Source organism: Lithobates pipiens, unplaced genomic scaffold, assembly GCF_037356315.1.
Source record: "Lithobates pipiens isolate NorthernLeopardFrog02 unplaced genomic scaffold, aLitPip1_a1.2 Scaffold_8, whole genome shotgun sequence".
Lineage (NCBI taxonomy): Eukaryota > Metazoa > Chordata > Amphibia > Anura > Ranidae > Lithobates > Lithobates pipiens.
This window is the reverse complement of record NW_027507903.1, coordinates 586743953-586872794: the sequence shown is the minus strand read 5'-3', so window position 1 is coordinate 586872794 and position 128842 is coordinate 586743953. Positions and strand designations below refer to the sequence as shown.

Below are 128842 nucleotides of genomic sequence, written 5' to 3'. Positions count from 1 at the left end.
TCCTTTACTAGTCGCCCCCACCAGCAGTATAATTCCCTTATTAGTCATTCCCCCCAGCAGTATAATTCCCATACTAGTGCCCCCCCCCCCCAGCTCTCTAACAAATTCAGAATGGTAGGTGCTTTTTTAAGCACAGTTCAGAGTAGGGTTACCACCTCTCTGGGATTCACACGGACAGTCCGGGTTTTAACACATGTGTCTGGGTTTCAGGCAGACTTAAACCCGGACACATTATTTAGACCGGGCTGTGGTTCCCAAGTAACCGAGATAGTTACACACAAATCCGTTGCTGTCCGGGAGCTGCGGGCGGATGTCTGGGGGCAAGTTCCGCATCACTGGGGGGGGGGGGGGGCAGGGCAATTATGTCAGCAACAGTAATTTGGCCACACCCACTGTTCACTGCAGCAGGCTATGTGCAGTGCATTACTAGTCTCGGGGCATCCAAAGGTGTCCCAGACCGCTAAGGTGTTCAAGTTTGGCTTGAAGAAAAGGTGCCAATTAGACTTGTGCACAACAGAAAATTTTATTTAGTTTTGGTTCATTGTCATTCGTAAAATACATAATTTCGTTCTGTTATATTCGTTATGTTACGTTACTTAGTTTTTCAGATAATTTGTTATTTCTGTAGAGTGTCGATATTCGTTATACTGAATCTCGAATCGTGTCGAATTCATTTGTTATATGCGCTATTATTTATTTCATATTAGTTGAAATTTGATATTTATGTATGTATATATATTCATGATAATGATTCGTAGTTTGGAAAGTCGTTTGTCATTGTGTGTGTTGATAGATTCAATAAACAATGGGGGGTTATTTACGAAAGGCAAATCCACGTTGCTCTGAAAGTACACTTGGAAGTGCAGTCGCTCTAAATCTAAGGGGTAGATCTGAAATGAGGGGAAGCTCTGCTGATTTTATCATCCAATCATGTGCAAGCTAAAATGCTGTTTTTTATTTTCCTTGCATGTCCCCCTTGGATCTACAGCGACTTTACTTCCAAGTGCACTTGCAGTGCAAAGTGAATTTTCCTTTAGTAAATAACCCCCAATATCTCTTATCCTCTGCTACTCAAATACAATACAACACTCTTCTCATTCAATTCTCAGGAATGCACTTTGCCAGTAATCCAACCTCCAGCACAAAATTAATTAGCTGATTAGACTGTTACTGCCCCATATACACCGTCGACACACAAAATTTGAGATCTGGATCTCAAATTTTCTGACAACAAAATCTGTTGTCGGAAATTCCGATCGTGTGTACACAATTCCGACGCACAAAGTTCCACGCATGCTCGGAATCGGCAGAAGAGCCGCACTGGCTATTGAACGTAATTTTTCTCGGCTCGTTGTACGTGTTGTACGTCACCGCGTTCTTGACTTTTTCGCAAATTCCGACCAACTTTGTGTGACCGTGTGTATGACAAGTTTGAGCCAACATCCGTCTGAAAAAAAACATGGATTTTGTTGTCGTAATGTGCGATTGTGTGTATGTGGCATAACTTTTACTTTGAGTTGACCTTTTGTTTCATTAGATCTTTGCAGAATCCTTTTGAATTCATTTGTTATATTCGCTATAATTTCTTTCGTATTAGTTTTTTTTTTTATTTGGATGCCTACGAATGTCCGAAAGATGCAAAATTTGGGCGAATTTCAATTCGTTGTGAAACAAATTGCATATGTCTAGTGGCAACCCTAGCTCAGAGTGTCAGGACTGTAGCATGGAGCCGAATAGGAGTTTCACAGCACTTCACTTCATGTGGGTCATGTCCTCCCTGACTGCCTGGCGCTAACACTCAGAAGCAGGTGGAGTGCTTCTGTGGTGACAAACAGCCCAGTTCCACCAGTGCTGGCAGACAGAATGGGGGCTGTTGAGAGCCAGTATGGGGACCCCTGAGAGGCGGGATCTTGAGCCGCTGAAACCCAGCATGGGGACCCCTGAGAGGCAGGGTTCTGGAGCCGCTGAGACCAGGCATTGGGACAGCTGAGAGGCAGGATCTGGAGCCACTGAGACTCGGCACAGGGACCGCTGAGAGGCAGGATCTGGAACCGCTGAGACTCAGCATGGGGACCACTGAGAGGCAGGATCTGGAGCCGCTGAGATCAGGCATTAGGGCAGCTGAGAGGTGGGATCTAGCACCGCTGGGACTCCGCATGGAGACAGCTGAGAGGCAGGATCTGGAGCCACTGAGACTCGGCACAGGGACCGCTGAGAGGCAGGATCTGGAACTGCTGAGACTCAGCATGGGGACCACTGAGAGGCAGGATCTGGAGCCGCTGAGATCAGGCATTAGGGCAGCTGAGAGGGGGGATCTAGAGCCGCTGGGACTCCACATGGAGGCAGCTGAGAGGCAGGATCTGGAGCCACTGAGACCCGGCATGGGGACCGCTGAGAGGCAGGATCTGGAGGCACTGAGACCTGGCATGGGGACCGCTGAGAGGCAGGATCTGGAGCCGCTGGGACTCGGCATAGGGACTGCTGAATGGCAGGATCTGGAGCCGCTGAGACCCGGCATGGAGACCGCCGAGAGGTGGAATCTGGAACTGCTGAGACCCGGCATGGGGACCGCTGAGAGGCAGGATCTGGAGCCGCTGAGACCCGGCATGGGGACCGCTGAGAGGCGGAATCTGGAACTGCTGAGACCCGGCATGGGGACCGCTGAGAGGCAGGATCTGGAGCCGCTGAGACCCGGCATGGGGACCGCTGAGAGGCGGGATCTAGAGCCAAAGAGGAGGTGGAGCTGAGAGGTAGCCTGCAAATTATGTCATCGGTTGCTAGGACTCCGGCAGTCCTAACAACTGGTGACTGCAGTGAGGAGAGAAGGGAGCAGAGAAAACCGACCTGATATTCTCCCAGGAATCCTCACTTGGTGCTGTGTGTGAGAACACATCCTTTGAGGATACCACTATGAATTGGAGTCCAGGACGGTCCCGTGGAAACCGGGACAGTTGGGAGGGTATGTTATTGGGCTCCCGCTAACCCTTTCCCCGTTAGAGCCCTTTATACATGCATGATAATATGCACCACCTAGGCTACATTCACACCAGCGATTAAAGCCAGTGCAAATTATAGCGGCATCTCTCAGAGTCTAGGTGCAGCCCTCCGACTCCGTTCACTATAATGACAGGTCACTGGTGGCTGCAGCTATTGGCAGCTCTCTGCAAGCTAGCGGTTACCTGCAGCGATCACTGCTGAACAACTGAGAGCCGCAGCAAGAATCAGAAGATTCCGGCCGCTAAAATTCACACAGGCATAATCGCCAGTGTGAATGTAGCCTTAGGTCTGAAGATTACATGAAACCCCCATATTTTCCAAGAGCAGAGACCCTGTAGAATAACATGGTGTCATTTTTTTGTCACACAATCATTGTGCTGCTGTTTATCAAATCTATCTTTTCAAGTGTGGCGGTACCCATGTAAGGGCTGCTGAGTGTTGTAGTCCATCTGTCACCCTGCCCAGCCAGTTCACGTTCACCCTCAGGCAGAAAACCAGGCCTTGAAACTTTGGTTTTTATTTTATTGAGGGGTATTAAACTTGAATGGGGTAAGGGAGTATGGGATGCCCACTTGATTAAAGCACAATGTACAAGGGACTCAACCTATATACTCTCTGTATATACAACTCCATACTTCATCTCCAGCACAACTCTTGCTTGCAGACCATCTCTCCTCAACACCTCCAGCACTTCACTTGCTTGCTCTTCCAGGACCAGCTAGCACTGATTTGTAGGCCGGACACTGGCTCAGCTGGCCAGGGCTGGACTGGGACAGAAATTTGGCCCTGGACTTCATCCAGACCGGCCCACTTACATTTTGAGTGTCCCATCAGCACCCCCTTACATCAGAGTGTCCCATCACCAGCCCCCTTACATCAGAGTGTCCCATCAGCACCCCCTTACATCAGAGTGTCCCATTACCAGCCCCCTTACATCAGAGTGTCCCATCATCAGCCCCCTTACATCAGAGTGTCCCATTACCAGCCCACTTACATCAGAGTGTCCCACCACCAGCCCCCTTACATCAGAGTGTCCCATCAGCACCCCCTTACATCAGAGTGTCCCATCACCAGCCCCCTTACATCAGAGTGTCCCATCACCAGCCCCCTTACATCAGAGTGTCCCATCAGCACCCCCTTACATCAGAGTGTCCCATCAGCAGCCCCCTTACATCAGAGTGGCCCATCACCAGCCCCCTTACATCAGAGTGTCCCATCACCAGCCTCCTTACATCAGAGTGTCCCATCACCAGCCTCCTTACATCAGAGTGTCCCATCACCAGCCCCCTTACATCAGAGTGGCCCACTGAGCCATCGGCCCACCGGGAAACTCCCGGTATTCCTGATGGCCAGTACATGCCTGCAGCTGGCTTAAAGTGAATGCCCTTTGCAGGCAGAGACCGCAGGCCCCTTTAGTGTAGCAAAAATATAGAAAGTCCCAGTGCTAGCTGTCCTTGTGGCTAATGCTCCCAGTACCACCTCTTCAGGCACTGCCAGCCCTCCTGGCTGCAATTGCCTCTCTCCACTGCCTGTGCACCATCCCAGACTGCAATCTTCCAGTCTTCTCAGGCATGTCTCCCTAGTCCTCTCCTGACTGTGTGTCACTCACCAGCCCTCATGGCTGCAATCTGTTCCTCCCTGGAGACACTTCCTGGCAGTGCTCTCCTGCTGTCCTCTCTTTGCTCCCGTGCCACCTATCCAGGACACCTCCGTGTGTCATGCAAAGGTTTCTGTCACCCACCCCACCCAGACTGGGGAGCTTCCTCGAAGGCCCCAACAGCCTAGCACTCCATCTCCAGCTTCCACTCGAACAACTCATCCCCAGCTGGGCTGACCCTGGGTATTTAAGGAGGCGTGCCCCCCGCCAATCTGAGTTGGGGATTGGTCAAGGATTCTTAGAATACCCCAGGCAGCTCCACCTTTCCTCTCCTCCTTCCTTTCCAGAAAATCATTTCCAGAAGATACTAGAGTACTCTGGTAAGAAGTGAGAGGTCTTGGTAATGTTGCCTGTGAGTCACCAGCTCTGCTCTGAATTACTCCCAACCCAGATCAAAACACACACCCAGCTTATCTGCCAGCCAAGCCTGGCAATTTACCTACTCTATCAAAAAAACAACACTATCACTTTCAGAACACTAGAGGGTGCTTGTAAAGCCTAGTTTAGTTTTTTTTTTTTTTTTTTAATTATTAAAATAGCAAACATGTAGTTAACTCCAACCTACCCTTTATACCAATAGTTATCTCTTGCTATAAAGATAGGTTGGAGTTAACTCTTACGATAAAGGTAGGTTGGAGTTAACTCCATACATGTAACATGTATTGTATATTGAGACTGTATACATTGTCCCTCAGCTATGCTGTTTGTGGACCTCTACATTGGTTTTTGCATTGAAATCAGCTTTCTGGCAGGGCTTGGCAGTTTAGTTTTACCACTCCCCATTGTTTTTCTATATATTTTTTTCTTTTAGTTATCGTTTCTAGCTTCACACTCCCTGGCCTGAGGATCACCGACACGTTCCTTTTCTACGGGCCGTTACACTTCAAATTTATAGGTTGAATTAGACCTCTACATACGCCATGACAATGTGAAAATTTTAATTTCAGTCTTGATTACTGTGTAAATGTGACTGGCAGTGAAGGGGTTAACCACAAGGTGGCACTGTAGGGGTTAAGTGTTTCCTAGGGAGTGTTTCTAACTGTGGGGGGGGGGGGGGGACTGTGATCAGTGTCATTAGGCAGAACGGGGAAATGCTTGTTTACATTAGCATCTCCCCATTCTTCCTCCTTGTGAGACGATCGCGGGTATCCCCGTGGACATCGAGTCCGCGGGACCTGCGATCACACTCACGGAGCTCCTGGCGGGCACACGCCCGCAAGCCGTCTCTTAAAGAGGAGGGCCGTTTAAAAAAAATAATAATTAAAAGTCAGCAGCTGCAAACACTGCCGACTTACCTGTCCAGGGAGCCCGCGATGTCGGCCGCCCGAGGCTGACCCGTCCCTCGGCTCTCGGGTCCCGGCGCCGCCATTCTTTCTAAGGGAAACAGGCAGTGGAGTCTTGCGGCTTCACTGCCCGTTTCCTACTGCGCATGTGCCAGTCGCGCATCGCTTTGTGAATGGGACGCGCTGTGTTCTGGGACACACACAGTTCCCAGAACACAGCGCGACCCATTACCCAGAAGACAACGCGACAAGGAGAGAAGAAAGAAGATCTCCGCGGAGGAGGAAGAGGCAGATTAGGATTATGTGCCTAGCAACAGACATTTCTAGTAATTTTTTTTTTTTTTCAGAGTGGCCCTCCACTTTAACCACTTGGGATCCGCGCTATTGCCGAATGACGGCATTAGCGCGGACCTAGATTGCCGGGACTACGTCTATTGACGTCGTCCCGGTTACGAGCGGCCTGCGCGCCCCCTGAGGGGCGCGCGCGGCGCGCTCTGTGATCGGCGAGTCCGTGAGACTCGCCTGATCACCGATCCGTGTAAGGGGTCGATCCCGACCCCTTATCACGTGATCAGCTGTCAGCCAATGACAGCTGATCATGTGATAAAACGGAGCCGGTAATCGGCTAGTATTCCTCCTCGCGCTGACAGCGCGAGGAGAAAAAAAAAAAGCCGATCGCCGGCGGCCGTGTTCGGGACATCAGTCCCGATCACGGCCAGCAATTCAAGCGGACACCTGCCCCCTGCCAGTGCCCACCTGCCACCCGCAGTGCCATCCTGAAATAAAGTAAGTGCCCCCCTGTCAGTGCCACCCAGCAGTGCCCATAGTGCCCACAGTGCCACCCAGCAGTGCCCAGTGCCACCCAGCAGTGCCCACAGTGCCACCCACAGTGCCACCCAGCAGTGCCACCCAAAATCTGCCTCAAAGGTGCTGCACCCCAGTGCCGCCCATCAGTGCCCAGCAGTGCCGCCCATCAGTGCCCAGCAGTGCCACCTATCAGAGCCACCTATCAGTGCCACCTATCAGTGCCCATCAGTCCCATCTATCTGTGGTACCTATCAGTGCCCATCCGTGCCACCCATCCGTGCCACTTATCCGTGCCACCCATCCGTGCCATCTTATCTGTGCCCATCTTTGCCCATCAGTGCCGCCTTATCTGTGCCCATCGGTGCCGCCTTATCTGTGCCTATTAGTGCCGCCTTAACTATGCCTATCAGTGCCCACCAGTGCAGCCTATCAGTGCCCACCAATGCAGCCCATCAGTGCCCACCAATGCAGCCCATCAGTGCCCACCAATGCAGCCTATCAGTGCCGCCTAATCAGCGCACTTCAATGAAGGAGAAAAATGACCCGTTTGCAAAATTTTATAACAAACTATTAAAACATGATTTTTTTTTTTTTTTTTGCATCTTTTTTTGTTTGTTTAGCAAAAAATAAAACTCCGAGCTGTAACTAAATACCACCAAAAGAAAGCTCTATTTGTGGGAAAAAAATGATAAAAATTTCATTTGGGTACAGTGTTGTATGACCGCGTAATTGTCACTCAAAGTGCATCAGCGCTGAAAGCTGAAAATTGGTCTGGGACTGAGGGGGGTTTAAGTGCCCAGTAAGCAAGTGGTTAAAGGGAAAGGTACAGGTATGTTAATCTGCCTGTACACGCCCTTCTGCCACAGTATATCTGCGTGAGGTGGTTGGAAAGCGGTTAAATCAGGGCTGAGGGCTCTTGGGAGGAGTAGTTAGCAGGGTGCTGTGATGTTTATGGGAATCAGCAATGGTCTGTCTGCATTGCATAGAGATGTACAGAGACCTAGTGGTGACATCAAAGAGTCTAAAATAAGGTGTGTAAAAAAATAAAATAAAAATAAAACAGATTTAATTAAAAAATTTAATTGACATGTTGATGACGGGATAAAGGAGTAACCAGGGGGGGGCAAACTAAACAGATTGAACTTCATTTTATTTTAATTTTTTTCTTAAAAAGTGTTCATTTATTCATTTTGCATTTGTAATACTACATCTGTCATTCACAATAAGCTGTATTTTGGTATTGGCAGCTAAATAGATGTTTAATCCTTAATTCTAAAATGCAAGTTACCTTGGAACCGCTTTTATGGCATTATGGCTTCTTTAGACTCACTGCACTCCCCGCTCATCTGTGCCAGTTCCACCTTTTGACATTTTTCTTCCGCATGGCAGAGCCAAGATCAATAGAGAAGTGTGCAGTCATCCAGATTTCCTTGTCACCGCAAGTGCTGCAGAACCGGCCGAACCACCTGTGAATAATACATGCATTACATGTTTATAAAGACTTATTGTGTAAAAGGAGGATGTGTTCTGAAGCAAATCATTATATCATGTGCCCCTTTTTCCATGCAAGTGTTTACCTAATAACCCGCAACGCAGCTGGGGGTATCTCACATACCTCCTATATACAGGATATATGCTGTATAAAAAAAAATAAAAAATGTAATAAATTGCAAGTGTACCAACCCTCAGATGTGATGGCTGAATTAGTTTTAATTTGGCCCTGCCCAAATTTCCAACAGTGACATGCGCCACCCACATTTCCAATAGTGGCAGGTCCCACCCACATTTCCAACAGTGACAAGCCCCCCTACATTTCCAACGGTGACATGCCCCACCCACATTTCCAACAGCAACAAGCCCCCCTACATTCCCAACGGTGACATGCCCCACCCACATTTCCAACAGTGACATGCCCCACCCACATTTCCAACGGTGACATGCCCCACCCACATTTCCAACGGTGACATGCCCCACCCACATTTCCAACGGTGACATGCCCCACCCACATTTCCAACAGTGACAAGCCCCACCCACATTTCCAATGGTGACAGGTCCCACCCACATTCCCAACAGTGACAAGCCCCACCCACATTCCCAACAGTGATAAGCCCCACCCACATTGCCAACAGTGACATCCCCCCCCCCCACATTCCCAACAGTGACATGCCTCACCCACATTCCCAACAGTGACATGCCCCACCCACATTTCCAATAGTGACAAGTCCCGCACACATTCCCAACAGTGACAAGCTTCACCCACATTCCCAACAGTGACATACTCCACCCACATTTCCAATAGTGACATGCCCCACCCACATTTCCAATGGGGACAGGTCCCGGCCACATTCCCAACAGTGACAAGCCCCACCCACATTCCCAGCAGTGACATGTGCCACCCACATTTCCAATAGTGGTAGGGCCCCCCCATTCCCAACAGTGACAAGCCCCACCCACATTTGTAATAGTGGCAAGCCCTGTCCACATTTACACTTTTTCACATTCCTTCTGTGTAGAGTCAGCAATCAATATAGTATAATATTATCAGTATACATAATTAACCACTGGAAGGTTTTACCCCCTTCATGACCAGTTAATTTTTTGCTATTTAGCACTGTGCTACTTTCACTGGCAATTGCTCGATCATGCAACATTACCCAAATGAAATGAACTCGGCAAGATACTCGCCTCCAATTGAACAGAGCCATCGATGTGCCCAAAAGAAAAGAAAAAAACAAACCAATAAATACTTTTTAAAGCACTATTAATTGTCTCTTGTTCATCACTAGTGATGCATTACCAACATATACTGAGAAACATAGACGTATAAAGCGAAAAACAATCCCAAAAAAGTCATAGTTACATGGTTAGTCTGGTTGAGAAAAGACCATCCAGTTCAACCAATAATAATAATAGTGATGATAAATTCCTCACTGTGTACATGCTTGCTCAAACAAAACCACTGTGCTCCAACCGTGTCCAGTGCCTCATCCCAAATGTCCCTGAGATGGAACAACGTCCCTCTGTCCCGCTATCCTCCTCCCCTGTCCCTCCATTACTAAAGCGTGTCAGTGAGGACCCTTATTTTCCTACAATTGCATGGTAACACCATCTACAAATTCACTACAGCATCCTACATGAACTGTGATGGAAGCCTGTAAGGGGTGCGACGGAGAGCATACAAGTGACCTGTTAATCTTAAAGTGGTTGTGAACCCTTACAAACCACTTTTTACTACAGGTAAGCCTATAATAAGGCTTACCTGTAGCTACCCCATATATCTCCTAAACGCGGTTTAGGACATATTCCCTGTATCAGCATGTGCCGACATCATCGGTATATTGTGCACTGAAGCAATGGCTCGTTCGGTTAACTATTGGGCCTCAACACCAAACTATATATCTGTCTGAAATCCAATACAACTCACCATCCAAATAACAACATTCCTACAGTAAGGCTGGGTTCACACCGCTGCGGGTGGGAGACCCGGATGTGATTCGCACCGCACTGCAGTGCAAATCACATCAGATCTGTCTGTGCGATGCGAGTTCAGCCATACAGATAGTATGGCTGTATGCGCATCACACCCGCCGCAAACTCGCACAGGACCCTTTTTTTGGTCTGCAGCAGAATCGGATCGCATGGGTGTTCACACCATGCGATCCGATTCCTGTCCGAGTTTGCAGATCGCACTGCGATATGCGGAGTGGTCTGGGGGTGTCATTAAGATTTCATTGACACTCCCAGCAGTCCGCATAGGGCAGTGTGAACTGCCGGCGGGAGGCATGCGATACGGGAAAACGCCACGGATTCGCGGCGTTCCCGCATCGCTATGGTGTGAACTTAGCCTTAAGGTGGTAATATCCTGTTATGGGCGTGTTTCTCTACAGCAGGGACTGGAGCACTTGTCAGGATAGAAGGAAAATGGATGGGGCAAAATTCCGTCAAGGAAACTCTGAATGTGTACAAGTGTACCTCTGCGCTACCCAAGTGTAAATAAAATAAAACAATGTGATGAGCAATGTAAGTGACCTAATGGCTAAAGGGTGGCACAGTGGTGTAGTGTGTAGCACTCTCGCCTAGCTGTAAAAAGGGTCACTGGTTCAAATCCCAACCACACCACAACACTACCTGCCTGGAGTTTGCATGTTCTCCCTGTGCCTGCGTGGGTTTCCTCTGGGTACTCCGGTTTCCTCACATACTCCACAGACATGTTGGCAGGTTAATTAGCTTCTGTCCAAAAAAAAAAAATTGGCCCTAGTATATGAATGTGAGTTGGGGACCTTGGATTGTGGACTCCTTGAGGGTAGGGACTGATGCTACTCAGGTTGAACTGGATGGACTGGTGTCTTTATTCAACCTATGTAACATCTAGATAAATGGTGAAAAAGCACAAGATAGTAATGTTGATGAGCTGCTGCATCCACCCAATTGTGTTCTCACAATATGCAAACAGCATAACAATGTGAAAATTGGTATCACAAAATTCAGTGCTATATAAATGAGCCACTCGGACTGCCTTCAGCCATAACCCTTCGGTAAACCAATTGCAAACCGCAATGTACAGTATATATACGTATTGTGGTTGGCAAGTGGCTAAAGTGGAACTAAATTAATTTTAGCCACATCATCCTGCGCAGCCTCAAGCTAGCTGCAGATCAGCACCCAGAAGAAGCCAGGGAGAAGATGCCAGCACTGGTAAGGGACCTCGCCGGCGTTAGGGCTAATGTAAGTATTACAGAATTTAGTTTCGCTTTAACGGTGTATCAAACCTACCGTATATTTTTAATACGCTCAATGTAATGTTAGCACACAAAAAAACAGAATATCATTCCAATTTATTTTGTGAAATCTAAAATTAGATTGTTTCAAGTAAGTAGATATCAAACATGTCAAGCCATAAAATTGTGTGCTCACAAAACAGTAAGGAAATATGATACCCAAATAATACCCAATGATACCCACATTTTTACATATAGGCAATTCTTTAAAGCCTTTACAGCTCCTCAGTTTAGAGTTTCTTTTTATAAACTCTTCATTTAGGTAATGCACACCATGCAAACATCAACATTTTTAGCCATGAACATTTTATGATGGATACAGACAAGTCTGGTCAATAAATGTACAGTGTATCATTTTATTACAAACAGCAAACTGTTATGCAAATGTTGAGTTGCAATAAAATGATCGAAGTGAAAGACCAAGCTAACTCTTTGCCTTTGTACAAACGGTCGGAGATTCCGTTGGAATGTGTCCGATTGGAGCGTTTTGTCGGATATTCCAACTGTGTGTGGCCTGCATCGGACTGTTTCCGACGGAATATCCGTCGGACCAAATTTTCCAACTTGCCGGAAATATTTTCCGACAAAATGCTCTGATCGGACATACTCCGATCATTTGTAGAGAATTCCGATCTGACAAAGTGCCACGCATGCTCAGATCAAATTCCTACATCAAAGCTATTGGCTACTAGCCTGAAAGTAGTCCCGTCGTAATGAAATAACGTCATCACGTTCTGAACGATCGGATTTTCCGACAACTTCGCCCGACCATGTGTATGCTACAGTTTCGGACAAAATCCGTCGGAAAAAATCTGACGGATTTGGTTGTCGGAATCTCTGACCATGTGTACAAGGGCTTAGACCCCATTCACACCTGAGTGTTTTGTAGCTTGAAGCCTGAAGCTACAAAACGCTAGAGGGGAAAAAAATCTATTATTCTCAATGGAGATGGTTCACATCTCCACTCCATGTCGCCTGAAGCCGAACAGCTGAAGCTCAAACAAGTTCCGGAACCCTTTTTTGTCGCTCGAATTGAGCAGATTTGGGCGTTTTTCTTCTTTTGCGGGAACGCTGCGAATCTACTGCGGGTTCCCGCATCACATGCCTCCCGGCGGCAGTTCACACTGCCCTATGCGAACTGCTGGGAGTGTCAGTGAAAAGTTAATGACACTTCCAAATCAGTTCGCATATCGCAGTATGATCTGCAAACTCGGACAGGAATCGGATCGCATGGTGTGAACACCCATGCGATCCGATTCTGCTGCGGACCAAAATAAGGGTCCTGTACGAGTTTGGGCCGGCTGCGATGCGAATTCAGCCATACTATCTGTATGGCTGAAATCGCATCGCACAAAGATCGCATGTGATTTGCACTGCAGTGCGGTGTGAATCACATCCGATCTCGTACACCGCAGCAGTATGAACCCACTGGGTTTGAATAGGCATGGTGCAGGCATGTTGGATAACTTGGTTTTATGATGATGAGAGAGTAGGAACTGAGCTAAGGAAGGAGAGTGGTGAATAGAGTTTAGGGTTAGGAATAAAGAAATAGGGAAGGGGGAAGGGTAAGGGATTCTGGAAGCAGTGATGTCACCCATAGCCCAGCCACTGTTGCTTCTCCCTCTTCTCCCCTGCAGCCACCGCTCACTGTCACAAGGCTGGTGCTGCAGGATCACGTGACCGGAGTAGAGTGGACTGAAAAAAAGGTAAGTATACAGATCTTTTTTACATAGGGTAGGGAGGATAGGTAGCTAGAAGGGAGGGAATATTTTTAAGAATAGTTAATGTCAGGCAGGAATTCCACATTAAGGCATACCTAAATCCAAAAACAAAAATTTAATAAATTGCAAGTGTAGCAACCCTCAGATGTGATGGCTGAATCAGTTTTAAATTGGCCCTGTCCACATTTCCAACAGTGACATGCACCACCCACATTTCCAATAGTGGCAGGTCCCGACCACATTCCCAACAGTGACAAGCCCCACCTACATTCCCAACAGTGACATGCCCCACCCACATTTCCAATAGTAACAGGTCCTGCCCACATTCCCAACAGTGACAAGCCCCACCTACATTCCCAACAGTGACATGCCCCACCCACATTTCCAATAGTGATAGGTCCCACCCACATTCCCAACAGTGACAAGCCCCCCCACATTCCTAACGGTGACATGCCCCACCCACATTTCCAATAGTGGCAGGTCCCGACCACATTCCTAACAGTGACAAGCCTCACCCACATTCCCAACAGTGACAAGCCCCACCCACATTTCCAATAGTAACAGGTCCTGCCCACATTCCCAACAGTGACAAGCCCCACCCACATTCCCAACAGTGACATGCCCCACCCACATTTCCAATAGTGATAGGTCCCACCCACATCCCTAGTGATCCATTAACAAACATATACTGAGAAACAGACGTATATAGCAAAAAACAGTTACAAAAAAGTGATAGTTACATAGTTAGTCTGGTTGAGAAAAGACCATCCAGTTCAACCAATAATAATAATAGTGATGATAAATTCCTCACTGTGCACATGCTTGCTCAAACAAAACCACTGTGCTCCAACGTGTCCAGTGCCTCATCCCAAATGTCCCTGAGTTGGAACAACGTCCTTCTGTCCCGCTATCCTCCTCCCCTGTCCCTCCATTACTACGGTGTGTCTGTGAGGACCCTTATTTTCCTACAATTGCATGGTAACACAATCTACCAATTCACTACAGCACCCTACATGAACTGTGATGGAAGCCTGTGCCGTTGCTTCAGCTAGTGTGCCTACATTGGCTCCAGCCAATCACAGCACCGGAGCCCGCGATACCCGGAAGTAACTCTGGGAGCGATGACACCGGCCAGAGCGATGGATGTAGAAGGACAGCTGCAGGGGCTTTGATCTAAGGTGAGTATTTTATAATGAGCTAGTATGCATACTAGCTCATTATGCTTTTGTCTTGCAGTTATTTTTTTCCTTAGTGGTACAACTACTTTAACCTCTTCATGCAGCCATTCAGCGTGAAGGCCCAACAAAATACTAGTGTATACCCAGCTTAACCCCTTCCTGCTGACCACCTGCCAGCCCTTTAAGGGGTCTGAAAGCCAGGGGAGGCGGGAATTTGGGTCATGTGACTGCTCTGATTGGCTGTCACAGCGGTCACATGATTGGAAAGCTTCCGATAGCTAGAATGCATCGGGACCTGTGTAAAAACCACTTACCGCGCTGAGAGCGTGCTCCCTGCATGCTTCCAGCATGTTAGCCAGTGGTTACTGGAAAGCTCCCAATGCATACTAGCTATCGGAAGCTTTCCGATCATGTGACCGCTGTGACAGACAATCACAGCAGTCATGTGACCCAAATGCCCACCTCTGCCTCCCGAATCTTAAAACCCTTAAAGGGCCAGGAGGACGTTGGCGGGAAGGGATTAAGCTGGGTATACACTAGTAGTATTTTGATGGACATTTTTCTTTGTTAAAACGTTTGTTCAATTTTCTAATCATTAATGGGGTCAAATCGATATTTGTTTGATGAGAAAATTCAAAGGAGCAGAATGAAAAAGGTTCTCAAATGTACAAATCTCCAACAGTGAATGTGGTTTTTGTTCGGCGAAGTCCATTCATTCCAATATTGAGAACCGGTTCACACCGGCTTTGAAATCCACTGGTCAGTACAACTTCATGTGCGGCTTGCCAACATTGGTGCGTTTTCATGCACAAAATGTCAATGCAAGCCACACATGAAATCGCCAAAAATAGCGCAGGAACCATTTTTCAAATCAGTCACACCGATTTGAACAGTTCCATAGGCATAAATAGGGTGCAACTTGTCATGCGATTTTAATCTGCCAAATTGCATGACAAGTCGCACTGGTGTGAACAGGGGCTGAATGTTAAAAAGTAAACAAAGTCTTGAACTACTTTCAAACAACATTTAAATGCACTGAGGGTTTTTGTACAAATTTTCATTTGATTCTTCTAGTGCGTACCCAGCTTAAAGAGGTAATTCAGTTTTAAAATAAAATTTCAGCAGCTGCAAATACTGTAGTAGTTTACTTAACAAAAACGGTACTCACCAGTGCAGAGTCCAGCACTGTCTTCACATGGACCAGTTTTTTGCTCGTCTTTAGGTCCCCAGTGCTGCCATCTGGACTGTAGGTAGCCGGCTGTGAGTTCCTGATACTTCACAGCCAGCTCCCTGCTGCGCATGTGTGTGATGCAGTTGGCCAGCTTAAATATGCATTGCAATGCATGTAAACTGAAATACTCTGTTTTTATGCACTTTGCTAGAAAGGGTGTAAAGCCCGTTTAGCACCTGATGGGTTTTATATATGTATAAGCTATTGGGATTTGAGTGCATGTATATCTTCCATTGCAGCGCAGGTCACCGACCAGACCTGAGCCTGTAGCTCTCTGACAACTTGTGTCTCTTTGCCCCATATTGGCACTATATCCACTGGAGCATTTGCATTTTGCAGAGCAGAGTAGGGACTGGCCAGAGAAGAATTACTTTGATGCAGTTGGCCAGCTTAAACATGCATTGTAATGTATGTGAAAAAAGTCCCTGTTTTTGTGCAAAGTTTACTAGAAAGGGTGTATAGCCATGTGCAGAGGCACCATTCAGATTTTTTAGCACTTTGTGAATGGACCCGCAGCCTCCTGGGACAGGTTTTGTGTCTCAGAAATTCAATCGAGCTGCCTACTCTGTGTGAGCCATAGGTATAAATCTTTATTGGTTACATAGTGAGATACAGCAAATAACACAATGGTGCGTTTTGGCTTCTTAGCTGAAACGCATCAACTTGTTATTTGCTGTATCTCACTTTGTAGCATAAGATTTATTACGACAGATAACATAGAGTAGCAGAGGTTTGATTGAATTGTTGAAACGTGTGGCAGAACTTGAGCCAGAGCACCGGTTTCCCAGTCCCAAGAGACATTGCCATGCTCTTGAACGGCTGTGGCGTAAAACCAAATGCCTGCAAGACTTCACCATATATAAATCTTCCCTTCTAAAATACAATTCTTGCCTCCATGCTGCCAAACAAGCCTACTTTGTATCTCTTATTAATACTTTGTCATCCAATCCCCGTCGCTCTTCTCAACTTTTAACTCTCTGCTTCGTCCCCCACCCCCTCTACCCACCAATTCACTCACTGCCCAAGAGATTGCCAATCACTTCAAAGACAAGATTGATGCAATTTGTGAGGACACCTCCACTGTGCGTACATCTTCCCCACCCAACATACCTGGCCTAACAGCACATTCAACACTCTCCTCTTTTGAATTGGCTACTACTGAAGAGGTTGCAAAACTTTTCTCAGATGCTCAAATAACCAATTGTGCCTTGGACCCTGTTCCCTCACAACTATTAAGGTCACCCTCTAATTCTATCCTATGCTCCCTCACTCACATATTCAATCTCTCCCTCTCAAGTGGCACCTTCCCCTCCCCTCTAAAACATGCGCAGATCACCCCCATACTTAAAAAACCCTCACTGGACCCCACCAACCTGAACAACTTAAGACCTCATTGCTCCCATTCACCTCTAAACTTCTAGAATGCTTAGTCTACAACCGTCTTAGCTCCTACCTCAGTCTGGCTTTCGCTCGCAGCACTCCACAGAAACTGCCTTACTAAAACTCACTAACAATCTACTAACTGCTAAAACCAACAGCCAGTACTCCATACTCCTACTACTTGACCGCTCTGCTGCCATTGATACTGTTGACCACCCGCTCCTCCTCAATAAACTACATTCCCTTGGCCTCCGAGATTCTGCTCTATCCTGGTTCTCTGCCTATCTATCACAGCACTCCTTCAGTGTCACCTACAACTCTGTCTCCTCCTCTCCACTGCCTCTTCCTGTGGGGGTCCCCCAAGGCTCTGTTCTTGGACCCCTTCTCTTCTCTATTTACACGTCCTCCCTTGGTCACTTGACAACCGCCCATGGCTTCCAATACCACTTCTAACCTGATGACACCCAAATCTATCTGTCTACTCCTCACCTCACTCCTTCAGTCTCCTCTCGCATTACTAACTTGCTAACTGACATTTCAGCATGGATGTCGCACCGCTTCCTTAACCACTTGCTTACTGGGCACTTAAACCCCCCTCAGTCCCAGACCAATTTTCAGCTTTCAGCGCTGATGCACTTTGAATGACAATTGCGCGGGCATACAACACTGTACCCAAATGAAATTTTTATCATTTTTTTCCCACAAATAGAGCTTTCTTTTGGTGGTATTTAGTTACAGCTCGGAGTTTTATTTTTTGCTAAACAAACAAAAAAAGATGCAAAAAAAAAAAAAATCATGTTTTAATAGTTTGTTATAAAATTTTGCAAACGGGTCATTTTTCTCCTTCATTGAAGTGCGCTGATTAGGCGGCACTGATGGGCTGCATTGGTGGGCACTGATGGGCTGCATTGGTGGGCACTGATAGGCTGCATTGGTGGGCACTGATAGGCTGCACTGGTGGGCACTGATAGGCATAATTAAGGCGGCACTAATAGGCACAGATAAGGCGGCACCGATGGGCACAGATAAGGCAGCACTGATGGGCAAAGATGGGCACAGATAAGATGGCATGGATGGGTGGCACGGATAAGTGGCACGGATGGGTGGCACGGATGGGCACTGATAGGTACCACTGATAGATGGGACTGATGGGCACTGATAGGTGGCTCTGATAGGTGGCACTGCTGGGCACTGATGGGCGGCACTGCTGGGCACTGATGGGCGGCACTGCTGGGCACTGATGGGCGGCACTGGGGTGCAGCACCTTTGAGGCACATTGTGGGCACTGTGGGTGGCACTGTTGGTGGCACTGCTGGATGGATCTGTGGGTGGCACTGTGGGTGGCACTATGGGCACTGCTGGGGGGCACTGATGGGGGGCACTTACTTTTATTCAAGATGGCACTGCGGTGGGCAGGTGGGCACTGGCAGGGGGCAGGTGGTCAGCTGTATTGCTGGCCGTGATCGGGACTGATGTCCCGATCACGGCCGCCGGTGATCGGCTTTTTTTTTCTCTCCTCGCGCTGTCAGCGCGAGGAGGAATAATAGCCGATTACCGGCTCCGTTCTATCACATGATCAGCTGTCATTGGCTGACAGCTGATCACGTGATAAGGGGTCGGGATCGACCCCTTGCACGGATCGGTGATCAGGCGAGTCTCACGGACTCGCCGATCACAGAGCGCGCCGCGCGCGCCCCTCAGGGTGCGCGCAGGCCGCTCGTACCCGGGACGTCGTCGATAGACGTAGTCCCGGAAAAGTAGATCCGCGCTAATGCCATCATTTGGCAATAGCGCGGATCCCAAGTGGTTAAACTAAATCTCTCTAAAACTGAGCTATTAATATTCCCCCCCTGCACATGCCCCCCTCCATGACTTTTCCATCAAAATCAACAATGCAACCATCAGGCCCTCCCCTCACGTCAGGGTACTCGGTGTAATCCTAGAATCTGAGTTGTTATTTCAGCCCCAAGTCCAATCGTTGTCAAAAGTTTGTAGATTTCACCTCCGTAACATCTCTAAAATTTGCCCCTTTTTAACAAATGAAACCACCAAGCTCCTCATTCACTCCCTCGTTATCTCTCGCCTTGACTATTGCAACTCCCTTCTCATTGGCCTGCCTCTCCATAGGCTATCCCCTCTTCAGTCTATCATGAATGTTGCTGCCAGACTTATCCACCTTACCAACCACTCAGTTTCTGCCAACCCTCTCCTCCAATCCATACACTGGCTCCCAATCACCCAGCTAATTAAATTCAAACTACTAACCACAACATACAAAGCCATTCACAACTCTGCCCCGAGCTACATCACCAATCTTGTCTCCAAATATCACCCAAATCGTCCTCTCTACTCTTCTCAAGACCTCCTGCTCTCAAGCTCTCTCATCTCCTCCTCCCATGCTCACCTCCAGGATTTCTCCAGAGCCTCTCCAATCCTCTGGAACTCGCTACCTCCACTGGTCCAGCTATCCCCTACTCTTGCTACCTTCAGGCGATCCCTGAAAACTCATCTATTCAGGGAAGCCTATCATGTCTCAAACTAATCTCCTACCACTTCCATCAGCTCATTCCCGACAGTTATAACCTTTTGTACCACCTGCTCCACCCTATTAGATTGTAAGCTCTTCTGAGCAGGGCCCGCTTAATCCTCTTGTATTTTATTGTATTGTAACTGTATTGTCTCCTTTTTATATTGTAAAGCGCTGCGTAAATTGCTGGCGCTATATAAATCCTGAATAATAATAATAATAATAAAGTTTCCGTGATAGAGTGTAGCTGTTGTATTCAGGAGGGCTGAACTTCTACTGGGCTCGCCTAGGTAAACTGAGCAGAAGTGGGAGCGGGTACTTGAAAAAAAATAGGTACCCGCTCCCTAAAAATAAAATAAAACTCCTAAACAGGTAGAGGAGGAGGAGGAAAACAATCAGGGGAACTTCCTTTTCTTCTCAGTTTGCATATAATCTCTCAGTACCTGTCACCAGAATCTCCCAGTAACTCAATGAGACATCCCAGTACCTGTCACCAGAATCTCCCAGTAACTCAATGAGATATCCCAGTACCTGTCACCAGAATCTCCCAGTAACTCAATGAGATATCCCAGTACCTGTCACCAGAATCTCCCAGTAACTCAATGAGATATCCCAGTACCTGTCACCAGAATCTCCCAGTAACTCAATGAGATATCCCAGTACCTGTCACCAGAATCTCCCAGTAACTCAATGAGATATCCCAGTACCTGTCACCAGAATCTCCCAGTAACTCAATGAGATATCCCAGTACCTGTCACCAGAATCTCCCAGTAATTCAATGAGATATCCCAGTACCTGTCACCAGACTCTCCCAGTAACTCAATGAGATATCCCAGTACCTGTCACCAGAATCTCCCAGTAACTCAATGAGATATCTTACTACCTGTCACCAGAATCTCCCAGTAATTCAATGTGATATCCCAGTACTCCAATGTGATATCCCAATACATAGTTACATATTTACATTGTTAGTCAGGTCGAAAAAAGACACAAGTCCACCCAGTTCAACCTTAAAAGTACCTGTCACCAGAATCTCCCAGTAACTCAAATAGATATCTCAATACCCGTCACCAGAATCTCCCAGTAACTCAATGAGACATCCCAGTACCTGTCAGCAGAATCTCCCAGTAACTCAATCAGACATCCTAGTACCTGTCAACAGAATCTCCCAGTAACTCAATGAGATATCCCATTAGCTGTCACCAGAATCTCCCAGTAACTCAATGAGATATCCCACTACCCGTCATCAGACTCTCCCAGTAACTCAATGAGACATCCCAGTACCTGTCATCAGACTCTCCCAGTAACTCAATGAGATATCCCACTACCTGTCACCAGAATCTCCCAGTAACTCAATGAGACATCCCAGTACCTGTCACCAGAATCTCCCAGTAACTCAATGAGATATCCCAGTACCTGTCATCAGACTCTCCCAGTAACTCAATGAGACATCCCAGTACCTGTCACCAGAATCTACCAGTAACTCAATGAGACATCCCAGTACCTGTCACCAGAATCTCCCAGTACCTGTCACCAGGGCTGGGACAAGGGGTGGGCAGGAGGGACGGCTGCCCCTGGCGCAATGGTTTATTGCAGGGGTAGGGGGCACCCTGACCCTAAGGGAAAGGGGGGGCACAGTTTGGCGTCTTTGCCCTGGGCGCTGGATGACCTTGTCCCGGCACTGCCTGTCACCAGAATCTCCCAGTAACCCAATGTGATATCCCAGTACATAGTTACATTGTTAGTCAGGTCGAAAAAAGACACAAGTCCATCCAGTTCAACCTCAAAAGTACTTGTCACCAGACACCAGAATCTCACATCACATTACTACAAGTGGATCCAGGGACAGAGTATAAGCATAGGCATAGATTTAGAGGGTAACTCCACCCTTAGTGGGAAAAAAAATAGCAAAAATAAAACTCTCTCTCTCTCTCTCTCTCTCTCTCTCTCTCTCTCTCAGAGATATATATATATATATATATATATATATATATATATATATATATATATATATATATATATATATATATATATATATATATATATAGATATATAGCGTATACAATTGCTACACAATCATATTGTAATTGAATGGTGTTCAAAATGATCTTTCCTTTTAAATCTGCTGTAATTTTCTGTACAATGCAATGTGGCAGTCTGGAGGTGTTCTGTACACAGATGGTGTACAGAACGCCCCGCAGAAATGTAATTTCCTGCTTGTATGATTGTTTCACTGAGTTTCCCAGAAGTCTGTACTAAGATACAAGTCTGAATTTGGGCATCTTCTGCAACAAAAATATAATGTATGGTGAGATACTCCCAAAGGGAAATCAGGTCCAAAGTAATGCAGACCCTGCCACTTTCCTCATCAGAGCCCTACAACTGCAGCAGCTGATTCACTTTGCACATGGACACAGACAAGCAGCTATTTCCCCTAGGAATCTGAGTTTGTTAAAGTAGAACTATAGGAAAACTTTTTTTTTTTTCATTTTGGCTAAAGTAAAGGAGGGTTATAAATCCTGTCAGAGGTTTTTTTTCGCCATCTGTGTCCCATTACAAAGATTTCCCTTCACTTCCTGTCCCATAGGCAAGCAGGAAGTGAGAGGAAATTCCTACAAATTAAGAGAATTCCTTGGGGACCCCCAGGTCACCAGAACTAGTGTCCCCATTGGAAGATGTCCCCTCTATTACTTTTCTGGGGACAAAAGGGGATTTATGCCAGAGAAAAAAACTATAATCCTGCCACTTTATAAAACTCTGGTCCGGCCACATCTGGAGTATCCTGCCCAGTTCTGGTCACCAGTCCTCAGGAGGGATGTGGTAGAGCTGAAGAGAGTCAGTTACCAGCAGCCTTTGCGGAGGTAGTACTACATGTGTTTCAAGAGATCAGAGTGATGCAAAAGGTATTTAGCAAGGTTTGCTCACAAGTCAAAGTCCATAAACTGCCAAAAAGTCTGTCCAACCTGAGACCAAAGTCCGTCCAGTCTCTTACGGCAGTGGTCATCAACCCTGTCCTCAGGGCCCACTAACAGGCCAAGTTTACAAGATAACGGAAATACATCACAGGTTATATGATTTGCTGCTCAGTGATTGCAGTATTCTAGTCTGCATCTCCTCCAAGGTAATACATATAACCTGGCCTGTTAGTGGGCCCTGAGGACAGGGTTGATGACCACTGTCTTACAGGTCCAGGAGATATGCAACACGGTGGCCTTCTGCTTCCCCTACAGCGCCTCATTGCCCCGGGGGATATTTTCCGTAGCAGCGAGGACACTTTACACCAATGGGGGAGAATCTTGAATCCCAGCTCCTGGTATTTGCTCGCAATAGACGGGTAGTGAGCAAAGTAGAAGATACACTCTCTTTGTTCAGAAGAAAGTGTTAAAACCCAAATCCTTTTCTCACTTCAGTATAAAGGGGGGAAGCAAAGCCTTGGGACGGCTGAAGGAGCAGTTTGTATGCTTCTGACACTTCATGTGAGGAGGGACCCGACTCTAAACAAAGCTTTCCAAGCAGGGATTTTGATCTGGTTGACACTCCCTTTTGTAGCAGGGTACGCAGAAAAGGAATCAATTGATTCAGCCGCCATGAGTCCAGCTGTGAATTAAACATCTCACGGATGGCCGAAGTTTTTTTTTAGGCCCGACGATGAAAGAAAATCCCAAAGGCAAAAGACACCTTGGTGAAACAGTAGAATTTGTATTTTTTTAATCAGTTTCGTGTCACTTTAACCCCTTCCCGTCTGCGCTATAGCCCAAAGATGGCTTACTATGCGGGGAGTGCGTCCATGGACGTCCTCCCGTGATCGTGTGGCGGCAGCGCACTCTGTGATTGCAGAGTCCTTTGGATCTCAGATCTGGCTAAAGTGCCAATCTCAGCAGCCTTTTACCACGTGATCAGCTGTGTCCACCGACAGCTGATCACGATGTAAACACAAGCCGGTTAATGGCTTTCCTTTCCTCATGCTGACAGCGTGGGGAGAAAGGAGCTGATAACTGACTTGCGTTTAAGGGACATCTACACTGATAATCAGGGCGCTGATTATCAGTGCAGTCCTAACAGCCCCCACCAGTGCTTACAATCAGTGCCCATCAGTGCAGGCTCATTAGTGACACCTATCAGTGCCCATCAGTGCAGCCTCATTAGTGTCACCTATCAGTGCCCATCAGTGCCGCCTACCAGTGCCCATCAGCATAACTCCCAACTGTCCCTGATTTGGAGGGACTGTCCCTGATTTGGAGCAATGTCCCGCTGTCCCTCCTTCCTTCTCATTTGTCCCTCATTTTGGTCTGATCTAAATGTATATAAAATGCACTTTTTATCTTTCAAAAAAGTTTTCCCAGTGCTAAACCTACCATCCAAATTCTAAATTGCTGCATTTGTAAATTTCAAAAGCCAATATAAAGGTACAAAAAAAAGCACTTGTGGGTATAACTATCTTTTTTTAAGGTTAATTCTCCTTTAAGGGGGCATGGTATGGGGTGTGGCAGGGGCGTGTCCTACACCTACATGTTTTTGCTAGTAGGCGTCTCTCATTTCCAGCTCAAAGAGAGAGAGGTATGTGTCAGTGCCACCTATCAAAGCAGCCTCATCAGTGCATATCAATGAAGGAGAAAAATTACCTGTTTACAAAATTTTATAACAAACTATGAAAAAAAATTTTTTTTTCAAAGTTTTCAGTCTTTTTTCATTTTTTAACCAGCTGAGGTCCGGGCCAGAGCTGAATGACAGCTACAGCGCGGACCTCAATTTCTGGGAGGCCGTCCTCCCCTGTTCACACGCCCCTGCAGGGCACGCTGTGATCACCGAATCACGGAGACTCGGCTGATACCGGATCCTAGTAAGGGGACGGTCCCGGCTCCTTACCATGTGATCAGCTGTCAGCCAATGACAGCTGATTACATGATGTAAACAAAAGCTTGGAGATCAAAAGCTGTCAGCGTGAGGAAAAAAAAAAGCTGATCACTGGCTTATGTTAAAGGGACATCGGTCCCGAAGAGGAAGGAGGTAAATATGCCTCCTCTGTGCCATTCAGTACCCCCTGCAAGTGCCACCAGTCATTGTCAACTGCCAGTGCCCACCAGTGCCACCTATCAATGCCCATGAGTGCCACCTATCAATGCCCACAAGTGCCACCTATCAGTATCCACCAGTGGTGCCAATCAGTGCCACCTAGAAGTGCTGTCTGTCAGTGTAAGCAATCAGTGCCCATCACTGCCACCTATTGGTGTCCATCACTGCCACCTCATCAGCGTACATCAATGAAGGAGAAAAATTACCTGTTTACACAATTTTATAAAAAAATATAAAAAAATATTTAAAATTTTAAAATGTGGTCTTTTTCAATTTTTTGAACAAAAAATAAAAACCACAGAGGTGATCAAATACAATCAAAAGAAAGATCTATTTGTGTGAAAAAAATTATAAAATTTTATTTTGGGTACAGTGTTGTATGACCGCGCAATTGTCATTCAGAGTGCAACAGAGCTGAAAATTGGTCTGCACAGGAGGGGGATTTAAGTGCCCAGTAAGCAAGTGGTTAAAGCGGAGGTCCACCCTAAAGTGGAGCTTCCGCTCATTGGAACCCTCCCCCCCTCCGGCGCCACAATTGGCACCTTTCAGGGGGGAGGGGGGTGCAGGTACCTGTACAGTACAGGTATCTGCACCCACTTCTGGCTTAGATTCTGCAGAAGCTACGCCCCTTTCCGCAGAATCTACGCCCCTTTCCGAAGGTCCCCCGCTGCCTGCTGGGAAACGCACGGATCCCAGAGACAGCGGGGAGGGAACCGGGAAATGAAGCCGCAAGGCTCCATTTCCTGATTCCCATACCCAAGATGGCGGCGGCAGCACCCGAGAGACGATCGAGAGATCGGCTTCGGGTGCCGACATCGCGGGCACGTGTCATTATTTTAAAAGTCAGCAGCTGCAGTATTTGTAGCTGCTGGCTTTAAGAGAAAAAAAAAACGGCGGACTCCCACTTTAAGCAAAAAATTTAAAAAACCAAATGGTGATTAAAGTGTTTGTTAATCCAAAAAAATTGATCCTGCGCCTTTAAAGCATGTTATATAACAGTGCTTTTCCTGTGTCATTTGGACCCCAGTAACATCTAAAAAATCTGTCTGATCCTGCCAGTTTCTGCCCTCTCCTCTGTAAACTGACCACGGTGTATCATGGCTGCTGAGACTTGACACTGTGGTCAGTTTACATGTCTTCCACTGCCCTGCTATCTGTCTCCTCTCTGCTCCTGACAGTGCTGCCTGTGCCCCTCCCCCTCCTGCTGCTTGCATAACACTAACCTGTATACACAATCAGCACTGCTTCCTATTGCAGTGCCTCCTCTGTGTATGATTTATAAATATAAATGCTGCAAATAGCCAATTTCACAGCCGAGATGACCAGCCAGCTCTCTCCTCCTCTCCTTCAGACTGACATCAGCAGGGGAAAGCACGCCCACTGCATCTCTCAGAGGAGGAAGGGAGAACGCTGGGGGATACGACAGGGGGATTCTACAATAGGAGGCAGTGCTGATGGTGTATACATGTTAGAGTGGCTTAACAACCACTTTAACTAGTTTCAAATGATGGCAGGGGTGGTCTCGTTCTAGGACGCCATCATATGACGGCGTGCCAAAACGGTTGCTCTCACGCTCCAATGGGGGCACGCATAGCGGCGATCGCGGCCACGCTGTGTTGCTAGGACATGGTGTGACCCTGATCTCTGTAAAAAGCCGGTTCCACTGCTCTTTTACCATATGATCGGCTGTGTCCAATCACAGCTGGTCACAAGTAAACATGGAGATGCCGGTAATCGGCGCTCCCCGCCTCACACTGACAGAGTGTGTGGCGACGAGAGCCGATCAGCGGCATCTCCTCACAGGGGGCAACAAAACATGTAATCAGGGCACACTGATCATCAGTGCCCTGATTACATTATAGCGCCGAAAGTGTCACCAATCAGTGCCCACCATTGCCCACCAGTGCCAGCAATCAGTGCCCACCAGTGTCAACAATAAGTGCCCACCACTGCCCACAAGTGCCACCAATCAGTGCCCATTAGTGATGCCAATCAGTGCTGGCTATCAGGCCCGCCTATAAGTGCTGCCCATCAATGCCTATCACTGCTGTCCATCAATGCCCATCAGTGCCACCCATCAATGGCCAAAAGTGCCCATCAGTACTGCCTATCCGTACCGCCTATCAGTGCCCACCAGTGCTGTCTATCAGTGCCACCTATCAGTGCCAACCAGTGCCGCCTATCCGTGCACTTCAATGCCACATATCAGTGCCACCTATCAGTGCCCATAAGTATGGCATATTAGTGCCTTCTCATCAGTGCCCACCAGTTCAACCTATCAGTTCCCATCAGAGTCACCTCATCAGTGCACATCAGTGAAGGAGAAAAAAAACGTAATTACAACATTAACTGACAGAAACTAAGTAAAAATAAAATGTTTTTTCAAATTTTTTGGTCTTTTTTTTTGTAAAAAATTAAAAATCCACCAAAAGAAAGCTCTATCTGTGTAAAAAAAAAAAATTATAAAAATTTCATATGGGTTCAGTGTTGCATGAGCGTGCAATTGTCATTAAAAGAATGACAGCTCTGAAAGCTAAAAATTGGCCTGGGCAGCAAGGGGGTGCATGTGCCCGGTAGGCAAGGGAAACAAACAACTCTCCTGTGACAATCTATTTGCAGCAGAGTTGCAGTCCCAGCAAACAGCCGGCAGGGGGCGACCGAGTCCGGGCTGTACAACTCCACTAAACGCTCAGAGGACGTTTGAGCCTCCCCGCTTTCTGTCTGTGTCAAGCGCTGATTGGCCGGCCACCTGTCACGTGGCGTTTCGTTGACGGTGTGCAAAGATGGCGGCGCCCTTGTGAGCATGCTGAAATGATAAGTTGATCAGTGATCGGCGGAGGTAGGTGACGGTGGCGTGCAGATCGGGTGTGGGCGGTCGGTGTGTGAGTTGTTGGAGTGGGAGGAGACGAAGCTGCACTGCTCAGCTTTACTTCCATATTATCAGGCTGGTGGGGGAGTGTTGGGGGAGGGAGGTAGGGGTGTATGGTGTGGATCAGGAGGTTAGGGGTGTGCAGAGAGTGGAGATTTGGTAGTCAAATAACTGAATGGAGTGAAACGAATCAGTTTCATCATAGACATCAGTGACTCTCAGGCTGCTCCTCCTCTCCAAAGCTGACATAATGGCACATGTGAAAATGTGCCAGCGGGCCATGCCAAGCCTTTGGGTCCTGGCAGAGCCTGTCAGAGCCTCTGCGAACGCACAGGTCATTTTCTATGCATGCGCAAAGTCAGGGAAGGTTTGGGATTGCTCTGATATGCTTTTTTCTAGCTCTGCTGTGACCGGTAGCCCGCCTTCTAGGGTTGCCACCTGTCCAGGATTCACCCGGACAGTCCGGGTTATGACTCACATGTCTGGGTTTCAGTCCACCTGAAACCCAGACACGTTATTCAGACAGGATTGTGGCTCGGAATAGGGCTTGACAGGAGGGCGAGGGGTAGAGTTGCCACCTCATCCCTTTTAACCACTTCCCACCTGGCCACTGCACATAAACGGCCGGGCGGGCACTCTCTCCTTCTGAGTGGACATTCAGGAACGTCCCTCAGAAGGAGGCAGATCGCGTGCCCGATCCTGATGCGCTTGTGTCACCCGGACACAGCGCATCTCTGATCAGCAGGAGGGCTCTGTGATTGGCCCTCCTGATCATTTGACGGCCGTGTCCATGTGATGTAAACAGAGAGCCGGTTGCTAGGCAATCGGCTCTCCTCTTCCCCTCCTCACACAGAAGTTTTCGGTGAGGAGAGCGGATCGTTATAGCTGGCTAGTGATCGGTGAGTATGAGCTGTTTTTTTTACACACTGATCACCAGTGTAAAACGTACACAATGTAAAACACAACATGTTCCTACATAGTAAAAACACCTGTCCCCCACAGATTTAACAGAAAAAACCCCATGTCCCAATGATCATCTTTACACACGTCCGTGATCACCTGCATACATCTGTACAGGATCATTTGCGTACATATGTCCGTGATCACACAAACCAATTATTATACATTTAACAGGATTTTTTTTTTTTTTTTTTTTTACCAAAGACATGCAGCAGAATACATTTTGGCTGAAACATGACAAGATTTGATTTTATTGGATTTCTTTTAAAATAGAAAGAAAAAAATTGTTTTTTTCCAAATTTCCGCTCTTTTTTTCGCTTATATCGCAAAGAATAAAAAAAATTGAGTCGTGAATAGCAATAAAAAATATTTTAAAACATTTATAAAAGGACAGTGTAACAATAAAATTTAAAATCTACAGCATATTGGCCTGAAAGGCAGCTTGAAAAAAACTATATCGGTCAATCCCTACATTTAATACTCCATACTTTTATAGGCTGACCTGCTAGTCTTACTGTGATAACAAGTAAACTGTATAGAAGAAGAGATTTATATGAGCCCCCTCCAGCCTTCATATTCAACCATAAGTATGATGGGGGGGATTTCATTGATCTTTAATGGGCAGGAACCAGTGAGATCACTTGGGCTATGGGAACAAATGTTGGTATCACAAGAGGTCCGTTCATCATCACTAAGGCACTTTCATTTTTTTAATAGTGAATGAAGGATCATTTTAAATTGGAGGTCCGCCCACTGCTGCAAAAATTAAAAGCCAGCAGCTGCACATACTGCAGCTGCTGGCTTTTAATAATAGGACACTTACCTGTCCTGGAGTCCAGTGATGTCGGTACCGCAGCTGATATTTCCATCAGCTGTCGGGTGCTGCCACCTCCATTGCGAGTAAGGGGACCCAGCAGTGTAGCCTACTGAGCATGCACAAGGCTCCGCTCCTACTGGCTCGGAGGAGGAGGGAGCCCCAGGTGTGACATCAATACCTGTGGCTGAGGCTCCAAAAAGTGGAGAAAGCATACCCGTGAAAGACAGTTATGTTGTCTCTCCACCCACCCCCCTCCCAAAGGTGCCCCAAATGTGGCACCGGGGGGGGGGGGGAGTATAATGAGCTTTGGGTGAAACTCTGATTTAAAGTCCAATTCCAGACTCGTTTTTTTCCAATAGCCTGTGTTCCTCAAGCAATCTGTGCCTTCTCCATGCTCCAGCTTTGCCCACTGAGTTCTCCTGCTGGGCTTTATCTTTGTTAAATGAGAGCTGGGAAATTTTAACCCATTAGGTCATTTTTTACACGGTCTTCAGCTTGTATAAAACCAGTGTCAACAGTAAGCTTTTGTGTCAAGCTTCGTGCAGCTTTCTCTATGTCTTTAAAGTGCCCTTCAGCTCCTTTTTGAAATGTGCTATGCAGATCCAAACTTCTAGCAGGCTTTCAACAAACGTCAGGTAGTGCTGAAGCCTGCTATCATCTTGTTTAAAGTGTCAATCAGCACTCCCATTAGGATCTGTGTTTTACAAACTGAAGCTGAATAGTACTTCAAAAGCCTAAACAAAACTTGCCAAAAGCTCTGCAAAGGCTGTGTAACAGCTTGCTGTTCACATTACTCTTTACAGGCCTAAATATGAGCCTGAGGCATCGGGGGCATGTCGTCTTCATCATCATCATCATTCCAGCCTGGACTTACAGGAGAATGCTCCAAAGAATTGTGCTTTTTTTTTTAATAGGTGAACGCCGTCCTCTGTAAAATATAGGATGTTAAAATGCATACCAGTGCTGATAAATACATTGCTCATAAAAGAGCGACACAACATGCCTAAAAATGCATGCAAATGTGTGTTATCGCTGAAATACATTTTCAGTGTGTTTAGTGCATTTTTATGTGCAGTATGGTGGGAATGATTCCTTAAAACCTTCAACACTGGAAGAACAAATTACAGGGTTTCCCTACTCCCCAGGACATCAGGTTGTTTACTATAGTTTAGGTCATATAACTGTACTGCTCTCTCAGGTGTGTGATGCGTGCCGCCATCTTTCAGCTCTTCGCTGGTCAGTCTCCTGCTCTGTGTTCTGGAATAAGACAACTGACAAGGATTTCCTGCAGATTCAGGATGGAGGGTCCAGCAGCATCTCAGCAGTCGGGAGAAACCATAATTACAGAGGGGAAAGCCAGCGTCCTCTACCCCAGTGCCAACCAAGTGTTCTACAACCCCGTCCAGGAGTTCAACAGAGACCTGACGTAAGTTGTATACAGTACCCAGGGAGGGAAGAGTCATCCTGTACTGCAGAGCTTACACTCTAGGAACGCTTGGAATATAAAATGTAAAAGAATAGCAAAGACAAGAGAAGGAACTCCAACCACAAATCTGCTGATTCTTGATACGCTTCAGCTCTTGTACCTGTATACCTCTTCTAGAGTAGAGAAATAGTTTATATTTCTGATAGGGGCATGTTTAGTTGTATAATAAATATATATATATATATATATATATATATATATATATATATATATATATATATATATATATATATGTTACCGATTAAATTAGTTACTGGTTATTATTAAAATTATAACGCACATACAGATCCAACTACTTTTAGCTGATCTCCTTGCATTGCAACTCTGCATTAGTCAGTGGTAAATGTGGTATACACTATATACCATCACCCGACACTAGTTTGTTTCCACAATCCATGACTTAACTTCACAGTTCACACAAATATGTTTTAAATTAAAACTGTAGCACTGACGTAAGTAATTTTGTTTCCACAGTAGCATGACAATCCCTCCACCTCCGGTCTAACTAATCACTCTCACCTTATGGCATGGACCCCTGTGCAAACAGGTGGTCATACAAGCGGGTATCAAAAGGGTTAACACGGACCATAAACTTCTCTCAGGTCTCCTTAGATCTCAGCAAGGACGCCAGGTCATGGGTAGAAAGAAAAGATCTAAGTGCTCACTGCTTAAGTATGAGATTTAATTTTTGTGTTCAAACACAAACTACTCACATAAAGATGATAAAAACACAGCATGTAAAGCCGACAATCGCGTTAGTTCCGTAGGGCAGCAGTGGGTGACGTCATGCGTAGCTCCTCCCCCGTACACGTTATGTTCAAACAGAACTTCAATGTCACCAGACTCCTCCCCCCTTCCCTTTGTTTGCAGGCGGTGGCACTTGGGGAAGGGGGGAGGAGTCCAGTGACGTTGTGTGCGTGACGTCACCGGATCTCCGATGGAACGCCCTGAAGACCCGGAAGCTGGCGGAGAGGTGAGCACCGATCAAAAGAATTTTGATTGATCAAAAAAATGTATCGATTAATTGAGGAATTAATCTTTAATTTCCACAGCCCTAATAAAAAATAATATATACACAGATACAGTAAAACTTTGGGTTGCGAGCATAATTCGTTCCGGATACATGCTTGTGATCCAAAGCACTTGTATATCAAAACAAATTTCCCCATAAGAAGTAATAGAAACTCAGATGATTCGTTCCACAACTATTTATTCATAAGTCCTTCAGTTTATAGTCCATATAAGAAGATTATAGCAATGTGATAAGTTGTGTAACCATAAAATGTCCATCCACAAATGGAAGCCTCCACAAGGGGATTAGAAGCAAAATCCAGCAGGTGCTACAGAGTATAAAAGAGAAGAGAGGCGCCTCTAAAGCCCCGTACACACTATCAGATTGTCTGCTGAGTTTTTCCTTCAGGTTTGCCAAAACCATGTAGTAGAAGGGCCTGCCTGATTGCATACACATTGAAACTCCTAAGGTTTGACCTCATATTATATGGTTTTGGTAAATCTGAAGGAAAAACTCAGCAGACAATCTGATAGTGTGTACGGGGCTGTAGCAATATGCTTACATTTAATGAAGGTACAACAATTAGCAACTCACATGGTTGATGAATAAAAGAGGCACATCTAAGTATGCAGGCATCCGGGGTAAATCTGTCCACATAGACCATCCTCCGCACCGCCGGCTCTCACCGTTGTCAGTCTGCAATCATGACCTGGAAGACTACCCTGCCCTGACTAACCCAGCCTATGGAAATTGCCAGCAAAAGTGGCGGAGAACCAGGAGTATTTTACGTATGCTGTGGGTGTACATAGCATGCCTAAGGTCCTCACCTGGTTAGATTGTTGAGATTATGAAGTGGAAAAAAAAAGTTTGATAGTTCTGTCCCCCTCTAACTTCCTGTACATCATACCTGCAGCAGGGAGCTCAGAAGATATAGGCAGGTTAACTTGCATGTAGACCAAGACTTATCCTGTAAAGTCATCTTAGATCCCACCCTCTACCACCTGCTAAGCATGGTGATCCTTTAATGGGAAATGATGGCTGAATAGTTGGGTCCAAGCACTGACTTCACAAGAAGAGTTGATCATTATGTGATCTTTGGTTTATGACTTATGTTTTCACTGAAGATATCCTGCTTATGTGTCATTTTATAATATTCTCAGTTTACAACTTATGCTGATATTTTGTGAAAACTCCCGTTCCTCCTCCAGATGTGCTGTGCTTACGGAATTTGCTCGCATGCAGCTTGCTGAAAAAGGAATAGACAGTGAGTATTTAAAATGATTGCCCATGATGTACTTTGTGCCAATATGGCCTTTCCATTCATTTATTATTTTTTTGTCCTTTTGCAGTCGTGGTGCCAGGTGAGAGGGAGAACAAGAAGGTGGTGGTGAACCTTTCAGATAATGGAGATGATGGAAATGTACCTTTCCCAGAGAATGCCGCCCCTTCCAGTCGCCGCACTGTCACTGTTGGGGAACCTTGCTGTGAGTTTTATTTTTTGCAAACCCATTAGGTTTCCCTCAAATACTTGTATTGTGTCCCATGTCCTTTCCTGTGCACGGATACCCCTGGGTGCTTCCTGAACAGAGGCTTTGACTTCTGGGACTTGGACTTGCATACCTCCCACCATTCCAAAACAATTAAGGCCATCTCGGCGACATTTTCATTGGTTTGTGGGTGGCAGGTTCAACTTGTCATGTGACTTGAGAGTTCAGAGTTGCATGACAAGCCGTGCCTCATTTATTGTAATTGAACAGTTGATTTAGAAAAAGGTTCCTGTACTACTTTTGGTTCAACTTCAATATGATTTGTATTGACTAATGTTAAAGCGAAGGTCCACCCTAAAGTGGACCTTCCGCTCATTGGAATCCTACCCCCCTCTGGCGCCACAATTGGTACCTGTACAGTACAGGTATCTGCACCCACTTCCGGGATAGCTCTCTGCGGAAAGGGGCGTAGATTTACGCCCCTTTCCGAAAGCCCCCCGCTGCCTGCTGGGAAACACACAGATCCCAGAGGCAGTGGGTCCATCCTTATTGCGCAGCGCGACTCGCGCATGCGCAGTAGGGAACCGGGAAATGAAGCCGAAAGGCTCCACTTCCTGATTCCCATACCAAGATGGTGGCGGCAGCACCCGAGAGACGATCGAGAGATCGGCTTCGGGTGCCAACATCGCGGGCGTGCTGGGCGGGTAAGTGACATTATTTTAAAAGTCAGCAGCTGCAGTATTTGTAGCTGCTGGCTTTTAAAAAAAAAAAAAAAAAAAAAACGGCGGAACTCCCGGCGGACTCCTGCTTTAAAGAAGTCGTATGCAAGCTGCAATGAAGTCGCACAGGCATGTCAACTACAAAGTCACAGCCATGTGAACCCAGGCTAAAGAATATGTAAAGGTTTGTTTTTATAAATAATAAAAAACAAACATGTTATACTTACCTTCTCTGTGCAGTTGGTTTTGCACGGAGTGACCCTGATCCTCCCTCCTCTTCCAGGGTCCTTCAGTGGCGCTCCTGGCTCCTCCTTCTCGAGTGCCCCTTTGGAGAGCCGCTCTGCCTCGGGGCATTCGTGCGGGCACACTCTTGTGCCCTGCTGCTGGGTCCATTGACACAGACAGCAGGACTCGGCCCCCGGCTCCCAGGTCATTGGATTTTATTGACAGCAGCGGGAGCCAATGGCTGCTAATGCTATCAATCTATCCAATGAGGACCCAAAACAGCGGCTAGAGCTGGTGTGCTAATCCCTGTCGCTGGAAAGACCGGGTTCAGGTAAGTAAAAGGGGGGGCTGCTGCATCACAGGAGGTTTTTCGCCTTCATGCATGCATTGAATGTATGAAGGTGTAAAACCTCAAGGGTTTACAATCCCTTAAGGGAGGAAGGTAAATATTCAAGCATGTGAGCTGCACTCAGGGTTGGGGGAATTAATCAATGGACCATTGTACCAAAGATCGATTTGTCCATTAACTCCTAGGGGGACTTATGCAAGAACTGGCATTTCCATGTCATGAACATTATTATGGAGCAGCATTGTTAATGCCCATTGAGATCTTGTGAAATCTAGGCATAGTTGCTGATAACTTTTCCCTTTAGCAGCCATATTGGAGTCTTTTAAAGGTGGATTTGAATGAAGCTCTATGTTGCACTTCTGACATGTCTGAGTATCGGTAGGAGCCATGTCTACTGAAAGTTCAGATCTGAAGGGCCTCTGAATATCGCATTAAATTTCACTTTGCATACCTTTTTTTTTTTTTTTACTTTATCTATACTTGGACTGATGGCAACCCATTGGGGTTCATTTACTAAACTGGAGAGTGCAAGATCTTGTGCAGCTGTGCATAGTAGCCAATCAGTTTCTAACTTCAGCTTGTTTGATTAAGATTTGACAAAAAAAAACTGGAAGCTGATTGGTTTCTGTGCAGAGCTGCACTACATTTTGCTCTCTCCAGTTTTAGTTAATAAACCCCCTTAATGTAAAGCACGTTTTTTATCAGAGTTAATTTTTTATTTTTTGTTTGTTTCATCTGTAACAATCTCTTGATCTTTGGGAGGACACCCAGAGCAGGAAGGGCAGCATGATGGTCAAGTGTTTCCCCTCAATTTCATTCCTGGTGACATCAGTGATCCAGACAATTTGAGAGGGTGAATCTTAGTTATGGAGACACAGACCACAGTGAAACCCTGACAGTATTGCTAACCCCGGCCCTCACCACTATCCAGATCAAAAAAAAGTTTAGCTTTTAGTTACTTTAATTGACACCCTTTGCCTGGAGCTCATGAAGTGTGCCTAAAACCCCATTACCCTCTAAAATAAGCCATAGCACTAGTTAAAGGCAGATTTTTTGGTTTAAAAATAACAAACCTACTTTCCTTTTCTGTGCAGTTTCTTTGCACAGAGCAGCCCTGATCCTCTTCTTCTCGGCCACCAGTGCTCCTGTGCCCTCCCTCCTGCCTAGTGCCCTCATAGCAAGCAGTTGGCTATGGGGGCACCTAAGCAGGCTCGCTCCTGAGCCACTGCTCTGTGTCCATTCACACATGGAGCATGGCTCAGCCCTGCCCCCACTTTCTCGCTGGCTGTGATTGACAGTAGCAGGAGCCAATGACTACCACTGCTGTCTCGGTCAATGAGGAGGAAGGGCCGTGAGTCTTGTTCACATCGCTCTGTCGGGGTCGGGCATGGGGCTCAGGTAAGTATTGGGGGGGGGGGGGGGCGCAGGCGCTGCTGCATAGAATGCATGAAGGTAAAAAAAAAACTACAGTCTTTACAAACACTTTTAGCCCTATTCTTCTGCCTGCTTCCTCATCCTGCACCTGTCTGTGCCGAAGGTATTCAGCACTGAGATCATAGTGCCGGAAAAATCTTATATGTCCAAATTGATTGATTTATCCCCACAATAACTGATCATTCCCTCTTCCAGGAAGGACTCCGTGTACTGGAGGGCCTTGCAGCCTCAGGTTTACGTTCGATCCGCTTTGCCAAAGAAGTGCCCGGCCTTAAAAGTGTTATAGCCAATGACTTCTCATCAAGTGCCGTAGAGCTGATCAAACGGAATATAAAGTACAACGACGTGGAGAACCTGGTGACGGCCAGCTACAGTGATGCCAGGTTAGGTTGCATTAAAAAGTAGCGTTTAGGTGAAACTATGGAGACAAAATTAAAAACAAAAAAGAGAGGGTGCTGCCATCTCAGTGTAATGATTTAAAAACACAATGGTTAAAAGAAGAATGCCCTCACAAGGGTCCTTTGAAATGTATCCTTTGAATGCTGGAAGCTGTTGGCAGGGGTATAGGAGAGATGGATGGATGAGCCGTCAGTCACCGCTACTATTATAGGCTACCACATCGATCAGGTGACCCACGATCTGGCGTTCCGGGTCCCGATCATTAGTATGGGGACGGGGCTCTTGGTGAGACCCCGGTCTCTGTGCTGGAAGTGTGCTGTGTGACACACACAAAGGGAAATGAGCATATATTTGCAGAAAAAAAAGCCCAGTGCAGTGGGGCCGCATATATATGTTACGTTGGCAGGAAGGGGTTTATCATGTATTTCTCAGGGACTTCATGAAAGTACTTGTAAAGCTTAATGTTTTGTTTTTTTATTAACCGCATGCTGACCAGCCGCCGCAGTTGTACTGCAGCAGCGTGGCTCGGTGATGCAAATCGCCGTTATGCTACGTCGGTAGCATAAACGACCACTAGGGGGCATGTGCCCCCTGTGCACTCCCCGAGCTGATGCGAGTGCCTGGTGGTCTCGATCGCCGCCGGGCTCCCACGATCGCTTGGGGCACATGAAGAACCCAGAGGTGTGTGTGTGTGTGTGTGTGTGTGTGTGTGTGTGTGTGTGTGTGTGTGTGTGTGTATAAGCACGCAGTTTCCAGTTCTCTGAGCAGTGAACTGATAGATCGTCTGTTAATACAGATCTGTTAGTTTCCCTGCACAGTCCCACCCCCCCTTCAGTTATAACACTGCCTAGGATACATATTAATAAATTTTTACAGTAATAAATGCAATATTAATCGCACTGATCGCTGTATTAATGCCAGTGGTCCCAAAAATGTGTCAAAATTGTCCGACGTGTCCGCCATAATGTCACAGTCATAAAAATCGCTGATCGCCGCCATTACTAGTAAAATTTTTTATAAAAATGCCATAAAACTATCCCCTATTTTGTAGACAATATAACGTCAGTTTTGTTTGGCAGCCACGTCGCACGACAGCGCAATTGTCAGTTAAAGCGGCGCAGTGCCGAATCGCAAAAAGTGGTCTGGTCTTTGGCCAGCCAAATGGTCCGGGGCTTAAGTGATTAATATTAAAATTACAAACATGGTATACTTACCTTCTCTGTTGTTTTGCACAGAACGGCCCCTGAACCTACATTTCTCGGGTACCCCATTGGCATTTCTTTTCTTGGTGTGCCGCCATAGGAAACCGCTTCCTTTAAGAGCGCATCTGCAAGCTCACTCCCGAGCACTGCTGTGTGCATCTTTTGACACACACAGAGTGGTGTGAAGATGGTATAGATGGGCAATAGGGGTCAGCAATGTAATTGTTATCTGTTGACTGCCAGATTTAGTGACAAATGTGATGGAAAATAGAGACTGAAATAATTTGGGTGCATAGAAGTATTACATAAATGTATACTTAATACGGAATTGTGTATAGAAAGCTTAACATTCTCTGCTCCCAAATTTGCAGGCTGTTGATGTACAATAGGATGGCGATACAAGATCGCTTTGATGTCATAGATCTAGATCCCTATGGAAGTCCGGCTATGTTTCTGGATGCCGCAGTGCAGAGTGTCTGTGATGGAGGTAGGTGATTGTTCTGTGATTATCAATGAGGATGAGCAAAACTAAAAGACTTAAAACTGTCAGAGACCACTGCTTACCCCCCCCCCCCCCCCCAGAGAGGAAGGGTCCGACTCTGCATCAAGCTGACGGGTTGCAGGCATTTCTATTCAGGCTGTGCCTGCTTGCCATAGAAAAAGAACTATTAAATAATTGAAAACCTTTTTGTTTTGATGCATCTGATATGTATGTAGTCGAGCTGCACAATTAATCGTTAAAAAAACGCGATCTCGATTCACCCACTCTGACGATCTCTCCCGCTGAAAGTAGGCGGTTCTTTCATATAAACAAGTGGAGAGATTATCTGATCACTCAGCTGTCAAAAGAAAGCATCCTGGGCAATCTACCAAGTGTAGAACTTGAAACATTGTAACTAACACTTCTTAGATCAAAGGGAAAGAACTTTTTGTATAAACAAATAATCTGGGCAGTCTGCCAAGCTTTCAACCATGTGTAAATGCAGGAAGTTTTAAGTCTAAATCTTTTTCTGACACTTCTTAAGTTAAAATCAATATTTTTTGCTAGAAAATTACTTGGAACCTGCAAACATTATAATCAGAGACCCTAGGGAATAAAATGGCAATTGCTGCAATATTTTATGTCACGCTGTATTTGCCCAGCAGTCTTTCAAATGTGATGGATTAGAACTATAAATCAGTTCTTGGTTATCTGCTGCTATTCCTAATTAAAAAGTATAAATGTGCATGCACATTAGAAGTAAACACTCTCTGAGATATGTTCAGCTCAGGCTACTTCTAACTTCTGATTTATTGGTGGGCGGTGTTAACATTTTATACAGAAAGATACGTCATTACTATGTCAGTCTAATTGGTACATCTTATTGGTTACAATACAAGAGAAATGAAGAAACTTGATGCTTGAAGTTTGGTTGAAGCTGGTTCTGTTATCTCGAATGCATTCTTTTAATGCGGGGGATGTAGGGTATAGACGCCATCTTGGCTTCCGCAGAACAGGGTCAATCTGTATGCTACATAATAAGTAAGGAGCATGGGAACATGTATACACATAAGCAAATAGACATTTTCTGATTATCATTATGTACATTGGATTCCTTAACACAAATGCATTTTTTTGGGAAAAAATACACTTCAATAAATAAATAAAAAAGAAACAGTAAAGTTAGCACATTTTTTTTGTTTGTTTTGTTTTAGACCCCTTTCACACTGGGGCGGTTTTCAGGCACTACGGCGCTAAAACTAGCGCCTGTGTAGCGCCTGAAAAAACCCGCCCCTTTCACTCCAGTGTGAAAGCCGGAGGGCTTTCACACTGGAGCGGTGCGCTAGCAGGACGGTGAAAAAAGTCCTGCTAGCCGCATCTTTGGAGCGATGAAAGGAGCGGTGTATTCACCGCTCCTACCCATTGAAATCAATGCCTTTCAGGCGGTTTTAACCCTTTTAAAACAGCCCCGCTAACGGGCGCAGACCGCCGCTAAAACCACGGTAAAGTGCTGCTAAAAATAGCGGCGCTTTACCGCTGGCGCTGCTCCCGCCCCAGTGTGAAAGGAGCCTTCAAGTGGTTGTAAACCCTTACAAACCACTTTGACCTACGAGTAAGCCTAGATTAAGGCTTGTCTGTAAATCCAAGAAATATCTCCTAATCCTACACGGTTTAGGAGATATTTGCTGAAAGACAGGCACCACTGCGCCGTAGACAGCGGCGCGCAGGCACACTGAGCGCGCCACAGTTAACGGCGATATGCTGCGAGTGGCGGCTCCCATGCGCATGCGCGGGAGTGACGTCATCGCAGCTCCGTCGAAGTCCATTATGCTTTACCTTTTACAGGGAATCAAAGAGGAAGTAAACCCATCAGGGTTTACTTCCTCTTTAATGTGAAAGATGTTACGCCGCGAGAATCGTGATCTATCTTCTAAGCAAAAAAAAAATAGCGATTCTCATTTTAGCCAGAATCGTGCAGCTCTAGTACGTAGCTGATTTAAACTGAAAGTTCAATTGGGCTTTTCCTGTAGAAATAAGGCCCAGCCAGTTTGTATGGTAATATAGATTGTGATCACAAATATTTTAAAGAAAACATTATAATGTGTGCTTACTGAAACAAAACGCCACAATGCCCTTTATATACCTCTTGAATGATACCAGAGAATGGGTGGCCAGGATTAATATTGACTTTCTTTATTTTATTATAATTAACGAGGGCACTAGTGCTGCTAACCCTTAGCCTTTTTTACTTGACCATGGTTAGATTGTCTCCTGTACCTTTTACAGTTAAGCCAGAAACCTCACCCCCTCTTTATTCTGCAGGGCTGTTGTGTGTTACCTGCACTGATATGGCAGTGCTAGCGGGAAATAACGGCGAGACGTGTTACGCAAAATATGGAGCCATGTCCTTAAAGTCTAGGTTCTGCCATGAAATGGTAAGTTATGTGTCCAATTTGTGTGTGTTGGGAGGGTGGGTAACCTGCTGACTTGTACACAAAAATAAGAAGATAAATGTAACTATTAGACCATCAAAAGGCGTGATTGGTGTGCAACTTAACCCAAGTAGTGAAGATTGCTGATCCTCCTCCACCCCCCTTTACTCCTGTATTAAAATTTTTTTTTTCCTGGGAGAGGTTACCTATTTCTGGCAGGTCCCCGCTATGTACCCAAAGAAGTTCATCCTCTTCACCACCCGCAACCTCTTGGTATACGTCGCATGTCCCAGGAGGCTGCAGGACAATTCACAATGCGCATCGCTTTGGGAAGCCAGCTGTGAAACACTAGGAAGTCACAGCCGGCTTGCCACAAGCAAGATGGCGACGCTGGGGACCCGAAGACCAGCAAAGAACCCGCCCAGACGATGACCGCGCCGAATCTCTGTGCTGGTAAATGTCTGTATATTAAAGTCAGCAGCTATAGTATTTGCAGCTGCTGACTTTTAATTTATTTTATAAAATTGACCGGAGCTCCACCTTTCAAGTAGTAATGGCATACAGAAAAATCTAAACCACACAGCTAATCAAATAAAGGTAAAGTTCCAAGGAAAATCTGTATGAAATATCCTGACTTTAATACATACCAAGCATATCACAAATAGGTTGTAAATGTTTTTAAAATAACAAACAAAAAGGGTTTTGCACAGAGCAGCCACAATCCTCCCTTTCTGGGCCCCCCCGGAGGTGCTCTTGGCCCCTCCTCTTCGAGTGCCTCCACAGAGAGCCACTTTCCATGGACACAGACTGCAGGACCCGGCCCAATCCCCCGGGTCACTGGATTTGATTGACAGCAGAGGGAGCTAATGGCTGCTCTGCTAACAATATATCCACTGAGGACCCAAGAAAGCTGCTGTGCTCGTTCCCGTCACTGGATCAATCGGGCTCATGTAAGAAAGAGGGGGGGCTCTAGGGGGCAGCTACAGCAGAGGAGGGTTTTCACCTTAATGCATAGAATGCATTAAGGTGAAAAACCACGATGGTTTACAACTCCTTTAAACTGTTGACAATGTTGTCATCCAATTGTCATTTAGTTTGAACCTGCCAACTTGTGTTCCATAACCCTCAAGCAACTTTCTCTCATCAATTTGCCAGCAGAAAAGTTCTGTTTCGGTGTAGAGCAGGGGTCTCAAATTGGTGGCCCTCTAACTGTTGTGAAACTACAAGTCCCATCATGCCTCTGTCTCTGGGTGTCATGCTTGTGGATGTCAGTCTTGCTATGCCTCATGGGACTTGTAGTTCTGCAACAGCTGGAGGTCCGCTAATTGCAGATCCCTGCTGTAGAGAGACATATTGGGAAGATTTAATAAAACTGGAGCACACAGAATCTGGCACAGCTGTGCCTAGCAACCAATCATCTTCCAGGTTTTATCATCGACGCTCAATTGAACAAGATCAATTTAGAAGCTGGATACTAAGCACAGCTGCACCAGTTTAAGTAAATCCTCCAACTCTTTTTTGTGTTACTAGGAATTTCAGACTTCTACTTAACTGGATTATTACTTTTTTTAAATATTTTTTAAGTAGCTGTCAGCAAATATATGTCGGCAGAATGGCACGGCTGGGCAAAGTAACATACCCATATGTTACTTTGAAATTCCGGGCGGCAATCTCCGTGACTGTGCCCGCGGACTCGATCGCTGCCGGGATACCCGCGATCATGTCACGGAGCTGAAGAACGGGAGATGCCGATGTAAACAGCATCTCCCCGTTCTGCCTAGTGACAGGACACTGATCGTCTGCTCCCTGTCATCGGGAGCAGCGATCAGTGTCGTGTCACTGCTAGCCCATCCCCCAGACAGTTAGAAACACACTAACCTAGTGGTTAACCCCTTCACTGACATTTTTACAGTAATCAATGCAATTTTATAGCATCGATCGCTGTATTAATGCCAATTGTCCTAAAAATTTGTCAATTGTCTCATGTGTCCGCAATAATATCACAGTCACGCTAAAAATCAATGATCGCCACCATTATTAGTAAAAATATATATATATATTTATATTAATAAAAATGCCATAAAACTATCCCCTATTTTGTAGACGCTATAATTTTTGCGCAAACCAATCAATAAACGCCTATTGCGATTTTTACAAAAAATACATAGAAGAATACGTATCGGCCTGAGCTGAGAATTTTTTTTTTATATATATTTTTGGAGGATATTTATTATAGCAAAAAGTAAAAAATCATGTTTTTTTTGTTTGGTTTTTTGTCACTCTTTTTTTTGTTTATAGCGGAAAAAAAAACTGCAGGGGTGATTAAATACCACCAAAAGAAAGCTCTATTTGTGGGGGGAAAAAAGACGTAAATTTTGTTTGGGATCCACGTCGCACGACCGGGCAATTGTCAGTTAAAGCGACACAGTGCCGAATCACAAAAAGTGCTCTGGTCAGGAAGGGGGTAAATCCTTCCGGAGCTGAAGTGGTTAAACTGGTGTAGCTGTGCTTAGTAACCAATCAGCTTCTAAATTCATCTTGTCCAATTGAGCTTTGATGATTGGTTACTGTGCACAGCTGTGCCATATTTTGTGTGCTCCAGTTTTAGTAAATCTTCCCAATGTGTCTCGAGCCCCTTTGTAAGATTTATTAAAACTGGAGCACACAAAATGTGTTTTTTGTGTTACTAGGAATTTCTGATTTCTACTTTCACTAACTGTTCTAACTGTCACCCTCACAATGCCTCATGGGACTTGTTGTTTTGCAACAGCTGGAGGGCCCACAGTTTGAGGCCCCCTGGTATAAAGTGTCTTGGAAGAAGAACCATGTGCAATGCCTTTACGAGCCAATCCGATTCTTCCTTTCCTATGTATAAAACAGGTTAGAAGAACAAAGGAAGCGTCTGATTGTAAGCAGGAACACCTCTTTGTTTCATACTTTTTTTTATTTATTTTTTTGAATGAGGCTGGTCTCTTTTTCAGGCTCTGCGCATCCTGTTACACGCCTTGGATTTGCGTTCCAACTGTTACCAACGTTACATAGTCCCCCTGATCAGCATCTCTGCTGATTTCTACATCCGCGTGTTTGTGCGAGTCTTCACAGGTCAGGCAAAAGTAAAGATGTCCGCCAGGTGAGCCGATCGTTTTCACTGTTTACAGACATCAGGAAGCAGTTTTTTGTTCTAGTCCATGAAATTTAATTGCTTCCTTCCTGTTTCTATATATAGCAAACAAACTTTGGTGTACAACTGCGTGGGCTGCGGAACATTCCATTTGCAGCGTATGGGTAGAGCCATTGCCCATGGAAACAAGTGAGTTCTCTTATTGAAGATTTGTATAGTAATCACTTCAAGAATGGGGGTTGAGTTTTGTACAAGTTATAATCACAAAGTCATCCAAGAATTGTGACAATCCCTCCACAATTTTCATTAGAAAAAATATGCCCCCATTGGGGATAATCTGAAGGATGACACAAGAGAAATATAATTTTACAATAAACATACATTTTTATTGATAAAGGAAAAATATATTTCGCTAACCTGAAACAGAAAACATAAAGCAGCTACACACAATGTGACCAAATTCATATAAACAGAAAAATTCCAATGTAGCGCTAAAAAAGTAATAAAAATGTGAAGTGTATAACACTAAAAAAGGAAGTCCAAATCTCAAATTATTAAATGAGTCTTTGAAGTTCGTGACGTACAAATGTGAAACTCAAAGGTGATAATTCACACAGATATAAACGAAAAAGTCAGAATGTGGTGTGTCACACAATGTATAAACCAAGAAATTGTCCCGGAGCAGCTTCACTTCAGTGACATCAACAACTGGACCAGTGCGTGAACACTAGGTCATGCAAGCATATATAGATGGAACTTCGATGAAACCACGCCGGTCTGTCCGCCTGTAGATCCTCAGGCCAACAAGGTAATGGTCCACATCACCACGAAAGCTGATTTTCCTCGGAGCCACTAGACCAGTGCATGCACACTAGGTTATACAGGCATATATAGATGAAACCTTGATGAGACCACACCGGTAGGGATCCTCACGCCAACAAGGAAATCTGCATCACAATCTGCATCTCCACGGAAGCTCTAATCCTCCTCTCCAAAAATCAAAAGATGAAAAGACAGAAGAGGGCAATTCTGGCCAATAGTTGGGCGGTATATGGAGCCAAACTTGTGATAAGGATCATATGTAAAACAAAAAAGAAAAACAGCTTCCCATAGTGTAGGTTGAAAAAATAAACAAATAGCTATTTATTGGCATGGAACCAGCATAAACAAAAACAATAAAAATGAAAATGAATGTAAAATATAAACTAAAACGTGATCACATGTTAAAAAGCAATACAGGGAACATGATAACCTCGCCCTACGTGTTTCGTCCAATAGGACTTCAAAATCCTTGGTTTATACATTGTGTGACACACCACATTCTGACTTTTTTGTTTATATCTGTGTGAATTATCACCTTTTGAGTTTCACATTTGTACTTAACGAACTTCAAAGACTCATTTAATAATTTGAGATTTGGACTTCCTTTTTTAGTGTTATACACTTCACATTTTTATTACTTTTTTAGTGATACGTTTTTATTGAACAACAAAAAAAAAAAAATTACAAGACAATCAAAAACCCATTGTGGAATTAAAATGGTTGAAAAGGCAGAAGTTTTTTTTTTTTTTTAAATCTTAATGCATTCTATAGAGCTGCAATTTAATAAATGTGTGCTTTTGGGTTTAACACCGCTTTAAAAACAAGAAATCAAAATCTATAGCAAATACACAGGACAAACCAAGAAAAGAAAACATATCATAACCATATTGGAGAGCCTTGTGAAGACATGGCAAAAGACCCTGTGGTGACGGGATACCCTTTGGTCCTGAAGGAAATGGGTTCAGCGAGCCTGTGCTCATTATGTGAAGGTGAGAGCCCCTAGAAGGGCTGTGACACAGGGGTTAGGGAGCTGCCTTGTCTTCACCAGAACACCCTGCATGGGATGATGGGTTTTGCTTCTGATAACTCCCAGGTTGCATTCGTCAAACTCACCAAAGCAGGCAACTACTGGATAATGAGTACAGACAGCACATGGAGGAAAGTCTAGTGCAGCACAAGGCAGCTGAGCTCAATAGGAGTAATAGTTACAAGTCTCTTGTAACATGGATATACTGGGCATAGAAGGAAGCATAAAGGAGACATAGAAGTGTAGACTGGATGCTAGCCCGGGGTGTACAAGGAAGCTACAGGTGCGGGTACACTGGTTACAAACTGGAGAGCACAGAAAATTACACAGTTGTCGGCATGCAAGTTGTTGGCCGGAACACACAGGCAATCACACAGGTTTCAGAACAAGGGGGTCTCCAAACCTTCTAACAATATGGCCAGTTTACTGTCCTCCAGGCTTAAGGGGGGCAGGACTGTAGCCATTGGTAGTAGAAAAGGTCCCAACGTCAGGAAGAATAAACAGTTACCCATGTTTGGTGCCAGTGGGAGGAATTGTGCCCCATCATTGGTGCCGTTGGGAGAAATTTTGCCTCTTCGTTGGTTTCAGTGTGGAGATTATGCCCCGTTGATATCGGTGGATAAAAATTGTGCCCCAAGGGCTGGATAAAAGCAGGCAAAGGGCTGCATCTGACCCCCAGGCCGAAGTTTGGAGACCACTTTCTTAGAGAATTGCTGGGGTGGAGAACACTGGGAACATGCAGGGGTCTTAAAGGATGTTCTGAATGTCACTAGGAGACACAGGGGGCTTGAGAACTAGCTTGGTGACGTTTTCCTTGAATACCAAGCAAGACATATGCTGGCCCTATGGGACAGAGCTAGTAGGCTTGTATAGAGGAGAAGAGCTGTTGGCACAGTTGTATCTTACTGGAAGTTTCGAAAATTTACCTTCACCTCTCATTTTGGTGACTGTTGTACCTTTTCTGACCTGATGACCATAGTCCCAGGGCAAAAAAAGGGTGGATTTCTCCCCGCTCCATCTAAAACTGAAAATAAAACATTTGGGTTTGGGCGCACGTTAATGACCCCAATGTATTCTTGCCTTTTTTTTTAATGGACTAATGCAATGGGCTGGAAGTAAGATTCCCAGGGGAGCGCTACTGTAACACCATAAACTGTTATTTTTTTTTAGCAGTAGAATGCGGGTCTGTCTTGGTAAAACCTCTTCTATGTGGTCTCTCCTTCTCCACTTCTTTAGTACAATCTCCAGGCAACAATGTATGGCTTTCTCAATCAAACAGGTGGTCAATGTGGTGTGAATCCAAATGATCTACAGCACTGCCCTTGAGTTATAATCTATAATACATGATAAAAAAAAAAAGAAGCAAACTTCTAAACTCAAAAAAAAAAAAAGATTCTGCAGTATCAATAGAATTCATATAGTCCATAAATATCAATAGTGATAAAAAAAATTATTATAAAGTGCTCCGTGCTTAATCAACAATTAAAGTGTCCATATATAGGAGTTGATCCCATTGTTGTCGTCCTTTGTTCACCTACTCACCAACTGTAGATGATGATATTTATGGACTATATGAATTGTGTTAATGCTGCAGAATCACTTTTTTTTTTTTGAGTTTAGAAGATTGCTTTTTTTTTTTATTATTATGGATTATAACGCAGGGACATCGCTGTAGTTTCTTTGGATTCATATCACATGGTATATTATAGTGATACTAAAGTCTTATTTCTTTTTTTAGTTAATAATGACAAACATGTTATACTTGCCTGCTCTATGCAGTTGGTTTTGCACAGAGCGATCCCGATCCTCCTCTTCTCAGGTCCCTCTTCTGTGCTCCTGGCCCCTCCCTCCTGTTCAGTGCCCCCACACTAAGCAGCTTGCTATGGGGCCACCCAAGCCGAGCCATAGCTCCCTGTGTCCATTCAGACACGAAGCCACAGTTCGGCCACGCCCCCTTTCTCTCCTTATTGGCTAACTGACTTTGACAGCAGTGACACCACTCTGCTGTCTCAGCCAATCAGGAGGGGAGTCCCGGGCAGCCAAGACACTCCTGCAACATCGCTATTAGATTAGGCTCAGGTAAGTATTAGGGGGGCTGCTGCACACAGGTTTTTTTTTTAATCTTAATGCATTAAGATAAAAAGCCTTCTGACTTTACAACCAATTTAAACCTACAACACAGCAGCAGCCATTTAATCTAATTTTGTTTTGATTTCAATTTAAATAGGACCCATAGCGCGGGTGCATCGCCATAATAAAGCTTTTCTTCTGTTTTTTGCTTGGAGTTTTCTTTTAAATAAAGCCTTCTTCCCCCAACAGTATGAAGCACTCAGCTGGCTGTGGTCCTCCCGTGGGAATGAACTGTGAGTTTTGCAAGCAGCGACATCAGGTACCGCTTCATCCATGTGCTCTGTGTTCATATATGTACATCACATCCCCATCAAATCATTCTCTGCGGCTATTACCTTTTTGTACCACCCCCTCCCTTTAGAATGTAAGCTCTATGAGCCGGGCCCTCCTGTACCTTTTGTATTGAACTGTACTGTAATTGTGTTGTCCCCCCTATACATTGTAAAGCGCTGCGTAAACTGTTGGTGCTATATAAATCGTTTATAATAATAATCGCTCTAATGCTCACCAAACAAATAATTGGGATTGTACAATATTTAAATGGTCTGCTTTTAGTTTTTACCAAGACTATGTAATACAAGGACCTACCTAAACAATCTATTCAATTTGTATACAAGCAGGCAGGCTCTTGCACTACATAGTATAAGATTGGAATCACACCATAAGTACCATATTTTATGAATCTTATGGAGATCGTTTTAACTTTCATACATAACTTTCACATATGGTATGACACGATTTAACAGTTTCTACTGGGATATACTGGGGAAAGGAGAGGGGGGGGGGGGGGGGGGGCATCCATTTGATAACAATAGCCTTAATTGCACCACATAATTGTTGGTAGATCTGAAGGAGATTGTACAATCAAATTGTAAGGTGGGTGCTGAGTTTGGTGACTGACATAGCTGTCTTTTTGTTGCAGGTGGGAGGTCCCATCTGGGCCGAGGCTCTCCATGACAAAGAGTTTGTGCAAAGAGTTCTGTCCGCTGCAGAGCGCAACCCAAAGAGGTTCGGGACGTCTGAAAGAATCGAGGGGATGCTCAGCGTGGTCACCGAGGTGAGAGCATGAATGTCTTGTATGTGGAAGTCTTGAAAGGCAATAGGGATTGCAAAGCTTAGATGTGCTCTCATACATCTTCTCCTATCACTATGGGGGAGATTTACTAAAACTGGAGCACAATCCGCTTCTAACTTCAGCTTGTTCAGTTTAGCTTTGACAATAAAACCTGGAAGCTGATTGGTTTGTAGGCAGAGCTGCACCAGACTGTGCAAGCTCCAGTTTTAGTAAATCCAACCTCCACCCCAACCCCCCAATTGTCTATCTAAAGCAAAGCCCCCAATAAAACACAGTAGTGTTCTTTGCTCCCCTTTACATCATACCCCTCGTAGTGTCATCCTGCCATGCCCTGCTTCACATCAGTGCCCTCTGGCAGTGTCATTTGCTCCCCCCACACTGCACTGTAGTGTCCTCCTCTCCTCCCTCTCAAAGTGTTCTCTGTCCCCCTTCACATCACCTCCCCACTGTAGTGTTCTCTGGCCCCCTCTACACCCCCATAGCAGTGTCGTCGTAGTATCGGGGTTTGCCGCCTCCTCCCTCCCGCATGTTACTGTTGGTCAGTGAGGTAGTTTATCATAGTGACAGGCTAATAGGAATGTGTAGTGGGCGGGAGGGAGGGAACAGCAAAGCTTTGACTTGGGAAGCATTTTAGTTTTCACTTTGTGCCTATCAGAATTGCAATTTCACTACTTCAGGGGAAGAACCTGTTCAACACGTGCAAAACGTATCTGACATCACAGTGGATATAATACCTGTTTATATTGTTTCCACATGATAGGAGTTGGATATCCCACTATATTACACCTTGGACAATCTGAGCAGTACAATCCGCTGCAGCACCCCCGGACTGCTCCCATTCAGGTGAGGATCCTACTTATAGATCGATGTGATATAATGCAGCTGTGATCCTCCTGGATGGTACTATGCTGTATAGGAAAGAGGATGGGAAGGCAAGCAATGCCATAGGAAAAGCTTTAGGGCCCATTAAAGTGCAAAAATGCACATCTTATGTTTAGTCAGCGATTGGAATAAATGGCGGGACAAGAGGAAAATTTGGACATGAACCATCTTTTGTAAGATACACCACAAAGCACTAACGTGCATTGCAACACAGGTACATTGTTAATGCATTGAGGTGCCATTCATAATGACATCCAATGCAAAATGAATGGCCGTGCATGTGACATGCGTTACCAGAATGCAGAAGTGTGAATAGACCCCCTAGGGTATCATATAGAGCAGGGATATGCAATTAGCGGACCTCCAGCTGTTGCAAAACTACATGTCCCATCATGCCTCTGGGTGTCATGCATGTGGATGTCAGTCTTGCTATTCCTCATGGGACTTGTAGTTCTGCAACAGCTGGAGGTCTGCTAATTGCATATCCCTGGTATAGAGCAATACTAGGCAACAGGGGAAACCAGTATGTGAAGTGCTAACCGTATACAGCCGTGGCCAAAAGTTTTGAGAAGGACACCAATATTAATTTTCACAAAGTCTGCTGCTTCAGTTTTTTTATGATGGCAATCTGCATATACTCCAGAATGTTATGAAGAGTGATCCGAGGAATTGCAATTAATTGCAAAGTCCCTCTTTGCCATGAAAACTGAATCCCATAAAAAAAACATTTCCACTGCATTTTAGCCCTGCCACAAAAGGGCAAGCTGACATCATCATGTCAGCGATTCTCTTGTTAACACAGGTGTCAGTGTTGACGGGGACAAGGCTGGAAATCACTTTGTAATGCTGATTGAGTTAGACTAACAGACTGGAAGCTTTAAAAGGAGGTCGGTGCTTGAAATCATTGGTTTTCCTCTGGTTACCTGCAAGGAAACGTGCAGTCATTTCTTTGCACAAAAAGGGATTCACAGACAAGGATATTGCTGCTGCTAAGATTGCACCTAAATCAACCAAGAAGAGAGGTTCAGTTGTTGTGAAGAAGGCTTCAGGGTGCCCAAGAAAGTCCTGCAAGTGCCAGGACTGTCTCCTACAGTTGATTCAGCTGCGGGATCGGAGCACCACCAGTGCAGAGCTTGGTCAAGAATGGCAGCAGGCAGGTGTGATCACATCTGTATACACAGTGAGAAGACTTTTGGAGGATGACCTGGTGTAAAGAAGGGCAGCAAAGAAGTCCCTTCTCTCCAGGAAAAACATCAGGAACAGACTGATATCCTGCAAAAGGTACAGGTTGGACTCCTGAGGACTGGGGTAAAGTCTTTTCTCTGCGATGAATCCCCTTTCCCCAAATTTTTGGGGCATTCGGACAAAACCTTGTCCGGAGAAGAAAAGGATGAGTGCTACCATCACTCCTGTGTCATGCCAACAGTAAAGCATCCCCAGACCATTCATGGGTGGGGTTGCTTCTCAGCCAAGGGAGTGGGCTCACTCATAATTTTGCCTAAGAACACAGCCATGAAGAATGGTACAAAAACATCCTCCGAGAGAAACTCCTCCCAACCATCCAAGAACAGTTTGGTGAAGAACAATGCCTTTTCCAGCATGATGGAGCACCTTGCCATAAGGCAAAATTGATAACTAAGTGGCTTGGGGAACAATACATGGACACTTTTGGTCCATGGCCCGGAAACTCCCCAGACCTTAATCACATTGAGAACTTGTGGTCAGTCCTCAAGAGGCGGGTGAACCAAAAACCCACCACAAATTCCAACAAACTTCAAGCATTGATTATGCAAGAATGGGCTGCCATCAGTCAGGATGTGGCCCAGAAGTTGATTGACAGCATGGCAGGGCGATTTGCAAAGGTCTTGAAAAAGAAGGGCCAGCACTGAAAATATTGACTCTTTGTATAAAATTTATTTAATAGTCAATAAAAGCCTTTGACACTTATGAAATACTTGTAATTAAACTTCAGTATACCATAGTGACATCTGACAAAAAGATTTAAAAACACAGAAGCAGCAGAGTGTGTCAAAATTAGTATTTGTGTCATTCTCAAAACTTTTGGTCACAGCTGTACAGCAAGCACTGCAGATTGACAAAGAAATCAAAGATCGTAGCGCTTGTAGTACATACTATCTCTCCCACTTCCCTCACATCTGCAGCAATTCCTGGCTATCAAAATGATAGAACTCAGTGTTTATAAACATTGTTCAGACATGAGATAGAGATAAAAGGTAACGTTCTTACCTTTGTATTTACCTGTTCAGTTCATCTACAGATCAACGGGGTGAATTCCCATCTGCAGATGTCAGTTAAAGCAGATTAGTTAAACCAGGCCGTCCCCCCTTTCCATTTTCCATTTGAATTTTTTTTACCCCCCGTCTACAGTGAGGTGGGATCTGCACATATCTGATACTTGCCCATCTAGCAGCTCCAGCGTTGTCCTGCTGATATCCTCTCGTGCTCCTGCCACTGCTCTGTTCCGCGTTGCCATGTTGTTTCTGACATCGTTCCGGGTTGCATGGGCGGGCTTCCAGGTGACATGCCACTTGATCCTGCCACCCTTCTCCTCTGCGCATGGCATGGCCATGTCTGGCAATTCCTGGCCATAGGAGACGGGTCCAAACACTTTGTTCTAAAAAAAAAAAGTGTAAAAGAAAAAGTAGCCACTATGCAGGTAGTGGAGCAGAGGAGGGGTGAGCAGGCGGCACTTTCATTTTTAGGTCGAAGATCCACTTTAAAATAACCTGAACTGTAAAAAAAAGAAAAGTTGTGTTTTTATATTTAAAAAAAAAAAAAAAGTGTTCCCATTTAACCCTTGGTTTACTGTAATTAGTCCTAATTAACTCCTCCTTCCCTTCTCCCCTTACCTATTATTTCCTTGTATTGTTTATTTTTATTTAATTTATTTCTAACTTTTATTCATTCATTTTTTCTGTGTCGCAGTAAATAAAAAGCACACAATCGGGAAAAAAGCCTTTATTTGTAAATAACTTTGCAATACTTTGTATCAGAATCATAGTTTGTGTCACTTTTTAAACATGATTAATTTTTAGAATAAAATTTGATATATTTTATCTAAGTACCGTATATACTCGAGTATAAGCCGAGATTTTCAGCCTCTTTTTTGAGGCTGAAAGTGCCCCCCTCGGCTTATACTCGAGTCATCGCTGTCTGCCCGCTCGATCAGCGTGTCGAGCAGACAGACAGCGGCCATTCTATAATTCAAAAGCCGTGCCTCCGGCTCCGCCTTCGCCTGTGATAGGCGGAACACTGAATTTCCCAGCAGCCTGTGTTCCGCCTATCACGGACATCGTATCATCCTCGTACTACGGACGAGGATGATACGATGTCCGTGATAGGCGGAACACAGGCTGCTGGGAAATTCAGTGTTCCGCCTATCACAGGCGAAGGCGGCGGCGCAGCTTTTGAATTTTACAATGGCCGCCGAGGCGCCGACGAAGAGGGCACGGGACGGAGGCAAGGCAAGGCACGGCACGGGACGGGACGGCACGGGACGGGACGGCACGGCGGCAAGGCACGGCGGCAAGGCACGGCGGCAAGGCACGGCACGGCACGGGACGGAGGCAAGGAGGCAAGGCACGGGACGGAGGCTCGGGACAAAGGCTCGGGACACAGGTAGGCTGGACACACACACACACACACACACACACACACACACACACACACACACACACACACACACACACACACACACACACACACACACACACACACACACACACACACACACGGATGGATACACACACACACACACACAGGGATGGATGGATACACACACACACAGGGATGGATGGATGGATGGATACACACACACACAGGGATGGATGGATGGATGGAGACACACACACACAGGGATGGATGGATGGAGACACACACACACAGGGATGGATGGATGGATGGATGGAGACACACACACACAGGGATGGATGGATGGATGGACACACACACACACAGGGATGGATGGACGGACACACAGGGATGGACGGACACACAGGGATGGACGGACACACAGGGATGGACGGACACACACACAGGGATGGACAGGCATGTCTCACCCTCGGCTTATACACGAGTCAATAAGTTTGCCAGTTTTTTTGGGGGTAAATTGGGGGCCTCGGCTTATATTCGGGTCGGCCTATACTCGAGTATATACGGTAACACTATATTAGTATTTTTTTTTTTTCAATTCAACACTAATCAAAATAGAAATAAGTGTTTTGTATATGCCTTCTCCTGGGTCAACTGTTGGTATTGGATTGTATGATGTTTCTTTTTTTTTTTTTTTATACCCTTTTATTGGTTGAACTGGATGGACTTGTGTCATTTTTGTTTTTAAACTGACTATCTATGTATATCTAAATAATGTTACTTTTTTGTCTATATATTTTTGTAAGATTTTTGCTGAACAAACTGGCCCATAGCTGGAATGTAAACATTTTCTCTGGTCCATGGAGGACATACAGGGAGAGAGCTGAAATGGTTAAATCAAACCTGTTGCACAAAGCACAGATTCACTTTGAGGCTGGGTTCACACTGGAGCGGCTACGAGAACCGGATGTGATTCGCACTGCAGTGCAAATCACATCCGATCTCTGTGCGATGCGAGTTCAGCCATACAGATAGTATGGCTGAATTCGCATCGCACCCGCCACAAACTTGCACAGGACCCTTTTTTTGGTCCGCAGCAGAATCGGATCGCATGGGTGTTCTCACCATGCGATCCGATTCCTGTCCGAGTTTGCAGATCGCACTGCGATATGCGAACTGATCTGGGGGTGTCATTAAGGTTTCACTGACACTTCCAGTCCGCATAGGGCAGTGTGAACTGCCGGCGGGAGGCATGCGATGCGGGAACCCGCCACGGATTCGCGGCGTTCCAGCATCGCTTCAGTGTGAACCTAGCCTGAAGTGGAACGTCAGTCATTTATTTTTTTTCATCTTTACCTCTTAAAGCTTCTGCCCTTGTTGTTTTACCTTTTGGATAGTAAAACATTTTTTTCTGCCAGTAAATACCTTATACAGCCCACTTCCTGTTTCTTGTCTGGTCATTAGCCTAGGCTTATGACATCATGTACAGGTCGCTCTCTAACTTTGGTGAGAGTTTGCCAGGAAGGGAGGGGGGGGAATGAGTCATAAGAGGGCCAAAGAGAGCTGCAATTGTGCCTCTGTTTAAATCCCGAAAGTGAACTTTCAGCAGCTTCAGCTGCCTACAGTTAAAATGGTTGCAGCCAGACTCTGTGAAGGGAGATTTCTGCAGCATATTTGGCAAGTAAAGAAGCACAGTATATATAAAATAATATGCAAAGTGGTTGGAGGGAAGCTTCAGAATGGCAAAGATGTTTTTATTACAAATTATGTGAGCAGACTGCAGTTCCTCTTTAACTACAACATATGGGAGCCAGGATAAGGGACTTTCTCTAGGGGATGTCATCTCCATCCGTCACTGATTACCAAAGATGCAGCCATTCCACTGCCCATACATTTGGCTTACATAATGATTCTGGATCAGCAACTTTCCTGACGCAAGTAAGCATGACCGCCCTGAAAATTGCTGGTTTTAAAAACAACCCGACGAGGCCAGCCATTACAAGTTCCTAATACCGTAGACATTTACCGACATAGACATCTACTACAGTATTACCATTGTGAGATGTATTTTCACCTAGATATGCCTTCATAAGACTGTATTATATGGTGAACTGTCTTCTGTTTCAGGTCTGCCCTGCTGCATGCTGGGTACAAGGTCTCTCTGTCACATGCTTGTCAGAACGCCATCAAAACTGACGCGCCCCCCTCTGTCATCTGGGATATAATGAGGTGCTGGGTGAGTCCTAATATATATATATATATATATATATATATATATATATATATATATATATATAATTTTTTTTTTTTTTAATGTTTGTATCTATGAAAGTTTAAAAGTGGCCATACACTAGTAGATTTTTTTTGAATGAACATTCGTGCAAAAATTCTCAGTACTTTCAGTGACCTGACATTCAAATTTGTTTTGGATTTCAATTTAATTTTCCAAAAGAACAAACATGGATTTGTTCATTCGAGGAAAAATGTTCCATCGCGTTTCCTCAATTTTTCTAGTCGCAATCAAAAATGAACGTAGATTTGACCCCACTAATGTTTAGAAAATGAACGTTTTTAAAACATTTTGAACAGAATTTTACTTTTGTTTGGGCAGCTTGAATTGGTTAAAAGGTGTTTAATTCAAGCTAATGGGCGGTACCGCATTTGGCCAGAGGTGCGGGGACACTCGGAACGGTTCGGAAATACTGAGATCCTGAGTGTTTCCGAGCTGTCCCGAGTATTTCCGAGGCTCTCCAGCGCCCCCGGCCACCTCTGGCCACATGCGGTATTGAGTGTAATAGAAGTCAATACGAAACAAATTATCTTCGTTTCCATTGACTTCTATGGGGAAACTCGCTTTGATACGCGAGTGCTTTGGATTACAAGCATTCTCCTGGAACGGATTATGCTCCTAATCCAAAGTTCCACTGTATCTGAATGCATTCTCTACATTAAGGTAAAAAAAATCTTTCAGAAGTTTCTCCCCAGCCTCCCCCTTTTTTTTTTTTTTTTTTTTAAACACTTACCCGAGCCCCATTTAGATCCATCTTTAGCATCTATTCTCCTCTCTCCTCTCACATACTTGGCAGCAGTGGGAGCCATTGACTCCTGCTGTAGTAGGTCAAATCCTGTGATGAGGGAGCTGGGGGGGGCAGTGCCCAGTTGTGCTATGTGTGTGTCTATGGACACACACAACCCAGCTCGAGATCGAGCTCACACAAAGGCCCCCATAGTAAGCAGCTTGCTGTAGGGGCTCCTGGAGAAAAGGAGGAGCCAAGACCGCTGGCGGGAGACTTCAATAGAGGAGGTTTCGGGGCTGCTCTGTGCAAAACCATTGCACAAACAGGCAAGTATACCATGTTTGCTTTAAATAAATAAAAATATTAACCTTTACAATCACTTTCTCTAGGCAGCTACAAAAAAAAAAAAAAATTGGTAATATGTTTAGCAAAGCTAATTCAATTTTTACAATTTTCATACATGTAACATAAGTAATGTCTTGGGTCACACATAAGACAACAATAAGGCACCATTCACACTTCGAATTTTTGAGTCACAGGCAGAATCGCCCCGATTCTGCCCATGATTCCAAATTGCACAGCAATCGTGGCAAAACACATGATGTGTCTTGGTGCCATTCATTCTTAATGGTACCTCAAATGTGGCCCAGGAAGGCCAAAAGTTTGGACACCCCCCGATCTAGCCCTTTTCTTCTGAGCCTGACTGTCCCACCCCTTTTTATTGATTGGATTTCAGTTCCTTCGGTTATAAAAGCTCAACATTATATGTGGATGTCAAAGCACTGGTGATATTTGCTTAGCTCCTCCCAAGAGCCGGCCCACTGCTTGCATCAGGTCCTGAGAGGTTTGCTCCCTCTGCAAACACAGCCGACACCTTAACAGTCAACCCCTCTGTTTTCCATCGACACCCCTGTTTGGGAATTCTTCACATCTTTTAGAATGCAACAAAAGTTGTGAAGAAGGGGGAAGTCCCTGTTCCCCTGAAATGCGTTGGTTTGATGTACTTATTGATATTCTTAACATACCTTCCAACTTGCATCTTATTGGACACAGAGTGCTCCTTTTCTACTCATCTTTTCAAGTCTACATATGGAAATGACCCTAAGGCCATACCTAAAAGAAGCAGCCGAAACCCCAAAAAGGCTCACCGCCACCATCCTCAAAGTGGGCACAAACCACAAAGGATTTTATTTTTTTTCCCTACTTGCCCAAGTTATCACCCACCAGTGAGTGCTTGAGGAAGTCCAGTGCAGTCACCAGCTCATCAAGACATTTGCATAACTCCTCCCAAGAGCTGCTTGCATCAGGTCTGTGTACAGCACCCTGATGGCCCCTCCCACCAGCCATGTTTTGTCTGCATTGCATAGAGAATGACAGAGACCCAATGATGATATCACTGGGACTAAAAGGTATGGGGGGGAGAGAATGTTTGTTTAAAAATGTCATTAGCATGTTGGTAAAGGGGGAAAAAACGGGAACCAGAAGCAGATTTTTTTTTTCAGTTAAAAAAAAAAAAAAAAAAAAATGTTTGGTCTCTTTATAGGAAAAGCAGAATCCTGTAAAAAGGGAAAGGTTGTCTGAGACAAGTCCAGCACATCACATCCTAAGCACAGAGCCCAGGTCAGTAATAATTTATGTACCGTTCTTCTCCTAACAACGTACACTGGAAATGTTGTGATGAGCTGCTTGTAATTGTGGGGACGGATTTTTACAGCATCCAGGCCAATTTTGAGGTGCGGGAAGATGCCAATCCGAAGTCTCGAAAACTGGGATTAAAGAGGTTCCAGGAAAACCCCGAGGCCAATTGGGGCCCAAAAGCACGCGCTAAAGCCGGGTAATAAGACATCACATGACCTTTGTTGACGGGTTGCAAGGGGAGCTGTAGTCTTAGTGCTTTCAATATCTACGTGTGAAAGTGGTCAGCTTATCAGCATTAATAACCCAGGTTCTGTGTATAGTATGCAAGTAGATATACACAGAGCAACAAATGTTTGAGATACTGTAAAATAATATAGATTTTACAGTATATGTGCGTGTACTGGTTCCACATGGGGAAGCACAAGTGTTCCATGCACCCTGTGCAGACAGTCCCATTCATGTCATTTGGGATTCCATGGGGGGGGGGACTTATTTGAAAAAAAATGGCTTTAAAGTAAAAAATTATATACACATACACTCTACTAGGTGGATGCAGCACTAGAGGACCAATGCTGCATCCACCTAGTTGAGTGATTTTTTTTTTTGTATTTTACTAAAAAACATTCTTCTCTTTCAAATGGAATTCCATTGGGGGGGCGGGAAAAAAACCCCTAAGTGTAGTAGTATTTCATTGATTATTTCTTCTTTTATTTTGTTAGGGGAGGCATTTCAACCAGTCTGGAAGAGAGAAGGAAGAGACACCAAAACAAGAGGAAACTTTCTCCAGAAGATATAGACTTGAAACAGTTTGCTTGCAAGAAATTCAGACAGGTCAGATTTCTATCCAGCACAACATGCTCTCCATCCAATAGAATACATATGCTGACAAACTTGTACCGAGAGAAATCTAAACTAGACCAAGTATGAGGCCAGTGACTTCCAAACTCCTTATCTGCATACTTGTTCTAGCTCATTGAATGTAGTGAAACACCAGGACAGCCAGGAACCTTGCATCTTCAGGAGGTGGTCTGCAATAACCGCCTATATATTGCACCTGCAATCCACTGCAGGTTTCTGTAAGAAATACAATAAATGCGCGGTCATTTTTTTTTTTACTTCCCGCAAACCACCATTATTATACGTCAGTACTTTAAACTTAGTATACCGGGGTTATGGCAGCAACTAGCTGCCATAACCCCGGTATTTTCTTCAACGGCAGACTGTCCACTTTCAGATATAAGTGGTCTCAACAGCAGATTCGCCGCAAGATCATTGTTAACGGCGCAGAATGCTGGAAACCCTCCCGCCGCTTACCGGAGCGACGATTAGAGGTCGACCGATATGGGTTTTTCTCTGGCCAATGCCGATATTTAGAAATCATGGCGGCCGATATATGATGCCGATTTTTTTGGGCCGATATGTTAGGCCGATTTATTATTTTTAATCCCCCGTGATCTAACACACCTTTCCCACTGGGGCGTTTTTCATGCGCTTTTGGGCTAAAAAATAGCGCCTGCAAAATGGCTCCCCTACAGTCTCTGTGAAAGACAGAGTGCTTTCACACTGAGGCGATGCGCTGGCAGGATCTTAAAAAAAAAAAAAAAAGTCCTGCAAGCAGCATGTTTGGAGTGGTGTATACCGCTCCTCCACCACTCCTACCCATTGATATGAATGGGCACCACTGCCGAAGCGCATGCAATGCGATTTGGCAGCAGTGCTTCATGGGCGCATTTAACCTCTTCCTTGGCCGCTAGCTGGGTTATATGTGCCCCACTAGCAGCCAAATAGCACCGCTAAAATGATGGTAAAGAGCCGCTAAAACTTGCGTTTTACCATCAACGCCTGCCCGCTCCAGTGTGAAAGCAGCCTTCATAAGTGATACAGAAAATCTTACATTTAAACATTTATTAAACAAAACAAACCTCCAATCAGTTTACTTGTATGTATGATTTAGATAAGAAAAAAAAAAAAATGGGCTAACTTTACGGTTTTTATTTTATTTTTTAAATAGTGTATTTTTTTCCCCAAAAAAAATGCATTTGAAAGACCTCTGTGCAAATGCCGTGTGACATAAAATATTGCAACAACCGCTATTTTATTCCCTAGGATCTCTGCTAAAAAAATATATATAAATTTTGGGGGGTCGAATTGATTTTCTGGCAGAAAATACAGGATTTTTACTTGTAAGCAACAAGTGGCAGAAAAGATTTAGTCTTTAAATGGTTAAACTGAGAACTTCTACACACAGATGAGTTCATTCATTCAAGTGTAAACATTGTATCATTTTGTTCTTTTCTTGGCAGCCTGCCCAGAGAGGAGGAAGACGTTTCTATGGCAACTTACACTGACTTCTATTACAGAAGTAATTTCTAAGTCCCGCTGTAGTTCTAAATCGGCTTTTTATCAGCACAATCGGCGATGCCCATTATTTAAAAAACTGCAAATATATCGGTCGACCTCTAGCGACGATCCGATGTTCTCCCTGCAGTATCATGGATGACAGACGCAACGTCAACACCTTTGGGCAGAAGTGATGTTTAAAGGGAATTTATTTTTATTGCATTTAAGTGTGAGGTCTGTGACCCCAGAGCTCACATTAAGGCCCGGTTCACACCGCTGCGGGGGGAGATCCGGATGTGATTCGCACAGCAAATCACATCCGATCTCCGTAGCGATGCGAGTTCAGCCATACAGATAGTATGGCTGAATTCGCAGCGCTCCCGCAGCAAACTCGCACGGGACCCTTTTTTGGGCCTGCAACAGAATCGGATCGCATGGGAGTTCACACCATGCGATCCGATTCCTGTGCGAGTCGGCAGATCGCACTGCGATATGCCGACGGATCTGGGGGTGTCATTAACATAACATTGACACTCCCAGCCGTCCGCATAGGGCAGTGTGAACTGCCGGCGGGAGGTGTGCGATGCGGGAAAACGCCGCGGATTCGCGGCGTTCCCGCATCGCTGTGGTGTGAACCCAGCCTAAAGCAGGCCCTGTCATGCTTTTTTATTTTTTTTTTTTTGTTCATACAACACGTGAGTTATCGCTGCGATTGTTAAAGAGCAATAATTCTAGCAAAAGACCTTCTCCAACTCAAAACTGATAACCTGTAGAAATTTTTAAACCTTGCCTATGGAGATTTTAACACTTTAAAAAAAAAAAAAGTTTGTTGCCTTTGCACGAGCGGGTGCAATTTTAATGCATGACATGTTGGGTATCAATTTACTCAGTGTAACATTCTTTCACCAAAATAAATAAAATAAAAGTCGGGCTAACTTTGTCCCTTTTTAAAAAAAAAAAAAAAAAAAAAAAAAGTATTTATTTATTTTTTTTAAACAAATTGCGCTTCCAAGACCGCTGTGCTAATACAGGTGTGATAAAGTATTGCAAGCGCCTGCCATTTTATTCTCTAGGGTGTCTAAATAAAAAATAAATAGTGGTTCCAAGTAATTTTCTAGCAAAAAAAAATAATTTAACTTGTAAACAAGAAGAAGTTTGAAAAATATGCCTGGCCCTTAAGTCATTAAAGATGGACTTAGCCTTTAAGGAGTATCAATAGTTTGTGCCCGGATGGGAGATTTTAACTTGCTTCCTGTCAGGGGGAAAAAAAAATAAAAAAAAAAGCAACAGAAAGTGACAAAGTTAAAAAAAAAAAAAATTTTTTTTTTTTAGATAAACCGACTTAGAACAGGTGTACCAATTGAAAGATTTTTGTGGTAACAGCAACATTTTGAATTTTCCATAACAGTCACAGGCATTGATCACAAAAACTAAAAAGGGGTTATTTTACCACTAGGTACATACACTTTTGCATCACAGTACCACGTGTAAAGTTAATTTTGAATGGTACGTTAACACACCTGGCACCCACAAGGCATTTCATGGTCGTGCACTGCATTAGAAAAGTTTCCGGTATGATTTGCATTAGCAGTTCATTCTTTTTAATGGGCTGTCCTACTGCAGTGCACTACAAAAGGAAGTAAATAGGCCCTTAGGGCTCTTGCACAGCATGCCCAAATATACAGGCCCCACAAACAAACTTCCTCGGGAGCCCCAGCTGCTGCATATATGGCCGCACATAGAGCTTGCATAAACCCATGCATGCACACGGTCCTACAACCTCAAAACAGAATGGCCAAGGTCGGGTTGTACATTCATGCGCATGCACAGATTTATACAAGTACAGCTGTAACTAGTAGCAAGGGCTTTCAGAGAAGATGGATTGTAGGTGCTTGTTCATTGTATGGTCCTCTAGTGGCCATATTCAAGAGTTCTTATAGTTATGCATTTTTTTTGTTTGTTTTTTTACGTATTTTCCTTCTTTCCCTCTAAGGGTTCCTGTGACCTCGGGGACGACTGCCGTTACTCTCACACACTCCCGGATTCGGAAGTAAAGTCCCAAGAAGATCCTGCATCAGATCATGAAACACCACCCTGCTGAGGATAACTTTAACTGCATGATACTGCAGTATGGAATGTGGCAATCTAATAAACTTACGAACTCTCCAGCCCGTTAGTGTAGCTGGACTCTGACAACAGAGCTCACATGGCAGCGTGCTTTTTTTTTTTCTTTTTATATATATATATTGATCAAATTTTATTTACCACTCTGAAAAATAAAGGCTGAATTTTTATGTTGGCGTAACAAAATAGAATGGATTTTATTTTTTTTATTTTTTACATTTTGGCAGATGGTGGTACAGTCTACATTCAGCAAGGCACTTGTCTTCAGGCAGTCACACAGAGGGGTGACCGCCCCCGTTATCGGCTGTCCCACTCTGCGCATTTTCTGTATTGCGCTGTCGCAAGGAATGTGCGGATTTCCATCGGCTTAAGAGTGACACTTGTAGGGTCCAGGTCCAAACTGCTGTTTTCAGGGTTTGGGATGGAGCCTAGAAAGAAGATGAATTAGTTAAGGTGTATCTGTGCTGAGAGAAATAGATCAGCACAGGCAGCCTACATACTACTTTCCTAAATATCCCCCAAAAATATATAAACAATTTTTTCTCAGTTTAGGCCAATAGGTATTCTACATATTTTTGTTAAAAAAAAAAAAAAAAACCCTTATATTGATTGGTTTGCACAAAAGTTAGTGTCTACAAAATAGGGGATAGTTTTATGGCATCTTTATTATTTACATTTTTTTTTAAATTAGTAATGGCGATCTGCAATTTTTATCGGGACTGCGACATTATGGCAGACACATCGAACATTTTCTACACTATTTTGGGACCAGACATTTATACAGCGTTCAGTGCTATAAAAATGCATTGATTACTGTGTAAATGACACTGGCAGGGAAGGGGTTAAGTGTGTCCTAAGGAGTGATTCTAACTGGGGGGGCGTCAAGTCACATGAGTGATCACCGTTTGATGACCAAGCAGTGATCTCTCATGACAAGGCAGAATGGGGAAATGCTTTGTTTACAAAAGCATCTCTCGCTGACATGATCGCAGACAAGGAGAATGCGGCTCCCGCAGTGTCGCTTCTTAAAGGGGACATACTTTTAAACCCTTTTGCCCACACCAGTGCTATTCTGCCAATGTAAATTGGTGTGCGCTGGTTGGCAAGCGGGTTTTAAAAAAAATAAAAAAAATAAAAGCACTGACCAAGAACAAGCATGCAGTATGTGATACAACTCCTGATTTGCATACCTGTTATAGGTCCGTGAGACCATTGGGCCTGTAAAGCAACTAGGATTTATAGAAGAGCTTCCCACTATAAAGGTTTCCTATGGGCCCCGTTCACACCTGAGCGATTCTGTTTCACGCTCAGACACTCAACCCAAATCCCATTCATTTAAATATCTCCTGTTCACATTATGCAATTATGCTAGCAGCAATGGTCATAAATTTGTACAAATGTGACAGTTGCTGCTGGTGGCACACAGGCATCGTATAGTGCCACTGGCAAGATTATCCTGAATCTTACTAGGGACCATGTTAATGTAGCTCAACAGCAAGGATTTGCGTGGTACAACACAAAAGCAGCAGCTGTCCAAATGCAACAGCTATTTTGTAAGATGACACTTGCTTCAACTATCCGTGTCATTGAGTACAAAATGTTTATTTTATTCATACGAAAATCAAAGTGTGACCTCTGATATGCATATAACAGTGTAAGAAACCTTTCAAAATATTTTTTTACTAAATAAAAAGTTTATATTCCCATTTATCCCCTTATTAGCACTATTCACTAGTCCCCCTCTCCTTGATTCTTTCATGTGATAGGTCAAGAGGAAACCCATGGTACATGCATTAGACGAAGCTCATTTGGTGACAAACAGAAGCAATGGCTTCTATGAATACTAGGCATCTAATGAGAAATCAGTCATTGGTGTGGTTTCCTTATCTATTAATCCTAAACAGTAAGACAAGTTCTTGATTAAATTAACCACTTGACTTCTGAAAGATTTACCCCCTTCATGACCAGGCCAATTTTCTTTTCTTTTTATATACAGCACTGTTACATTAACCGACAATTGCGCGGTCATGCAACACTGTATCCAAATTATCTCTGCCTCTCTCTAAATAGAGCTTTCTTTTGGTGGTACTTGATCACCATTTTTTCTTTTGTGCTATAAACAAAAACAGATTATATAAAAAATGTAATTTTATATACACACACAATATATTTATTACACATACACAGTTTACAAACCTTGGCACCACATTTGCCATGATGCTCAACTGCAGTGCAGGTGCGTATCATAGGAAATGTAGTTCCAAAACATCTGGGGGTGCCAAAGTTCGCCATCAATAAAAAAAAATTTGTGTATATATATATATATATATATATATATATATATACACACATACACACACACACACACACTTTTACTCTGCTATAAGATAAAGAAAATAAAAATCGAAATTTCTTCATAAATTTATGCCAATATTTATTCTGCTACAGGTTCTTGCTTAAAAAAAAAAAAAAAAAAAAAAAAAGTTCTAGCATCTACAAACTATGGGAGTATATATTATACTTGTAATGACTGTGCTATTAGGACAGACAATCGAACACTTTGAGGGAACCAGTGACACCAATACAGGGATCAGTGTTTTAAAAAATAAAAAAAATGATATGCATTGTCAATGTACCAATGACACTGTCTGGGAAGAATTCATCCCTCTCCCTGTCAGAATGGGGGATCTTCCTTTTTTACATAGGCATTCTGCGTTTACCAATGATCAGCAGGTGCCTGCGGACATTGAGTGCCCACAGATGGGCTTTTGCTGTGAATCACAGCACAAGTGGCCTGCATATGCCCCCTGCAGACTGCAAGTGCAGAATCACATATGTGCGTGGTCCTGCACAGAGCCACCACCACGTAGCAGTAAAAGTGCTATAGGGCAGTCCGCAATTGGTTAATAAGATGCTGTATAAACCAATCCTGGGACAATCTGACTGTGCAGAAAGATTCTGCATCTGTGATCACAGGCCCTTTAAAAATATTTACTTCCTGTCTTTAGCAGCCCCTCACCTTTCTGCGTTTTCCATTGCATGCGCTTCATCTTCCCCTTCAGCAGATTCGCAGCAAGTGTTGTTTCTTTAAAGTCAGACAGTGACAGCGAAGAGAAGAGCTCCTGGAATTAAGAGTTATATGTTGAAATGTGTTTAAAAAGGAATGGTCTGCGTTGTTTAAAGCAGCAACAAAAATAAAGATTTAAGCTAAAAATCAGATCCGGTGATGGTCTCACCTTCAGATTCACTGTGATGGGCTGGGAGTGATTACCACTTTCATGTCCTTGGAAGGGATGCTCCAGACGTAGCAGAATCTTATTGGGCTCATGCTGAGCCAAGGTGAGCAGGTGGAGGTTGTCAGGGAGCGGAGCTCGCAGAGCTGAAAACTGAGTAGTAATAAAATGTTAGCATGGGTGGAATGGTTTTATATAAATGGTCCATTGTCTTTTACATCCAGTCTGATTATGGGCTTTCTGCAGACTCATTATAAATGATACACTGAAGAGCACTGATTGGATGCCGTTCAGTTGTTGGTTTTCCAGCATGCGCGTTGAACAGAAGCCAGTCATGAGATTGGCTATTGTCAAACAAAGATCTGTACACACGGGCCAAAATGTCGGCAGTCTACTGTAGAGGTCGACCGATATGGGTTTTTCTCTGGCCGATGCCGATATTTAGAAATCATGGCGGCCGATAGCCGATATATGATGCCGATTTTTTTGGGCCGATATGTTAGGCCGATTTTATTTTATTTTATTTATTTTTTTCCTTTATTTATTATTATTATTTTTTTAATCCCCCTTGATCCAACACACCTTTCCCATTGGGGCGTTTTTCAGGCGCTTTTGGGCTAAAAATAGCGCCTGTAAAGTGCCTGCAAAATGGCTCCCCTGCAGTCTGTGTGAAAGACAGAGTGCTTTCACACTGAGGCGATGCGCTGGCAGGATCTTAAAAAAAAGTCCTACAAGCAGCACGTTTGGAGTGGTGTATACCGCTCCTCCACCACTCCTGCCCATTGATATGAATGGGCACCACTGCCGAAGCGCATGCAATGCGATTTGGCAGCAGTGCTTCATGGGCGCATTTAACCTCTTCCTTGGCCGCTAGCTGGGTTATATGTGCCCCACTAGCAGCCAAATAGCACCGCTAAAATGATGGTAAAGAGCCGCTAAAACTTGCGTTTTACCATCAACGCTCCAGTGTGAAAGCAGCCTTCATAAGTGATACAGAAAATTTCTTACATTTAAACATTTATTAAACAAAACAAACCTCCAATCAGTTTACTTGTATGTATGATTTAGATTAAAAAAAAAACAAAAAAAAAACCTATGTATTAAATAAAAACAGGTAGTCAAAACTTTTGGCCGAAAAAAAAAAATGGGCTAACTTTACTGTTTTTATTTTATTTTTAAATAGTGTATTTTTTTCCCAAAAAAATGCATTTGAAAGACCTCTGTGCAAATGCCGTGTGACATAAAATATTGCAACAACCGCTATTTTATTCCCTAGGATCTCTGCTAAAAAAAATATATATAATTTTTGGGGGGTCCAAGTGATTTTCTGGCAGAAAATACAGGATTTTTACTTGTAAGCAACAAGTGTCAGAAAAGATTTAGTCTTTAAATGGTTAAACTGAGAACTTCTACACACAGATGACTTAATTCATTCAGAAGTGTAAACATTGTATCATTTAGTTCTTTTCTTAGCAGTCTGCCCAGAGAGGAGGAAAGTGTTGCTATGACGACTCAGGCAACTCACACTGACTTCTATACAGAAGTCATTTCAAAGTCCCGCTGTAGTTATAAATCGGCTTTTTATCAGCACAATCGGCCGATGCCGATTATTTAAAAAACGGCAAATATCGGCCGATATATCGGTCGACCTCTAGTCTACTGTACCAACTGATTCTGGCGCACGCATACAGGGCATTACTCTGCCTATACAGGATCTCGCAAAAGTGAGTACACCCCTCACATTTTTGTAAATATTTTATTCTATCTTTTCATGTGACAACACTGAAGAAATGACACTTTGCTACAATATAAAGTAGTGATTGTACAGCTTGTATAACATTGTAGCAAAGTGTCATTTCTTCAGTGTCCTTACAAGAAAAGATATAATAAAATATTTACAAGAATGTGAGCGGTGTACCATACCTGTTGATCGCTCCAGAAGCTGGAACAAAAAAAAACACACACTAATAGACACTGCTAGTCCAGTGATTTCCACTAGTTTCTGGGTCCCATGCCAAATAGCTGCCCTGCTGCATTGTAAATACAGGCGGTTGGCCACTCGGCCTGAGCACCAATCACAGAATGCATTCATTGAGAAAATGCAAAGCATTCTCTAATTGGATGAGGGAGATCATGACATCACTGCCCCACCTTGTCCAAGCAGAGAAAGCTTTGCATTAATTGAGAAAAGTCAAATTGATCTCTGAATGGTGTCTGTGCCTAGCTGCCAACCTCCTGTGTTCACAATGTAGCAGGGCAGCCACTTGGCACAGGACCCAGAACTGGAGACCACCATAGTAGCAGTGCCTGCTTAAATTTTCAGCTTCTAGAGGGCTCCAACAGGTTTGGTATAGGCAGAGTTGTAACAATGCAAGAAAAAAAAAAAAAAAAAGTCAAACTTGGAATTCTCATTTAAGTTTCAATAGTTTAAAGGATTTTCAGGAAAAAAAAAACAAACACACACACCACACATCTTATAGCAGAAAACAATTGCAATTAACTTTTCAATCACCTGGTTGATTGGCACCTGATGACTTCTGTAGGGTGCCCCTTGCCCGGTGGAAATGATAATCTGGGGTGACAAGTACTGCTGCAGGGCCAGTTTCCGGTGAACATCAGCAGAGGCCTCTGGGGTGTCCAGTACCAGCAGGTGTTTCCCGCGGACTACAAGACCCTCCCCGTACTGTCCCAACTCCATCAGCGGCTCGTCTACCCCGCGATAGTCATCACGCAGGAGACGTCTGTGGACCTGCCAACAAGCACACCACGGCTGTTAAATAGTGATAAAGCAAGGAGATCAGTCAAATCTCACATTTACTATGATAGATGCTGGAGAATCAAATTGCTCACTACTACCCGTGTCATTCAGAACACTGGTGGTCTAAATTTAACAATTTTGTAGGCAACAGATTAATTGGGACACCCACTATTGGCCTGAAGAAGAGTAATCACATTGTGTTTAGGAGGAAAACAAACAGGTATACATGTCCAGCCAGTCTCAAATGTCTATGGCTACAGATCTGATACTTCCAACAATCCTTTCAATGACAAAGCCAAGTCCAGCATCCCCTTTTACGGCCCTGTACTAAAGCTCACGTGTTTTCAAAAGTACTCACCATGAGCTCCACAGAGCCGTCCACAATGCTGGCCCCTCCTTGGGATCGATCAGTCAAAACGGTCAGCTGGATATTTGTATCCTGGAAGAGACAAAACCGCTTTACCCCAACACTGCTACACTTAACCTGAAAGATTAGGGTTTACCATTTCACCAAAAAATACCATACAGCACATGATCATTCTATAACAGGGTGGATAAAACAAAAAAAACAAAAACAAACACAAAAAGAAAAGATCTTTTTGAATTTAAATCTGATTTTTTTTCTTTGTTTTTATCAAATTTGTTAATAAAATGCTTTTGGAGTAAAACTATCTAAAAAAAGATAGTTTTCAATTTAAGACACATTAATAATTTAGTTTATGCAGCATGAAATGGAGCTTCGTTATGTAGCATGAGGCTGTATATTCTACAATATTTACATTTTTGGTAAACTCATTCAATGAAGCCAAGCTCTGCAAGCTGAGATAACACTGACTACATTGTTGCATTCAAACAATTTCACAGTAATCAGGAGATAAAAATAGTTCAGGAATATTCCTTTATCCCAATGTTTTGAAAATCTATGTACACTCCAAACTGTATGACTGAATCAGTTCTGAAATCGCTGGTTTTTACGAACCTGACAGCTTATTCTAAATGGGAAACCTTAATTTTGTTTGCAAATATTAAAGATTCTAATTACCAGCAAATATAAATCCTTACATTTAAAAGAGCACCTGTCATTTCAGATCCATCATGGCAGCGCCTGTTAGCGGACATCCACTTACCTGCTGCTGCCACATCACCAGCCGTCCCATTAAAGTGAATGGGACTGTCGGTGGGTCAACAGCGGGTCAGAGTAGGAGCCGGTGTGGGACAGATGACAGCTGCTCTTTAAAATGTTTTATTTAAATTGAGTTGATTTTTTTTTTTTTTTTTTTTTTTACTAGTGATTTAAATCAAATCCACCCTGTTCTATAATCACCAGACATGCATACCCACCATAAAGCATATGGCGATTCGCCTTTCACCCGACACACACATTCAGTATACGACGAGTCTTCACTCACCTGCTACGCACACCCACTATACAGCATTTCATATTGTGAGTCTCCCTTCACCCATCATACAGAAATTCTCCATTTACCTAATACAGCACATTGCGATTATCCTTTCATGTAATAAGCGCACCCACCCCAACAGCACATGGTGCTTCTCCCTTCATCTAACTTGTGTGCACACCCTACAGCACATGGTCATTTTCCATTGATCATTGCATTGTACATATGCTATATTGTCAAAAGTATTGGGAAACACATGAAGTTTACTTTTTTTAATTGTATAGCCATGGCAATAGTACACAGGAAGCTACAGCGTCACTATTCCATAGGGTGCAAGAAAAAATATAGAACGCTTCACGAATTTGCGTGTCATCCTTGCGCAGGGACAATGGTCTATAATTGTTCCAATTTTAGTATATGTCCTGCCGAAACGAGGATAGGCACATGAACTTTAACCACTTCAGCCCCGGACCATTTTGCTGGCCAAAGACCAGACCACAGATTTGGCACTGCGTCGCTTTAACTGACAATTGCGTGGTTGTGCAACGTGGCTCCCAAACAAAATTTTTTGCGCTATAAACAAAAATAGAGCGACAATTTTGAAAAAAAAAAAAAAAAAAACTCTATTTTTAACTTTTTGTTATAATAAATCTCCCCAAAAAAATAAATATATAAAAAAATATATGTTTTCCCTCAGTTTAGGCCAGGGATGGCCAAACTTTTTTCAAAGAGGGCCAGATTTGATGAAGTGAACATGCGCGAGGGCCGACCATTTTGCCTGACATTCTTTGAACCATTAAAATTCGGTCTAAGTGTGTTCATCCGAGCTCTAATACACGGCCCAACAAGAATTCTCTGGTGAATAGATGAACTCAAGTGTATTATTTGGATACACCGTATTTATTGGTGTATAACACGCACCTTCACTTTAAGATGGAAGCTTCCGGAAAATTGCAGCCACCATTGCCAGGGATTCACCCACCATTGCCAGGGATTCACCCGCCATTGCCAGGGATTCACCCGCCATTGCCAGGGATTCACCCGCCATTGCCGGGGATTCACCCGCCATTGCCGGGAATTCACCCGCCATTGCCGGGAATTCACCCGCCATTGCCGGGAATGCAGCCACCACTGCCGGGAATGCAGCCACCACTGCCGGGAATGCCGCCACCACTGCCGGGAATGCCGCCACCATTGCCGGGAATGCCGCCACCATTGCCGGGAATGCCGCCACCATTGCCGGGAATGCCGCCACCATTGCCGGGAATGCCGCCACCATTGCCGGGAATGCAGCCACCATTGCCGGGAATGCAGCCACCATTGCCGGGAATGCAGCCACCATTGCCAGGGATTCACCCGCCATTGCCAGGGATTCACCCGCCATTGCCGGGAATTCACTCTCCATTGCCGGGAATGCTGCCACCATTGCCGGGAATGCTGCCACCATTGCCGGGAATGCAGCCACCATTGCCAGGAATGCAGCCACCATTGCCAGGGATTCACCCGCCATTGCCAGGGATTCACCCGCCATTGCCGGGAATTCACTCTCCATTGCCGGGAATGCTGCCACCATTGCCGGGAATGCTGCCACCATTGCCGGGAATGCTGCCACCATTGCCGGGAATGCTGCCACCATTGCCGGGAATGCTGCCACCATTGCCGGGAATGCTGCCACCATTGCCGGGAATGCTGCCACCATTGCCGGGAATGCTGCCACCATTGCCGGGAATGCTGCCACCATTGCCGGGAATGCAGCCACCATTGCCGGGAATGCAGCCACCATTGCCGGGAATGCAGCCACCATTGCCGGGAATGCAGCCACCATTGCCAGGGATTCACCCGCCATTGCCAGGGATTCACCCGCCATTGCCGGGAATTCACTCTCCATTGCCGGGAATGCTGCCACCATTGCCGGGAATGCAGCCACCATTGCCGGGAATGCAGCCACCATTGCCAGGAATGCAGCCACCATTGCCAGGGATTCACCCGCCATTGCCAGGGATTCACCCGCCATTGCCGGGAATTCACTCTCCATTGCCGGGAATGCTGCCACCATTGCCGGGAATGCTGCCACCATTGCCGGGAATGCTGCCACCATTGCCGGGAATGCTGCCACCATTGCCGGGAATGCTGCCACCATTGCCGGGAATGCTGCCACCATTGCCGGGAATGCTGCCAACATTGCCGGGAATGCAGCCACCATTGCCGGGAATGCAGCCACCATTGCCGGGAATGCAGCCACCATTGCCGGGAATGCAGCCACCATTGCCAGGAATGCAGCCACCATTGCCAGGAATGCAGCCACCATTGCCAGGAATGCAGCCACCATTGCCAGGAATGCAGCCACCATTGCCGGGAATTTCACCAACCATTGCCAGGAATGCAGCCACCATTGCCGGGAATTTCACCCACCATTGCCGGGAATGCAGCCACCATTGCCAGGAATGCAGCCACCATTGCCAGGAATGCAGCCACCATTGCCAGGAATGCAGCCACCATTGCCGGGAATTTCACCAACCATTGCCAGGAATGCAGCCACCATTGCCAGGAATTCACTCACTATTGCCAGGAATGCAGCCACCATTGCCAGGAATACAGCCACTATTGCCAGGAATGCAGCCACCATTGCTAGGAATTCACTCACCATTGCCAGGAATGCAGCTCCACAATTGCAATTGCCAGGAATGCAGACACCATTACCATCAGTGCAGCCATGGAGGAGGGCAGGACGAGTGCCAAAGACATCTTACAGGAGAATCTCCTGTTTACACAACGGCCTCTTTAAGAGAAAGTCCCGCCTCCTTTGATGGACAGCACAGTCGTTCAATGGCAGAGACGGGACTTCCTATTACAGAGGCTGCCGTGCAAACAGGAAATTCCCCTCCTGTGTGCACGGCACTCGTCTCGCCTCCTCCCTCAGCCGGACTATATATCTTTTGTGGCCCCAGCGCTGGGAGATCGCCAGGGGCCACAAAAGATATAGATGTTTAAACAACCAGGCGGGCCGTCCAAAACCGGACCGCGGGCCGGACTTTGGACATGCCTGGTTTAGGCCAATACGTATTCTTCTACATTTATTTTTTTTATTTTTAATTTTTTAAAACAAAAATATCGCAATAAGCGAGTATTGATTGGTTTGCGCAAAAGTTAGAGTCTACAAAATAGGGGATAGTTTTATGGCATTTTTATTAATTTTTTTTTTTTTTACTAGTAATGGTGGCGATCAGCGATTTTTATTGTGACTGCGACATTATGGGGGACACATCGGACATTTGACACATTTTTGGGACCATTGTCATTTATACAGCAATCAGTGCTATACAAATGCAGCGATTTCTGTGTAAATGACACTGCCAGTGAAGGGGTTAACCAGGGGGTGGCAGTGTATGGGGTTAAGTGTTCCTAGGGGTGTGTTACTAACTTTTGGGGGCTGGGCTTTAATTTAGTGAACACTAATCTCTGCTCCAATCACATGGAGCAGAGATCAGCATCACTTGTTGCTAGGCAAAACGGGGAGATTCGGTTTACAACGGCATCTCCCAGTTCAGCCGCCCCATGAGACGATCACGGGTATGCCTGCGGCGATCGAGTCCGCGGGACCCGCAATCGGACTCATGGGGGTCCAGACGAGCACGCCGGCGTGCTCGCAATAGCAGGGCGGCATTTAAGATTGGACGTACCTGTACGCCAGTATGCCTGCCCGTACATCGGAGTGCGCTGGTCGGGCAGTGGTTAATGGCATCCCAGTCTTAGTCCGTAGGGTTCAATATTGAGTTGGCCCACCCTTTGCAGCTATAACAGCTTCAACTCTTCTGGGAAGGCTGCCCACAAGGTTTAGGAGTGTGTCTATAGGAATGTTTGACCATTATTCCAGAAGAGCATTTGTGATGTCAGGCACTGATGTTGGACGAGAAGGCCTGGCTCGCAGTGTCTGCTTTTATTTATTCCAAAGGTGCTCTATTAGGTTGAGGTCAGGACAGTCAAGTTCCTCCAACCCCAAACTCGCTCATCCATGTCTTTATGGACCTTGCTTTTATCCACTGATGTGCAGTCATGTTAGAACAGGAAGGGGCCATCCCCAAACTGTTCCCACAAAGTTGGGAGCATGAAATTGTCCGAAAGGGTGTCAGCACACCAAGACCTAAGTGTTTCCTTCACTGGAACTAAGGGGCCAAGCCCAACCCCTGAAAAACAATCCCACACCATAATCCCCCCTCCACCAAATGATTTTGACCAGTGTACAAAGAAATGTCTACAAAGACATGGATGAGCGAGTTTGGGGTGGAGGAACTTGACTAGCTGCACAGAGTCCTGACCTAAACCTGATAGAACACCTTTGGGATGAATTAGTGCAGAGACTGCGAGCCAGGCTTTCTCATCCAACATCAGTGCCTGACCTCACAAATGCGCTTCTGTAAGAATGATTAAACATTCCCATAGACACACTCCTAAATCTTGTGGACAGCCTTCCCAGAAAAAGATGAAGCTGTTAAAGCTGCAAAGGGTGAGCCAACTCAATACTAAACCCTACGGACTAAGCCTGGGATGCCATTAAAGATCATGTGCGTGTAAAGGCAGGTGTCCCAATACTTTTTACAATATAGTGCGTGTCAATTTTCTCTTCACCCGATATGCACATCCACCATACAGCACATGGCGATTCTACCTTCACCCACCATACAGCAGAGGGTTGATCTCCATTCGAACCCCACCATGTGGTGCACCCACCATACAGCAAATGCTAAATTTTCCCTTCACTCAACATGCAAATCCATCATACAGCACATGGCGAGTCTCCCTTCACCCGACACAGACAAAGGCAGACAGATGTGCCCCATCTCTCCATTATTGGCAATGTGAGAATAGTCAGGATTGTCATCTTTACTTTACCCGCAAATTGGCCAATAACTTCTCACCTTATATTAATCACATTAGACGGTCAAAACACCTTTTATATCCAGCTAAATAATAGCACACATGCTCCAAAAATGTTTATAACAGGCAACAGTTAAAAGGGGTTGTAAAGGTTCACATTTTTTCACCTTAAATAAGATGCATGAAGGTGAAAAAACATCCTACGATCACTGACCCCCCCCACTTTTACATACCCGAGCCCTGGAAAGTTCCGTGTCGGGAACACGCTCTTCCTTTGCTCGGTCTTCTTGGCTCTTCATTGGATAGATTGATAGCAGCACAGCCGTTGGCTCGCGCTGCTGTCAATCAACTCCAATGATGCAAAGGCGGGCTGAGTCCTGTAGTCAGCAGCTATGGACGCCAAATACAGGACTCGGGAGTGCGAGTTTTTTTCCCCCGAACCTTTAGTATCACTTTAAAGCGGGAGTCCGCAGTTTTTTGTTTTTTTTAAAAGCCAGCAGCTACAAATACTGCAGCTGCTGACTTTTAAAATAGTGACACTTACCCGCCCAGCGCGCCCGCGATGTCAGCACCCGAAGCCGATCTCTCGATCGTCTCTCGGGTGCTGCCGCCGCCATCTTGGATATGGGAATCAGGAAGTGGAGCCTTGCTGCTTCATTTCCCGGTTCCCTACTGCGCATGCGCAAGTCGCGCTGCGCAATAAGGATGGTCCCCGCTGTCTCTGGGATCTGTGCGTTTCCCAGCAGGCAGCGGGGGACTTTCGGAAAGGGGCGTAGATTCTGCGGAAAGGGGCGTACCTTCTGCAGAATCTACACTGGAAGTGGGTGCAGATACCTGTACTGTACAGGTACCTGCACCCCCCTCCCCCCTGAAAGGTGCCAATTGTGGCGCCGAAGGGGGGGGGGGGGGAGGATTCCAATGAGCGGAAGGTCCACTTTAGGGTGGACCTCCGCTTTAATACACTATATGGTGAATATTATGTGGACAAGGTTTATAATGTCTGTCACTCCATATTAATGCCGATGGTTTTGAGATAGGCTGTCAAACCAGCTCAAAAGCTGTAATGATGAAGGTTTTCCACAGTGTCCCCTACAGAGAAGGGGATCTGTATGCTGCTCTCAGGGCACCCCCACATATCACTCACCTTGATAAAGATGCGGCTGTTTACTGGGTAATAGTTTCCGGCCACTGGTTCTGTCTGCTGGAAAGCCCACGTGTCACGGGAATTTCTCCTGTAATACAAACACCAGATAACTGATTACTAAGCGGTTTACGTAAACCCAATAAAACACCCAGCCTCTAGTGACTGTGTAGCAAAGTGTGAGTAAAAACCAATCATACACACTATTATCTAATTGTACAATCTCTTTCAGATCCACCAAGAACTGTGCAGTGCAGGATAAATGAAATACAATTATGTATACAGCTCTATGGAGGACAGCAATGGGATAGTGACACAGGAATTCACAAAGCTGCAATGCGTAACAGTGGTGTCATCTTGCCTATGGACCTCTCAGAGGGGTACACACAGTTGTCCCATGCTGGCCTCAGGCTCCATCAGGTAAGCAGGTGGGCCTGGACCATCCATAAAATGAATTAAGGTGAAAAAACCTTGAGCCTTTAGAATCACTTTAATCAATGCCGTGCTGCTATATCCCGGCCCGGCACACCAATCCCCCCCGGCCCTTCCCGGCACACCATACTGATCACTATCTGTCAGGTGAGTTTCAAAGCTATTCCTGCTCCCACCACCGGATGACACCGCCCAGGAGGAGCCATGTTACATGGAGTGTGTCCCCTCCCACAACAAAGTGACTCCACCCAGGAGGAGCTACACGTCATGGAGTGCGTCCTTCCCATTACAGGATGGCACAGACAGGGGGGGCTATGAGACATGGAGTCTGTGCCTCCCATCATAAGGTGACAGACTGGGGGCAAGTACCTTCTCTGTAAGATTTGCCTTCCATTTGCATCTGTATAAAATAGTCCACCTGTTTTTAAATTTGTGTCAAAGCGGCTGATGACTTCCTTCCCCGTATCATCCCTGAAATGAGAAAAGAACATTGAAATCACTTACTGAATGAAACGATACAAAGGACAGCGAAAATCTACAACATGCATCAATCTAATATTACTATGCCAGCAATCGCCTCTACCATTAAAGGTCATCTGTGGGGTTCCCATGGGTTACTTTAATTTTCACTGTACTGTTAAATATATGGCAGTTTCTATTAGAAGCTGCAGCAAGTCAAAGGGAGCCCACCCAATTTCTTGGATGGAAGTGGTCCAGCATCATCTCTCTCTTTCCTGCCCAGCCTGACTGTCGCTTGCCCACCCTTTTCATCCATTGGAATGCAGTTCTTTCAATCGTGGAAGCATAATATCAGTGGGCATTACCTAGAACAGTAATGGCGAACCTTGGCCCTCCAGATGTTTTGGAACTACATTTCCCATGATGCTCAACAACACTGCAGATTACATGAGCATCATGGGAAATGTAGTTTCAAAACATCTAGGGTGCCAAGGTTCACCATCACTGACCTAGGGGGTTTGTATGCAAATACAGCCAACCTAGGGACACCCATTCCTCCAGACTATCACCCCTCAGACATTTGACAACTGCATAACTCCTCCCAAGAGACGGCCCACTGCTTACATAAGGGCTCTTTAGAGGAATAATGAGGCAGGGTACTGTGATCTTGTCAGAAAGCTATGTACAGCACCCTGCTGACCCCTGCCATCAGCCATGATCTGCCTGCATTTTATAGAGGAGCGCACAGACCCAGTGATGATGGCAATACATCTAAAATGTAATATGAATATTAGCACATTACACTTCAGTTAATACTCCTAAATTTCAATACTTACCCCTCTGCCAGAATACACTGATCTGTGCTGCAGGCTATAGCCGGCAGCACTGATCGACCGGGAAAACCCAACAGGCTGGTTGCATAGAAGTCGATTGGTCCTCGCTGAACCAGGCCAACTTCAATCCATATACGGTCGGCATTATGGTAACTTACCCCCATATTAACTAAAAACAAACTCTGTAGGTGACTGACCCTGTAATTGATCCAGTCTCAGCAGTCATTTATAGTAAGCATTTTTTTTCCGAATGTCTAATCACTGTGGAACAAATCTACAATCTATTGATGAACTAAAATATAGCTTGGCAGGCATGTAGATATATGAGAGTTGTATTAAAATTCCTTCTGGTTGAACTATGTAATCATAAGCCATTTTATGAACACGCAATCGGTTTTGAAAATTTTAAATACAATGAACAACTTACTCTATTGGAATAGGTCCCACCGTCCATTCCAGCTCCACATATCTCTGATCAGAGTACAGACGGACCACCTGAGAGCACCAGGAGAAGTTCTGATACACCTCCTGCACCAGGGAATTCTGCAGAAAGAGTGAGAGAGACTGTATTTAAACATTGGGATCTAAAAATAAAAGGTGACCAGAAAAGACAGAAGCAAATTCCTCCTCTTATTCTCCCAGTGCAATATCGTATGAATAAAACGAACAACAGACTATGGGGTTGATTTACTAAAGGCAAATAGACTGTGCACTTTGCAAAGAGCAGTTGCTCCAGAGCTTAGTAAAAGGAGGAAAAAGCTTCAATTTGCAAAGAATACCCAATCAAGGAAATGCAAGGAAAAAAAAAAAAAAAAAGAAAAAAAAACCACAGCATTTTTTGCTCGCTCATGATTGGATGATGGAACTCAGCAGAACTTCTGCTTATTTACTAAGCTCTGGAGCAACTACTCTTACAGAATGCAACTGTACTTTGAAAAGTGCACAGTCTTTTTGCCTTTAGTAAATCAACCCCTATGTGTTAGGAACAATAGTCATCCTATGGAAGGTTTCATACAGATCAGATTATTCCTCTAATCTGCAGTGGAAAATTATTTGGGAACAGGAGAAGACCACAGCGCCAATCTGAGTGTAGCATTTGAGTAAATAAATTTAACCACTTGCTTAATGGGCACTTAAACCCCCTTCCTGCCCAGACCAAATTTTCAGCGCCGACGTACTTTGAATGACAATTGCGCGGTCATACAACACTGTTCCCAAATGTAACTTTTTTTCCCCGCACAAAATAGCTTTCTTTTGGTGGTATTTAATCATAACTGGGGTTTTTATTTTTTGCTCAACAAAAAAAAAGATGGAAAATAAACCCACTTGCTTACTGGGCACTTAAACCCCACTCCTATCCAGACCAATTTTTAGCGCTGATGCACTTTGAATGACAATTGCAAGGTCATACAACACTGTACCCAAATTAAAATTTTCATCATTTTTTTTCCCCCCAACTAGAGCTTTCTTTTGGTGGTATTTGATCACCTGGGCGATTTTTTTTTTTTTTAAATATGTAAAAAGACGCCATTGATGTAGGCTGATGAGGCGGCAGTGATGGGCACCGCTTCTATGTGGCATAATTGGGACCGATGTCCCTTTAAGGCAGGGGTGCCCAACCAGTGGCCCACGGAGCCCTCTGAGGTGGCCTGCAACCTTCTGCTCCGGGATAGAACAGAATACTGTTATTAAAAGGTCAGTTTATTACTAAAATCAGAATGAATCCGCAGATGCAGAGCAATGCACCTGCGGGTTACCTGCACTGATCCATAGACTTCTGTTATTACCTGCGAGTTTGGTGAGCTTTCTGAAAGTGCCCCAAACCTGCAGAATATAATAGAAGTCTATTGCAAGGTGCAGAAAAGCCAAAAAGGTACACTGCCTTGCACCTGCTGTGTGGGTAAACCGCAGCGCATCAGTGTAAAAGTTCCTTTTACACGGTCAGCCCAATCCAATTGGCATATGGACCTGCCATCCGCCTGCTCCGCTGATTGTGGCCCGCGACCAGTTACCAAGTCGCTCAAGTGGCCCTGGTGCTTCAAAAAGGTTGGGCACCCCTGCTTTAAGGTGAGCAGGTTTTTTTTTCTCCACCGCTGTTAGCGTGAGGAGAAAAATAAATAAATAACCAAGCTTTTGTTTTGATCATGTGATCAGCTGTCATTGGCTGACAGCTGATCACATGGTAAGGGGCTGGGACCGGCCCCTTACTCAGATCGGTGATCACCTGTGTCTCAGTGACACAGTGCACAGGGGAGGCCGTTATATGAAGGCTTCCCGGGAATACAAATCCATGCTGTGGCCATCAATGGTGGTTAAAAAAATAAATAAAGTTTCATAGTTTATTATAAAATTTTGTAAACAGGCAATTTTTCTCCTTCATTGATATGCACCGATGCGGCGGCACTGATAGGCAGCACTATTGATGAGGCACCGATTAGGGACACTGATAGGTGGCACTGTGGGCAGTGATGGGTGTCCCTCAGAGCTGCTGGTGATTGGCTTTTTTTTTTTCACGCCGTCAGCGGTCGGAGAAAAAATAGCAGATTACAGACCCTGTTTACACCACATGATCATGATCTGCTGTCATTGGCTGACAGCTGATCATGTGGTAAGGGGGGGGGGGGAATCAACCCCTTACTCCGAGCTGTGATCAACCGAGTCTCAGACTCACTAATCACAGGGTGCGCCACACGCGCCCTCCAAGGGGCATGGGAGAACATCTATTGACACACTCCCAGCAAAGTAGGACCACGCTGTAGCAGTTATTCAGCTATAGCGCAAATCTGAAAAAGTTAAAAAGGTAATGCACTGAACAACTGGGAAATTTAGGTCGAGGCATCCAGGGCTGGCACAGGGCTGACAGCGGTGACATTACTGGGTTGGGACAGCAGAGGATGTAGCGGCATGTGTTCGGAGCATGCTCTTCCAGGCCATGTCTACTGAAGCTTATATAGACACAAGCGAGCCAGCACACTCTTGCATGCTGTTTTTCACCTCCAGAATTATGAGTGAATTACTTATTAAAATAAAGATTGTAATTTTCTGCTGAACCGCCTGACTTTCGACCCAATGTATGGCTGGCTTTAATTACAGATCAGTTGCATACAGGACAGTATTGTTAATGAAGAACAGATCTAACCTTCACCAGATAACTCCGGACAGTCCGTGATATTGGCACTGGCTCTGACTGGTTTGGTCGGAATATATAGGCTCCCGAGGTCTGAGAACTGTCTGAGTTACCTGTACTGGCATTATACCTACAAGATCATAAAAAGAAATTATACTTGTGGCTAGATAATACAGAACAGTTATGAATAGGAGTACAGCATAATAAATTTATAGGAATCCAAACCAACAAGACCAAAAATGTTCCCAACACCCCAAATTGAACATTATAGAAGAAGTACCCCCAAAAAGAAAGATACTAGAGACTTTTGAGGCAACAAAATTGACAGTATATGAAAAAGACATAGAAATGTAATATAATAAAATATGTGGTGCAAACACCAACAAGAAATGACATATATAGCACAAGCCAAATCGTATGACAAATATAAAACAAATGCAAAATCCTTCAGAATTACTCCCAACACGTTTCTGGACCTGTGTAGAGTCCTTTCGTCAGGGGCATTGATTGATGTTCTATAATGAGACAAATTCAAACATGAGATGTTTATTCAAGGTTGCAGGGGATCAGCATCGTTGAAGCCAAGTAAAAACAAATGTACCAGTTCACTTGACTGGTACGTTTGTTTTTACTTGGCTTCAACAATGCTCATCCCCTGCAACCTTGCATATGAATCTGTGTGAATTTGTCTCATTATAGACACAGGTCCAGAAACGCATTGGGCGTAATACTGAAGGATTTTGCATTTGTTTTAAATTTGTCATGATTTGGCTTGTGCTATATATGTAATTTCTTGTTGGTGTTGTTTGAACCACATATTTTATTGCAATACATTTCTATATCTTTTTCAAATACTGTTGATTTGTTGCCTCAAAAGTCCCTAGTATCTTTTTGGGGGGGGGGTAATTCTATAATACAGCATACAAAAATAGTTCCCTGGGCATACGTTAATGGGGGGCACAGTTTACCCATCCTCCGCCTGGACTAGTTTCTATAGTTGCCATACAATTCCTCATCTCCTTAGACCAGGGGTAGGCAACCTGGGGCCATCCAGCTGTTGCAGAACTACAAGTTCCATCATGCCTCTGGGAGTAATTGTAACTGCCAGCCTTGCAATGCCTCGTGGGAAATTTAGTTCCACAACAGCTGGGAGGCACCCAGGTTGCCTAAACCAGCTTTAGGCCAATACATTTTGGAAAGACAAAAAAAAAAAAAAAAAAAAGTCATAAAAACACACATATTCAAATGATCATAAGTGAACCTGTGGAACACTTGTTTGTTATGGTTTCATACAACACTTCCAAAAGGGAAAAAAAAATAAAAAAAAATAAAATGGATGTTCTTTGGGTTTGTCTGCACTTTGAATAATAGCCAAGTACCTAGACGGCAACTGACACCACGTGTGATAAAGGTTTGCATTGGCTGGAAGATGCGATTTGATGGCCAGCAAGGAAACAGGTCTGATGAAGAAGCTGTGCACGTCCATTCAGGGACCAATAGCTATTCTTGAGAAAAGGGAAGTATCCTGCTCCAGGAAATGTGGTGACAGCTGGAGAGTCCCATACCATCATCCTGCATGTGAGATTTGCTACCTCCCTGGCCACAAGCAGGCAGAATCTGCCTCCTGTATCCCAACTGCACCCCTTTCCGTATATTCACAACTACATTGGGGGGGGGACACCACTTACAGGGGAACCCTATCGCATCAAGCCAAGAATAGTAAAACCCTTTGACAGCACAGACTTATTATAGGCAATTACTCCTGACTGTCATTAATAACAGTTGAGACATTGTTAACACTGGGGCTGGATCTGTTGAACTGATCACAATACATTGCATATGTATCTATACATAAATAAATATCCCTTTCTCGTAAGCATTTGAACCCAAGCCTGCTTTTTGGATCTCCAATAATCTTCAATCATCATTTTTTTCTGCCAGACTACAGTGATGCGATTTGTGTTCATTTAATATATTTTGACTCTTCAAAAGAATATAGCAGGGCCCTGCAATTCCTCTTGTATGGAGTTGTACCTGTACTGTCTCTCTATGCAAACTGTTATTAATTATTAATAATCAGAAATAAGAATATTCATTGAATCCTCACAAAACTGGTCAGTGTATGGTCTCTGCCTTAGTTTAGACGTGTATTACGGAGCAATGGGAAGACATCTCTATAGCCAGTATTAGGCACCTGGTCCAAACTCTACTTACTAAAACGAAAAACTAGAGACGGTTCGGACAAAATACATCATCCAGACAAATTATTAGACTCTAAAAAAAGCAAATCAGTAACCCATGACAGTGCAATTCATACACCATGACTTAGATCGGGTGTCTCCAATCTTTCCAAAAGGGCCAATTTACTGTCCTTCAGACTATAGGGGGGTGGACTCTGTCCAGTGGGAGTAAAAAATGGTGCGATGTCAGTAGGTGTAACCAATGCCCCATCATTGGTATTAGATGGGAGGGATAGTACTCCATTGTTGGTAAAGTGGGAGGAATAGTGCCCCATCGCTGGTGTCTGTGGGAGTAATAGTGTCTTGTATCAGTGGGAGAAATGGTGCCCCATCGTTGGTATCAGTGGAAGGAATTATGCCCCATTGTTGGTGGCAAAAAGAGCCTCATCATAGGTGTCCATGATAGGAATAGTGCCCCACCATTGGGGTCATTGAGAGAAATAGTGCTCAAGGGGCTGGATAATGCCAAGCAAAGGGCCGCAGTATGGAGACAACTGACATATAAATGAGAACCTTCACAAGCTTTTAGAGCCAACAATGTCCACTCTTATCCTCTGATGTAGCAGTACAGCACAAAACTGTTGGGACCATGTGCCAGTTTCTGGCACTCGTATGACAAAAAAAAAAAAAAAAAAAAGTGGCATTACTTCAATAAAAATTAACAATGGGTACTGGTATGGCGGAACACATTAGACCAGCTATACTAAGGCTTGTCACAGATACAGTAGAAGCCATCTCTCCAAGTATGATAGGAAGGGCAAGACCTCTTCAGTCTCAAACTAGTCAGAGTAGTGCTGGAACCCGCCAGGATTCTTGCCCGATACTAACAAACAGTCACATGCAGTACCCCGAACCCTTCACTAACCTACATAGTAGGTAGCATAAGATTGTGCAATAATGACGGAGTCTGTAGTGCTCCTCATCAGCTTGCAGTTCAGAAGTGACCAGGAGCAATACTCAAAATAGGAAGCATCACCTTTTATCAATGGCCAGCATAAAGAAAAGGCCAAGGGGGTACGCCCAAGTGAAAGCTTAGTTCAATGATTACATTCAATTTGAAGAGTTAATTTTAGAGATTGGGTCATTGGTTGTGTCAGAGTTAGTTTGTCAGCTGTGATACATTATTTTATTTGTATGCGATTAAATCATTTGTAATATTACACACAGACAAGAGGTTCCATTTTCTCCATGGAGATAAATAACTGATGCCCAGTCAGATGTTTTAGAGGACAGCCCATTATTGAGAGCCTATGTAGCCCTGTATCACAGTAAGTGATGATCAAATCTCTCGCACAGGTCTGACACACAGTTCATCCACATGGGTCTGTAAGCACCAACCTCAGTGTCTGGAACTGTCAAAATGACCACTTAGATTGAAGTAAGTGCCCCCTCCTAATTTCCAAAGCCTGACATCACTCAGACACATATATGTCCTAGTCCATACAAATATAATTATTATATATATATATATATATATATATATATATATATATATATATATATATATATACATACACACACACACACACACACACACACACACACACACACACACACACACACTTTTATCTGTATCCTTCCTCTAAATCTTGGTGAGTCCCTAATCTGAAGCAATGGTGTATACGTCAATCGGATATCACAAAACTGATATGCACATGCTTGTTCTTGGTCATAGACTCCCTGAGCAAAGGAGGAAGGGTATGGAAGACAGAGCATGCACCTTTAAAAATAATGTCAGCAAAGGGGGCTCCTGCATTTCAAATCTGACAGGTGTACTCCACACCGGTGACCTCCAGCACCCCAGAGGATGTCTATTCAGACGAAACACGTCGGGTTGAGTGCTGCCATCACTACTCCACCTTTCTATGTCCGCTAAATGCCTTTGAGCGCTTCATAAAAACGTGTTTCATTTTATCCTTTTTTAATAAACATTACCTAAATGGCATCCCACTATGTGGAACTTAGTTTAATTTCTTAGTTTCAACGTGTGGGCATGTGAAGTTCCTCTCTCCATCTGAACCTACCTGCCCATTTATGAGAGACAATCAGCTGACCAGTGCCGTTTAAGTCCCTATCGTGATATCTGGATCGTTGATGGTTTTAGATCGTATACAGTGTTTATAAGTACAAGCCTGGTTGACTTAAGTGGTATATACCCCTTTAAGGCCACTTTTTCCAGTAAGCCTTAATACAATTGGTGGCGGTGTCCTCACAAGATTTTCCTCCATTTTTCAACAGCCCTCCTCAAAATGTCTATTCTGAAGATATTCCAGAAATGTTGTTCCATTGACAATTGATTCCAATCAACATTCACGTGGTGGGCTTTAAATATATTAATTTAGTCATTTTATTGATATTTGTTGTTCATTTTTCATGGGGTGATTTTTAGTTATTGTTTGGTACTGTTGATACACAATATCACAATTCTCTACACAATATATTTGAGTGCTGCATTTTTTCTATATTGTAAATATTCTTACCAGTAGTAACTCTGTTTTACAGGAAGGGTAATCTGCTTCTCCAGATTCTGGATTTTGCTAATCAGCCCCGTGTCTGGGTCAAATTCCACTCTGTAAAACTGGAAGAATAATCAGCAACAGAAACTGGTACATGAGCACAATTTATCCAAAGAAAGAAAGACAGCATTGTAAGATTCAGTATGATCATTACGCAAGGGCTGTACGTAAAGGCAGATGCCCTAGTTCTCTTCTAAATCGCATCATCTTCCCAATGGTTGAGGGCTCAGTCACACTATGTGCAGCGAGTCGTATTTTTCCTGCACTGGATAAAAGCCAGTCACCATAAGAATAGAATACAAAATTGTTTTATTTGTGCCCTGTTCACCTCGCAATGCTGATGTGAGGTGCAGTGCCAAAAAATTGCAGCACAATGGATAGCCCTGCTCCGTTTTTCTGCAGCATAGATAGCACCACATGCCAGAACACCAGTGTTCATTTTAAAATATTTCCATTGACAAAATTAAAACTATTGTAGTCTACAGATTCAGATGACTAAAACGAAAAAAGTGGCATTTTAGTCAAAATACTATGACTAGAACTAAATCAAAATTTGACATCACAATTAACACTACACTACCATAAAAGAATAAGTAGGTGGTATCTACTAAAGCTGCTGGAAAAAAAAAAAAAAAAAAAAAAAATTATATTATATTATTAATAAATATATATATATATTTTTAATATAATAATTTTTTTTTGGTAAAAGACTTTTCTTTTTTTTGTTTTCTTAACCACTTGCCTGCCGGCTCATGTACATATACATTGGCAGTTTGAAGATGGATCTCTCAGTAACGGCAGCAGCTGCTCCCGCCACAACCGAGGTATCCATCTTTAGTGCCGGAGGTTCTGTTTACGATAATGGTTTTCTCTGCAGCAGATTCGCCCAAGATCACCGTTATCGGCGGCAGGAGAGGTGCTGCCACCCCCCTCCCGTGCCCTCCGCCACTTACCGGAGCCGAGCTGGTCCTATCCTTAGCCGGACCAGTGAGGCCAAGATGGCCCCCCACCCATCTCCATACCATAGAAGGGCAAAAGTAACATCAAAACATCACGTCTGCACATACCTCTTAACCACTTCCCGACCAGCGCACACCGATGTACGTCAGCAGAATGGCAAGGGCAGGCATATTGGCGTACAGGTACATCCAATCTTTAATGCCGCCCTGCCATCGCGAGTGCGCCGCCGGCAGCACGCTCGAAACCCCCGTGAGTCCGGTCGCGAGTCCCGCGGACTCGATCGCCGCGGGCATACCCGCGATCGTCTCATGGGGCGGCTGAACGGAGAGATGCCGTTGTAAACAGCATCTCCCTTTTCTGCCTAGCAACTAGTGATGCTGATCTCTGTCCATGTGATTGGAGCAGAGATCAGTGTTCACTAAATTAAAGCCCCAGCCCCCAACAGTTGGTAACACAGCCCTAGGAACACCTAACCCCCCAACACTGCCACCCACTGGTTAACCCCTTCACTGCCAGTGTCATTTACACAGGAATCACTGCATTTATATAGCAGTGATTGCTGTATAAAATGACAATGGTCCCAAAAATGCGTCAAAAATGTCCGATGTGTGTGCCATAATGTCGCAGTCACAATAAAAATAGCTGATCGCCGCCATTACTAGTAAAAAAAAAAAAAAAAAAAATTATTATTAATAAAAATGCCATAAACTATCCCCTATTTTGTAAACGCTATAACTTTTGCGCAAACCAATCAATAAATCGCTTATTGCGTTTTTATTTTACCAAAAATATGTAGAAGAATATGTATCGGCCTAAACTGAGGGAAACATTATATAATTTTTTTGGGGGGGGATATTTATTATAACAAAAAGTAAAAAATAATGCGTTTTTTTCAAAATTGTCGCTCTATTTTTGTTTATAGCGCAAAAAATAAAAACCGCAGGGGTGATCAAATACCACCAAAAGAAAGCCATTTGTGGGGGAAAAAAAAAAAAAAAAAAAAAAAGGGGGACTTCAATTTTGTTTGGGAGCCACGTCGCATGACCGCGCAATTGTCAGTTAAAGCGATGCAGTGCAGAATCGCAAATAGTGGTCTGGTCTTTGGCCAGCAAAATGGTCCGGGGCTGAAGTGGTTAAAAAGGCACTTTTTTTGGTCATTTTTTTCAAATGACAAATTTTTATTTTTTTATTGCATTTAAGTCCAAATATGAGATGTGAGGACTTTTTGACCCCAGATCTCATATTTAAGAGGACCTGTCATGCTTTTTTCTATTACAAGGGATGTTTACATTCCTTGTAATAGGAGTAAAAAGTGACCCACATTTTATTTATTATTATTTTTTTTAAAGTAAAAAAAAAAAAAAAAATTTTTAAAAGAGCCCCAGAAGCGAATGCATACATGGAGTAGCACCCGCATATGAAAAAGATGGTCAAACCACACGTGAGGTATTCCTGCGATTGTTAGCGTGAGCAATAATTCTAGCCCTAGACCTCCTCTGTAACTCAAAACATGCAACCAAGTTTTTGGGTAAAGGTGAACCAAATAACTTTATTAACACATTAACATTGCCCCATGCAGTCACATGACAATACACATAAGCTACCTTGTTCTGAATCATTAATGGGTTTTTCTCAAACTTCTTCTGGAAGAATCGTTCCTGAGCATGAAGCTTCTCAACTGTAAATTTGCTGAAGCCCAGTGGGGGGATTCGTCCGGGAAAAAAAAGTTCTCGCTCAGCGCTACCTTTGTTTCTGCGAACGTCCTTCGTGAATTTTGAAACTGGAACTACCTAGGAGGAAAAAAAGATTGCAAAAAACTCACACACACACACACACACTTTGACATTTGGATTTTGGGGGGGGGGGGGGCCCCGACACCCCCCCCCCCCCCCAGATCTATACAAGATCTTAACTGAGCATGCAGCCCAGCAGGAAAACTTTTTTTTTTTTTTTTAAATAAGGGGGGTGTTGCCTAGCGTGCCAAGTACTCAGCGAGTGTTGACTCCTAACAACCAATGCAAAAACAGACGTCGTCCGTTTACATCCATTTACCTTCATACAGGACAGAGACCTTTTTTTTTTAAACGGAAGAATGGATGTGGATGTAAACAGATGATCATCATCCATTTACATCTGTTTGGCCATAGAAATGCATTGCGGTTCATTTTTTTCTGCATCGACTAATGAATTAAAAACAGACCAAATAAACTCCCGTGTGAAAGGGGCCTAAGGCTCATCATACACTTTAGATCTACCAAATCGACTTTAGATCTACCAAAACTATGTAACATGAGGACCTACCCAATCTCTCCAATTAATTTATATCCAATCAGGAAGGCTCTTGCGCTACATACTTGTTTGTGGCTATAAAGGAGATTATGTGAGTGCGAGCGAATGCGAGATTGAGAGCGACAGGGGGTCAGGTGGGGTGACTGATCTCAACAAAAAATTCTGCCATAAGGACAGTTAGCATTAAAATTGAATCACTGGAGAAGAATTGAGCACCTACCCACAGAACAGTTTTACCAGTATCATGCTCATCTCACCTCACTTGGAATGGATTCACCAGAAGGACCTTTAACCATGTAAACTGCGCCATTCACAGGAAGACGAACATACTGCGTGACTGCGCGCCCCAAAGGATTGTAGATAACCACATTGAACTGCAAAAGAGAAGTCAAAGAATTGAATGAGATAACAAAGAGCTACAAAACTAAAGGTTCAATGAGCTTTATGGACACCTGCTGCGGAGAAAATGTCTTCATTATTAAAACTGAACCATGTACAATCCTATGTGCCACAAGAACACAGAGAAAGCTATATAAAGCAGCAGTGAAAAGGCCCAAATCTACAAGAAAAAAAAAAAAAAAAAGTATTTAAAGCGGGAGTCCGCCGGGACTCCGCTTTTTTTTTTTTTTTTTTTTTTTTAAAGCCAGCAGCTACAAATACTGCAGCTGCTGACTTTTAAAATAGTGACACTTACCTGTCCAGTGCGCCCGCGATGTCGGCACCCGAAGCCGATCTCTAGATCGTCTCTCGGGTGCTGCCGCCGCCATCTTGGGTATGGGAATCAGGAAATGGAGCCTTTCGGCTTCATTTCCCGGTTCCCTACTGCGCATGCGCGAGTCGCGCTGCGCAATAAGGACGGTCCCCACTGCCTCTGGGATCTGTGTGTTTCCCAGTAGGCAGCGGGGCACTTGCGGAAAGGGGCGTAATCTACGCCCCTTTCAGCAGAGAGCTATCCCGGAAGTGGGTGCAGATACCTGTACTGTACAGGTATCTGCACCCCCCTCCCCCCTGAAAGGTGCCAATTGTGGCGCCGGAGGGGGGGGGAGGGTTCCGATGAGCGGAAGGTCCACTTTAGGGTGGACCTCCGCTTTAATATTATATATACACACACACACACACACCATGAAAAACTGCAATACTACCAAAATTACTGTATTAACTCACATGGTCTAAAAATGAACTATAAATGTAAATCCCAATCCATCTCTTGAAATGCAAGTTAAAATATAAGCATGAACATGGAACAACCTGCACTGGAACCACCTAGAGTGTGTTATTGGGGCATTCATATGTAAAGCAATGCTTGAAAGTCAACTCACGGATTTAGACATCTCGGTTAAAGGACACACACTAATGTTCAGAAGATTGCAAAACACAAAGTTTTCTTTAGTCCCCGTCAGACTGGAGAGAGCATTGCTGACCACAACCTGTACCAGAAAAATGGAGAAAAACCCTTAGATCCCGTTCAAATGAGATTGGGTCTAATATTATCGTGTCTCTCTGTGACATCACTGGTCTCTAGTGAATGGATAGGCTGTGTTCTCATGAATATGAAGTGTCAATGAATACAAAGGCGGCATTCTAAGCCTGCAATGTTACAGATATCAGTAAAATATTAGACATGTGTTAAAATAGAATATACTTTGCAATAGATTCATAAACCATATTCTCATTTACTTGGCATTTAACATTTTAAAAATTTTAAGTTACCTGACAGGCTTTCCAACCCTTATTGAGGCGCAAAGTATAGTCATTATTCACATGCTGCTTTGCTGTGCCCGTTACAGCATCATGATGCTGAGCTACTCCCATGGCTCGCCCTAAGATAGGTAAAAATCATAGGTAATAAGACACTCAGGAGCCGGGTTACTGTAATAAGATATTACAGGGGTAATACAGCACTCAGGAGCTGGGTTACTGTAATAAGATATTACAGGGGTAATACAGCACTCAGGAGCTGGGTTACTGTAATAAGATATTACAGGGGTAATACAGCACTCAGGAGCTGGGTTACTGTAATAAGATATTACAGGGGTAATACAGCACTCAGGAGCTGGGTTACTGTAATAAGATATTACAGGGGTAATACGGCACTCAGGAGCTGGGGTACTGTAATAATATAATACAGGGGTAATAAGACACTCAGGAGCTGGGGTACTGTAATATAATACAGGGGTAATAAGACACTCTGGAGCATGGGATACTGTAATGAGATATTACAGGGCCAATTGAAAACTTGGGAATAGAGTTACTGTATAAGGATATTGAAATAATAAGACTTACTGAGCTCCAAGCTGCTGCTGGTCCCATATGGTCCATGTATTGCAGCTGCTCCAGTCAAAGCCTCCAGCTGATTGCAGACCTAGTAATGGAAATACATAGTTTCCATGAAAAGGATATAATATTATCCATTTTATCATTACAATAATGTCTGGAGGAAGTATTGCCTTTGTTGCCCAAAACAATCACATTCAACTTATGCGAACTAGAGAAATAAAAAAGGAAAAAATGTGATTGGTTCTTTGAGCAATAAGGACAGTACCTCCTTTAGAAGTTTACACTTTCATTGCCCTGCTGTCCACTCGCCTGCAGAAAGTTGTTACTGAGCCTTTCGTAGCCCTTGAATCCTGGGCGGCTGGTGAAGTATCCCGTCCAGAACATGTGAGCTCCATCTGCATATGGGAAGAAGTCGTCCATCTTTACTGGCCTGGAACACAGAGACAGGTCCAAATACAGAGCGATAACAGGTATTCGGTGAGACGCACACCAACATGCCGCAAGTTCCATACTCACCAGCTGAGGTTGGCCCTATTCACTGCACTCAGGTAACAGCTTGGGGTGGAGTAGAAGACATTCACCTTACTTCCATTGGTTTGCTGGAGAAAACAAAAAAAATAAATAAAAAAACTACACGCGCGCACACACACACACACACACACACACACACACGCTATCTTCCTTTTTTAAATGGTAATAAAATGTTGTTTTAAACAAGCTATAACTTTATAGTTACAAAAGTGACCCTAAACAGGTCTAAAACATTTTAAACAACATTTCTGCTTTACAGAGGCCCAGTGTCTTCAGACTAATTCCTGTCTATGTACCTTTGCAGTCCCTTTGGATTCTAGATACCTTCTGTCCTTTCTTATGACAAGTTTGCTTTTTTTGTCAACACATTTTAGGTTTTATGCTAGTGTAGAAAGTACATTATATTTCATATGTTCATTCATTGTTAATATTCCTTGATCTTTAATGTATTGTAGAGCGTACATTGTAATTTGCCTTATTGTATCATTATCAGCAATTCTGTCTAATCCAACCTTTTTATGACTGTCATTCCAGCTATGTGTTCGCTTTGACTCCAGCCTGTGCTTCCCTCGTCACCACCAGGGGGTCACTGATGTTATCCTACCATCTCTGTGATTGGTCCCCCATTTCCATCTGGGGATCCCGTGGTCTTTTCGCTCTATTGAGCGCAGTCATTTCACTGCTGCTCCTTCCTGTTTGCGTTCCATGTTGGAGCGCAGATAGGTGGGATTCCCACGCGCCGGTGACGTCACGGCTCGGAATGAGCCCCCGCCTCGTAAGGGATCTCCCAGACGGACTGCTTGCAGCCAATGGCGCAACAGTCCGTCTCATCGGCTTCAGCTGCGGAGGCTGCCGATGGCGCCTTTCCTCAGCTGATCCCATTAGCATGTTTGCTACTTAAAGTGGAAGTAAATTCCCCTTTCGTTTTCAGCCAAGGAAGCTGCCATCTTTGCCTCTGTTTAATCTTCAACTGCTATGGTGCTGCACATGTGATTCGTTATGACACCAGCCATTGGATGGTTTGATAGTTTGGCTGAGAGCACAGCCAATGTGCAGTTAGCATTCCCAGCATGCCTTTTTTTTTTTTTTTTTTTTTTAACTGTTTAAATCCATGGCTTTACTTCCACTTTAAGGCCTGCACCCACGGCATTGAGTATGCTGCGTGGTTGCACGCCGATGGGATTTCCTCCACATACTGTATTCAAGGTGAGCAATACTATATGTCATTCTCAATGAAAGAAGACATTTATTCACCCACAGAGGATTTACTCTTTATTTGTACCCTCTTTTTCTCTCATTAGACACATTTAGCAGATGCTATACTGCACTGTATGTTGAATCAGTCAGTGGAGATCTTGCAGTGCTTAGTGTCCCCAACTACAATTATCAGCACTGTGTCATCTTGACGTTTATCCATCAGCGGCATATATGCTGAGCTATACACCTATGTTTTGATGCAATTGTACTAATTTGACTGTTTACATTATAGATCATATTTACATGAGATGACTGTAATGCCTGTAAAAAAGGATGGATAGCCTGAAACATGTCGGCGTCATTCTCAATACAATATATGTTTTAGGCCTCTTCTGAGTCGGTACTGTGTCGTATATATGAATATACTGTTCTCTTTTTGATCTTATATTGTATTGCATACATACATTTTCTAAAAAACACTTTACTCAAACATTCATATATTTTAAACACTCACTGGTCTGTCTAATTGGACATCCCAAGGGGTATGTGCTGTGCTCATTGCACTAGGCCTTCATTTTGTTAGATCCCTTACATAGGGCTCCGGCTTCTCTCCTAGTGTAGGTTAGGCCTGGTCATTCCAGTTCCAAGGCCACCCCCAGTAACTGAACAGTCAGAATTATGATAGTTTGATTTGATGGCAGGGATCCCACTTTTAGTCGCCGTTAACACAGCAGAGTTGGGCGGAGGCAGGGACTGCTGAACTGATTACAGGACATGCAGGTAAGCCGTGCATCTTGTATCAATGCGGATACAGAGAGATGCAAACTGAGCACACCAGCACAGATCTGCTTCCGTGCTCAGTGTGACCAGAATAAAAAAAAAAAAAAAAAAAAAAAAAAAAAAAAGAGATGGGGAAGGTGTCAGGATCACCAGGCATTTCTGAGCCATTGAAACACCAAGGCTAGATCTACAAAACACAAAAATTTTAATAAAAAATAAAGACAGTGGGGAAAATAATGATTTGCTCCCTGGCAGATTTTGTAAGTTTGCCCACCTAAATTTATAGACCCTTCATATCATAGGTGTATGTTAAAATAGAATATCAACCCAAAATCCAGAATAAAAACACATGTAAAATATAAATTAATTTGCAGTTCACTGAGTAAAAGTATTTGATCCCCAAGCAAAACATGACTTGGTGGAGAAACCCTTGTTGGCAAGCACAGAGGTCAGACGTTTCTTGTAGTCAGTGACCAGGTTTTGCACACATCTCAGGAGGGATTCTGGTCCACTCTTTACAGATCTTCTCTAAATCCTTAGATCCCATACACAGTATTCGATTTTCTGCAGATTTTTGCCTTCAGATTGACCAAAACATGTAGTGCAAGAGCCTGCCTGGCTGCATACATATTGAAACTCTTAAGCCCCATACACACTATCAGTTTTCCCTTCAGGATTTACCAAAACCATACAATATGGGAGGTCAAACCTTAGGAGTTTCAATTTGTATGCAATCAGACAGGCCGTTGCACTACATGGTTTTGGTAAACCTGAAGGGAAAAAAAAAAAAAAAAAAAAAAAAAAACCCCACACAGCAATAAAATTTATATTGTGTATGGGGCCTTAAGGTTTCTTGGCTGTCGCTTGGCAATGTGAAGTTTCAGCTCCCTCCACATATTTTCTATAGGATTAAGGTCCATGACCACAATGTGCTTCTTCTTGAGCCACTCCTTAGTTGCCTTGGCAGTATGTTTTGGGTCATTGTCATGCTGGAAGATCCATCCACGACTCAGTGTTCTGGCTGAGGGAAGGTTTCTTATCCAGGATTTTACAATACATGGCCCCATCCATTGGCCACCTTTAGCAGAGAAACAGCCCCAAAGCATCATGTTTCCACCTCTGTGCTTGACTGTAGGGATGGTGCTTAGGGTCATAGTCAACATTTTTCTTCCTCCAAACACGGCGAGTCGAATTAATGTCAAAGAGCTCAATTTTGGTCTCATCTGACTACAGAACTTTCTCCACATTCTTCTCTGAATGTTCATTGGCATACTTTAGACAGGCCTGTACATGTGCTTTCTTGAGGGAGACTTTACAGGCTCTGCTGGGTTTCAATCTATGGCAGCGTATTGTGTTACCAATGGTTTGTTTGATTGTGGTCCCAACTGCCTTGAGAACATTCACTAGCATCTCCCCATGTAGTTCTGGGCTGATCCCTCACTTTTCTCATGATCATCCTTACCCCATGAGGTGAAAACTTGCATGGAGCTCCAGACTGCGGGCTATTGGTCATTTTGTACTTCTTCCATTTGCGAATAATCGCTACAACAGCTGTCTCCTTCTCACCAAGCTTCTTGCTGATGGTCTTCTAACCCATTCCATACTCATGCAGGTCTACAATCTTGTCCCTGTTGTCTTTTGACATCCCTTGCCCATGATGGTGAGGTTTGAATGGAAGAAAGATTCTGTGGACAGGTGTCTTTTACACACAGAACGAGTTGTCATCGTGAGTACCTTCCTGAATTGACAGGAACACATACTGTAGCTCATGGTTGGTAGAGGATCAAATAGTAATTTTACGCGCTGAATTGCAACCTATAACATTTGTATCATGTGTTTTTTCTGGATTTTTGATTGATATTCTGTCTCAATCATTTAAAATTGATAAATATAGACAGACACTTTATTTATTTGTAAGTGGGCAAACAAAATATGCCGGGGATAAAATAATTATTTCCCCCACTGTACATGCGTAAAGGAAATTTGTAAGTTCTGTATATAATTGTATTCTATTTTGAATGTATTGCACACTGCCCTTCACTGTGCACATGGCACTAATAATGTTTTCATTACATGTTTGCATTCTTTCGAGTCCTGATTAGAATTAGCCTGCCTATGTTACGCCCTTTGTTACCATAAAATGTAATATTAATGTGATACCTACGTAATGATGTGTATAAAAACCTTCAATTGCATCATAATAAAGCAGAACAATTATTTAGAAAGATGCAGAGTGTATCTTTTGTGTCTGTTCCCTACAGCGTTAGTCTTTATTACTTTGGAACCACTTATCAATATGAGGATAGGAGTTGCCTATCTATAAATTTCCATGTCACATGGAATATGATTTTTTTTGTCTAATGTATAACACATACACACAGTAATAAATGGGTAATAAATAAAAAAAAGCAAAATAAAAAAAAGTGTTGAGCTGGAGCATGTGCATTAACACAACACAACATGAATAGATCCCAAAAGGAAAAACTATAACCCTTTAAATCTATGCACCAGTAGAGCACTAGTTTTTTGATAGCCATGACTCATCTCACCCGAGCATTTACTAGACTGATCAGTTTGTCCATGTTCTTAAACCACGGGATGGCATTCTCATATTGAAAATCGGAGCCCATTGTCATAACGATGTGATTTGATTTGTATGATGACGCCTGACAGGAGATAGAGAACAGATGAGGAGCTTCAGCACCATGACATTTCCAGGAAGCGTACACAACCCTCCTCCCCGACAATACTACACCACGATATGTGAACAGAGCATAATTGTTGTAGACACAGGCTTTCTACGATACCTGGACATCTACAGCTGCCAGGAAATTGGCTAACACGACATCTACGTTATAACCTTCTATTTTTGGGTCGTCCATGATTGGCATGTCATTGCACAGCTGATCCCAGCAGAAGCCATCAGGGGGGTTGTAACCATTTGGAAGTACCCCTGCGGGGACAGAAAACACAGATAATTGAAAACGTTCAGTATTAAGCGGAGACTCGTACACTGGGTTAATGGAGATGGAAAAGTTACTATTCTTAATAAGCTTGTTACAGACAAGCCAAAAATGAGAGGGCTTGCATTGCAAATCTTTTTATGGAAACGTCAGCGGTTATGCCAATTCCATGACTTCAGACTTCATGTTCTAGTTCATCAAGTATAAACAAATATACCAGGGGTAGGCAACCTAGGCACTCCATATTTTATGGAACTACAAGTCCCACGAGGCATTTTAAGCCATGACTCCCAGAGGCCAGAGCATTACAACAGCTGGATGAGGTTGTCTACCCTTGAAATATACAGACCAAGAGCTCACTGTTGGCGTTTTCCTCAGGTCAGTGAAAGTAATTGAAGACAAAGAATCAATATGGCAGGCAGTAGGTTATTCATAAGGATGGCAATGTGGACAGTCTACATATTTCTTTCATGGCAGGGTTCTAGGTTACCAGGGAATCCAAAATATGAGGTATGGCACTGCTGAGCTGATGTACAGGTTCTGAGGCTCACTATCTGTTCCACTTAATCACTCACTGACCTGGAACAAGCATGCAGCTAGTGAAGTGTGAAAGATCTTAAAGTGATTGTAAACTTCTGACATGAAATATAAACAAAGCATTTCCTTTTATAGGGTGTACTTTGCCCTATACAAAGTGCCTAGCGTGATTTTGGTTTCCACTCTCATATCTGCATAAGTCACTTCTGGCATTCTATACCGACACATACAATCCTGGGAGACAGCGCCCCCAACCCTCCATTACAGAGCAAGTGATTGACTGTAGGGGTGGGCACGCAGTATCCTTTACCTCCACGCAGGTCTCAGATTACACTCAGCTCCCTGCTGATGCTGTGCAATATGTGGCATCACATCCCTGACCCTTGCCTTCTGAAGCCGAGCAATGCTGTGAAGATTCTGTACTTTGAACAGATGTAAAAGGAGAGAGGGTGGCAAAGAAACCGGTACAACTAATGCAAGAGGATTTGTTTCACCTCTGTGCATCACCCAAGGCCAGTAACTTCACTGGGTATATGTGAGGGTTCACAACCACTTGAACGGTTCTGTGCAAAGCACATTATGCATGCTTGTTCCAGGTCAGCAATAAGCATTGAAGCCAAAGGATCAATATGAAGCGCAGCAGGCTTTTCACAAGGATGTCAGTCGTGGCAGCCTACATATTTATTTTATTAATGGGTCCAGGGGAACCAGGAAGGACAGAAAATATGGGGGCCGACACTGCTGACCTTAGATGTAGAAGAGTCTGAGGCTGTCATCCTGATCGCACCACCTAGGGAGTCACTGATTTAGGGTAGGCATGCAGCTAAAGTGTGAAAAGTCTTAGCTCCTATGATTTTTGCTTGTTCCAGGTAAGTGGTTCACCAGGCAATGATGCCAAGACAGGACGGCATCCCTGAAGCCTGCACTCCTAAAAATAAAGTCAACAACAGCAGCTCACAGGTTTGCAGGAAAAGCAGGATAGTATAGGGCAGAGAGGTGGCAAGAATGGCCACCTCAGGTAGCAGTCAGCCTAAGCACACTCACAGACCTAAATAATATGTAGGGGCTTTAAAATAAAGGTTTAACATAAAAATAATAAATTCGGATATCTGCTTACTGACCAGTAAAGAGATCAGCACTGGGTACTTCTAAATCATCACTCGCCCGCCAAACCATTTCCATTTGCCGGGTCTTTTCACGATTGGTTTTATCCTGATAATCCAGACGGCCGAAGAAGAAGCCATCAAAGCCCATCTATCGTTAAAAGTCAAAAGACATTTGTTTGCCAAGTGAAATAAAAATGCATATAAATCAGAGCAACCAATCAGAATTCAGCTTTTACTGGTCTGATGTGCATTGGAGAATGCACTTAGAACATCAACATTAAAAAACACCAAATATATTTTCTGAAAGCAGACACCCTGGAGGAAAAAAAAATTAAAAAAAATTGTTGTAGCCAACATTTTTATATCACATATTAATTCAACAATCAGTGTAAAACATTTTACTAAAGAGGGAATGTTAGTGCAGAAAAAAAAAAAAAAAAAAAGAAGAAGAGGAAGATGAGCTTGAGCCGAGCACATAAGATACCCAACACATCAAAAACCGTGTGCCCCCAATTTTGAAAAGGAAACAAAAACGGAGACCCAAAATTGTCCAAGGGCAACACTTTAACCACTTCAGATCCGCGCTATTGCCAAATGACGGCATTAGCGCGGACCTATATTTCCAGGACTACGTCTATTGACGTCGTCCTGGTTACGAGCGGCCTGCGCGCCCCCTGAGGGGCGCGCGCGGCGCGCTCTGTGATCGGCGAGTCCGTGAGACTCGCCTGATCACCGATCCGTGTAAGGGGTCGATCCCGACCCCTTATCACGTGATCAGCTGTCAGCCAATGACAGCTGATCATGTGATAGAACGGAGCCGGTAATCGGCTATTATTCCTCCTCGCGCTGACAGCGCGAGGAGAGAAAAAAAAAGCCGATCACCGGCGGCCGTGATCGGGACATCAGTCCCGATCACGGCCATCAATACAAGGGACCACCTGCCACCTGCCTGTGCCCACCTGCCTCCCGCAGTGCCATCCTGAAGTAAAATAAAAGAAAAAGTAAGTGCCCCCCGTCAGTGCCCCCTGTCAGTGCCCATAGTGCCACCCACAGTGCCACCCACAGTGCCACCCCACAGTGCCACCCCACAGTGCCACCCAATCTGCCTCAAAGGTGCTGCACCCCAGTGCCGCCCATCAGTGCCCAGCAGTGCCGCCCATCAGTGCCCAGCAGTGCCGCCCATCAGTGCCCCCTATCAGTGCCCATCAGTCCCATCTATCTGTGGTACCTATCAGTGCCCATCCGTGCCACCCATCCGTGCCACTTATCCGTGCCACCCATCCGTGCCATCTTATCTGTGCCCATCAGTGCCGCCTTATCTGTGCCCATCAGTGCCGCCTTATCTGTGCCTATTAGTGCCGCCTTAACTATGCCTATCAGTGCAGCCCATCAGTGCCCACCAATGCAGCCCATCAGTGCCCACCAATGCAGCCCATCAGTGCCCACCAATGCAGCCCATCAGTGCCGCCTAATCAGCGCACTTCAATGAAGGAGAAAAAATGACCCGTTTGCAAAATTTTATAACAAACTATTAAAACATGATTTTTTTTTTTTTTTTTTTTGCATCTTTTTTTGTTTGTTTAGCAAAAAATAAAACTCCGCGCTGTAACTAAATACCACCAAAAGAAAGCTCTATTTGTGGGAAAAAAATGATAAAAATTTCATTTGGGTACAGTGTTGTATGCCCGCGCAATTGTCACTCAAAGTGCATCAGCGCTGAAAGCTGAAAATTGGTCTGGGACTGAGGGGGGTTTAAGTGCCCAGTAAGCAAGTGGTTAAAAGCCCTTGAAAAATAAGTAAACCCTAATGAGTTTTACTTCCTCTTTTGCGCCCTGCAAACCTTGCAAATTAAAAGCATAATGGGCTAGTATGCATTGCATACTAGCCCATTATGTGGTATGCATGCAAACGAATGCATCGCTGTCCACTGTGCAGGGCATGTCCATCTTCGCCTCTCTTCCTTCTGGGGGTCACGGACTCCGGCTCTGTGACTGGCCCGGAGCCGAGTGACGTCACTCCTGCGCATGTGTGCGTTCCATCACGGCTCACACTGGGGAAGAAAGGGCACGAAGGTCCGTTTAGTTTAGTCTTTTTGTATGTCATACTTACCTGGTCTGTGCAATGGCATTTTACAGAATGGACCCAATCCTACTCTTCTTGGGTCCCCTACTGGCACTCCCGACTCCTCCTCTTGGCCACCGTAGGAATCCGCTTCTTATTGTGGCACACATGCAAGCTAAATCCTGAGCTGCACTGCCTGCATCCATAGACAAATAACAGCAAGGCTCAGCCCCACCCTTGCCACAGGATTTGACTGACAGCATCGGGAGCCAATGGAGGGAATGCATCAAGATAAAAAAAAAAAAAAGGAAGAAGTTTAAAAATAAGTGCTACTACCTCCCAATATTATGTTGTGACTTTATCACCGATGCTCTGGCTGAGGTAGCCAACAGCCCCCCCCCCCCCAAGCAAAAAAATAAAAAAAGCCGGCACTTCGGTGTATGTTCTGCAGTCTTGCATTTATGGTCGGCTGAAAAATAACAGCCACAAATGTCAAAACGTGGACACATGTAGCTGTCATTTGTCACCCAACAATAAACACAAGATTGCAGAGCATACACTGGAGTGTCGGCTTTTTTTTTGCTTGAAAAAAAGTTTAGGCTTTACAACCACTTTATCCATCCACTGACCTCATATCTCAGAGACCCCAGTAGTTTGTTTCTTGTCCCCCACTCACACTGCCCCAATTATTGGCTTGATTTTCCATAGTGTGGAATCAGGGACATCTTTAATATTGATTGGACCCTGGGCAAACGTTTTCTTGGGCCCCCCATACAATTTCACTCTCCACCTGCTCTGAGACATACAATAAATAGCAGCTAGACTTAAAATCAGTTTACTGTATCAGATCAGACAGCGATTGTAACCTCTGGCAACCAGTGTATCATTACCGCTCACTGACTGGTTGCTAGAGGTTACACCACACATTACGGCTCACTGATTAGTTGCTAGATGTTACAGCACATGATTTCTGCTTGTTGATTGGTTGCTAGAGATTACTGTACAGTAATACTGCTCACTGATTGGTTGCAGCACATCATCTCCTCACTGCAGGGGGCATCATATACATATGAATGCCGCTTTTACTTACATATCTATGCTGCAGGATGCAGCTATTTACATATGAATGCTGCTGCTATTTACATATCAATGCCGGTTATTTACATGTAAACACAGGGTCTGTAGGACACAGCAAGGGACTAAAACTTCAAGGGACAAGGGAATTTAAACTGGGATAGTTGGCAAGTGTAAGCCAGCTGCTTTGGGCCCCACAACAATAACAGGGCCCAGGGCAGCTGCCCCATTTGCCGTGCCTTAAAGACGGCCCTGTGTGGAATATAAAAATGGAGGAGAGCGACCAACTGGCTTTGCATTGGATGCGGCAGGTGGACAGAACTAGGAATTCTAGTGGGAATATCTTACAAATGAAGCAAGTGATTTAACTTAAAGTGGTAGTAAACTGCGGTACTCTAAAAGAAAAACAAGAACAGAGGGCGCACCAGCCTTGCACATTACTTTTGAAACACTGAAATGTAATAAAAGTAAAATAATGTATTTGTAAACGAGTGGTAAAATCAAACGGATGATGCAAAGTCCATCATTGGCCTCATCCAGCAGGATCTGCTGGCCAGTAGACTTGGTTGGGATGAAAAAGTCCAAAGTAGGCTGACTCCTTTGGAGGGAGGCCCCTCTTGCTCTGAGCCACCCTCCAAAGCCATCAACCTACTTTGGACTTTTTCATCCCAACCAAGCGGTGCACTGACACTGCTGACGGAGCTTCCATGCTCACCCAATCTTCCTTCCGGGTTCACGTCCTGTGGCCGTCTAATTACCCGCGCTGCAATGACATCACTCCTGCACATGGGAGCCGATATTCACGGCACAGGACTCTGAAGGAACGGCATGAGCCGGTGAGGTCACTGGCCCAGTCACAAGTAAAATGTGGAGAGGAGGAGGAGATATTTACTGTACCTATTAGGTGCACCTTACTATAGGATTACCTATAGGTAAAATACTCCCACTTTAATATTAAGCATATACAGTATAGCTAAATATCAGTTTTTGACTATTGTAATGCTAAAGCCCCATACACACTATCAGTTTTTCCTTCAGATTTACCAAAACCATGTAGTGCAAGGGCCTGACTGATTGCATACAAATTGAAAACTCCTAAGGTTTGATCTCATATTATATGAGTTTTCATGCAATCAGGCAGGCCCTTGCACTACATGGTTTTGGTAAATCTGAAGAAAAAAAAAAAAAAAAAAAACGGATAGTGTGAAGAAAGAAAGAAAGAAAGAAAGAAAGAAAGAAAGAAAGAAAGAAAGAAAGAAAGAAAGAAAGAAAGAAAGAAAGAAAGAAAGAAAGAAAGAAAGAAAGAAAGAAAGAAAGAAAGAAAGAAAGAAAGAAAGAAAGAAAGAAAGAAAGAAAGAAAGAAAGAAAGAAAGAAAGAAAGAAAGAAAGAAAGAAAGAAAGAAAGAAAGAAAGAAAGAAAGAAAGAAAGAAAGAAAGAAAGAAAGAAAGATCACGTACCTGTGCAAACAAGGAAGCCTGCTCCCTGGAGTGTCCAAAGGGATCGATGTGCCAAGCGACCCGCGGTCTACCACATTCACCAAACGTATTCTCCAAGAACTGCAAGCCTAGAGTCATCTGGTCAATGATGGCATTGTAGTGCGTGGCAGCTTCGTCGTTCATACACCAGCCACCATTTATAAATTCCAAGCGACCTGAGGAACAGAGAGGAGAGTGCTAGGTCTCAGAGGACCACAAAATGAAAGGAGAATTGTTCTGGTTGCCCATAGTCGACCTTTCATTTTCAAAACAGGAGCACATAAGGAAGTTTTCTGTCCGATTACTATATACGATATCTATGTATGTGAATCCAGACCTAAACTCAAATCAGTAAGACTGGGTATGGGTATTATTACTTACTTTCCATCCCAACAAGAAGATCCCTTCAGAGCACCAAGTCATGTGGCCTTCAGTAGCTCCATACTGTGGACACCAACCCCGCTTGTGTAAGCTTCTTAGTACATGGCGTCTCCAGCATTTCGGGCCCGTTAACAGGTGGGCATTGTATCAATGCATGCTTTAGGGAGCACACATAGTGGATTTTTATCGTTTGCAGCTACTGAGAAATATCTGTAAAATAATCTTTTTGTGCCCATAGTTGAGCCTATGGAACGCACTTATTTTTCATCAAGAGCACTCCACATACCATTCCTTTCTCCCTTAGAGCCCTGCTCCTTTATTTCTAGGATTCGATACCCAGCGGAAATGAGAAAAATGTGATTGAGATTTTCATACGTGAAGAAGAATACACAGCAAGTATGTCACAATTGTTAAAGGGCACCTAACTGTAAGACCAGACAGAAAACCATGGTGTAGATGTGTAGAGCCCCCCCCCTGCTGCTCACCTTCTTGTATTAACTGTACAACATCTTTCTGCACAGACTCCTCCTGTTCCCTCCACCAGCGCCAGAAAAACGCCATCTCCACATAGATGAACCTCCTTTTGGGGTCATCAAGCAGCTGAGAAATCACAGAGTCCAATATATATTGCACGCCAGCGTGCTGGATGCTGTTATTAACTAAAAGACACAAATTATTATATTATTATTATTATTATGCTGTAATACAGAGCCATCAATCAGCTCACCTTCTCATCAGTTATGGGAAACATGTCACAGTATACACTATATTGTCAAAAGTATTGGGACACATGCCTTTACATGAACTTTAAACCATTACTAAACCCACAACAGTAAAAATCAGTCTGTATATGCAGCATAGCATGCTTGTTATACTCACTGGGGAACTTAGGGGGTTAATCCTCTGCATTGTGTAAAAAGGCTGTTTTATCCTGTATGCTCAGATCCTTCCCTCCTGCGCGGTCTATCTGGGGAAGGCCAGCTAACACACAGGCAGTAGCTAACCTGCACATGCTCAGTTGTGTCTTTTATGCTGGAGAGAACAGTTACTTGTTCTGAGAGATAGCCAGGTCACATGATATTGAGTCACACGTGGGTGTGTATACGGGCTGCAGGGAAAATCTCCTCCTACCTGAACACTCAGCACTGAAGAAACTCTGCAGTTTATCATGTGACCGTGGTATAAAGATCAGCAAAAAAAAAGGTAGATTAGTGGCAATATTTTAATGTAAAAAGATTTATAAGCTGTGGGCACTGTGGGGGGCAGATGAACAATTTTCATATTACTGGGTTTAGTAACACTTTAATGGCATCCCAGTCTTAGTCCGAGGGTTCAGTATTGCATTGGCCCACCCTTTGCAGCTATAACAGCTTCAACTCTTCTGGGAAGGCTGTCCACAAGGTTTAGGAGTGTGTCTATGGGAATGTTTGACCATTCTTCCAGAAGCGCATTTGTGAGGTCAGGTACAAAACACATAAAAAACCATATGGAACCAACATAGTGTAAAACGTTTTAAAAATGTTTTAACAAGTCGAAACGTTTTACACTATGTTGGTTCCATATGTTTTTTAGGAGTTTGCTAAACCAGTGGATTGCTGACTGGAGAATAAGCGGGTGTAAGGAGTGGTTATCCATTGAATGAACCAAAGGCGAGCTTCCATTTATTTCTGGCGAGTGGCCATTTCGCTAGGTGGTGGTGGCGAATTGTGGTGTGGAGCTACGTACGTGAACATAGGAAGATTTAACCATTTTTCTATAAAGGAACTTTTGATTCAGAATTGTGATAGGGGAGTTGTACCCCATTTCACACATACCTTGAGGTTACACACGGACTCTATTGGGTTTTTTTTTTTTTTTTGTTTCTTGTTTCATTTTTGTTTTTGGTTATCCGTTTTTGTTAAGGGTTGTTTGGAGTTGGAGCACTTAATATCATATAACAACACAGGTGGTATTAAGGTTTTGCATGCGATTTATGTATATTTATAACACTGAGCACAGCTGATACTAGTAGATAATTTATATTTGTTTGGGTAGTTTGCGCAATCCATAATATGTCACAATTTTTGTCCACTTCAAAGCAGGGGTTTATTTGATTGCAGCACACCAGTATAGAATATAATTTGAGCGTCGGTATTCCCCCCCCCCCCCATTAAATTTTCGAGTCTTGCCACAGATTTTCAATTGGATTTAGGTCTGGATTTTGATTGGGCCATTCTAACATATGAATATTCTTTGATCTAAACCATTCCATTGTAGCTCTGGCTGTACGTTTAGGGTCGTTGTACCGCTGGAAGTTGACCCTCCGCTACCATCTCAAGTATTTTGCAGACTCGAACAGGTATTCTTCTAAGATTGCAAAACATTTGAAATCCATTTATGATTTTCCTTCCAATTCACATTAATGTGCCACCTTGTGTTGGCCTAATGCATAAAATCCCAATAAAATACATTTATGTTTTTAGTTGTATCATGACAAAAATGTCAAGGGGTATGAATACTTTTTCAAGGCACTGTAGGTCGCTCCAAGTCTGTTAGCCAGGGACCCCGCTGTTAGTAAGTCATAAAGTGGCACGGTTTTTATTTTATTTTTGTTCTATTTGTGCTCCTGTATAATGTACATGGTATGGCCTTGACGGAGCATGGAACAAGCCCTAAAAAAAAAAAAAAAATAATAATAAAAAAAAAAAGTAGGGGGTTTATCATTGATTTTTTTCTAAAAAGTTCTGTAATTTTGTATTTCTGATGTGAGCCAATTAACACAAAGTATTATTTTATGGTTAAAGCTGGTCTCCTCTAGTTGTACATTTTTTGAACTGTGGGAAGAGATAGAAGCAGCTGAAGGACAGCCCATGCAGATAATGTCCCTGTTAGGAACTATAACCAGGACCCAGCTCTGCAAGACCACATGGGTGCCCATAGATAAAAGGATATTTAAAGAACCCTCCCCCCCCCCCCCATTTTGGATACGGTGAGGGTTAGAACTTTCACCGATTCTTCTCCCGCTTTCCTCCGCTATCTTCTGCTCTTTTGCTAGTGGTGGCCTGGTGTTTTCCATCATCTTATTAGGATGTTGACACAACACGCTCTCCCGCTGCAATGCTGTGTGCATGGTGCGCTATGACTTTTATATAGGCATGGCGCAGGGTCAACGGGAGATGTTACCTGGTAACCCCGCCCCTTATGACGTCGCAGTCCCAGCATGCCCCAGGACTGTGACATCATAAGGGGCAGGGTCACCAGGTGACATCTCCCGATGACCCAGCGCCATGCCTATATAAAAAAAGTCGTAGCGCACCATGCACACAGTATTGCAGTGGGAGAGAGCATCGTGTCAACATCGTAAGAAGAGGCCGGAGAGCGGGAGAAGAACCAGAGACTGGGAGAGAAGGCCGGAGGAGTAGGAAGAGACCCCCGGAGCTGCCTAAAACCTGTGTAGTGTGTTTTTTTTTTTCTTGACACGTCCCCACCCCCCCACCCCCCCCAAGTGAATGGATAGGGTTACAATGTACCCCATACTTATTCACATAGGGTGGGGGGCCAGGATCTGGGCCCCCCACCCCATTGTTAAAAGGGGGCTCCCGGATTCTGATAAGCCCCCTGCCCACAGACCCCAACAACCAATGGCCAGGGTTGTCGGGAAGAGGCCCATGTCCTCAACATGGGCACAAGGTGCTTTGGGGTGAGCGGGCCCACAGGGTGCCCCCTTCCCCAAAGCACCCACCCCCCCCCCATGCTGAGGGCATGCGACCTGGTATGATTCAGAAGGGGGGGGGGGGGGGGTTCGCTCGTCCCCACCCCCTTTGCTGACCGGCTGGGCTGCATGCTCGGATAAGGGTCTGGTATGGACCTTGGGGGGACCCTCACGCCGTTATTTCGGCATAGGGAGTTAAAATCCATAGCAGACCTAAGGGATATTGTCGCCTCCCTCTCACGCTCACTGCAATAGGAAAGTGTGTTTTTCCTATTGCAGCGAGCGTGAGATGTACGCGAGATGTACAGTACCCTGCAGCCGAGAACGGAAACATTCTCGCGGACAGATGCTGTAGCTGCCCTTGCGTCATATTTGGTCTGTCGGACGAGCATACAGTCGAACGGGTTTCCCGCTAGGAAATGTGTCCAGCTGGAAGATTTAAAACATGTTCTATTTCTAAAGTCCGCTGGATTTTTGGACAGCAAAAGGTCCAATGAAGCCCACACACACACACACACACACGATTGAATTGTCCGAAGGATTCATTCCATCTGACCTTTGCTGTCAAAAAGTTTGGTTGTGTGTACGTGCCATTAGACATTAATATTAGACGTTAATATTTTTTGGGTGGCGAAAGGAGAAAATTTCTGAACATCCTGCTTCAAAGATGATACAGATCTGTGATAATCTACACAGGAAACTCTGTTCAATTTCCAAATTATGAGAGTCGATAGAAAATTGCTGAAATAGGCGGAAACTGCAAAACTCTTATCTTCTATTCAATGATGCAACTGCCAGAGAAGGAAATATTGTCCACTTACCTCCATAATAATACTGATCTACGGTTTTCAACCAGCCTACATCATCATGTGTGTGAGGGATCAGGTGTACATTCAAGAAGCCATCAGGAGCTGCTGGGCAGTTCTATAGGAAAAGACAGAGATCTGTAATCTAAATAAACTCACTGGTGGACCCTCTTTCATCCTCTTCTCTTAGACACTCTTTGCTACAGACATGTAGCACCTTTGCCCATCTGGTCCTCTAGAAATTACCAATGCCTTGACCTCACCATTTTACCATCTCCCTCCTCTGCTCACCCAAATTCTACACACTCAATATCCCTCTCCATTAACATGAACGCTACAAACTCACTACCTCATCCTTTCCTCTGTCCAGACACCCACCTGAACCCTACATGTTCAATACCTCATCCTTCCTTCTGTCCAGACACCCACCCTTCTAGCATATCCTCCATCCACTTGAACCCTACACAGTCAAGATCTCATCCTTCCCTCTTTTCCAGGAACTGCACCCATCTATCTTCCCACTCCATCCAACTGAACCCTACACACTCAATACCTCAATCCTTCCCTCTGTCCAGACACCCACCCTTCTATCTTCCCTGACACCGAATTTCACCCAAAACCTACACCCACCATGCCTCACTCTAGTTCCTGTTTAAGTCATTTTTTATTAAAGTTTTCCTAAGTACAGATAAAGATAATTCAGATAATAAAGTGACTAAGTTCCCCCCCAAAAAATACATAACGAGAATAAAAAATAAATTAAAAAAAATAAAAAAATAAAAAAAAAGAATTTTCTCCTTGGCTGGGACACCACTAATGAAAGAGGCACAGCTTCCAATATGATGCAGGAGGAAAACAAACGTAGCATTAACCAAAAGAACTAGGCAGTAATAAAAGAACTGAAGATAGGGAGGGAAAAAGGTCAAAAATACATAGGTCAGAAGGGATTAGAATTATATAGCTCCTTGCTGTGCATTCAGACTTTTAATTACAGCCCATGGCAGAGGGAAGTTTTCCAGCACCAACTTGCCAACTGAGATTACCAAATTCTGTGAGCTGCAAAGCAAGTAGATGATGCTGGAAGGACAAACTTTTCCCAAAGCTCCATACTTACCTAGTTTAAGGACCCTGTCCAACCACCTCTCACCTTGATGTTAGTCTCTGGCTTGCCAGTCCTCCTTTACCAGCAGCCCAGTGCATAGCAGTAGCACCAGATGGCTTCTAGGCTTATTTCTCCTGGGCATCTAGAGACACACACAGACACTGGAAAGGCGAGGACTGGCTGAACAGAGGTAAAATAAAAAAGGGTAAGGGAACTTTCATAAAAAGGTTTTCAAAAGTTTTCTTATCCTACAACAGTGCAGGTTGGTGCTCCATCGGTCGGGGGGGCAGCAGAAGGACCCGACCACATTTATCAGCTCCCCCGTTTCTGCAGCCCATACAGTGCACCAAAACCAACCACCCCCTGGGTCACCAGCTCACTCACCCTGTGCTGCCCCTGGGCAGACATGTGGAGATGGCTTTCCTTGCATCTCCTCGGCATCACAGCGGCCGTACATCTCCTCCCTATAAGCCAATAGAATGGCTTCTCCTTTCGGGCAATCGGGAAAATGGGTCTCATGACCTGCTTCCTGATTGGCCAGGAGGAGAATCAGTTGGACAATAGCGAATATTCTGGGGTGCAGAGGGAATTTAGTGCTCTGCACCCCAAACCCACCCTACTAGAGCCTCTGGCTCCAATCATGCGCAAAAAAAAAAAAAACCCCTCATTGGAATCCATGCATCCGATGCCCTGCATGGAGATTAGGTGGCTCAACACATGGATTTTTTTTGGGGGGGGGGGGGGGGGCACCACTAATGGACAGGTCGGCACTTCCCCATAAGTTATTCTTTTTTGAACCTTGGTTGCTTGGGGTTCCTTGATCAGTGAGCAATGGATCTCCGACTTACACAGACCATCAATGCAGGGGGCCAAATCTACACTAACAACTGGGGACACTACAAAATTCTACTGTCTGTTGCTTTTTATTTTTAGAATGATTACTAAAAAATGATGTACAGAGTGGGGAGGATGTGAAAAAAATAAAAAAATAAAAAAAATCTACCCAGGGTGTCACACATGCCAAGGATGTCATCATTTACTCTTAGGACTTATTTACACCAGATTCAGTCGCATGCATTTTTAGATGCAGTATGAATACGGTACAAATACATATGCGAGAAAAATTAATGCATTTCAATGAGGCTTGTTTACGCTACTGTAATGCTTTCATGTGCGTAGAATAAAAGTATAGTATGCTGTATTTTTCAGCACCAGAATGAAAGGGAAAAAAAAAAAAAAAAAAAAAAAAAAAAAAAAAAGGTACCTACACAAACATTATTATTATTATTATTATTGATTTATATAGCGCCAACAGTTTACACAGCGCTTTACAACGTATAGGGGAGACAACACAATTACAGTACAATACAAAAGGTACAGGAGGGCCCTGCTCGTAGAGCTTACATTCTAAAGGGAGGGGGTGGTGGTACAAAAGGTAATAGCTGCAGAGAATGATTTGATGGGGGCGCAAACGCAACTTTGTAAAAATATATTTTAAAAAACACACAAAAAAAAAAAAAAGGAATTGCAAATGCATGCAAGTGCACACGCAGAAACACATGATGAATGCGGGGATTGTATTGTAAACGATGATATATAAAATGTTCAGTGATCAAGCTAATGGATTGTACATACAATTTTTTTTTTTTTTTTTTTTTTTTTTAAATAAAGGGGGCTCCCCGAGACCTGAGAATATTTTTATTGGTTCCCTCTGGGGTAAAAAGGTTGAGACGGCTGCCATAAAGCCATGATGTCTGTGTACTGAGATGGCTGCCATATATTTCTCCCTTATTATCACCTTGTAACAGGCTGACTATCTGGCTTCAGCACTTTGTGAGTCACTGACCCACAACAAGTACATGCATCAGCAAAATCTGAGAAGAGACACCAGGCGGCCTTATCAGCATGCTTGCTGCGCATGAAATTACTTTTTTTTTTTTAAATACCCAGTATATGTTTTCATAATAAACCTTTTCAAGTACTGAAAAGATAAAAACACGACCATTTCCATATCCTTGTACACTGTCGGGTGAAAATGGTGTTACTGGCATTTTTGCTGATAAGAGAAAAAAAAAAAAAAAAAAGTGCCCATAATGGCAATGGAAACTCGTGTGCAATTTTAACACGATTTTAGTGTGCTTATGGTGTTTTTTCATAGGCCATGTGACTTAAAAACCTCATCAAAAATTTAACACGTGCGTTTTTGATCCATTCTTGCTGCATTTTCAATGCATTTCAACGGGGAGGTGCGCGTTTGGTGCAGTTTTGTTAACTGACCAAAATTGCAGGAAGCAAGATTAAAACCACAATGGAAGCGCAACAGACCAATGTGGAGACATATGGAGAATTTAAAGGGATATGTTTTTCTTGCACCAAGGCTTAATGTACACGGGACATTTTAGAACCTCTCCTGAACGATTTAACTTGACAGATAGTAACCCACGTTTAAAATGCCCATTTTGCCGCGTTTAGAAGCGTTTCTGTTTTTAAGCTAGCCAAAAATGAAAAAATGCCTGTAAATGAAATGCGGCTAAATGCAAGTTACCACGTTTAGAAGCTTGAAATGCCTCTAAACTCAGCTTCTGAACCCATTTTTCGCATTCCAAAAAAAAAAAAAAGCCTCTAAAAACTCAACTGCCTAGAAATGACCCTGTGTACATCTACTGATAAGATAACAGGAGAGTTAAGGGAGAGCTGGGGGAAAAAAAAAAAAAAAAAAAAAAAAAAAAAAAAAAAAAAAAACGGCCAACTGCTCCCAAAAGCCCTTTCACATTATTATTTTTAGCGGAGCTTTACCGTCATTTTTTGCGGCACTATTCAGCTGCTTTTAACCCCCGCTAGCGGACGAAAAAGGGTTACGGTTTGGCGGCGCAGCCCATTGATTTCAATGGGCAGGGGCGCTTTAGGAGCGGCGAGTTCACCGCTCCAAAGAAGCTGCTGGCAGGACTTTTTCTGATGCGCTGCCAGTGCACCACTCCAGCGTGAAAGTCCTCAGCTTGAGCCACTGTTTGGTTGGATTCACACCTATGCAGTTTTAGTGCTTTTTGAATTTTGCAGATTTGCACTCCAGTCCATTTACCATGGTTTCCTATGGAACACAATCTGTAGTGCAAATCTGCAAAAAGCACTAAAACTGCATTGGTGTGAATCCAGCCATTCATGGCGCTTTGTAGGTGCTATTTTTAATGCTATAGTGCCTCAGTGTGAAAGGGGTCTTAATGTCCGTTTAGCAGCAATGTACACGAGGCTGAAAAAGGTGCCAATAATGGTCGACAATAAATGTATATTCATTTAAATTCATGATATTAACCACTTCCCACCCACACTATAGCCGAAAGACGGCCTAAGTTGCTAGGAGGGTGTCCCCTGTGGGGCGCGCTCTGTGATCACTGAGTCATCGGGTGATCACAGATCGGAGTAAGGGGCCGATCCCGACCCTTAGCACGTAATCAGCTGTCAGCCAATGACAGCTGAACACGTGATGTAAACAGATCGGTAATCGGCTTTTTTTTTTCTCCTTATGCTGTCAGCAGGAGAAGAAGCAGCAGAATACCAAGAAGGGAGAAGAGAAAAAAAAAAAAAAAAAAAAAAAAAAAAAAAGGAAGAAATGAAGAAAAAAAAAAGTTCTCGTCTCTTTATTGAGCCATTAACCATCCACAGTGCTGGAGGAAAAAGTAAGTTGAATTACTTCAAAAAGAGCCAAATTACACCTCCAGCCTCATTAATTGGACTCCCAGCTGTGAAAATTACTGACTCATTAGCTCTCATTGAAGTTATTCGTTTTTCACCCACCTTTTTCCTTCAGCACCATGAATATTTAAATAGGTGTGTTCAATAAAGACACCAGAAATTAGAATGATTTGTGTCCGATTAGCTTCAGCACATTGTGTCAGTTTATGGTTGTGACATTCAGTGCATCCAGAAAGTATTCACAGCACTTCACTTTTTCCACATTTTGACATGTCGCAGCCTTATTCCAAAATGGATTAAATTCATTTATTTTCCTCAGTTTGGCTGGGCGGCCCTCTCTAGGAAGAGTCCTGGTGGTTCCAAACTTCTTCCATTTATGGATGATGGAGGCCACTGTGCTCAGTGGGACCTTCGACGCTGCAGAAATTTTCCTGTACCCTTCCCCAGATCTGTGCCTCAATACAAACCAGTCTTGGAGGTCTACAGACAATTCCTTGGACTTCATGGCTTGGTTAGTGCTCTGACATGCACTGTTACCTGTGGGACCTTATATAGACAGGTGTGTACCTTTCCAAATCATGTCCAATCAACTCAATTTACCATAGGTGGACTCCAACCAAGTTGAAGAAGCATTTCAAGGATTATAAGTGGAAACAGGACGCACCTGAGCTCAGTTTTAAGGGCCATGGCAAAGGCTGTGAATACTTATGTATATAGATTTTTTTTCCTATTTCTAATAAATTAGCAAAGATTTCAAACAAACTTCTTTCACGTTGTCATTATGGGGTATTGCTTGTAGAATTTTAAGGAAAGTAATACATGTAATCTACTTTGGAATAAGGCTGTAAAATAACAAAACGTGTAAAAAGTGAAGTGCAGTGAATACTTTCCAGATGCTCTTAAGCTGAGCAACAGATCGCATTTTATGGCAAATTACTGCAGAAATACAGTTCATTCCAAGGGGGTTCACATATTTTCTTCCCACTGTATACACACATATTAGAAATCATATAATGATATTAATATGTTAATATGGGGAAGGGTCAGATACCTGGAGCAGAAGAGATTGGGGGGGGGGGGGGGGGGCGCGCGCGCACAGAGTGATCACTGTGTATATCTCTCTCTGTATACCCCATGGTGGGGGGTGTGTGTGTGTGTGTGTGTGTATATATATTACATACCCCCTATAGTGATCACTGTGTATATCTCTCCCCCCAGTGATAGATTATATATACACACACACACACACACATATATATACACACACACACACACACATATATACACAGTGTAAATCTCTCTCTGTATAGCCCCCAGTGACCCCCGTGTGCCCACTCACACTCCGGGTCTCTATGACCATCTACATACAGATCAGAGGGAGCTGATCTCTCCGCAGAGCCGGGCACTCACCTCCTCCCCGCAGCCCCAGATCACAGGCACCCAGGTCACCAGCAGCAGCAGGCAGATCCCCCGGCAGCTCTTCATCCTGTCTGCCCGTATCTGATCTCCCCCCACAAACACACTCACTGTGCCCGCGGCTGGGGCTTTACATCGGATCACATGACCTGTCAGCCTCTCCCCGGCTCGGCGGCCAATCGGCGAGCGAGCGCAGCTTGGTCACGTGACCAGGCTTCTGCTTGTCAATACAAAACCGCTTCGCCGTCCTGCCAGCAGGGGGCGGCGGTGTCACGCTGTGTGTATGGAGGAGATAGGTGCTGAGAATTCCCCTTTGTATATAGAGGAAGTAGAAGTTTCCCATCAGTCACATTTCCAGTTTTTGTATCCCACAAACTGAAGCATTTTAATTCTAGTCACATGTTTAGTTTTGATTTTGGTGTCCTAGCATAGCAGGTCCCAGAAAAAGTCCCAGTGAGGAGAATGAAGCTTCTGCACACATTTGGTGTCTCCTTTTCTTTTGTATTCATTAATAACCACTGCAGCTCCAGAAGATTTACCCCCCTACATGACCAGGCCATTTTTTGCTTTACAGCACTGCGCGACGCTGTACCCAAATACAATGTATTTCCTTTTTTCCCTCTCAAATAGAGCTCTCTTTTGGTGGTATTTGATCACCTCTGCGGTTAATTTTTTACGCTATAAACAAAAAAAATATGTTTTTTTTTACATAATTTTTTTATTTTCTGCTATAAAACATATCCTATAAAAAAATATAATTTCTTCATCAGTTTAGGCCAATATGTATTCTGCTACATATTTTTATAATCCTTGTAATAGGAATAAAAATGATAATTTTTTTTTTTTTTTAAAGCGTAACAAAATAAAACAATTAAGTAAAATAAAAATAAAAAATTTAAAACGCCCCTAAAAGGTCCCACGTATGTAAACGCTGTTCAAACCACACATGTGAGGTAGCGTTGCGTGCGTTAGAGCATGTGCAGCAATTCTAGCTCTAGACCTCCTCTGTAATGCCACGTACACACGACCGGACTTTTCAACTGGGTCCGACGGAACGAATCCACCAGATAATTTGATCATGTGTGGGATTCATCGGACCTTTGCTGTCTAAAAATCAGACGGATTTTGATTTAAAACATGTTTCAAATCTTTCTGATGGACTCGAGTCCGGTCGAAAAATCCATTAGTCTGTATGCTAGTCCAACGGGCGAAAACCGACGCTAGGGCAGCTATTGACTACTGGCTATGAACTTCCTTATTCTAGTACGGTCGTACGTCATCACGTTTGAATCCATCATCTATGGAGATTTTTAAGTACCGAAGTTTGGTGCCATTCCATGATTGTGTGCAATTTTAAAGCGTGACATGTTAGGTATCTATTTACTCGGCGTAACATCATCTTTCACATTATACAAAAAAATTGGGCAAATTTTACTGTTTTTGTTATTTTTTTAATTCATGAAACCGTTTTTTTCTTCCCAAAAAAATGGCGTTTGAAAAATTATTGCGCAAATACCGTGCGAGATAAAAAGTTGCAATGACTGCCATTTTATTCCCTCCGGTGTCTGCTAAAAAAAAAAAAAAAAAAAAAAACATATATATTGTTTGGGGGTTCTGAGTAATTTTCTAGAAAAAAAATGATGATTTTCACATGTAGGAGTGGAGTGCCAGAATAGGCCCGGTATTAAAAGAAGCATTGTCCAAAAAAGCAAGATTGGTTAAACCCACAAGTGCCTTTTCCCCACTACTATTCCTTTATATTGGCTTTTGGAATTTACAAATGCAGCAATTTAGAAATCAGATGAAAGGTTTAGCACTGGAAAACACTTTTTGTTAGATAAAAAGTGCATTTTATATACAACTATATGGATCAGACCAGAATGAGGGACAAATGAGGAGGAATGAGGGACAGAGGGACATTGCTCCAAATCAGGGACAGTTGGGAGCTATGGTGTTGTGATTCTTTGACTGACAATTACTCTGTCATGGAAAACTGTACCTATATTTTGATGGTCATTGGTATCTAATAACAGAGAACGGCCATAGCCGTCCTAAGAAAAGAAGGGTGAGCTATAAAGAACCAAACAAGGATTTTAGAGGTAAGCTGCCCATAGAAGGGGCACAGAGAGCAGACAATGATGAGAAGAAAGGTTTTGTTCATTTTCTCGGTTTAGTGTCACTTTAACCACTTCATTACAGGGCATTTTCACCCCCTTCCTGCCCAGGCCAATTTTCAGCTTTTAGCGCTGTCGCACGTTGAATGACAATTGCGCGGTCATGCGACGTTGTACCCAAATTTAATTTTGATCGTCCTTTTTTTTTTCCCCACAAATAAAGCTTTCTTTTGGTATTTGATCACCTCTGCGGTTTTTATTTTTTGCGCTATGAACAAAAAAAAGAGCGACAATTTTGAAAAAAACACAATATTATTATTGTAGTAGCATAGTAGCCGATTATGCTTTACCTTTGCAGGGAAATAAGAGGAAGTAAAACCCACCAGTCTACTTCCTCTTTAAATTCCACTAAAAGGAGTTCCAGATTTACAGAAGTAGAAGCTGGCTGACCTCACGCTGATAGCAGATGGTGAGTGGGTGGCATCCCTGGTTATCAGGTGAGGGCTCGGTTCACTGGGGCAGCCACAATGCTCTTCATTTGGTTTCTGCAGCATTTTATGATTGGGGTGCAGTGGCGGCCTGTTAGGGGCGCACCCTCTGTCCATGCATCCAGCCCCCTGATGTACATACAGGGTGCTAGACCATGGATTCCAATGTGGGTGGGGGGGGGGGGGGGGTTAAGCACCTGATTAGAGCTGGAGGCTTCAAAAAAGGGTGGGCTCAGGGCGCAGAGCACTGCCCTCCAAGCCCACCCAATTGTGTGATAATGGCGAATGAATATTCGCTATTTACACACTGATTCTTCTCCCGGCCAATCAGGAAGCGGGTCATGAGACCCGTTTACCAATTGGCCAAAACGAGAGGCAGTGTTATTGGCCAATAGGGAGGAAGAGGGAGGAGACACGCGGCCGGGTGAGAAGCAAGGGGAAGACTGACAGACCCACCAGCCGCCACTCCAGGGATGGCTCACCATCCAGCACTCCCAGGCTCTGTGATGGATTAGAACTATAAATTAGTTCTTGGTTATCTGCTGCTATTCCTAATTAAAAAGTATAAATGTGCATGCACATTAGAAGTAAACACTCTCTGAGATATGTTCAGCTCAGGCTACTTCTAAATACTGATTTATTCGTGGGCGGTGTTAATATTTTATACAGAAAGATACGTCATTACTATGTCAGTCTAATAGGTACATCTTATTGGTTACAATACAAGAGAAATGAAGAAACTTGATGCTTGAAGTTTGGTTGAAGCTGGTTCTGTTATCTCGAATGCATTCTTTTAATGCGGGGGATGTAGGGTATAGACGCCATCTTGGCTCCGCAGAACAGGGTCAATCTGTATGCTACATAATAAGTAAGGAGCATAGAAACATGTATACACATAAGCAAATAGACATTTTCTGATTATCATTATGTACATTGGATTCCTTAACAGTCCCCCCTAAAATGGCTATTTTCTTCTGTCCCTCATCTAAAAGGTCCTACTCACCTGGCCCATTCTCCTCAGCAACTCTTTTTAAGCTGTATATAGAGTTGGGCAGCAACTAGTTCACTACCCCCCTCGATACAGCTGGAGAAGGGCAATCAGGTGCTATCTACCCCTATAACCCTAGAGGATTGTGAGATTTTGGACAGGGAGTGACTGTAGAGGAGTGAAGGGTTTGTCACCCTCCATCATAAGAGGGTCCTCTTCTTCTTAGTGGAGAAATGTAGGTGGGCTGTTGTCTACAGCCTTGCTCATTAACTTCTTTACGAAAGGTAGAATACAGCATACAATCAGGGCTAAAAGAACCAGGATTATTAGTACCGTTACCCCTATCTGGGCGAGCACCTTCTGACACCCACTCATCCAGCTAAAATATTGATCCCATGGGTCTGTAATACCGGAGTTCTTCTTCAACTCCAATGACAAATCTTCTAATTTCTTTATAGCTAAAGTTACTTTACCATTTGGGCCGGTATTATCAGGAATGTAGGTGCAACAGGTTCCCGTTTTTTCTATTTTTACAGACACTTCCTTTCTCAGCTAACAGCATGTCTAAGGCCATCCGGTTCTGGAATGTCATGTAGGAAGTGGGGGGTAACTGGCCAGCAATTCCCTGGCTTTGAATTCATCAGGGACCCCCCTTGGAACTCCTATAGCATCTATGTACACATGAGGGTCAAAGCTTCCGGAGAGAGCTGCTCGCTTCCTCCTCTGACTGTGTGCTGGGTCAGTGTATGTATCAGGGGTATCTTCTGCTAGGATATGGAGGGGCGTAATCACCTTTTCAGGGCACATTCACCGGTCCAGATACCCTCTAATCTGGTCCTATGTTTCAACCCACTGTCCCTCCCAGGAACCACAATTCTGGCCCCAGTAACTGTCTGTAAAACACACATATTACCATCAGGGATGTCTCACCTTACCAACAGGGATGTCACTGTACCAATGGCATTGCCATGAAAGAGTCAAACGGACAAGGTACTATGTCACAGTAATCAAAGGTAAAGGTGGTCACATGTGTCCCTGAAGAGTTGTACCAAAATGTAATTATGTTATCATTTTTTTTTTTTTTTTTGTGATGACCACCTCCTGAGCCCCCCCCCTAGACCAAACAGAAAAAGGATATGCAGCATGGTCGTCATGAAGTGGGCGGGATCTTGTCCTCGGGGGTGGAGCTTTCTTGCAGTGGGAGGCGTGTATTCAGGTATTCTTCCTGGCCAATTCCACTGAGGTGGCTGTGGTCAGCAAAACTTGGAATGGACCATCATATCTGGGTTCAAGAGAATGTTTTCTCACAAATTTCTTTACCAGCCCCCAATCTCCAGGTAGTAGTTGGTGTGTTCCTGTATCTAATTCAGGATCTGGAATGGAAGAAAACACCTGGACATGCATTTGGGTTAATTCTCCTGATAATGAGGTCACATAATTAGTCAACACATCAGATTGCAACTGTAACTGTTGTGGAAAGTGACAGCCAAGTCTGGGGGCTGAACCAAACTAAATTTTATAAGGGGGATAGGGCATGTTACCCCCGGGGTGTGTGTCTGACACTGAACAGGGCAGCGGGCAAACTGTCTGGCCGACTCATGTTAGTCTTTTGGGCCATCTTTAACATCCTGTTTTTCTAGTGTCCCTTTCATCCTTTCTACCTTCCCGCTACTTTGAGGGTGGTAAGGGGTGTGTAGAGCCAACTGAACCCCCAGTGCTGCCCTAATCTTTTGTAAGGGTTGCTGTGAAGGCTGGGCCTGATCGCTCTCTATCACCTCTGGGACCTCAAATCTACATACTATCTCACTCAGTAGTTCCTTAGCTGTGGTCCTGGCAGTCATGTCCACCTCCACTAGGGGGCGTATTCCAATCTGTCACTCCTTTGACATTTGGGAGTGATCAATTTGTATCCTCTGGAAGGGGTATAGAGCTTTTGCCAGGTGCTTCTTCTGTGCCTTTTCTGTACATTCTGGGTTACATTTGTTGCAGATAGTGCATGATCTGCAGAAGTTGTTGGTCAATGAAGTAACTCATAAGTTCATAAGAGTCTTTGTCAAGTGGGCAGCTCCATTTGCCCATTGCACCATGGCTGGGTACATACTCCTGGGTAGACAAGGCTTCTTGCTGCACTCGAATAGTCCATCTCTGAGAGTTCCTCCTCTCCGTTTTCCAGCTTTCCTTCTCATCCGGACTTGCTGCTTCCTGTAATTATTTCAGATAAACTCTGTCCACTGGGAGAGTCTGTAGGGTAAGCATGGAGTGGTCTTCTTCTACCACCCTGCTGTCCACTTCCCGTGGACCACTGGCTGTCTGTTTGGCAGCTGAATCGTCTAGATTGCCTCGAGCTTCCTTCGAGTTGAGTTTGTTGTGTGCTTTTACTTTTAGAATAGTCACTTGGGTTGGGAGAAGCAGTGCGTCCAAATCCTTGATGGCTGAGCTGTTTCACAGGTGTTCCTGCAGCCGTCAGGAACCCTCTGTCCTTCCAGATAACACCAAAATCATGTGCAACGCTGAAAGCATATCTTGAGTCCGTATGAATGTTGGCTCTTTTTTCCTCTGCCAATTCACATGCTGTAGTAAGTGCTTGCAGCTCTGCCACCTGTGCAGACATCACCGGCGGTAAGGTTTCAGTTTGGAGAACCGAGTTTTCAGTGGTGACCTGGATCCTGCAGGGGTATTTCACTCACGGTGGGGAGATGCGTGGTTTCCAGCCGCATTAGTTCGATGCAGTCATGGGGTGACAAGTCAAGACTCGACTCCTCCTCCTTACCCCCCCTTGAGAAGTGGAAGAAGGGTGGTAGGTTTCGGTGTTTGACAACATAATAGAGTAATGCTGTCTAGAAGGTAGAAACACAGGAGTCTCAAGTGTCTGGCAATGGACAGATGTTTCGGCTGGATCTTGGTGGAGTATGGGAGCAATGTCATGGGGAGCAAGCAGAACGAGGCAGAGTCCGAGAGCCAAGTCCAAAGTTTTGTCAAACAAGGCTTGTGCAGCAAAGACAGCTCACAGAGACGATGGGCCTCCTCTTGCTATCGCATTAGGCCGACAGGAATAATATCCTATAGGGCGTAGGCAGATGCCGTGTGATTGGGCGAGTACACCTGTAGCATGTCCCAGATGTTCGGATACAAAGGGCTTGAACGTTTTGTCGTAGTCTGGGAGCCCTAGCGCCAGAGATGGTGTGCTTGAAGGCCTCAAAGTTGGATATTGTTTCAGGAGACATCTGGAAGGGGTCTGATTTCAGGGCATCATACAAAGCTTGCATCAGTAGGGAGCCTTCTGGAATCCATGCTCTGCAATAGGAAATTAGTCCAAGGAAGGAATGAAGGGGCTTCTGGCCTTGTGGCAGTGGGATGTCAGAGATTGCTTACACCCTGTCTTCAGTGAGGTGTATTGTCCCATGGGACAAGACAGTGTCCAAGAACAATTACAGATGTTGAGCACCACTGCAATTTGGGCTTTGAGGCTTCGCAACCCTGTGTGGCAAGATAGCCCAACTGGCTTTCTGAGGTGACTTCAACAGTGGGTAAGTCAGCTGCACAGTGGAGAAGGTCATCAATATATTGGAGGAGAGTCACTTCCAGGTGATCCTCTTGTTATGTGTCAAGGATGATAGCCATAGCGTTTGCAAACTAGCTTGGAGAGTTCTGTGCCCCTTTTTGGCATAACTGTCTGGGTACGTTGCTGTCTTTTCGTGGGTGAATGCAAAAGGTACCAGCATGAGGGGTGAAGGTGGACACTGAAGAGAGCGTTTGCATGGTCCACCACTGTGAGGTACTTTGCAGTCAGGGACACCCCCGCAACCAGCTTGTTCTCTTTTAGGGGTTCTCTTCTTCCTAGAGAACAGAGGTGTGTTGCATGGAGATGCGCAGGGTATCAGGGCTCCATCTGACACGAGGGCCTTGACATGCTTCAAAATAGCTGCAGATTGAGCTAACTTTAGGGGGGTTATTGTGGTTTCCGGGGCAATGATGTGCCCTCTTTGAGCTTGACTGAAACTGGTGGCACTTTTAAGTGACCAATGTCTTCCGGGCCTGTGGACCATAGACAGGTAGGAATTCCGTCAAGTACTTCTTTTGGTATTGAACTTGGAGTCATTGCTTAATGAAGTGTCATCAGGAGAGGCAGAGAATACAAAGCAGATGAGTCTTCCAAGGATAGGGGAGTATGTAACTTCACCCCCCCTTCAGGTGTGAAGATGATTGACGCCTGTAGTCTGGACAGCACATCAGCTCCTAGTAGATTCAAGGGACATGTAGAGGACACCACAAATCTGGTAAGCAAATCAGGAAATGTCCTCACTTGGAGAGGCTCAGTGAGTGGACTGGAGCGGGGCACCCCATCCACTCCCACGCAGGAAACATCAATAGTGGAAAGGAAAGAATTATCAGGCAGGTCCTCAGCCCTCAACACACTCCTGGCTGCACTCATGTCAATGAGACAAGTGGTAGGTTTTCCTTGTATAGGTAACGTGACCTTTGCTAGGGGTCCCCCAGTCTAATTTGAGGACACTGTCATAAGGGGTGACACGGGTTTTCTCATTTCCTAGCATGAGTTGGGGCGTGGTGGTGGAGGTTCATGTCCACGTTGCACTTCGCGGGGATCCCTGTCTTGTCTCAGATGTCTTGGGGCTCTGCGTACTCTTCTGATGTGACCCCGCTTCCCACAGTTGTAACAGATGATCCTTTCCCTGGTATTGGGCAGTGGTGGTGGACGAGTGTAGGCAGGATCTTCGCCTTGTGTTACCATGAGGGGCGTTGTTTTTTTTCCTTTTTGGTTTTCTATCCCTCTGGCCACCAACAGTAAATCGGACATTTTCATTGAGCGATATTCAGGGCGGGCCACCATCAGGCTTTTTCTGATATCCTGTCTGCATGACTGGCCAAAAGACATGTCCTGCTTTAATTTGGCATAGGCTGATCAAGTCTCTCCAGGCAGCTGAGTAAGCTTCTTGTATCTGCACTATCCTGCGGTAGAAGAGCATTGGCTGTTTCTCTGGGTCAGGCAGACTTGTCACTAAGGTTGCTGCTTGTGATGGGGTAAAAGCGACATACATCACCAGTGCCCCTTCTGGTAACCGAGACTGGTGTTGAGGCGGGGGGGCTGAGAATGGGCACTGTTTCTCATGGTTGTCAGCATATGTTTGAGATCCTCTCGGAACTGTGAGTCCAGAGCCGGATTAGGGGTTAAATCAGCAGGTGGCCTTGCTGCCTGTTGTTGGTCTTCCCACTCGGACGCTTCTTCATCATTAACATATCCGGCCTGTGAAGGTAGTGCTTCCATATTAGGGAAGACAGGTGTGTGGTAGGAACCATCCTGGTTTAAAACGAGAAGAACTGGTTATATGCCATGGCTGGGCCTATTGGGTGTACCAAAATGTCCGCCAGCAGGAAGTGCACTGGGCTGTGCCTGAAGTGAGGGCTTGGGTGTACCAAGATGGCCACCTGGGAGTGGTCACAGTGGGTTGTGCTCGAGTTGGGGTGGTGAGAAGGGAGTGGGCGGATAGCAGGGTTGTCCCCCTCCTCCTTCGTTCCAGTTTTTGTATATGGGGGCGGTACAGCCACATTATCAACTCTGTGATTCACATACTTGATTTCCTCTTCTATCCAACCTTCTTTGTGCAATGACCTTGCCGTCCTGTACCATGCTTCTGCCACATCCAATAAGCCGTTATCACACAGACTCTACTTTGTCTTCTTATCAGCACATGCCATTCCTCTGCTTCTTGCAACATCTTCTCTCCTCTTCTAATATCACATTCTAGCATTCCCTTCTCTCTCTCTCTTTTTCAGCGGACGGCTTAAGAGGAGAATACAGGAAACAAAGTGGTTAATACTCCTCTGACTGCTGTCTTATCAAGGAATTCCTAGGGTGGGGGCTCGCATCCCTGCGAGAGATCTGTCTCCTAGCACACTCCTGACTGTTCTATCTCTTCGAGGGTCAAAACTAGCACGTCAGAGGTGGTGTGGAGCAGTGGCTTATGGCCCAACTGATCCTTCAGGTAGCCACTTTCTCTCACTGTCACCCTCTTCGTGTATATCAAACAGTAATGGACAAATACACTCGGTACAGGACATGACACCTGACACTCTTTGAACTGCAAAGATAGCTCTCGGGAAAAGCTCACCTGAGTCACAAGACTGCCAAATTCCAGCTAGCCTTCTTTCAAACTGCCCTAATTCACAGTTTGAGATAAACCCTCAGGAAAGCTTTCCCGAGCAGAACATTCATAGACGTTTTGCAAGGCTGCCACTTCCGCAAGCCTTCTTTCAAACTGCCCTAATTCACAGCTTGAGATTAACCCTCAGAGGTCCTACACAGCCAACCTCGAGTAACCCCGTCTATAAATGCCTGCAGAATTCCACCCCACCACTAGAGGTAGAATCTAGGGGTGAGGATGGACACACGCCTGCAGCTGCACTTTCAGTCTGCTAAATTTGCAATCCTTCAGAATGACAGATAGTGATGGACGAACTTCCGACGGGACGTTTCGCGAACGCGAAACGCGAACGGACACAAACGTTCGCGAAAACGACCGTTCGCCGCGGGCTCCATTGACTTCAATGGGAGGCGAATTTCGCAAACCTTTAGGTCGAATTTGCGGCCACGGGGTAATTATTAGGGGGTAGCACGTAGTCCCACCACCTGGACAATAGCATAATACATGTATGAGGTGAATTTGGGATCGATAACTACAAGCATTTTTTTTTTATTTGGGAAATTGTTCTGACAATTCAGGACTATGGAGCTAATGAAGGCAATGGAGGAGAGGGAAGGTCAGGGACCAGGGTAGGCAAACAAGAGGGTGCAGGAGATACAGAGCACTGACAGCAGCACCGTAATACAGAGCACTGACATCAGCACCGTGACATACAGCGCTGACAGCAGCTCCGTGACATACAGCGCTGACAGCAGCTCCGTGACATACAGCGCTGACAGCAGCTCCGTGACATACAGCGCTGACAGCAGCTCCGTGACATACAGCGCTGACAGCAGCTCCGTGACATACAGCGCTGACAGCAGCACCGTGACATACAGCGCTGACAGCAGCTCCGTGACATACAGCGCTGACAGCAGCTCCGTGACATACAGCGCTGACAGCAGCTCCGTGACATACAGCACTGACAGCAGCTCCGTGACATACAGCGCTGACAGCAGCTCCGTGACATACAGCGCTGACAGCAGCACCGTGACATACAGCGCTGACAGCAGCTCCGTGACATACAGCGCTGACAGCAGCTCCGTGACATACAGCGCTGACAGCAGCTCCGTGACATACAGCGCTGACAGCAGCTCCGTGACATACAGCGCTGACAGCAGCTCCGTGACATACAGCGCTGACAGCAGCTCCGTGACATACAGCGCTGACAGCAGCTCCGTGACATACAGCGCTGACAGCAGCTCCGTGACATACAGCGCTGACAGCAGCTCCGTGACATACAGCGCTGACAGCAGCTCCGTGACATACAGCGCTGACAGCAGCACCGTAAGCAGCCCCAGGAGGAAGTCAGCACAGCACAGGGATGGTGTGATCCCCTCATAATAAGAACCCCCAGGAGGAAGTCAGCACAGCACAGGGATGGTGGGAGCCCCTCATAATAAGAACACCCAGGAGGAAGTCAGCACAGCACAGGGATGGTGGGAACCCCTCATAATAAGCAGCCCCAGTAGAAATATGACACCGCTCAACCTCTTCAAAGAGGAGGGTAGGGGCATATAGTACGGTGTGCTTTTTTGGGTCAGGGAAGTGAGCCAAATGAATTAAGAAGGTCTGTGTGCTTGATTCCAAAAATTGTTTATAGACATATACATGGTCTACTGATCACATGTGTTGAATTCCTCCGAGATCCATGCCTCATTCATTTTTAGAAATGTGAGGTAGTTAACACTGTGGTGAGCTAGGCGAGTACGCTTATCGGTCACAATCCCCCCTGCTGCGCTGAACGTCCTTTCGGACAGGACACTGGATGAGGGGCAAGCCAACAGTTCGATTGCAAATTGGGCAAGCTCTGGCCAGAGGTCAAGCCTGCCCACCCAGTAGTCTAGGGGTTCATCACTCCTCAGAGCGTCCACATCGGCCGTTAACCCAATGTAGTCGGACACCTGACGGTCTAGGCGTTCCCTGATGCTGGATCCGGATGACACCTGTCGATGGGTCGGCTGAAAGAATGACCTCATATCCGAAGTCACCAACACATCTTCAAACCGGCCTCTTCTTGCAGGCGCTGTTGGATTGGTACCCGCAAATCCTTCTCTGGGAGTGGGAATTGCTCCTCTGCCAGCGCACGCAAAAGCAGAATGCAGCATTTCTCGAAGCAAGGCCTGGAAGTGCTGCATTCTGACAGCCCTCTGCGACGGCGGTAACATTTCCGCCATTTTGTGTTTGTACCGGGGGTCTAAGTACGTTGCCACCCAGTACTGGTCCTTGACCCTCATGCTTTTTATACGGGGGTCCCTATTAAAACACTGGAGCATGAAGGCCCCCATTTGCACTAAAGTGGAAGCGGTGTGGTGGCCTGGCTCCTGCTCATCATCCAGGATAATGTCGTCCTCTTCATTCTCCTCTCCCCATCCTCGCACAACAGGGATCCCAGAAAGGTTTAAAGCATGCTCTTCTTGCTCCTGCTCATCCGCCCCGGCACCATCCTCCTCTGACTCCTCATCAGACTCCTGTTGTTGACTTGTCTCAGATAGAGTAGCCCCCCCTGGGAATTCATCCAGCATTGCGACTTCCTCATCTTCCCGCTCCTGCTCCTCCACAGCCTGATCAATGACACGACGCAATGCACGCTCCAGAAAGAAGGCATAAGGTACCATGTCACTGATGGCGCCATGGCTGCGACTGACCAGTTTGGTGATCTCCTCAAATGGCCGCAGAAGTCTGCATGTGTCGCGCATGAGCAGCCACTGGCGCGGTGAAAAAAAACCCAGCTCCCCAGAACCGTTTCTTTCGCAGAGTTCATACAGGTAGACGTTAACTGCACGTTTCTGCTGGAGCAGCCTATCAAGCATATAGAAGGTTGAGTTCCATCGCGTCGGGCAATCGCAAATAAGACGTCTGACCGGCAGATGGTGTCGCCGCTGAATGTCAGCAAGGCGAGCCATGGCCGTGTAAGATCTTCTGAAATGGGCCGAGATTTTCCTTGCCTGCCGCAAGATGTCCTGGACCCCAGGGTATTTGACAAGGAATCGCTGCACGACCAAGTTTAAGACGTGTGCCATGCACGGCACGTGCGTGATTTTGCCCTGTTTCAATGCGCTAAGCAGATTGGCACCGTTGTCACACACCACTTTACCAACTGTCAAATTGAGCGGTGTTAGCCACTCATCTGCCTGTGAACGCAAAGCTGAAAGGAGTGCCGGGCCAGTGTGGCTCTTTGCTTCCAGGCACAACAGACGCAGCACGGCATGGCAACGTCTCACCTGGCATGTGGAATAGGTTCTGGGGAGCTTGGGCGGTGCAGTGGAAGAGACGCTAGCAGCGGAAAAGGAGGAGGCAGCTGAGGAGGAGAGGGAGGAGGATGGAGTAGGAGGAGGAGAAGAAGAGTCAGGCCTGCATGCAATCCGTGGCGGTAAAACCAAATCTACACGGGTGCCACGGGTTACATGCTTGACGGCCGTCAGAAGGTTCACCCAGTGGGCAGTAAAACTGATATACCTTCCCTGCCCGTGTTTGCTAGACCACGTGTCTGTGGTCAGATGTATCTTGGCACCGACACTGTGTGCCAGAGATACATTCACTTGCCGCTGAACATGGCCATATAGCTCTGGGATGCCCTTCTCTGAGAAATACTTCCTTCCTGGGACCTTCCATTGTGGTGTTCCAATGGCCACAAATTTGCGAAAGGCCTCCGAGTCCACCAGTTTATATGGCAGTAGTTGGCGGGCTATGAGTTCTGACAAGCCAGCCGCCAACCGTTGGGCAAGAGGGTTATCCGGCGTCATCATTTTTTTACGCTCAAACATTAGGCCCACGGAAGCCTGCCTTTTTGCAGAAAAATGTGAGCTTGGCGTGATGGAAGGTGGAGTGGAGGACAATTGTGAGGAGAGAGGAGAAGGAGAAGTAGAAGACGAGGCTGGACGGTGAGAGCCTGCAGTGTGGCTTTGTGTGTTCCGTTGCTCCCACTGGGCTCGGTGATGGCTGCTCATGTGCCTTCTTAAGGCGGTCGTCCCTAGGTGAGTATTGGGCTTACCGCGACTAACGCGTTGACTGCAAAGATTGCAGATGGCAACGCTATTGTCAGCAGCGGACACGTTAAAAAAAGCCCACACTGCGGAGCCATGTGCCGGTGTCCTGGGAGCGCCAGATGTGACCGTACATGGTCGATGACTCGCTCCTGATACATTTGCAGTCTGCTTTGTCCCTGCTGTGCAATGTAAGTCATTGCTGCTTCTCCTCCCTATCTGCTGGTCCATATCTCCCTCTGAACTCCCCTCCTCTTCCTCTCTTGTGGGCACCCACGTGACATCACTAGACACGTCATCATCAACGTCACCTTCCCCACCGCTATAAGTAGAGTAGGCAGCAACACCGGGGACCAACCTCCTCCTTGGGCTGATCTGGGTACTGGCGTCAGACTGCTGAGTAGCGCTTGTTGCTACCTCCTCTTCCTGATCCAATACCAAGAGTGGCTGCGCATCAGAAATGTCCTCTTGATATGGATCGGAAAATAATTCCAGTGACTCAAGCGGAAGGTATGTGGTGGTGGTGGTGGTGGTCGTGTTGTTGGTGGTAGTGTCTTTGGGGGTGCACATAGCAGAGAGTGAAGAAGAGGGTGCAGATCGAGAGGATGAGGAGGGTGCAGAAGAGTAAGGCTGAGCGAGCCACTCAACCAAGTCTGGTGCATCCTTTAAAGTAATTGAACGCACCTTCTGCAACTTCCCACTTTGGCTCAAGCCTGTTGCTCCTGCCCTACCCCTACCACCCCTGCGGAAGGGCCTGCCTCTTCCTCTGCATGTCATTTTTTAAATGACCCTGTGACAAAACTCTTAGTCCCTATACCGCTGAAGGACTGCTGCAGTATAGGTGAGCGGTCAGCAGTGGTGCACGTCAACCCTATCTATTGTGGACCTATAGCGGTCCTTACAGAACAGCAGACTGTACCGCACTCAAGCCTATGTACCGTAGCACCCTATACCAAGTTACCAGTCCTTATAAGAACTTTTGTGGACCAAGCAGGTTGTGTATTAGTGTTTAGCAGACTGTACGTCAGTCCCTATACCGCTGAAGGACTGCTGCAGTATAGGGCAGCGGTCAGCAGTGGTGCACGTCAACCCTATCTATTGTGGACCGATAGCGGTCCTTACAGAACAGCAGACTGTACCGCACTCAAGCCTATGTACCGTAGCACCCTATACCAAGTTACCAGTCCTTATAAGAACTTTTGTGGACCAAGCAGGTTGTGTATTAGTGTTTAGCAGACTGTACGTCAGTCCCTATACCGCTGAAGGACTGCTGCAGTATAGGGCAGCGGTCAGCAGTGGTGCACGTCAACCCTATCTATTGTGGACCGATAGCGGTCCTTACAGAACAGCAGACTGTACCGCACTCAAGCCTATGTACCGTAGCACCCTATACCAAGTTACCAGTCCTTATAAGAACTTTTGT

The 128842-nt window shown here is 44.7% G+C and overlaps 2 protein-coding genes and 1 pseudogene across 2 annotated transcripts; 1 reads left to right on the top strand and 2 right to left on the bottom strand.

The window, feature by feature from the left end:
- The first annotated feature begins 27375 nt into the window (after window positions 1-27375).
- On the top strand, window positions 27376-64002 carry TRMT1 (tRNA methyltransferase 1). The gene is made up of 18 exons (XM_077470412.1): window positions 27376-27471; window positions 30477-30704; window positions 32985-33040; window positions 33126-33260; window positions 34442-34447; window positions 36190-36373; window positions 37963-38078; window positions 40395-40507; window positions 43486-43634; window positions 43731-43814; window positions 47794-47863; window positions 48527-48661; window positions 49440-49522; window positions 55301-55409; window positions 57734-57810; window positions 57905-58024; window positions 58548-58659; window positions 62162-64002. Exons 2-18 carry the CDS (start codon window positions 30484-30486, stop codon window positions 62267-62269), a joined length of 1878 nt encoding a protein of 625 aa, XP_077326538.1. The 5' UTR covers window positions 27376-27471; window positions 30477-30483; the 3' UTR covers window positions 62270-64002.
- Window positions 62457-113806, bottom strand: MAN2B1 (mannosidase alpha class 2B member 1). Its single transcript, XM_077470411.1, has 24 exons — window positions 113638-113806; window positions 107451-107553; window positions 103424-103597; window positions 102540-102733; window positions 97962-98094; window positions 96148-96293; window positions 95890-96006; window positions 91349-91431; window positions 91142-91262; window positions 90839-90917; window positions 90266-90375; window positions 89875-89982; window positions 88813-88929; window positions 87871-88056; window positions 85271-85368; window positions 80563-80680; window positions 77851-77966; window positions 76501-76602; window positions 75703-75790; window positions 68642-68722; window positions 68038-68274; window positions 65529-65678; window positions 65312-65414; window positions 62457-62720 (listed from the first exon to the last, which is right to left on the bottom strand). Exons 1-24 carry the CDS (start codon window positions 113710-113712, stop codon window positions 62590-62592), a joined length of 2970 nt encoding a protein of 989 aa, XP_077326537.1. The 5' UTR covers window positions 113713-113806; the 3' UTR covers window positions 62457-62589.
- Window positions 70022-70121, bottom strand: LOC143965154 (U6 spliceosomal RNA; annotated as a pseudogene).
- Window positions 113807-128842: the final 15036 nt, after the last annotated feature.

Coding starts and splice junctions, on each gene's coding strand:
- TRMT1 (XM_077470412.1), top strand. CDS start 30,484: ATGCGTGCCGCCATCTTTCAGCTCTTCGCTGGTCAGTCTCCTGCTCTG. Junction 43,635..43,730: donor AAAGTAAAGATGTCCGCCAG/GTGAGCCGATCG, acceptor TTCTATATATAG/CAAACAAACTTTGGTGTACA. Junction 49,523..55,300: donor CCCGGACTGCTCCCATTCAG/GTGAGGATCCTA, acceptor CTTCTGTTTCAG/GTCTGCCCTGCTGCATGCTG.
- MAN2B1 (XM_077470411.1), bottom strand. CDS start 113,712: ATGAAGAGCTGCCGGGGGATCTGCCTGCTGCTGCTGGTGACCTGGGTG. Junction 91,263..91,348: donor AATAGGGCCAACCTCAGCTG/GTGAGTATGGAA, acceptor TCTGTGTTCCAG/GCCAGTAAAGATGGACGACT. Junction 62,721..65,311: donor GCAATGGAAAACGCAGAAAG/GTGAGGGGCTGC, acceptor TCTTCTTTCTAG/GCTCCATCCCAAACCCTGAA.